Raw genomic sequence first — 124,422 nt, forward strand, 5'->3', positions numbered from 1 at the left:
CCTTCCTATTGCATGCTTCTTACCTTTATTTGGCACAGGCATATTTAATTTCATTGCTCCAGGGACGATTTTCGGGGTAGTATCTTGTGATGAGATACGGGGTAGTATCTTGTAAATACCAATATCTACCATTCACACATCACACTGAACTTGCTAGTAATGAGTTATCATTAAATCAGTGAAACGTTTGTACTATGCATGCATGCAATTATTAATATGAACTATTTTGTGGAACACAATGTGCAATATTGAAACGCTTGTTAAACAGCTTCGTATTGTAACTGGATTAAGAACATACCACATCACAACATTTCTGATGGTCTGGTGTAACGTAATGACGTCTTAGAATGCGCATCCTTCGGGAGCCTATATCAATAAAACACCATTTTTCTCATACCTTGCTTAATCACCTATTACAACAACCATGTATAGGTTATCATTGATTCCTATGGCCAATTGGATTTAACAGGACGTGAAGATACGTTTGTTAAAATGTATCCAGATTTTCATTCAATGGAGGAAAAGTTTTTTTTTAAATCGAAACTAACATGCAATGCTGTATTGAATATTCTTTTTCACAATCCAGGTAACAAACTTGATGAAGAAACATTATGCATACTTACAGTGTGATGGCTGTACCGGGAGTTGTGATGGATTTTGACATGTTTCACTTATGGCTGTAGGGTAATGGGTTTCTGGACTCGCAAACAATTCAGCCAAACAGCTTACTGGATTATCATCATTTTGAAACTCGGTAATCGATGGTCATCTGGCCTGTAGGAATGTTATGTTATTGTTTTTATTTGAACTATGTGACCAAAACTAATGATGAAAACCTCAAACTTATGTAGGAAAATGGTAACAAACAACAATTAAATTAACGGTTCGTTAGACTTGCTTTTAAATCAAAAAAATATGTATAATATTATATCAAGATAGAAGTTCGCAAGGACACATGTCGTAGCACAGGCTTCGCTGAAGTTGCATTCAAAGCTTCAAGTCTTCAGCTTATTTCGTACTTGAGATGATCTGCGAGCAGCCAGACCAGCGAAAAGCCAGATAAAAGAAATGTTCACAATCATTACGCTCAGCCAAATCCCATGCGTGGAGATACACGAGCATTTAACTAATTCTTGTATTCTTGCGGATAGTTAGGCTACGGTAAAGTTGCCTAAGACGCACTAACAGTATATAGGTAGGCTACGGTAATGCTCAGCCTGATCCCATGCATGGAGATGCACGAGCATTGAACTAATTCTTGTATTCTTGCGGATAGTTAGACTACGGTAAGGCTCAGCCACATTCTACAAGAGGACATGGCTATCAAACATTCGTTCTTCACAAATGCATCGGTAAACTGATTCAAGGTGGATAGAAAAACAGAAGAAGTTATTTTTCCAGATTCCTCAGTAATAGTTCCGGACCATTTTTGTACTTCCGGGATCATAAAAGTCAGGATCTAGTCCGGGATCGAAAAAATAAGATTTTCACGCTTAATTAATAATGTTAATATAGAATCAAAATATTTGGAAAAACTATTAACACTTTAAAATATTTTATTCGCAACTTACAATTGTACCAATTTTAGCAACAAGGGAAAAATTGGGACTATATATATATATAACTATCATCGTCCTATTTAATTATTTAAGTCTTATTTTAAATATATATAACGAGTGGGTAAGAAAATAAGAACATTATTTTGAAATAAGCATAAATACAAATATCAAACATTGCAAGCCAATTCGCAAAATAAGTTTCTTGAAAAGAATGTGTAGTCCACATTAAATAAAATGGAATATTTGTAATACTTCCTGATATTAAATTACATTCGAGTATTGTCAAATAACAAAATCTAATTTACATACAGGAACTGCATTATTCATTATTATCCTTCACTGGTCTTAGTATTTTAAAAGGAGCTTGCCTTGCCTCGCTCACTTCAATATTATATTTCATTCTTTCCTTGTTCACGTCAGTTTTAACATTAATGTGCTAGGTTTTAACCATCGAAAAAACAAATTCTTTATAAATCGATGGTTTTAACACAACCGAAACAATTAATTAGTTATAAGAAACAATAATTGCTAATAGGCCATACTCTGTCACAGCCATTACGGGCGGAGTGTCTTCTCGATCACGGTCTGACTGCACTCCTGCATTGACCAGTTTTATCTCTGTCTCGTTAAAGTTAACTTTACTGGATATACACAATGTTCATGTCAAAATAGAGAAAACGAGTCCAAATACGATGTACTCATGAAATAGTAAAGCCAACTTTCTAAATGTAGACTATACTGTAAACAGCTATAGTACAAGTTTCAATTCTACGTCTTAGCAATTTAATATAAATTTGTCAACGGAATTACATGAAATAAGACTTCCAGTATATCCTTTTCTCTATTTAACATATTTACAAAATGTAATATACAATGATGTGAAAATACATAAAAGACTCTGAACTTCACTAGCAAATTGTAATTGTTAAAACATTTTAGATAATCATTCCATAAGAAGCTGAGCGTATTAAATCAAAGAAAATAGTAACAATCCTTACACCGGGCCCGCTAGTGAGAGATAATAACTCTTAAGAAAACTCATTAAAGATGGAAGTCAGCTACGGTCTTCCAGAGGTATGTGCACAAAGAACCTAAACGTATATTTTTGGTAGTGGTATTTCGTTATTCGGCATTATTTTTACAGTGATCTTATGGGAAGATAATTGATTTATCCGTCACAGTTGTCTAATAATTGTAATTCGAAGTATTTTCGTAAAGGTTGAGTTAACAGAGAAGTCAGCAGTTTACAGGGTAAAGTTTTTACTTCAATCTTACTTTAACACGCAATGCATGTTAATCTTGATAGTATTCAATTACTAAACAAAACAAACTATTAGAATAACACATAAATTCTGCATAAATGACTCTTAAATTAAACGGAGACGTTATTTTAATGATTTATTTTATTAGAACCTAAAGACTAGAATTAAATTTTAACGATAATTGTGCTAGTAAAATTTATATACGTTTTTTGCCAATGTTCGGTTTTCGTATTGTAGTATCCTTTTTCAGTTATTTCAAATATTGTGCCTATGATTTTTTATCAAATAAATATTATAAGGTTATATCATTTGGCCATGGTTACTCTCAGTAAATTTACAATCAACAAACGCAACGTAGGCTAATAGTAAACAATCTTGCTTTGTATATTCACAAGTACTAATTAGTTATTTTTAATATAACAGCCTTTAAAATTAGTCTGTTTTATTTTTAATTACCACTATCAACACGTGATTATAAACAACAACCAATTATTTCACCTAATTGGCAAACCTTAGCAGTAAGGTATATGGTAAAAACGGCTTCTTATTATACAGGTAATTAAAAAATAATGGGATTTCGGATATTTTCCATCGTTATACGCCGCGAAATGTATTTTGTAACACGTTTTGTAACAAATAATGATGGTAAATGTCAGTAATCCTATTATACTTTCAATTCTTCCATTATTAGTAACAAACTTTACATAAAGAAAGAGGTTAATAATAATTACGTCGTTGGGTAGTTTTAATATTACAAAAGGTAGTCTGTTTTATTGCTTTATTTAACCGTTACCACGGGCGACAGCCCTGAGCGAGTATCTATGTACATCCATATAATTACAAGTTAGGAGTACTCTACATCATGTGTTACAAATCACGTTTTGCTGATCTGAATGGATAAATCTTGATGGATAAGCTCGATGTTTGTCTTGACTTGGCTTACTGAGAGACAGACAATCATACAGACGAGAAACTTTTACATTCTCTCGCAGACAAAAGAGAAATTGTATTGTCTACTGAGCCTGGGTTGTGGCATATAAACTGTTGATTAGTAGTCATTGTTTATGTTTAAACTTCACATAAGTATATAATATTAGTTTCAAGTTTATTTTTTGCAGTTTCAATATTAGTTGCAATAACAGTAATATTAAAATTATTAATTGAGATATCTTTACATTATTAAATACTAAAGTCAAACTGTCAGGCTTCTAATCATTTGTCTCGTTCTATAGTCCCTTTTCGGATAACTTACGTAATAAAATTTGACTGTTTAAAACCAAACCATGTATTTATGCTATAGATTTAATAATAAACTTCAGAACAACATGGCAATAAACTAATTATCTATATGTCAAACAAATTAGTCTCATTTCTTTTAACTTAACTTGTACTTGTTTACCTCGACTTGATGTTTTTACTCTTTAACATGTTTTTTTTTTCAAAATGTACGTAATTTACTAATTATCAATCCAGTAGATATCTTAAAATGTTTTAAATATTTTCAACTGTATTTTGAGTAAATAAATCAATTAAATTAATTTATTTATTAAATAAACTTATACTAGTCATTACGTTGATAGAAAATAAATATAAATGTATGTGATTTTCTCGTCTTTAACCTTTTATCTGGCGTAGATCTTACCATTCATTGTATGGATAGTTACTATAGCTTTTACTTATTCTAAAAATTGAGTAATACGGATTCATGAATTTTCAATACTGGTTCAATACATTTTTATGCGTTATGTTTTTACCCCTCATGCATGGCTTCCCTCGTTGTGTTTGATGCTATACACAGGTATGCTGTAATGTAAGCTGTAGGTGTATTAGCTGCAAGTTTCAAAGGGATGTACTCTAATAAATAACCTTCGTAACTGATGATGATCAATTATTATAGTATTATGCATCGACACTGTGCCTGGGACGAATATCGATGCCGAGTTTATTAAGTAGTTCTTTCTTAGTCATAATCCTGAACTCATCCCTTATAACATCGCTAACTTCCCCAACAATTTTCCACATGAAAATACTTCCGGCAAATATCTTGGCTCGATTGTATGATGAAGCTGCCACGAAACTTAACCACAAAGCATTGTTGTTACGAATTAGCATAACACGATTCCTTACATTATTTTCAAGCCAAATCTAATTTTATTGACATCAATTAATAGAATAAAAACTGCTTCACCGAAGAGTTACAGTAACAGTGCTATTACTTGTAATTCACTGGTGGGTTGATCAATGCCAAAAAGTTAGGAACTGGATTAATTTGTCATTTTCTGCAAAATTTATTAACAATTATAAGAAGACCCCACTTAACATCTACTGTAACGCAGGTACGCAAAAATAATACTTATGGACAGAAAACGCGGGATGTTGTCTTCAAGGCTGAGACAGGCCGATTAGCCTAACGAAAATCACCACCCTTGCTCATTTTAAACTGAGTTTTAAACTTTAAACCCTTTCTATAGACAAATAACGATCAATTAATTTGTGTACTTTATTCTACATTTCCAACGACTACTAAAAATCAGTTGTCGCGTTACCAGTGAAACTATGAAATGTCTTATCGCTATAAAAATAGCGGACATGCAATTGATCAGCTGAGCTTGGAATTCAAACTTGTTTAAAGAAAACGTACGTCTGTGCAGAGGAGTTTTATTTGATGGCTCTATATGGCATTTGTTATCATGCCCTCTCGAATTTTATTCTGTTATGTGATATGCATCTCAAGGGGTATTCTTACACTATCATCAGCCTGAAGTGCTTGTTTTGTGCAAAAACCTGTTCCTGAATTCAATTAGATGATTTTACATAGATTCTCATGTTTTTGGGACGTAAGTAAAAATACAATATCAGTTGATAAAACAACCAATTCTGAAATAATCACATTTTCTGATCTTCTATGGATTGTTTTCTTCTTCTTCTTCTTAAGACTTATAAATCGTAGGATGGTGTATTAAAATTTTATATTATAGAATAATTCATTCCGAATAAGAAAAACACTAAATGAAGAGGATGAATCGTCCTATCTCAATCTTATATAGAATTTTGCTCTTGTAACTGGAAAAGTATCTTCAATCTGTTTGTCTGTCCATATCAAGAACGAATTAAAACATAATCAAATTATGAGTTTAAATTAAGTACAAAGATTAATTTCTTTGCAGGCCAAATCGAGTTATGTGACGGTGCATCCACAGGCGTTGGCTGAACGTCAGTGGTGCCTGACTTACCGCAGGATATCTCAAGAACGGAATGAGTTATGGACTTAAAATTTGTCATATATTTACACCACCCATTTAATGGTTTTCATTCAATTTAATGGTCGTTGTCAAAACGAAACATAGAAGAAAAATAAAAATAGGGTCATTGTCTCACCGATCTGTATACTACATTACCCTGTATTATTTGTTATTTTCTCAGAAAAGGTCGCTAGGTGGACGATTAGTAGTGTAAAAGACCGTATGAAATTAGAAGTGATGTTCCCAGTTACCGGTAGTACAAAGAATGAGTACTACTCGTACTTAGGAGTATGAGTACGCCCACATCACGTGGCGTGTTACAGACTTCGCTGAGGTTACATTCAAATGTTAAATGAATTTGCTAATCTCCTTAGGCTACATTTACTACTGCGTGTTACTACATATCACATTTAATAAATATACCAACTTCGAACTCAGTGTTTAGAACAATGTCTAGTCCATAGGTAAGTTTGTTCCCGAGAAATCGTGCGAACAGACGCATAGAGAGGAATGTAATTTTTCCAGCCTCATAAGTGATAGGCTTTTGCTAGTGCTCAGCCAGTAATCAAAGGCGTAGAAACCTATGAGTTTCCACCGTAAAAGGCCTTACGTTGCTTAAAATGTGTTATATATCCGAATTTATTCTATGAATGTACATGTGTGAGATATTTCTTGTCTTGAACATTTTATCTCTCGTAGGTCTTACCATTTCTTTATATGTGTAGCTACTATTGCTTTTACTTATTCTATGTATTCGACAACGCTAATTCATGAATTTTAAGACTGGTTCAATATATTTTTGAGGGTTATTTTTTCACAAAATAATAATTTTTATACTTCCTGCCCTACCAAAACTGTATTAATTCGCTTTTGAGATGTCTTAGATAAGGTTAGGCTTCACCAAAGTTCAGCCAAATCCCACAAATGGGCTTGTACCATCATCAAAATCTATGTACCATACATTTCTATATATGGCATGAAGTTTCATGCTGAAATTTAAGTCTCTAGGTCTTATCACTCTCATGATATTGAGTGGGCATACATACAAACACAAGAGACCTCTGCCAACCCCCTAAGTTAAAGGCTTCTAGTATTAGTCAGCCAATAATTTCGGTAGTTTTATTTCATGTCCTGATGATTTTACTTGCAGAACTACATTACGTCTTGTCAATTTTATGTCTAATGTCACAGCAAAATCTCTTAAAAGCCCTAAGCATAGAGAAACGTATTGCACTCGTATAATATGTTACTCTATACTGTAAGCAGAGATACTATCATGAGTACTAACGTTTATCTACCCAGCTGGGATCACTTCTGGCTGGCTTATACCTTCCAGTGGAACCTAACAATGGGCACAGCTAAAACCGATGTGTGACTTAAATCTGGGCAACCTTATGGATGTCCAGGAGCGTTACATCACTAACAGCAAATTTTGAGATTCTGGGATGCAAGGGTAGTTCGATAGGTCTAGTCTATTGCGGGAGATGATGTTGGAGTTGGTGGTGTTCGTTCCCTAAGTATTAGAGGTTCTTGCTAGCCTCAACAAGAGTGTGCCACCCCCTGCCTTATTTGACTGAAGAGACTAATTCAGAGCTGGCCTCCCTTTCTTCCGGGAGGATGTGACTTTGAAATAAGTGCCTTAATTCTTCCTCATGGATCTCGATAGGAGGCGGCCCCTACCCCCTAACCTTACCCATTTTGAATCTCCTATCACTTCGGAAAAGCGCTAAGGTTCTTACAGGATTAAGTGAAATTTATAAGCTTCTTGTCTTAAGAGAACAAAAAAACCGCTTGTGTAAAAAACCCCTTCATACTTGAGTGTGTATTATATAAGAAACAATCGTATGACACGTACATTTTTGAGCCTTTGAAATTTTTGAATGTTATTCAGAAAAATTTTGTTGATTACGTGATCCAGTTTTTCCTTAATTGTGTTAAGGTCGTAAAAGTGAGTGAGGTGAAAGAAGAGACTAAAATACTGGAATAATAAATTGTTTTATTGAAAACCTGTTTGTATCCATCACAACTCTCATATTAGTCAGTATTCTACATAAAAACAAATCCAAGCTTATAAAAATGAATTCCAACAACTTTAAGTCTTAAATTTAAGTCTTTATTACTGAATTTTGAAATGTAATAAAACTACAGCTTGTAGTTATATCTTTTGAAACACCATCAATTATTGTGATATCGGACAAAAGAGGATGGTTCCTTTTTTGCTTATGCTATTTTACTGTTATCGACTGAGTGATACTAAAGCCTATCACTAAAAGGCTGGAAACATTTCATTTTTGTCTTTCTGTACACACGATAACTCGAAAACAAACTTATCATGGATTTGAAATTTTACATGGTTTCATTCCATATACGCAGCATTGAGTTGGTTGATAGTGCATATCACTCGACGAGATGTGGCTGAGCGTTAGCGAATGTTTGTATATTGGTCTTATTAATGAGTAACCATTATGGCAACGATTAAATACAATAAATAAATTTATAAACAAACTGAATACAATTATATAAGATTTTAACGTTGGATACTTTATAACATAGTAAAAAGAAAACAATAGAGTGGAAATTCGTTTCAGTACTTCCCTAGCTCACCGGAACTTTTACTATTTGGACACTGCTATGAAACCTAACTTAATGAACAACATTTGAATATATCATGTAGAGCAAGGTACCTCGGGAAAACTTTTAACTGTAGACTTATATGAAACTTCATTTCTACACAGATAAAAACTGTCCGAAAGACATCTAAAAAATGAAACAAGTTATAGGTTACATTTGAAATTTCGCTTTACAATCTCAGCGAAGCCTGTAATGCGGCACGTAGTTTGGTTTACTCCTACCTTTTAATATGGGTAAAGAGGTAGACATTTATCCAAATGTCATCATAACATTTCATTATACTGTGCAGGTAAATGTAAGCTTTCGACTACTGGGGAGATTACCTAGCTGGGGAGTGTTTTTATAACTTAACGTGGTAAAGTAAGAACATATTGCTTCAGTATATAAATCGATTTAAATTGTGAGTTAGCGATGAAATCTGAATCTTTTGAGAGTATAAATAAATGCATGATGTATTACATACCCTTGATCATAACGATATATCTCGTATATATATATATATATATATATATATATATATATATATATATATATATATATATATTATTGCTATCTATTGTATAGCGAAAATCCCGCCTTGGTCTCTAAAGCTTTGAAATATTAATTAAAAAAAAAACGTGTTAAATGTAATTATACTGTTCTGAGTAAAAATTGTTTTGTGACGGCACAACCCTATAATTAATTTAATTGCTCTTTTCTTTTGTTTAAATTTACAGTATGTAAGGCACAACACTTCTTATTTAAAAAGTTCAAACTTGTTATTTCTTATTTGTTTCATTTTCTAGCAAGTCTTGTAGTTGAGCATAGAAGAAAACAACCAAATAAGAGAATTACAAGTTTTAGTAAAGATATACTTTTAACTGTACATTTTAGCAAATATTAGGTATTTATGGCTTGATCAGTACTGTAATCATGCAAATATAAAATACAAATCTACTATCTAACTTTTATTATACATTTCAAGAATGTTATAAAACCTATCTTAGTTGTCTTTTGACAGAAGAAGGCTTTTCAGAGCTGTGTATGTATATGGATTTTCCTGATTTAATAACAAGGCCAAATCAACTATGGAACAAAAAAAAACTAAGAACGGAGTAAATTACAATGGCTATAAAATATTCACTTTTTGACAGTTTTCTTGATCGTGGCGACAAGGCAAACTCAGCGTTGGCGTCGGAAATATAATTTACTCAAACCAGAAGTGCTCACACACGAGCAATGTCTACGAGATTGCGAGCGAAACCAGTATATTCAAATACAGTATATTCTGCAATAGCGTATTATGGCCTTTTTCAGGCTTAAACTTCAGTCATTCTTTCGTAGCAAATCTCTCAAACCTTGATTTTAAGAGTTGCATTTCTAAACAAACTCGAATATATATATATATATATATATATATATATATATATATATATATATATATATATATATATACATTTTGTATAAGGAAATGCGCATAGAAGGTTTTCTCAGTGTCGCAATATGCAAGAAAAGATATATAGAGTATGTTGGTTAATTAGCGTTGGTAGAGAGGCCACCAGCCCAATTATATGTTCTGTTTACGCCACATATTGTGCGATTACCGGTTCTTGGAGACTGTCTGGCCAGTAGTATGGTCATTCATCAATCACGTAGGCCTAGTTTCAGTTATTGATGTATTGGAGTGCATATGCTCTGACAGGAATGTCTGCGCGAGAGTGCTTGTGAGGTGCGAGGTGAGATAGCTGCGAGGTGACAGGGTAGGTGGTTCATCGTGCACCCTCGTACACATGCACGTGGATGTGCGGAATGCATGAAAATGAAAAATTATCTAGGTTATGTGGCTGTTTATAATTTAAATACCTTATAGACGTAGAATATCTTAAATTATTGTTTTGCTATACTCATCGATGGATACTCGTATATATTTAATCGAACTGTTACTATGTATTAATAGCTTACTAAATTAAATATAATTGTAAATACGCAATGACTATCTTTTTCAGGAAGTATGTATATGTTTTTTTTTTACTCTATATGTTTATATCATCATACGTTTTATACTCTATAAAAATATTATATCAGTTGTAATCTGTGTAAATGGGGGGAGAATAAAATAGTCTGGATACTTAAAAGAAAGATCCTTCCCAGAAGATATAGATAATTATGTGTTCAGTAGCGCACTTTTAGGCTTGGTAAAAAAATCATATAGCCAATCGTTTCAAAGAAAAATTACAAATTTGTCAACACTTTTTTTAAGACTTGTAGGTTATTCTTATTTTATTGCTTACAAAAAAAGTTCCTCAAAACACTAAAAAACACAAAAACCAATAATTCTTAAAACGAAATTTAAGGAATTATTTTTTTGTACTTTATAAGTTTAATAAAATTAAACACATTTTAAAGTAAACAAATTGGAAGTGCCGATGGCCGAGCCGTCTAAGACGCCGGACTTAGGATCCGAGTTAAAGATGTTCATGTTCAGATTTTGTCTGTTGTCGTACACTCTTTATCAGTACCATCGATTTTGTACTGTATCGACTCTCCCCCTATTCTGTTAGATAAGATCCTCACACAGGCCAGTGGTCTATAAGAACTGACATAATAAGGATTAGCCTTTCCTTAAAAAATGTCTTGATGTTACTTTATATGTACTGTTGGGCCTTAGACACAGTCTTGATGAAATAGATAAGTACGAGTTATAATAACCTGTATAATAACTCTATATAACTTGTCGTTTGTTAGAATTGATTCAGTAATCGTCTACAGATTTCACAATATACTGCAGCGACAAGTCAGCAGAACAATAACTTAAACACTAATTTGGAGAAACAATTTTTTTACTTAAAATCGAATGGGCAATATAGGCCTATTTATATATTTTTTCAAAATACTTAAAACTAAAACTCACAACATATTTTAAAGTGCTTTGTTAAAAAAAGTGTTAATTAAACAGCAAGTATAACCAAATCAGTTCTAAATAACAAATAAACCAAGTTCATGATAATTTAAAACATATAAAAAATTAAGGAACAAACGTAAAAGTTAAAAGGTTATAAGCCTTGTCTTGCAATATACTGAAAAACTCCCGACCAAGATAATTTGCGCGAAGTGTGGCACCGTGCCAACAGGGGCCAGGCTGAGGCGCGACTCCAGACTAAAGGCTAAAGCAGACATCCAGTGAGTAGGGCATCACTCATTCAGTATTTATTATTTAATCAAAACCATTGTTATAACACAACCATGGCTTATCTTATCTTCAACAATGAATCAAATTCTTACAAGTTAGGTCCTTAACGTGCCCTTATAATGATTGCTTGTTTTAACAAATCTTGCAAACAAGTCTTTTAGTGAAAGTTAATTATAAAGATAACAGAAATTACATTTGTTCTAACTCTATGGGCATTAGTACATACTCTCTTTAGTACTAGGTAACAGGGTGCAGACCATTAGGATGAGTGCAAGTTTGAATTATCGTAATGGAAACTCGATAATTTGAATCGACTAACAATTGATTAGTGCCAGATTGACATGTTAGAGTTAATTAAGATTAGTTTCCATCCATTTAAAAAATAAGCATCTATTACTACCATTGACCTGTAATTTATTGCAAACATTTTTATCTATTTTATTTGTACCTATTGACTTTTTAATGCTCTTAAAATAAGCTTCAAGATTTCGTGGGAAAGTACAATAACCTCCCCCACCCAGCGACGGTTGTATGCCACTGTCGGTTGTAGGCATCGGATAAAATATCAAGCAATCGAACTAAAAAGTAGAAGGGACATGCCCATTTAACCTGCATTATTGGAGTTGTCACCACCGCCGCCATGTTTGTTTAGGAAACATGCTTCAAGTTACGCTTCAAGTGGGGGCCATTTTCAGTGAATACGTTTCAATTACAAGCAGTTTTAGTATGTTTAGAAAAGGCTTTAAAATTATGTAAAGTGAAAATAAAAGTGTCGTGGATGTTAACGGTGTTGGTGAATTTAATTTTTTCCAACATTTTAATATAATTTAAAGTATTACCTACATGACAAAGTTAGTCACCTACCGAAACTTTTAGTTTTTTGATCAGTTAAGTTTTGTTACAAGAAAGTTGAATAAAATAAACTAAACTATGTATTTTAATCGAAGACTTTTATTCTCAGATGTACTGTTTCCACACAAATATTGACAGAAGGACCGGCGAGACCTTCTGGAATGTTCGTGTAAAAACCTGGACGCCCTCGGTTGTCGGGACATACGCAGTTCGCGCTTCGTCTTTTTATTGATTTATTACCGTATTAAATAAGGAACAAATAAATAGAAAATGATCCGTAGGTATTATGAGTTATTACACAATTCGGCAATGTTAGTCAATTAATTAAAACTATTTAATTATTTTTTGGCTTTAAGAATATGAACCAGCAAACAGCTATTTTTAGTTTATGGTGGTCATAAAAGGATACTGTGTTAAACCATACAATCTACAACAAGAAACATGTCTTTAAGTCAGCAATTTTACTTTCAAGAAATGTACGGTTAAAAGTGGTTTCTGAGTTTCGTCAAATGTGAAATGTTAAAAAAACTCGTAAAAGTATGACGAGGTTTTACAGTGCGGTATTTTTAACTGACTTCCAAAAGTATGATGCTATAAAATTCAACCTGTTTCTAGGTTCCTTTCTTATTTATGTCCACCTATTCTTCCGAAACTACAGAAACGATTTGGTTGAAACTTTTTGGAAGTGAAAAACTTCTTTAGGCGCGTTGAGCGTTTTGGTAGAGGGTAAAATCCTCGGTTCGCGTCACCGACATGCTAAAGTGGTTTCCATGGAAACGTTAATAATCTTTGGAAAATTTGTTTATTCTATTTTAGTCACTTTGTGCTATTTATGATATATTAAACGCCTAATACTAAATCTACGCAATGTAATATGCTAATGATAATAGTAGCCTATACCTATAGCTATGGAGAGCCAGACTAGCGCACGCGCAGTAGCCTGTGTACACGTATACACTAATACATCGACTATTTCTGACTGTATTATGTGCGCGTTGGACGCTTTTTGGATAAGTATAATTTTGTGAGTCACGTCAACAATACGTTATAGTAGCAGTACATCTGTAATTGTAAATGTGACGCGTTGTACATTAAGTATTAGAGTGTAGAATACATAAGTAAAGTTAAATTGACCACGTGGGAAGTTCAACTTGTGTGTACTAGATTTTGTTTATTTAAGTGAATTTTTAATTTGACTATTATTGTAATTATTTAATTGAAGGATTACTGTTTATTTATTGAATTTAAATTCATTGACTTCAGTATAAAAGTGAGTATGAAACATATTAATACTTTTATACAGATAAATGAATAATGAAAACAACGAATATATTTTTAAACATTGATATTAAGCGGAGACTTTAATATTAACTTCGCAGATGACAAAAATTTATCATTAATTGAATTTTTGAATGAAACATTAGGTTTGACTATGTCTAATGATCGAAAAGTCAGTACAACAAAGTATAAAACGACTATCGATGCTGTTTTTATACGATATTTAGATAAATTTCAATCAAACATTTTTATTTCTTATTTCAGTTACCATAAACCTATTGTATCTTTTTTAGAATACAATGAAATGATTGAACGAACAGATAATCTAAGTATTGTCGAAATTAATGATGACAATGATGTAAATAATGAAAATAATGTTCAAACTTGAATTAATTGAAATTCGTGTAAATATAAATACTATGTATAATTAAGATAATTGTATATTAATTATTTTTTCAACCACTTTGTATTTATATTTTGTTCATGATTTGTATAACCCATCATATGTAACTAATAAATAAAACATAAAAAATTTCATATAATTTTTTTTCAACCACTTTGTATTTATATTTTGTTTATGATTTGTTTAACCCATCATATGTAACTAATAAATAAAACATAAAAAATTTCATATAATTTTTGCATATAGTTTTAATTACTCTCAACTTAATCGTTCCGTTTTCACTTCTATCGGCAGTCCCACGACTGCTATTTTTTTTTTACGAAATAGGGCTTTCACACAGTGATCCCACTTGTTTATGAATTGTACAAGTATCTGGCCAGAAAATCACTTTGGAAGTTTTACATATAAATCACAAGGAGAAGCCAGACAAAACAACTCGAGGCGATGCGGTTTTTATAAAATTACTTTGACTTGTTTCAGAATTGCTCGGTAACATCGCTTTTCGTGTTTGGTTTTAGAATGACGTTCGTATTAGAGGCAAATATATCAAAACCATCCTGAAGCAACAAGGCAGGATTGGTTGTGGAGTTTGAAATTTTTGAAATCACTATAAGTTACATAACACTTACTTAGGAAAGTTTCCTGTTCTACATCAGAGTTTCAGAAAACGCTCCCAGGAGTATTTTTGAACATGGCGTGAAGCAATGAGACGGAGAAGATGCCGAGATGCAGTTTGATTCCAATGCTTACACCTTGCATCAGAGAAGCTAGGGGACATGCTCGGTGCATGGTAATTGTCCGAGTGTCGTCCCTATTGGAAGCAAAATCAAAACTCTGTCCTGAAGTGACGAGCCAGGATTGAGTGCGGAATGAGAATTTTCCAAATTATCGTAAGATACATCAGAGTTGTAAAAAACTTCTTATGCTACATTAGGGTCTCAGATAATAATCCTGTACGAGTTCTTTAGATGAAACATGACTTGGAGTCATGAGATAGGATGAAATGGAGGGATGTGGTTTGTTTTGAATGGCCATAACTTATTTCACAGATGCTATAAAATACATCGTCGTTCATATGAGATAGTGATCGTTTGAGTGACATTTCTATTAATAAAAATGTGTTTTATTGCGTATAAAAACTGTCATGTTATCACGACCGTCAAAGTGAATGGAATACTAAAATTTTGCAATAATTTGAATCTCATTCTTGTATATTAAAAGCAATATCTTGGGACTGTAAGATAGGAGAGAGTCCAGTAAATACTTAAAGTTTCTCAAATAAACAAAGCCTACCTCACAGACACGTATGAAATATTTTACTTGTTTCAAGATTCTTCCAAGATAAGTTTCAAACATGTTAAAGATCGAAGTGGTGGAATATGTTGCCGAGATGTACTTTTCTAGCTATTACACCTCATGGATGCCAAGACATATTTCAGAACAACTGTATGGATTAAGTCAAGGTTCTTAGCGTTCACTAAATAAATGTTCCACTAAGAATTGGCACGTTCTTTTATAAAATGTTCCGTTTTAGTTCCTCAACGTCTTCATCTGTAAAATGAAAATTCTTCTTCATTAGTCACTAAAATTAAAAAATATACATAATTTTTTATATAAAAAACAAACCGACTTCTATACTTTTACAAAAACAAATAAACTAAAAAGTTCAAAAAATGTAATTTGATATAGTGAAGGTTACTCAAAGCCATTCCTACACAATGATAGCGATTTTAAGGTGGCGCAATAGAACTTTCGAAAAGAGTATTGAATACTTCTCATTTCGATGCAAAATCTCAAATCAAATAACGGAATTGCACTGATGTTTTTATACAGAGAAAGATATATTTACACAGGGAAAGACTTGTTTACGTAGGAAAAGTAATGTTAGGGAGAGAGGAATCAGTTAACTTGGCTTCTGGAAAACCACGACTTTCGCAGATTTCAGGTGTCGTGGAAGGTAGCCCATCACCATACAGAGTGATGAAAGAAACACTTCTGTACTCCATTTATTGGTATTGGTAACGATTTGAAACAAATGCATATGTCGAAAAACTTAAAATCCTCCAAAATTAAGAGATAAATCTCGTTATATTTTGCTAAAATGCTAAGAACAGTGTTTAACACATAGCGTCCATTACCATGTTTCTGCATTGTGTATGAAAAATAAATCATACCTCTACGTAGAATATAAAAATACCTGACTTTACTGAAACTACTACACGTTTGTTAGCACTGCATAACAAAATACATCTTTCTTAAAAAAATATTTCGCTACTGTACAAATTATAAATTTTCATAAATTCAACAAAATTATGTCATTTTTTAAATTTAGTTAAGATGTTTTTATTCGTTTGAAGTTTTTTTTTACGATGGAAGGATTGTGAAGCAATGTTAATTATTAAAACTGAACTACAGAATACAGGTCACAATAGGTCTGCATTCGTCGACCAACCACCTACGACTGAGTGCTTAGTATTTTATTAAGTGAATGTTTTAGAGTTAGTGAAGTTGACACACATCATGGTGGTTGTGATTCTTGTCTTGTGTTAGATGAGTTATTTACCTGAAGAAGAGATCAGATTGCAGATCTCGAAACGTAGTGTTGCTGATTTTTTTGCATCACTAGACAAAGGCAAAATGTCCGGAAAATCACGTTTCCTTCACTAGATGTTTTTCTTTGGCTAGAATGTTAATGGAAGAATATCTCATATACTCATGAACAGATCGTAATCGTAAATCCATGCAATGTTTTTATAATCATTTCCAACACAGTGTACCAGACAGAGAGCATGCCGAGCGCATCTACCGAGACCTTGCAGCCTGCTGTCGGCCTTTACCGACTGACCGCCTGTCGGGCCCGCAGGGCGTGTCGGCGTGTCGGCACTTTTTCCGCCAGTTACAGCGGTCTGTGTCATGTCGAATACTTCTTATAATTAAAACACTTATACGAATTCTTCCGTTATTGGAACGACTTTGTTCGCCCGAGTGGTCTTTACGATATTATTAACAGCGGTGGTTTTACCAAAACCGAGTCTACAGACCGCAGCTTCAAAGGAGCCGCAAACTGGAAAATAAGCTTCTTGCTAACTACCTTCAATGCAGATTCCGTCTGACATAAATTGTGACGACGTTATTAGAGAGTGTTCATAAAATAAAGCAAGAACAATTACATTTTAGTGACTTCTTTTATTTACTTTGCTGCACTCCAAATTATTTTTTAAAAGTTTAGCTGTTAAAAAATACAATACTTTTAAATTTAGTGTTTTCAATATTTTCAAATATTTTCATACGGATGCAAATTTAATAAATTCTTATAGTCAACTGTGGCCAGAACATTCTTTACATAAATCACCGACAAGTTTTGAAGGCGGTGGGAGCAAATATTTTTGGGCCTTGAAAATGAAATTGACCACTGCTTGTTCATATCTAATTATTAATAAAATGTAAAAAATAAAAATGTTTGATTCTAGTAATTTTTTAAGTGCTCAAAATTCAATAATACTCATTCATTAGTTCTGCTTCCCAAAATTTCAATGTGAAATGAAATTACAATAAACTCTTTTATTTTATAGAGCCAATTCAATGAAAAATAAATGTATCTCGTACTATTTGGTTTATACTCAAAAACATCCAATGGAGTTGGTATTACCTTTATGATAATACAAACATATATTTATATAAATCTGCAAGGAATCTGTAATACCAGATAATTATAAAATATAATGAATAGTACTTATTCCTCTATTAATATAGCTACTTTGTCTTTATAATGCCTAATAAACACTATATATTTACACACATTTTAGAAGTTTAACGAGCGTGAAAAGTACTGAATTAGAAAAATAGTATTAAGTCAAACTACTCAGTAATAAACAATCAAGCTATCCGCTGATAAAACCTAAACAACGCCAATTCCGTTGAACGGCATACGCTGCACCAGCGCTAGTTCCGTTGAACGGCATACGCTGCGCCAGTGCTAGTTCCTTTGAACGGCATACGCTGCGTCAGCGCTAGATCAGTTGAATAATTTACGTCAAACATTACATAATATTTATTAATCACTGCAAAGTAATCGGGAATGACAGTTCAAAGAATACCTCTTCAATGGATACTTATTCGAATGATACAATACAATACGGTACACAAATACTTTCCTATTGAAATTTCCATTACATCTCTCCTCGTTTGTTTCTCGGATTACAAACCAGGCTTGTTTTGCCCTACGTCTTATTTTCATTGATATGACCTGTTGTATTTATTTCCCTCAATTCTCAACTTATTTTGTCGTTAGTCTTAAATACAATCGGATTGTGTTCTTCAAATAACAAAACTTTTTATTTTCTGAGCAACATTTTTAAGTTAAAATAAATTTGGAATTCTTTTAGTATTAAAGATAATTGTGTATATTGAGGTATATTTTGAATATCGTAACATTAAATAATCTATTTTAATAACTGAGGGAGAACTCAATTTATGGTAATGTGATAAGAGAGGCATATTCGCACAAAGTTATATGTAATTTGCGTATTTTATAACAGATTGTTAGTCAGAGTAAGCCTGTTTTAGCAATCTATTCGTTTACTATTGTCAGAGGGGTGGAAGACTTCCGAATATTATGATAATAATACTCTATGTCAAAATAGGTCAAAATATATCCGATTATTATGGAATTCGGCACTTACTAAAACAGTAATTGATAGTATGAATGAGTTGTTCTAATCCACAACTTCTCGAAAGACTTGTGGGAATTCAGAAGTGTTCACATTCAGATATTTAAATTTATGAGCATGTGGAAAAATATGTGTTGTATTCCAAATAAAATTAACCTCCATTAATCCACAAAAGTTCAAAAGGAGAATCAGATTAAATTACATGAATATGGTGTTAAACAATTGAATGTTCGCACTAAGCTTACACTAACACTATTAAAACATATTGAATATGGCTTAATGTTAAAATCCGTCCCAGGTTCGTTTAAATGGTAGATGAATGATCGTAAGTTTATAGTGTGATGAGTGGTATTAATGCAAAGCAATAAGATGTCGTAAATTCTCGTGTGCTCTGTTGTGGATTTTGGGAACTTATCAGAGCGTAATGCACGAGATGAGCTTTGAAATACAGAACCAGGAAGCCAATATTCCTCTTCGATGACGATCATTTCTTGTTTGTGGAGCATAAGTTGGCGTCAAACAACTCTAAATCAGATGGAGCATGCGATGGCGATGCAGATGAAAGTATACTTGTAATATCTTGTTTCATTCCCCAGCAGGAAAGGACACTATGGCAATTCAAAACTTCCACATTCACTTTGCCTAAATGTCTATTCCCCAAATGCGGAACGTAAACTCGATGTGGACGTCAAGGTCAAGCAGGAAACGAAGGAAATGCATTGAGATATTCACTTGTATATTGATCTGACAACGAAAACTCCTTTGACAACTTTATAAGAACTTGACTATTTTTGTAGTTTTACAGCTTTCAATCGTTTACCTAAAGAGATGGTGTGCGTTTATTCAGAACATTTTTATAATCTTTCCTTTTAGAGAATGGCGTTACCGCGCTAGAAATTTCAAGGCAAAGTCGAGGTCGAACGTCGCTTTAGATATTAATTATTTCCTCCTTCCTCTTTATTTGAATATTGTACTATTAAAATAACGGTTGTAAAATTAATATTACTTAAGGCTCTGTTAGTACTTCCTTTCGATGATGGCTGCACCTGCTTTAACACGTACTTACCTACTGGCTTTTCCACTCTCTAGTGCGCAACGATGGACAGAGTATCTTCTTTGTGGTTTTCAGTTACTGGTTTGATGTTGGAAAGCTTTTGTCACTCGCCATACTAATTGACATGTAGTTTCCCATTTACTATTTACTTGTAGTTGGAATATTCTTACTCGAGACGGCGGACAACAACTATTTACTAAGTATCTGAGGAAAAGTGGTTAGACGGGTTTGATCTCAGAGAGAATTGAACAATTTCATTTACAGCTTCGGTTGATTTAACTTTCCTTGGTCTCCTTACAAGAACTATTAGGAACGACAGAAGCTTTAGTTCCTTTACGATTGTCGTGTTTTTAAGACTACAGCTTGCCTAACAAAATCTGCTGCAGAACGTATGGGGGGTATTGAGCTTCGTCATGATACTGCACCACTCTGTGGTGGCAGTTTTATGTTATGTTGGCTGTGTTGCGTGAAATACCAGTTTTCTATACTGATAAGTGACTTTGTAAAACGATATGGTCTGCAAAATAGACGATTCTCTGTGTGTTATTAATACTCCCATAGCCAGTGGAGTCTTGTACTGAATGGTTTTCCTGCCAAGGTTAACCTTCTCTGTAGCGTAGGGGTAAGGTTGTGGCTTTCTAACCTAGAGGTCACGGGTTCTATTCTTGGAAAGGTCAATATAAGTCGCAAATGGGTTTGGACCATTTCCTTACAAAATGTAGTACTGAATAACTTATAAAAATGCCCCCTCCCCCTATTCCCTAAAAAGGAATTTAGGGATACAAAATCATGATTAAGTTCTTCTGAGGCAGTTCTATTTTTTCTACTCAATGGAACTAACAAGATGCCATTAGAACTGTGGTAGAATTTGCAGAGCCATTTAATACGTTCAACCACAAACTAAAGATATTTCTATACAGACTGTTGATGCGCGTTCATAAAACCGTAATGGCGACAGCATCAGAGAGCACTGGTGTCGCTAGGCCTCACTCTCAGCGCTGCTGCCAATTACTCTAGGGAAGTTATAGCATGACCGGTGGGATGCGCGTGAGGAGTGGAGGAGTTGAGCGCGTGGGGGCACAATCTAAAGTAGGGGAGTGAATACGGTGCTACTAACCCTACTGAGAGTTTTCGGCTCCCGGCTCATAGTGGTGGCGGGAGCCGAATATTGTAGTGTTTGCCATCATTTCTAGACCCTTATGTTCTTACCACGGTGGTCTTTTATGATGAGCAATTTAGTATAGGAGACCTTGAGAATATTTGAACATTTCTAGACTCTTTCGTAGTTACGGCGACGGACTTTTATGATGGGGAATTCAATACAGGAAATCTTGGAAATATTGGGACCGGATGTACGTGATCTTAACAATGACTATGTTCTGCCGAAATTGTGTTCATAGCTCACCCTTCTTAATGAGTTCGCAGTAGAGATACCTGGTGGTAAGAAAGGGTTCTCATAAATTGGGAAAGGGTAGGAATTTATATTATTCTTGATCTCCAACGACGACAACAGTTCAGAATTGTAATTGTTACGCTTTGTTAGCCATTAAAATTCAATTTATCATATACTAACCGTGTAAGCTTCAGGATTTACGATAGTAGATACAATTATACACTACAAAATTTTCAACTGACATAGCCTAGCTGCTAAATTAAAAATTAATATAAAACTGGTTAAACTAATTTGTCAATATACACAGTAGAATAAGAAAAACTCAGTTTTATCTACCAACTTGTATCAAGTTAATTTAATGATGTATACTTAAAATAACAATAACGCCAACTATCCACACGCAATAGTTAACATAATAAAACCCCGTTGTCGATGAAAATTATTTATTGTTCTTCGAACTACACCCTAATCAAAATTGTCCAGATTACTTTTAGTATGTTTGCGTTTTCTTACTTTGTTGGGCGTACTAAAAGAATTGCCAATTGGACTTATTTTTTTCCTCCTTCAAAATTCGTCTCAGCGTACTTTCAGAAATTCCAGTTGCCTCTACGACACGCTGTTGAACTTTCTTCAAATTTATAAGTGTGTTGGTTTCTGCTTCCCGTTTTATAAAATGGGAAGCACTTCTCTTGCTTGGCCGTGTATAACCTTTCTACCTCCAATTTTACTTTTTACATTATGATCCATCTCAAACTCTTTACTTAAAACGTAATGAGCACAACGCAATTAATTCACAAATTGTATTACAACTCGTGAATTGGCACAAGCGAATGTTTTTTGGGCGGCACGTATAGAAGACTGGAGACCGAAGTTCACAAGGCTAAATACGGCAACAGACTGAGCCGCTCCACCCCCCACCACTTTAGTTCCGTCTTTGCCTACGGCGCATCTCGAAGTCACCGGTCATGCTATAAATTCTATACTATACAACAGATATCATTACGCGCTGAAGATCTACTGCCAATCACTGCCCAACGTTTACTTTAACCCCTGCCCTATGCTCAGTAGTCTTATTGCCTCCTACAGTAGATACTCCTGTCCTTACCTGAGTGTTTCCATTGCCTTACAATATAATCTTGTTAATCATTAATAAGTTATTGGGTTTTTATGACTGGATGTTTGTAACACAACATTTTACATATCTTATAAGCTATCATAGGCGGCCGGTAATAAGGCCAATCTTCACCGAAATACTAAATAAATCTTGCACACTCAGACGACATACGCAGCTACGTGGGTGGTGTAGCAATAGGACGTGGTGAGGCAGTAGGCTACCGGGGGTGGGGGTGGTCCTGGTCTATATTTTACATATCTTTCATATAATAGTAGACTCTCTGATCAAAATCTCGAATTCAAGAGAAAAATCGTTTTAAAAAATCGATGATAATTTAACTGGGTTGATACTTTACAGTTTTATGAGAGTACAAGTAATAAAATGCTATTTATAATACATACTGCATAAATTACTAGAATATGGTTCTATAAAAAGAGAAGTATTAAGCGTAACTCCCTAAATCATGCAAACTATCTGTCCACATACTTAAATAACTAATGAAATTTTGAGAATTCGTCATCTTATTCGTTGGAATTTTTAAAGGTGATGTGATCCATAACGGAGAAGCCCCTAAATTAGAATTATCCGTATATACCTATTTACTTCTTTCCAGTCGTTTAAAATTATTTAAAACCTTTCATATTCCACCTACAAAGAATAAACGAATAAAGCAATGTATTGCCAGGTCGAATTGGTTTGAAAAAATTAACATTCAAGTACACTACTATACAACATGTTTGCAGAGTGGATCAGATCAGATACTAGACTTGAAACAAAAAGTTGCTTGAGTATTGTATTCATACACGTCATACTATACAACATGTTTGCAGAGTGGATCAGATCAGATACTAGACTTGAAACAAAAAGTTGCTTGAGTATTGTATTCATACACGTCATACTATATAACGTGTTTGCAGAGTGGATCAGATCAGATACTAGACTTGAAACAAAAAGTTGCTTGAGTATTGTATTCATACACGTCAGAGCTGTTTTAAAATAAATTAGCGCATCTACATTTATCTTTTCAAAAAACAAAATACAAAAATTATAAAAGTATAAAAAATTATAAAAGAATATTTCTGACACATGCTACATAATCTTAAAATCCTCCGTAAAGGAATGATTTTACCAAACTATGTATAAAGGAGGCACTGGGTACTCTGATTACAAAAATATTTAGAGTAAAGTTAACATTGATTTCTCCCTAAACCGGATTCATATACAGTGCAAGAAGAGCTTAAAATTATTAATAACAAATAAGATAAATATGTGAGTTAGGTCATATAATTAAGATATTAATTACGCCTATACATTTCATACCATGATATTTAAACAAAATAAAACTCGACGAAATCAGAAATAGCAATGCAAATTGATGTTATTAATTGAATCATCCGATGAATCATATAAGTTTAGTTAGTATGACACAAGGTGACATCAACTTTGATACTGTCATGCATTTTTGAAGATATTATGGCATCAACCGTTATTTTCCGTGTAGTACTTTACTTTGATTTATTTTTATGCTTGTTTACTTCTGACACTCGAGTTATTTCAAACTTTATGATTGTCATAAAAACCAGAAGTCTGAACTAGTGACATTTATTGGTTTATTCAATTCAAGAAGAGAAAAACTTATTAGTATACTGTTATAGCAAGGACAAGATTTCTTATTCAGGCATAAGTGTATATAGTAGTATTACTGATGAAACATTTTCCTCCCTGCAAAAGATGATGAAATGCATTTTATTTAAACATTAATTTAACAGAAATTTGTATAACTCAGCTAACGGCACCAGTGTATGTCATTATAAGGCAATATAAACTATTGTATACATGCTAAGCTGATAATATATTAATATTTTAAAACTATTTAAAACATATTTAAACGCTTTCATATTTCACTAACTCCTTTCCTTTTTAAATATACCGTAGTCTATCTATCAATTTAAGCATGTGTTGTACTATATTTTCAATTGTTCAAGTGAGTTACCTATTCAATAAACATATGTACGATGTCTAACTTACATTTGCACATTGAGTTATATTCAAACGTTATCTAATATTATGTCAATATTATAACTGTACTTATAATATGTAGGGTAAGTGCGCCTATGTCGCACCCCTTAAGCACTTTCATGTATATTTCAGGGAAAAATTTTTTTTTGAATATTTTGTTTTTACGATGTTATCATTAAGGGATATACAAAGAAGTATTTCATGGCTATTTTTGGAATAAGTAGCCATTTAAAAAAATTGCGAGCTAAATTAAACAAAAAAAGTGTTTCCTAAATTGCACTTTATGTGCCTAAAATGCACCTCCATTATGTCTAAATTGCACCGTGTTTAAAATCAAGTTTTGGAAGAATAAAACCACGAAACATAATAAAAAAACAATTTATTATGAATCATAGACACGAAAAGAAAACTTTACTATATTATACAATGAATTCAACATAATTTTTTAACTCAAATAACTGGATTTCATTTTGCGTTTAGTTACTATACCATATCTTTACATACATTGCAATTAAACATCTTTTGGGATGGTTTCACCCCCACACAAATGACATGAAACCAATCACTACAATAAAGACATTGAATCATACCTTCCCCTCTAACCTCTTCGCACATTTTGCAAAACCACGATGACTCATTAAAGTTAGACCTATCATTATTTAATTTCACCGTTTTCGTGCAACGAGATTGATCCTCTGCGGAGTCAAATTTAATTTTTCTTTTTGCTGAAACACTTTTTCCTTCGAGTTTCTTTCTCATCCTTATATTCTTTTCTTTCTTCTCTTTTCTTATCAATAACAGCTCAGCTTTATAGGGTGAACTTGTAAGAACCTCAACAATTTGTGTTGAAGTTGATTTTCTTTTTTTCTTTAGCAAAACACTAGTATCTGGTAAAGGGGAAATGTCTTTAATAGATGTAGTTTTCTTAGCTCTAGAGGTTCCAACGGAAGCAATGGAACTGGGGGTTTCTGGCATAAAAGGCCGGTCTGAGCCGTTCTTCATAATTTGGCTGGTTGAAGGTCTGACGTCATCATATGGCTGATCTCTTGTGACAGCGTCGTTCCTGATGACAACAGGCATATTAGTATGAACGGCAAAATCGTGATCTTCAAAAAGGTCTTTGTTTATAGGCCAAATCCCAGTGGCTCTGAAGCCATTTATAGCCGTAGCTACGACGGCTGATTTTGGATAGCTTTCGTTCAGTAGATGGCTTATATGGCTTACAGTAATTTTTGTCAAATGAGTTCTAAAGTAAACCTCACATGCCATGTGGAAATTGGTTTTCAAGGGTCCAAAGAAACTGACATCGAGCGGCTGTAGCCTGTGACTTGTGTGTGATGGTAGGGATAACAAGATGACCCCATGATCTCTGGCATATTCTATAACCTCCAGATTTTTTGTATGTGACGTAAGGCCATCTAGTATAATGAGACATGTTTTATCTTTACTAGGTTTGATAAAAGACACAAAGGTTTTTAACCAGTTCAAAAATACCTCAGCATTGCTCCAACCACTCTCAGTCATGTCAAACGTGGTCCCAGGAGGAGCTCCTATTTTCCATTCCGGTTTGAATCTCACACCTTTGAAAACAAGCATTGGTGGTACAAAAACACCAGCTGCACTCATACAAAATATCCCAGTGGTCAGGGTACCCCTTTCTGCACTAGTCATTGACCCTACTTGATGTTTGCCTTTTTGAGCCAAAACCTTACGTGGCCTCTGGACGGTTGAAAGGGCAGTCTCGTCGACATTGAAAATGTCACAGGCCTACAGCTTGTTTTCATCAACTATTTTTGTTAGGGTATCGTAGAAAATATCCGTTCTCTCCTTTATAAACCCACTGGCCCTAGCCATTGGTGTTGCTTCCGGTTTTCGTAAAGACAACTGTGGATGCCTTGAAATAAAAGAATAATACCATTTATCCCCTGCCATTTTGGTTTCCATATTAAATCTATGCGGTAGACCATTGGCCTCAGCTAGTTGAAACGCCATGTTCTTCAAATCTTCTCGGGTAACTCCAAGAAACATTTTCTCTAAATCTAATACGCGCTGTACCAATTCATTTTCCAACTCAGCTGGCAAGTCCTGGGGACGACCGAACACCTGTTTAGAATCAGTTGCATAGGTATTTGTTCCGGCGAGGCGACGTTTTAATGTTTTTTTCGGCACTCCGTACACCCGACAAACTGCATTAATGCCCATATCACCGTTCTTGAATGACGCAATCGCCCTTTCCATATCCTCTTCCTTCCATATACCGTATTTTCTGCCTTTATTCGCCATCTGAAATGAACAACATCATATTAGCCTAAATTGCACCAGTAAAAAAAATTGTACAATTTAGGGAAACCGGTGCGGTGCATTTTAGGCAAATCGCCACATTGAAACTAAATACTTCGTGTTTGAGGTTAGGTTGCATATTTTAAATCGAACTAGGCTAAGTTTCATTTAAAAGCTAAGATTGCCTACTATATAGTGATATAATAAGAATTTTACTCACCCTTCACAGGATCGTGGCACCATAAAGTCAAAATCACCAAAAATAACTAGCGCACTGTGAAATAAACAAAAGTTTTTTATATGAACGGCAATCAACTCCCTCATTAACCCAAGTGACTGTGGGGTGACTGTTTTACTGTTACAGCTTCACCTTGGTCCCTCGTGGAGCGCTGTATGTCTGTTCATTTTGCCACAACATCAGTGGTGCATTGTAGGCACAGGTGCAATTTAAGCGCACTTCCCCTATATCAGAGTTGTAAATCATCACTAAAGCATCCTATTTCTTATAAAGTTATATACGAGTTTTAAATCATCAGTAGAACCTTATTATTATTTCTTCTTAAGCCACATCAGTTGGAAAGTTACTAATATTGATTTTGAGGCTCAAATTTTTTAAAGATTTCTGAGAGATTATGGCAAAGGAACCTTTAATAGGGATTATGATTTCTTTGATCTGATTATTTTTTATAGATAAAAGGCATTTAAAGGCCAAATTATAATTAATTATTTTAATGATAATAATAATAAATCTTATTGTTTTATACATAGCTTTATTATTATCATAGCCTTTATTGTTTAAAAATACTGATATAGCCCACAGTTTCAAAAACCGACGTATCGTAAAATTCTAAAAATCTCATCTGCTAAAAATCGTCTGTGCAGCCTTGTATACTACAGGAATATAATATAATGGAATATAAATTGAAAATATTATAAATATTATTGTATCTTATAATTTAAAAAAATGAACATTGGTTAAAATCCCCAACATGGCCATGTAATAATTCACCCTTTGAGGTGATAGCAGCTAACCTTGTCACATTCAGCTGGGTACAAAAGAAAGATTATTTAAAGAGTTTTCTTGTTCACTCTGATTTTTAATCAACGTTTGTAAACGGTATTCTTTTATTGAAGGAGGAGCTCTTCTTATTGGAAAAACAAATGATTTTCTATTATTGTCGCTAAAAGAAAACATACAATTGCCCAATAATTGCCATCGTCAGGTGTGAATCAACAAAAGCATCTTGGATGTTGAAAGGCCTTGTGTAAGAAATTAAAAATTATTGGACAATTGTGTGTTTGTTTTAAAGAAATAATAAGTTGTTCTTTTAGTTTAATAATCCAGGTTGTTATAATGTTTCTAGTACATAAACCACTGTTTATTTTTACTACACTCTTCCCATCAGCAAATGGCTCAGTCTAAAGTTAAATTTAATGTATTTGAGGATGGTGCAAATTTTATATAAGATAAGATGGATGGTAAATTGTTATAAATTGTAGGTGCAGAATAAATCAAAATTTCCCTAGATATGTTTAAATAGCAATTTAGTACTACTAAGCTTTATTTTGTTTCACATATTATAATTATTGAGATTATGGCTTGAAAACATCTCTAGATTTGAGTGAACTAAAACAGAAATTGAATATATTACGATGGGGGAAAGGAGAGTTAAGCCGCCCTCTGATGGGAAGACCGCTATAAAACTCGTTACTGAGACCACATAAAACAAGCAGCTGATCTCTTTTCTGAAGCCTAAATAATCGTAACTTATAACTTGTTTCCCAAAATGCTGAACCGTAGATCAAGTAATGAAAATATCCTCAAAATACACTAATTTTAACCTCAGTTTAGTAATAAAGGACAAATGTTTTAACAAATGAATCGATCATGCTAATTTTTTAAATAAAACAATTGTGTGTTGAACCCAAGTGAACCAAGAATTCAAATTGGCACAATCCATCACAGTGAATCATGCACATAAACAGAATCAATTATTTGTACATTTATTGTGGAGTTAAGAAAATGAACAATTTTTGCTCAGATTCAAAGTAAGATTGAACCAACTGTGTAGGTCTTTGAAATTAGACAAAAGCATTAGTAGGAGTTCATCAATATCAAGACCGTTAAGAATAATACTGGTGTTGTAAACGGACTGCGTCGTTATGCATGAAAAATTAACCCTAAGAACGTTGACATTATGTAACAAACATAATTGGGTTCAATACTGGTCTGTGTGGTATGCACTCGATCAAAGGATTTAAGCTTGATTTCAACTTACATTTTGCTCATATAAGTTTTAACAGACTGGCATTTTAGGGATTAATTGAATTTTTACTTATCGCACAAAACAGATTAGTTTAAAAGCAGCCACAAAAACGCTTCGAAACCACGCTATCCAAATGTTCCAATGAATTTTATAAGATCTATATTTTACCTATATCCGACTTTTTAAAGTGTCTTAATCTATGTTTTAGTAGGTACCTAAATTCTTAATTACTTTAAGGACAATAACGTAAGTTTAGAATGTTCTTAAACACCATGATAGTAAGTTGATAAAACAGTTTATTAATTTCCATTTACTGGTGCCCAACTTGGATTTACTTCTCTTCTGGAGATTAATTATGCCTCTCAGGCCCTCCGGTTGCTGGCAACACTGATAACACTGATATTCCTGGAAAATCATAAAAAACAAAGATCTGATAAAAAAATTATATTACGAACCTTTTGCGTTATTGGCTGACTGTATATAAAAACTTTACACACGATCTATAATTGCAGATACACAGCTTTATCTAATATGAATTGGAAATATTATACGAGTAGTTCCACAAAGCAATACAAAGATGTCACCGCACATTATTGGCTTTATCGCACAAAATTTCTACCATCCAATCCTCTTATGAATGCAAGAATTTATCTCTTTAGTTTCTGTGAGATAACATGTCTACAAAAAATATAGTATTATTTGTACAATTTGTTGTCAAATAGTTATATTATAAGAACCTCTTTTCACCTAACCAAATACCATGACATTTTTTTTAAACAAATTGAGCTCAAGATATTGGGTAGTAAATCACATATTATATTTTTCTATAAATCCCAAAATATTTCAAATATCCTGGTAAATAAATTGAATACGTCCATTCAGACAACTAAAACCTTGCTGTAAGAATAAGTGTTCTAGCAATTTGTTCTTATTTACTCTATGAGTTTAGAAATTGTTATCGGTTAATCTATGGCTTAGCAATAACCCACAAATAAACATCTGATGTGAGATTGGGATGGTTGTGCAAGGCATTGTTGGAATGAAGATTGTTCATAGGCATTTCACTACTTTAATTTAAAGAAATAGACTCTTTAAACTAGGTTTTCCTAATCATTCTGGTTTCATTTAGAGACTCGTTGAAAGATATCATGACTTCAAATGAAATTCTTTCTTGTATGTATAACTATTTCTTTATTTTATGAAATATGAACTAAAGAATTGTTTTAGGTTATGTCGTGTATGTTGTGTCAGATTGTTGTAGAAGTCTTCGTGAGATATAGAGAACAGAACTAATAATCTTGATGCAGTAGTTTTAATTTTGTAGTTACTTTTATTTTACTGAAAACATATAAATTGCATTTTATTTTTACAGTTAATGCCATCAAATTTACCACAAAAATTCAAATTTCTTTAGTAAGATTAGCACAAGTTAAATCATGCAAAAACATGAAATTTTTGAACAAGTATTTAATGTGCTGTAACTATCTTAGGTCTTGTAAAATTTGTTAACAAAACATTTTAACTGCTTGAATTCGAAATAAAAATACTTTCTTATTTAAGATTCAATAGTTTCTTTTATGAAACAATGTTTTGGTTTTTGAAAACCAACATGAGCAATACTGTTATTTTTACCTCCTTTTTATAAATCAAAGTTCTGTGAAAAATGATACATTTTAATTACAAATTTAAATATCTTCATTTTAAAGTGAAGATGTTTTTTTTTCATAATATCACGTTCCTAAGCTGTATATGATGATTTACTGAAATTAACCCTGGTTTATTAAGCATACACAAACAAGACTTATTTTATTATTGATACAACTTAATTAGCTTATTTTGACCCTGAGACTGAGCATGACAATAAAATTGATATGTGGTTATTTCAATGTTATTTCTAAATCTGTTAGATCGTAATTTGTTTCACCCATCATTTACTAACGTATTAGTAAAATATAAATTTAAATTTACTGTAATCACACAATACATAGTTTAACTCAATCAACTCTAACATGGCTGCAGTATTAGTAAGTGGTTACCACCACAATTGAACGGGCTACCAAATTAATGATTAGAAATACCGGTACTTTGGGATTATACCGACCACACCCGTATGAAGAACAGAAAAATATAAATTTATAGAAACAAATATGATAGAACGAAAAAACAACTCTTTAATTACAAATTTACAAGCATTTACAGGTGTTGTGATCGGTATTGTTGTCGCTGTTATCTTATCTTTCTCGAGAATCCCGATTACGGCAGGCCTCGCGACATCACATGATTATTTAAGTTTTTTGCACGGTACATAATTGCCTTTCCATTATAATTTAATTTATATTGCTGATCAGCCCCTCTAGAATTTGATATTTTACTGATAGTTACTATCTCGAGGGATGTTTTTCTTTCATTGACCGGAGGCACTCGCATTTTGGGTGGCGGAGTGTGATCAAGAATAAAAACAAGTTTTGAGTGTTTTTTTTTTTAATAAAGAGTTTAGTTTTTGTTTTATAATGTTTGTTTTTGTTGAATTTTTGTATTTGGAGAAATGTACGGGTAAAACACGGAAGTACAAAGCGACACAACAGCTGAACGGGCGGTGAGACTCTGCAATAACGTTATCTACTAGACCGCTCGACTTTGACCTCTGTCTGAGGATGGGGAGGGGTTTGCGATAAGACAATTCCTGTTTTATTATATTGACGAAATATTGTTCTACGCTAATCTAGTAATCAGTAGAAGCAAAATGTCAAATAACGATTCATGTCTGGGTGTGGTCAGTATAATCCCAAAGTACCGAAATACCTAAAGTATTGAATCCAAAAACATTATATTTATAGTTGTTTCCAATTATTTACTGCCCGCTCTTTTCATTGTATTGAATAACAGTATTGTTCCAAATTGATTCAAATAAAGTAAAATCATTTATATGGCATTTGCGTAATGGTCGCAAGTACAATGTAAACGTGTAATTTTTGACACCAGCTGTCAGGCACGTTTATCCTTCAAAATTACAAAAAGTAATTAAATGTTGCACTGTTTTGTTTGTTACATGTTATAAATAGCCTAGATATTTTTATCCATTACTACTTGTTTAGATCGAAAAACAGCTGAACAAAACGATCATTTGAAATGTAATTCGTTTTAATAGTTTAGATAACCATCAATATCGATGATTTGATTGTGGCATTGACCTCTTATAATACTGCAGCCTTTATCATAAACAGAGATCTTTATAAATCTGGGCATAAATCTTGGCTGTTTAAGGAAATCACAAATCTAGAGTTTTCCGAACTAATGAGCCAGTGATATGAACTAAAGTAGGTGAAATGAAATGACCAAACATAAAAATTTGAATAGGGGCCATATGGATCAGGTAACCATTTCATTCTCCCAAATATGCATTTTCGTTGCACTAAAAAATAGGGTTAAAATCAGCAAACAACATGAAAACCAAAAAATAACTTCTTGCCCATATGAACAACAAAGTTGTGTAAAACAAAGAAGTTACTGTAAGTGAACAACAAGATTGCTCTTTATTGGTGCATTTTACGCATTGGCAGAATTTTTGCTGCGGTGGGGTTAATACATTATGCTATATAAGCTACCTAAGAATACAAAATCAAAATGAATAACGTTGCAAGTATTTAAAGTTATAGTTCAGCTATGTTTTATATCTAGAAAACTAATAATGGTACTTTGGTATTATCCGTAGGCCATTATCTTTTTAACAGTTTCTCGGTATTAAATTTTCACTGCAGTGGCGTTAATGCATAAGTACCCAAATATGTTCAAAGAAAGTGTCAATATTGTTGTTACCATTACCCACATTATCATTACTTATGTCTATTATATCCTCATTCCCTTTTATTTATGTTTGTTTTTATATTTAGGCCTTAATTTTAGTATTGCATTTCATCACTAAAAGAACTAGGAACATTGTTGTTTGTAACATTTTGGTAATAATTGTTAATTCATATCCTAGTAAGGTAAAATTTAAACTATTTGTTTTTCAGCATAAATATCACTATACAACACACAATACACTTAATTTTTTTCATTCAAGTACAAAAATATTTTTTCTTAATACTTTAACTTTATTTTAATGTGAAGATATTTTTATTAATATCACATTTCAAAGCAGTATGTGATAAATATTTACTAAAATTATGGGATGATAAATAAAATTATAAAAATAACATTTTTCTAAGCCATCAATGAATAATACTTTACCATAATTACCTTAAATTTGTAATTATTGTCTTTATGAATACTATTAACACAAATAAGCAACAAATACCATTTTATCAACTTTTTTAGATGACTAAACACTGATTTTTATTAAACAACATGAGTCAGTCAATGTCACTACAGAAAGTTATGTGACTAGTAGATTGTACATTGCTGTTCAGACAGATTAAAATAGGTGGATTAAACTGTTGGGTGTTATAATATGGATAAATAAACATTCACTAACTTTTCTAACCAATATATAGAACTATTTCATCAACTCAAATGGCTGAAAATCTTTCGCTCTTTTACTGTTTGTTCTTTTAGTAAAGAATTAAAAACTTTGTCCAACTTGTCAAACTCCTATTCGAGCCTTTCCCAATTGACGATCTATTATTTCTACTCTCTAAATTTACTCTTGCAAATTTTTTTTACCTAAAAATATTTATAAGGCATTCAGCACGTGATGCATTTAATTGCTTTAAAGGTCTCCTGTTTGTGAAAATTGTTGTTACAAGTTAAGTTATCAAAAGTACAAAGAATACATTTATAATTGTTGTAAAAGATATTTTTATTGAATTTGAACTACTTTTGAAAACAATTCATTATTTTTTTTAAATAACAAAACAGTGTATTTCCGTCCGTTTGATATCTCAAGAAAGATATGATTCATAGACTCAAAATTTTGCAAGAAGCTTCATTTCTATTTGAGGAACATTGAGATCAATGATAATGTACATTACTTCTTGGGATTTGGCTGAGCTTTGCATTTTACATTGGTCTTATTGGTAAACATGAGGGCAACGAGAAAATTATAACATAGACAGATTAATGGTTAAAAATCCTATGACATTTAATATGTGAATTTTGGTAAATTGGTTAGTAAACTTACTTTACATTCTATCAGATCGTTCAATACGTCGTTATATGAACTTATTACTATATGTAGAGAAGATAGGTTTCAATGATGTTGTTTGTTTTTCATGGGATATCGCTGAGTGTAGAATAGCCTGTAACTCAAGGCGATATCTTGAGTGATTCATTCTGTAGCTGCTATGCACTTGAACATTTGTATATTTTATTTAGCTATCACTAACCTTTCTGGCAAAATTCTTCCTCTGCCTCTGCCTGTCTACCTGTGTGTTTGTTTTTCAATTAAATTGAGACATTTTGTACAGTATATACAACATCATTTAATTTAGATAATATTGTGTAAGATAATCATGGTCATATCCCTCTATGGAATTTGGTTGAGTCTTAAGTAGCCTAACTATCCACTGGATATCTGGGGGCTGTCAAATATTCTTCTCTGTCTGATTGTCTGTATGTCCTCAAGAAATTTTAAGTATGAAATGATCAAAAGGCTATTAAGGATATTACGATGCTTGCAACTTCAGTGAAGGAATGAAGATCCTTAAATATACTACTTGTTTATTTTATTATTTTAAGTTTACCTTGGTAATACTCATATTATACTTTTAATATGCTATTCTATTCGATGATTTAAAAAGTCATTAATCATCAGAATACTGTTTCAGAAATATGATTAATCGTACTTGTGATGTGAGTAAAATGTTTTGATTGAATTGTTTATTGATTTGATTGTCATTATTAACAATAATTTATAATGAAAAGGTTTAAAAGTACTTTCATAGGCTACAAATAGCCCAAACAATTTTGAAATACTTCATAAAAGGAACTAGTATTTGAAAGTGTTTACAATAATACCTGCAACAACAGACAGCAGTAAATACATCCCTTGCCAGTATCGATCAGTAAAACATAAAAATTCTAGAGCATCTGATCTCAAATGTAGGATAAGAGTACTTACGAGGTGCACGGACAGTTTGCATATGCTTGTTGCCATATTGCAAGCCAGTGACCTTGACCTAGACTAAACCAGTGAATGCCGCTGGCCAGACGTTATTCAATAGCTTATTTAAAGTAAATTCACCTTACCATAACAGCTGCATCTTGGTATGTATGGATGCCTTCTGTTCCATCAGTAAATACATATTTAAATTATTGTTTTGGTAGGCTTGTATATCTAAATAGGTATTTGTGATGAATCAAAACTATTTGTATAGATACGTTGTGTTTAGAATTAATTCAGTAAGACATCTGATATAATCTGATATAATTATCAAAGCATTCGGGAGTGGAGTTCATACTATAATCATACTGGTACAAAATCAACCAGGAAATTGGGATTGGGAAAACCTCATCTAAGCATCCTCGTCCTTATCTAAGCATCAAACTTATCTTAAATACGCCAGCTGAAGCAAGAGATTTCATCAAAAGATTTTCTACTAACGGACTTCAAGAATCTGATCCTCGCTTAGCAGACGTCTCTATCTCCTACGATAGGACACCCAAAGAACGGAAGTATCTCGATGGGCTCCGTCAAAACCCTGAAATCCCGAAAACGGTGAAAATTACCTCACCATTAAGTACATAAATGGTACCCCACACATCGAGTGTTCCTAATACTCGACCTTGTCTTCTCCTCTTATCAAGATATTGCGACCTGTCGTGATCCTGATCCAATACTTACTGAGGACGACCATCATCCTTCACTGTCTTTAAAAACGTCACTGCCAACGTCGTCTCGTCCAAATGTCACTTACCACACTAATGTGAGACGCTGTGACAATGTGAAGGTCTTGCAAGAGCTACAGGTCTTGGATTGGGAAATCGTCACCTGCCATGAAGACATAAATGTAGCTTTCAAGGCGTTTGTTGACACCATATCGGAGAGTGTATTGAGAAACTCTCCTATCACAAAGTCCGGTGGATCAGTCTTTCCAGCATGGTTCTCCAATGAGCTCATTCATCTTACCATTCAAAAGAAAGTCCTACATAAACGGTATAAAACTTCTTTATCTCAGTCTAGCTATACTCAGTTCGCCATAGTTAGAGCACCCTATGAGCAACCTGTTTTGACCAATATATCAATAAGGTGCAGAGCTCAATCAATGAAAACCCAAAGGCTTTCTGGAGTTATCTGAAGAAAGTAAATACCACCTGCACTGCGACTACCATGCACTTTGATGGCAACTTGTCTCAATCCAATAACGTCATAGCAAATATGTTTGCTGACTTTTTTGCGTCAGTGTATTCTCCTGATGATAACACATCACAAATGGAATCCTCAAATTCACTTTCTCAAGACGTGATATCCTCCTGCCACTTTAATACTGAGGATGTATTGAAGGAGCTCAACAGTCTCGACATCACCAAGGGCCCTGGTTCAGTCTCAATTCCTTCATCCGTAATTAAACACTGCGCAGAACTGCTTGCTCAACCTCTCACCAATTTATGCAATAAATCTCTATCCGGCGGAGTTTTCCCATGAGATCTTCAAAATAGGTCTTATAGTGCCCATTCACAAACATGGCTCTTCCAGTGACATAAGAAATTATAGGCCCATAACAATATTACCAATCTTTGCAAAAGTATTTGAGAGAATTATCCTGAATAAGATTATTTTTCAAGTCAGAAATATGCTACATCCAAGTCAGCACGGGTTCCTGTCTAACAAATCAACAACCACTAACCTCGTACAGTTTCAAACCTACATCATAGAGGCTTTTGCACAAAGACAACAGGTGGACTCAATAGAGCTGGACTTCTCAAAGGCATTCGACAGGGTATGCCACTCCATCTTGATCCGCAAACTTGGGGCTTATGGCTTCACAGGACCTCTTCTCAGCTGGATTGACAGTTTACCTGCGTGGGCGCATACTTCAAGTTAGATACAAGAATACCTTGTCCCACAGCTTTCCAGCTTCATCTGGCGTCCCACAGGGTTCACACCTTGGCCCCATCATGTTCAACCTATACATTAATGATGTTATTGCCCTCAAATGCAACCACCTGATCTTTGCTGACGACATAAAGTTATTCATGAAGATTTTTACCGACCATGATACGGCTCTACTGCAGGAGGACATCAACTTGGTTGTCCGTTGGTGTAGAACGAACAAAATGTCTTTCAATATTAGCGATGCACCTCTATTACTTTTCATCGCACCATGAACCCAATTATACTTGATTATTCAATCATGGATACACCATTGGTCAGGGTCAGTGAAACCAAGGATCTTGGTGTTATATTTACCACCAATCTAAGGTGGGAGCAGCACGTTCTGACCACATGCAGCAGAGCCCTCAAAGTTCTTGGTCTTCTCTTCAGAGTTTCTAAGCCTTTCTCCGACCTGCACGTCTTGAAGACGCTTTATTGCTGCTTGATAAGACCACACCTTGAATATTGTTGCGTGGTGTGGTCTCCTCACCAGTTGCACTTGAGAGATAGCATTGAGAGAGTGCAGAGGAGGTTCCTGAGACTTGCGGGAGTGCACCTTGGATTTAGGTATCTGGATGTCTCAGTACAAGAGATTTCGTCTTATCTCAACTTACCTTCACTTGAAACAAGAAGCTCCATTCAAGACGTTCTTTAATGGAGTCATCGATTACCCAGATCTGCTACTGAAAATAAATTTCCAAATTCCCACTGGCACAAGATCTAGAGTCCCTTTTGCAAGAACTTTCTTGACAACTTCCTATGCAGCCAACAGTCCTGTGATTAGGATGCAGAGACTTGGATGCTTGCTGCCAGAACACATGGACTTTTTCTGTGCTTCCTTGGCTTCCTTCATGAGAGCTCTATGTACTTCTCAGTGCTTAACCACTCAACTTTAAATTTCAAAATACACACACACACACACCTGTGCTCTTGTTTAGTTTTTGATGGTGCCTTTAAAGGGCCATACCCATAAGTGTGATCGTGACCACCCAGTGCAGTGTATTGATAGCACCTTAAAGGTTCATACTAACTGTCTGGCAGTGGGCATTATTGTTTTTGTTATTCTTATTGAATTATTTATATCGTTGTTAGTATATCCAATTTATCATTATTATATTGTCCATATAGTTTATCTGTTACTGTTTGTTGTTTTTATTAGTATTTATGGCTGTTCCTTGTTGCCTTTTGTTGATATTTATTATTGTTTATTGTATCTCATACACATATTACAAGGCAACTATCCATACACCTAATTTATTTTTTAGTTTTGTGTTAGTCATTTTTGCTAACTTATTATTATAATTATAAATTATTATGCTTGCTTTTGTAATGGTTGATCCGTTGGAAATAATAAAAAATATATATACAAGAACTGACGGGACCGAACACCTGGAACTGTCTCATAGCACTAGTTCTCAGGTCGAAACATTCAGTTCCAGAACAGCCTAGCACTCCTTGAGATAACAGGCTCAATATCTCAGGTAGTCTACATCTTGGAAGAAGGAAAACCTAGCTCTGTTCGATAAGGAACATTACTCCCTCATGGTTAGGCTACCAACAGCCTTAACATTAAGGGTGCCCACCCGCTCTTTAACAGCCATCCTCCACAGTAAACTAAAACTTATTGATAATCGCTTTTACTCCAATATCTCAGTATTTGTGGTTAGTGATGGGCAGATTTAGGATATCCATGGAATTACTTAGACATAAGGGTGTATTTTTTTCTGTGCCCAGTGTAAGTTTAACGGTAAGGTATAAACCAGTCAGAAGTGAATGACGTTTTTTGAGAAAGAATTGGAATCCTATTCATGGAACATTGGAAGAATGTTCATGTGCAAGGGGTTAATCCTTTGAATAATCATGCAAAGAGCACAGAACTCAAAGCCTTAATTTATTTGATTTTAAATTGAAATATTGATTCAATGGTTTTCTTACACTAGCAATAATAAATTCAGGAACTAATTGTCAGAAGACATTTAGCAAAAAATTCCATTCACAAGTCAAAAGACAATTACTGCTATCCTAAGCAACATACTTGAATTAATTCAGTGTTAGTGAATAACGGTTACTTTATAAATTAATTTACGATAAATGTTACTGTTGACTTATTGACATTGTTTGGTAGTAATTTCGACTCAAGATTCGAACCCATGACTTTCTATTTCAAGAACACATTTAAATTTAAACAGTGAAAAATAATTTTAACAGATAGCTGATAGCTTATTTAGTAAGTTTACACTTTATTTGGTGGTTCTAGCTCATACTGATCTCCTTATATAGTGTATGTGTAGTGGTCTGGGACAATGATTTACAAACCCTAACTTCAGTGATTATTAATAGACAATAGACAATAGACAATATTCTTTATTTGCAGTTTCTTTAAGAAATACAATGGTGTCAACATGTGATAATCTTGCTTTACAATTTTATGTATCTATTTGTTTATTAATTTTTTGTAATGTTTTGTCATCTTATAAAAGGTCAAAAAACTCCTTGGTCGAGTATAAGGGTCGCTCCACTAGCCAGTTCTGAAGCTCATTTTTTAACTGGTTTCCTCTCTTGTCCTTAAGGTTTTGGGGCAATGAGTTGATGATTTTGCGGCCAATGTATGAAGGTTTTTTGCTAAATGTTGTTGTGTGGTGAATAGGAAGACTGTAGTCGGCTGCTCTCCTAGTGTTGTAAGAATGTATGTCTTCATTTCTTGGAAGGTCCAGCTGATTGGTGTAGATGACAACTGCAAGTATGTAGAGTGATTTGACGGTTAAGATCTTAAGTGACTTGAACGCTTCTCTGCAGCTATCTGTAGGGCCTAGGCCTGCAAGTGTTCTAATAGCTTTTTTTTTGGAGGATCAGGATTTTGTTAAGGTTGGCCTCGGATGTTGAGCCCCAAGAAATTAATCCATATCTAATGTGAGATTCCACCATCGCGTAGTAGGCTGTTTTGGCTAATTCCGGGCCTCCCATCCACATCATTCTTTTGACTACAAATATCCCAGATGAGAGTTTCTTGGTCAGTGCATTAATATGATCTCCCCAGGAAAGGTCAGCATCAATTGTGAGCCCCAGTAGTTTTGTCTTTTGTTCTGTTGAAATATTGGGAATATCTGGTATTTGTTCATGTCTTCTGCTAAAATTGATATGTGTGGTTTTGGATGGATTGATAGCTAAGTCGTTTTGAAGACAGTATTGGAGTGCTTTGTCTGTAGATGATAAAATGCTAGTTACTAATTCATGTGATGTGTCATTTGCAAATAGAAGAGTTGTATCGTCTGCGTACATTATAGTCTCTACATTGTCATCATTGATAAAAACAGAAAAGTCGTTGGTGAAAAGAATAAATAAAAAGGGGCCCAGTACTGAGCCTTGAGGCACTCCTCTTCTCACTGGCAGTGGCTTTGATCTGTATACACATTTTTTTCCATTCAGATTTTGTTGAATTTCAGTAATTTGTGTGCGATCTTTCAGGTAGCTAGCCACCCAATCTTTTGCTAGGCCGTCAATACCTAAAGCCAAGAGTTTTCTCAGGATGAGGTCATGACCCAAGCAATCGAAGGCTTTGCTGTAGTCAAGTAGAATAGCTGAGACATGTTTGCCATCTTCCAGGTTGTCTGTGATTTTTTCAAGTAAATTGGTAACAGCTGTGGTGGTGGATCTACCTTTGAGAAATCCATGTTGATTTTTTGTAATAAGTTCATTTCTTTCCATGTAGTCTAGCATTCTTGACAGAGCAATCTTTTCTATTATTTTTGAGAGTGTTGATATTAGCGAGATAGGGCGGTAATTCTCTGGTTTGATGAGGGATCCTTTCTTGTGTTTTGGATATATTTTAGCAGTTTTTAAAGCAGAGGGGAATTGTCCTGAACTAAATGATTTGTTTATTATGCTGACTAATGGAGGTGCTAGTTGTTTGGCACAGTGTTTTACGACCTTTGATGGAACCTCGTCTACTCCACAAGATAACTTAGATTTTAGTGAGGATATTGTTGCAATGACTTCCTTTGTGTTAGTAGGTTTTAAAAATAGTAATCGGGTATCACTTTGTGGGAGGGTAATTTGGTGAGTTATTATTGTGTTTTTAAATTGTTCCCGATTGTTATCCAATGTGGAAGCTGCTATTTTCAAAAAATATTTATTAAAGTGTTCAGCCACAAGAACAGGGTTATCCTCTATTTTGCCATCCATCTCCAACTGCATATTTGCTTCACCTTTTTGTTTATTTTGTTTCTCCGAGTTGATTGTGTCCCAGATGGCTTTACTCTTGTTGTCAGCCTGATTAATATATTCTGCTGTTATGCTTCGTTTGAGATTTCCGAGTTTAAGGTCGTAGGTTTTCTTTTTTTTTGTCATTGCTATTTTGTCATCATTATTTCCAGTTAGTTCATATCTGTGTAAGGCAGTTAGAAAGTCTTCTTTTAGAATTTTTACTTCTTCATCGTATTGTACATTAAGCTTCCTACTTGGTTTTGCTTGTACTTTCTTCTTAGGACATACATGGTCTAGTGTTTGTCTTACTGTTGTTAAAAACAAGTTATAGCTCTCTTCAACATCTGGTGCAGCATGCACGCTCTCCCAATTTTCCAGAAAGAATTCGTCTTTAAGTATGTCAAGATTTTTCCTTGAAAATATTCTCCTCACAGTAGCTTCTTTCTTAGAGGACAAATTTGTTTGCATGTTGACGGTGCAAATCTGGCCAGTGTGATCTGATATCCCAGTCTGTACTACTGTGAAGTTCACCATATCTTCTGATATGTTTGTGCAAATACAATCAATAGATGTTCTGGAGTGATAAGTAGTCCTTGTCTCTGGGAGAGATAGCCGCTTGATACCAAAAATTGATAGTTCATCCTCAAAGAAAGTGTTGTCTGTATTTACGGTTAATCTGTCTATATTGACATCTCCCATTAAGATTTGGAGTTTAGCTTCAGCTTTATATGTAGTAAGTACGTCAGCTAATATGTCAACAGCTAATTTGACTTGTCCTCCTGGAGGACGATAAACACCAAGTACATAGAGTGTTTTATTCTGGATATTAATTTTTGTTAATGCAGTTTCACATACCAGTTCCACGTTCCTATTAGATATGTCTATTGCTTCTGTTTTTAGGTTACGTTTTTCCTGTACATAGATTGCAACTCCTCCCATTTTATGATTTTTCCTACTGTAAGATGTTACTAATTCATATCCACTAATCTTGGTAAGTAATAGCTTTTCTGTGCTCAATCCATGTTCAGAAAGTATCAGTATTGTTGGTTTTAAATCATTCATTAGATGGTTATTCTCTCTACTTTTTTTGATAGTCCTTGGACATTTTGATGAAATATAGTTATGGGAGCTATTTCATCTTGTGTAGGATAGAATTCCAAAATATTTTGATTTTGTGTTTTTTTGTAGCCTGTTTGTGCCTTGTCTTTCTTGGACGTCGAAATTCTAAAAAAGGAGCTTTTTCAGTATGGTAATATTGATCTGAAGAGGTGTTGTTCGTGAGTTTTGTCTCATGTCCATTTTCCTGGGTTTCTTGGTGGTCTTCACCTACTGTAGTGGGTGGCAGCAAGGTGTGGTGTGTCATGGTTGAGTTCTCTTGAGTAATCGGCAAGGGTGTGTTATTACCCTTCTCCGTATTTTCCAGAGTAGAGGCACTGTGAGTCTGAAGTGTAAGAGATTGACTTACTGGGATGTGTTCATCTGCTTGCGTGTGTGGTACTATGTGTGATTCAGCCCTAAGATGTTTTGCTAGATCATTGTCCGAATAATGGTTTCTCATTTCTGAGTACTTAATGATATCAATATAATAACTCTAATTGTGATTTAATATGGGTTTTGTTCTAGGTACGCCCAATGAGGATGTAGTAACAAAGTCAATGTATCGCTTTAAGGTTTGGAACTTGTTAGAAAACAAAGATCTTGTCCGATTTCCTCGGCCATGCAAGGGGCGAATACCAAACTTTGTGGATTGTGTAGTTGCAGCAGAAAAACTCTCAGCTCTTGATATCTTTAAAAAGGCAGAAATAATCAAAGTGAACATAGATAAACCTCAAGAATCGGTGCGGTTTACTGTACTTGAAGTAAGTGAATTATGTACTGTTCATATCAACAGTTATTATTTCATTGTTTATAGTGTGGTAATACATATCTGGTTGTTCCAAACATCACTTTACAGAGTTTTAATTTACATGAGTCTATTTTTAAACATCACTTTACATAGATGTAACTAAAGTTTATATATTAGTACAAAGAATTACTGTGCAAAACCACATCTTAGTCCTTTGAGCACTGCATATAAATTTATTTATTTCTCCCTAGCGTGCAATTGCCTTTAAAAAGTTAATGTATTATTCTTTTTGAATTATGATTTCTAAAGTTATAGGAAGTAGTACAAAAGAAAAACCTCTTTTAATTCCACACTTTTTTACACATAAATATGTAGGCCTATAAGAAATCAAAAAATTTTAAATTCACTGAAAACAGAACAAAAATCCTATTTTGGAAGAAAAAAATTGAAATCTCAGTTAAAGTCTAAAGGATGGCTGTAAAACATATGTTCTGATATAATATAACGTGCAATTTGACATAAGAACGGGCTTGCACACAAATCTCATTACACAGCCAAGAATAATGAAAAGAGCATAGCTATTGTCTGACACATTAAAATTCTAACTCATTTAATCATCAGTTTTACAAACTACAGTTAGCAATGGAGGACAGAATTTTTCAAAAAAAAAAACTTAATATTTGTGCTTTTGCACTAAAATTGTTCAACAACCACTACTTTTTGCAAGGTAATTTTTTTACGATTGCTAGTATTTTTTCAATTTCTGTAATCAATTCATATATATATATATATATATATATATATATATATATATATATATATATATATATATATATATATATATACACAATGTGATATAAAAGTATGGATACACTTGTTTAGTTTTTTATGGATAAAGATAGAGAGATAACAGTTTGTCCCACTGCCAAATAGTAGGAGGACTTCAGTTTGAACATTTGATTTGTCTTGGCAACGTGGTGAGTTATAAAAACATTTTTCGGGTAACTATGGCTATTGATTTGGATAGGAAAGAGACAGCGATCTCTAGTTTTCACATTTATTTAATTTTTTTATGCTCTTCAGAGGGGTCACTTGCATGGAGTTTACACTTAAAATTTTTGAGCTGCCCCCAAAATCCTGTATTTTTGGGGAAAACAAAAATTATTAAAATCACCAAATGAAACTTCCTTTCCACATTGTACCACTTCCCAATGGATATCCCCTTGTGTAAACTTTAGAACAAATGTATATATACACTGCTCTCTTTAAGTCCAATTATTATTATTATAAGATAAATTAGGAAGTTGGAATAACTTCCAGTGACCATCACTTATCTCAAGAATGTTTAATCATACTTCTGAATAATATTTTAGATATGCAATATGTTTACAGGAAGGTAAAACACTGCTGGTTCCAATGCCCGGTCTCACAGATGGGCTTGTCATGAAAGTGACTCCTCCACGGGATGCGAGTAGGCCTGTAAGTTATTTACATTTATATTTTTTATTATTATATGTGATTTTATTTATATCCTCTGCTTCATTTCAGCTCCTGTGTTCTTATTTATTAACTTAAAACAAGGCCAACACAAGTTATTTTAAACTGTTTTATAGTGGTATGTCTTCTATATTGCCGTTCTGAGCAAAGAAAGACATATCCAATATTTTTGGAGACCATGCTTTGAAAATGTATTAATATTGAGAAAACAAATATTATAAGATAACTGTTTATGAACATTTTATGAAATTGCTAAAAAATACTTATTGATAACATTTATAGGATTATATACAACTATATCGAAGTTACAAATAAAAACGTGATAAGGTCCGTAAGTGAATATGGGTGATTAGTGTGTTGAATGATAATTTTTGTCAGATTTATAAATACAAAGAGGAACTTATCATTTTATTTTCCCTTTCACATAACACAATGGCCGATATTTTATGATACAATGTAATTATTATGTAAAAAAGTTTACTTTGTTTATTTTTTAATTTGTCAAAGAAGATAATGCTCTATGCAAAAAAGGTAAACCAAGTTTTGAAACAAGGTATTTTTTGATAAAAATCAAATGTCCCAATAAATATAAACATTATGTGCTAAATGGTATAAAGTTAGTAATATTATAAGATAATTATAATTATGTATTTTGAATATGTAGACCGTCATAATATAATTCATATACCCAAGACACAAATCTATAAAACAACCTTGTAATAAGAAAAGTACATTGTTGTAGATTTGAATATGACCTATCACCAGTGACCTAGTTCTAACTTATATAGAAATTAAAAACAGTCTTATTAGATATCATAATGAAGTTAGACAATAATCTAACTACAGTAAACTTTTGATACCATGCAGATACCGATAATAAATGAATTTTGTGTATAGGTGTATTTTATGGCAAATGTGCAAAATGGCTCATAGTTTAGCCTCATTGAGTTTACAGTATAAACACTGTTATACAGGGTGAGGCAGAAAGGATGGATGTTTTTAGAACAGATAGGAATACAAGGGAACTCTTGGAGATGGTTCAAAAGTTATTTGTCCGATCGGTATCAAGTTGTTTCCGTTTTGGGCCATACAAGCGTTCCTCAAAAAATTGAGTATGGGGTTTTGCAAGGCAGTACTCTTGGACCCTTGCTTTTCTTAATTTTTATTAACAATCTAGGAAGATTGACTTTGTTTAAAGGACAGATATTTCTTTATGCGGACGATACCGCTTTGTTATTTGAGGGTGAAAGCTGGGAGGAAGTGAGGGATGTGGCTGAGCGCGGTCTACTCACTGTCAAGCGCTGGTTTGATCAATGTCGGCTCACAGTTAATATAGCCAAAACCAAATGTATGCCAATCTCTATACGAGCTGACGGCGATCCTTTTGTTTTTAAGCTACGGTTGCATACTTGTGGTGGCCAGGATGGATGCGTTTTATGTGAATGTATTGATAGGGTGAGTGAGTATAAATACTTGGGTGTAGTTTTTGACAATCGTTTGAAGTGGTGTAATCACGTAGCTTACATGCGGAATAAACTTCGTAAATTTATCTTTATATTCTGTAATCTGCGTAATATACTTACAATAGATCTTTTAAAAACTGTATACTATGCTTATGTGCAATCAATTCTTCAGTATGGTAATTTAGCATGGGGTGGCTGTTTCCAAAATAACCTTGCTCCCTTAGAAGTCGTTCAAAAAACTATTATAAAAGTAGCTCTGAAGCGAAATCGTACTTATCCAACCAATTTATTGTTTGAAGAATTTAAAGTTTTTAACGTCTCGCAATTATATATCCGAACATTAATTTTGTACATTTTTCAACATCGAGATTCAATTTTCATTCACAGTAACCACAGCCATTTTACGCGTTCTTCACTTCATAACAGAATTTTTGTTCCTAGACTCGTTAAAGCCTTTAATTCAACATCATCTCACTATATTGCTCATATAATTTTCTCAAAATTACCATACTTTATAAAAAAACCCAAGACCTTGCACTATTAGTACGTACAAAAAATTAGTCAATAAATGGTTAGTAGATGCTGGGCGAGATGGATTTCGTCAGTATTTTTCCTCAATCTACACCTAGATATGCTTTTTTTATGTATTAAATTTCTGTTATATTTTTGTATTACAATCAATGTTAGTCTGAGTGTTTGGTTAGTTTGTACAATCGTTTTGACTGCAGGCCAACGAGTACGTGTAGTGCGTGCATGTGTGCGTGTGCGTGATTGGTGTGTGTGTGTGTGTGTGTGTGTGTGTGTGTGTGTGGTCCAAGTCTCTCTTTACTTATATCGGCTAATTTCTAATTAAGTCTTTCTGATTGCTCTTTTTTATGTAAGTTACAAGTTTTTATAAATTACATTTTTAAGTCTTCAAATTATATTTTCTAAATAAGTATATTCCTTTCAAATTTTAGATTATTTATTAACTGAATTTGCTCATGTATTCCATGCTCTGGCCTTGTATAGTTTATTTTAGAGTTTAAATCTTCATTTCGCATTTGTTAATGAAAATGTTTTTATTAATGACAATTCATTTTCTTATTTTAATTTAAGTTTTTTGTGTGTTATTGGTAGTGCAGACTGAGGAACTCGTTTCCCCACACACAGGCTGATGCCCATGTGGGGATAATTTCCTATAAGATTTTTGTTATGCATTATATTTAATTCTGTACATAAATTTTGGAAATAAATAAATCAATCAATCAATCAATAGTATTCTGATCTGGGTGGTGGGAGTGGGGCAACTGAAGTGGCCATGTGTTCGGTAGAACATACCATTTTGTCTAGTCATTGTTTAGTCGTCATCATCGTGGAGTGTGCAACACTGTGTGTTTACTTACGACAGTTTTGTTCGTAATAATGAGAGTATTGTTGCAGTTCAGCGCGAGTTTCGTCGTCATTTCAATCTTGCGAGAAATAACAGTGTACCCACTCGTAACACCATTTTACGTTGGGTTCAATCATTTCGTTCAGTAGGAACAGTGATGAATAAACGACCGCCAGGGGCTCATCGCACTGTACGCACTCCAGAAAATGTGGAAAGAGTTCGGCAAGCCATACTCCGTAGTCCTGGTCGATCTGCTAGGAGACATTCTTCTGAACTGAAAATCAGTAATCGGTCAGTAAGGCGTATTTTACATAACGATCTAGGATTTCATCCCTACAAAATTGCCATGGTTCAACAATTGAATCCTGGCGATTATGTAAAGCGGCTAAATTTTGCTCGAGAAATGAAGGCCATACTTGACCAAAATGAAAACATCATTTTGTTTACAACAGATGAGGCACATTTTCATTTGAATGGTACCGTTAATCAGCAGAACTGTCGTTATTGGTCAGATGAAAATCCAAAATTAATGCATGAGAGACCATTACACTGTCCCAAGGTGACAGTTTGGTGTGCTGTGAGCAGTACAGTTGTTATTGGTCCATACTTTTTTGAAGACGACAACGGGACCACTGTAACTGTAACCTCGGAACGTTATAGACAGATGTTCACTGAATTCTTCCTACTTGAACTAAGAAGAAAACGTATTCCTATCCGGCAAGTATGGTTTCAGCAGGACGGGACGACAGCTTAAACAGCAAGAAATTCAATGGAAGCAATTCAGGCTGTTTTTCGTGGTCGCATCATTTCTCGGTTTGGTGACATTGATTGGCCTCCTCGTTCCCCAGACCTGTCCATGTGCGACTACTTCTTGTCGGGTTTCCTCACGTCACGTGTTTACCAACATAAACCACGTACACTTCAAGAACTAAAGGAAGCAATTCGTGTGGAAGTCGAACAAATTGGCAGGGCAATGTTAGAAAGAGTAGAAGCCAACTTCCGAGAGTGGCTTGTAAAGTGCATCACTGAAAACGGCCGTCACCTGTCAGATGTTGTTTTTAAACATTAATTTTCTAAAATGGTAAGATCATTTGAATATTATTCTGGAAATAAATGTTTTTTTATCCACAGGTAACGACATATTGCTTTTTTGAAAACCGTTCATCCTTTCTGCCTCACCCTGTATAATACAGTTATAAAATAATATATAGTGACTTATGCTTGAATATACTAAAAGTAAATTATTTACACAACACTACTTTTAGGATTTTTTGTTTTGTTTGCTTGTATTCTTTCTTTAGAAGAAAAATAATTCAGCCATATATTTTGTGCGTGTTAAACACTTCTTCTTCATCTGTGATTGAAGTTTTTTTATAAACACAAAGTGTAGTACTGTCTTGTGGCTTTAGATACTAAATAAGTCCAACAATGAGCCCTAATGGTAATAGAATGTGGAAAGAAGTAAAGTTGTAGCAGAAGTGGACAGGTATTGACAATGACTCAATAGGTACAAACAGTGTAAAATCCATGTTTTTATAATTTTATTACTGTTAAGTTTTTAATGTATTGTTTTGGATTTTATAGCTTTTGAGAATGGCCTGCAAGAGGAGAGGTGCCAGTGATTTTGGAAAACCTATTGACCTGAATGAAAAGATCCAAGTTGATATGATAGTATTGGGCTCTGTTGCTGTATCTAAAGAAGGTAAGAACAATTAAGATCTTTTGTCGTTATTTCATAATTATGGGGGAAAGACAAATTACCTTACATTATCAAACATGTTTTCATAATTCCATTTTTTCAGTAAAGTAAAGAATATGACACTCAATTATTTTTTAAGAAAAAATATAAAAAAGTCTTAGTTTTTGTAAAAAAAATTTTATTTTCTTATGACAAATTAAGTTTTAATAAAATAGCTATAGCACTGACTGCTGCTACCACTATTGTCTGGCTGCAAACAAATGATATAAAAGACTAAACCTTTCACAGAAAATATTTTTCTCACGTGTTTGAATAATGTCTTCTAGTAAAAGTACACTAGACAGACGTTTATGTGCTTAAAATTGTTAAGTATATACTTTATCACTACTTGGAACAATCTTGATTAAAAGCGTGTATTTGGTTAACAAAAGTTTTATTCACAATGTTGTTACAAAACAAAAAGTGATAGTTACAGTGACAATATTATATTTTTGTAATGCTTGTTTGCACCAAAATACACAATTATCGTACATTGGTAACTAACTAAACAATCTCAGTATAAACCACAATATACTCAACCACTAGTTCAGGTATCAAGAGAAAACACCTGACATGCCACAGGTATATTCATAATTTTAGTTTATTCCAAATTTATTTTTTCACCTGATTTCATGTCACAGTGGCATGTGGTATTGAAATTACAGGTCATAGGAAAAATGAAACCAATACAAACTTTTTAATATATCGATATTTTGGAACCTATAGAATAAAATTAGATAACTGGAATAACATAGCAAAATATTAGATTTTATTGAAATAAAAATTTTCTACACAGTCGGTGCTAGCACTTTATGCATGTTTTATATATTGACATACTCAAAACCAACCTACTGAAAGTTAATAATTGACATGTCTCATGTAATCAAATGATATAAGGTAGAGGAAGAATTAATAAATATAATATTGCTATTATATATTACCATTCTATATTATTATTACTATACATTTCTTTCTAGTAATCAAAATTCAGGTTAGATCAGGTTGAATCTCTATAAAGATAATAAAATACATGTCTGTTTTAAAATTTCCTTGACAGAACAAAATGATTGTCTTGGCTTATAAGAAAGTTGTAACCATCATTTTGAAATTGTTAAATAATGTTTCTTTTGTTAAAATTGGTCTTCAGTTTCTTTGAGAAATTTCTATCTCCTTATTAAAAGATAAGTTAAATGTATATTTCTTTTATAATGATCATTACTAGATCCTCTAATTCATAGTTAGTAATATTATTATATCATAACTTATTTCTGAATATAACATTTCATGAGTATTATGTGTAACTAAATTTTCACAGAGGAAGAAATGAGAAAGTATAATTTTCAAATTTCACATGTTCGTATTTGACAAAATTGAGTTAGCACTCGATTATTTTTCTTTTACTTGCTGAACCCTACAAATCCATATAAGTTAAACTGTCCTAAACATCATATGTCTCATTTAAATTAAATAACAAAAATTGAAGTTTAAAGCAAATGCTACATGTCCCATATTTTGATTAGACCAGAATCCCACATACCCAAGTCAGCCAATGATAGAGCTCCATTTTAGTCGCCAGCTGGTTACTATTTCACCTGTGCCATTTTATTGTTTGATGTTACTGTAGTAAAGGTGTGTGTTTATATTGGAATAAGAATGCAAATAAACTATTACTGGTAGAAATGGATGGTAATCTTTTAGTTTTCATTTCTGAAGCAAACAAAGTAGCAAGATAAAAGAGAAGGAACATTTCCAAATATTAAGTGAAAAAGAAAACAAAATATGGACCTCCACTAGGTACTAATGTTTTTACAACTTGTAGTCATAATAACTTGTAATTATTGGAATGCTACAAAATTCGTGCAAAAGATGCAATAGATTTCAGTAGAAAAGTGATTAGTTTGGAGAGAAAAGAGCAGCAGGATAAATTTGTGAGTAGAATAATTTGTCAATCTAAAGTCAAACGGAGCTGGCCTTGTCAGAGTTTCAGAGACCTAGGCTTAGGTTTGCTTTAAAAATCAAACCTCATAACTTTACAACTGCATTTATATTTAATATATCTACAGAGGAACACGTCAGTGTATGAAAAACAAATTCACAAGCTGAGAGCTAAGTTTTTTTATGAAGATCTGTGTAAAGCTACAGAAGATAGTGAACTTAAACATGTGTTTTGATATGCAGCAAGCTCAGCCATTACCTCGTACTCCAATACAACAAGGCTTTTATTCTAGGCAATTAGGCTTATAAAATGTATATGTAATAGACCGAGAACCAAGCAGCCTGTGGATCTACTGAGGTTGCATCAGCTTTAATATATTGTTTGAATAGCTTGGACCTTTCAGGAGTCAATAAAATAAGCTTATTCAGTGATGGTTGCATCGGGTAAAATAAGAACAACCATTTTGTACATGCTCTTATGCACTTCTTAACTTCAAAGTCAGACAGTGTAAAACTTATTTCTTTTACATTTCCAGTTAGAGGCCATTCATTTTGACCGACAAGTTTTTGGTTTAGCTGAAAAGTATTTGAGGAACAAACCGACCATTATTGACAAGTCTGACTACTGTGAGCAGTATGCAAAGGTTGGAAAAAAGTGAACAACCTAGGTACTGATTGAGAACTTTATGACATAAAAAGTCTTGGCAACTGCCTGAAAAACCTCCATAAAATTGTTGATAAGAAAAAAATCTTTATCACAAAGAAAGTTTTCAAAAATATGTTAAAATATAAATTAAGGATCATGAATTTTACAGATTCCAAGAAGATTCAGTATCCCATACTCTTTTAAAAAAGGAATACAAATGGTCTATTATGGTCTTGTTTGTTTACAAAATAAGGAAACATTGATGTGATTTTCATTATATTCACCATCTCTTGACCACAAAATTGATGTAAAAAAAGTGTTATTTTTATTTCATCTAGTTGGTATTTGGAGTATGTTGGTCTATTGAAGTATAATATATTTATGATCAGCAGTAATGAAATAAAGTTTTTTGGCTGTAAGGATAACTTTGAGAACTTAAAGATAATGAACATAGTTTTGAAAATTACTTCCTCAGATCTATTGGTAGATGATTAGCCTTATTACATTAGTAGGTTAATGTCACCACCACACTTGACAACATCCATCAGATTATTTTTACGAGGGGGAGTGCTGCTCCAAAATGTTCTTTTATGTGTCCCTTATAAATAATTTTATGAAGAAGTTCACATACAACCAAGAGAGTTACCATCATAGTTTATCTATTGTCGCCCTTGTGCTACGGTCCAGTCCCCAGTTGGCTGTATGATTTTGCTACGTTCCAGGCCCCCGTTTGTTGTCCCAATTTTCTCACAATCGGTATTCAAAGTGTACTGCCCCTCATTGGTTGTGCGACTTGCTTCGTGTTGGCTAACTCATATTGTTACAAGTTGATATTTAAATAACGATCAAACTTCAATGTCTGTGGTGTTGTTAAAAGTGTAGTTTGTATTAATGAAAGTAGGCTACATGTTATATATCACTAGCACTGGGTCTATATTATCTCAGGTTTTTTAAGTAGGTTGAATAATAGTTCAAACTTAATACTACTCTTTTGAAAGTTCTGATCAATATGATTGTTTATATCATAATAAAGTTCACAAAATATTCACTGTTCTTACCAATCACTTTGAATCAAATAAGTTTTGAAAGTAATATTCTTTAATTTAAAGCTTATTATCTTACTTACCACATTTCTTTGTAGATGGGATACTCTATGAAAGACAAAGCAAATGACTTTGACGTCAATTTATTTTATATTATACTGTCTAATTCTACTCACTTTGCTTTGATTTTTGTTCACTAACACAACATCCCATCCCTTATTACAACTTCAATGCACTATTGTACAGTTTCAAATTTCATCTATACGAGTAGACGTCCTTACTGCTTCAAGTCCAGACAGAGAAGAAGGATTCTCCGTATAAAAACTACGCATACCAGTTCACACAATGTTCATCCCCTCTCCCGTTCAAATCAGCGTCTTCACGATTAAATATAATTTGATTCTTTTCATATAATTGTCTAAATTTATCACGTTCACTATAATTGATCAATTTAAGTCTTTCTATTTTCTTTTATTATTTTTCTAAAGCTTTTTTATTTAAATTTTTAGCAACATGTGCTTTCTGACGTCATCAATACACAAGTCATTTTATCCCACAATTGGCTTTTCTGCGTAATTTTATTTAGTACTTTTGTAAAACACGAATTTTGGTTATGTATAACTCATTTTAATTAATTAAATTTGTTCTCCTATAAAGTTTAATATATTTCTCCGTTATTAATTAAATAAATCTCAATTCCGACAACATGTGATTCACTGACGTCACAGTCTGCCGATTCACTGACGTCACAGTCTGCAAATTCCCCGCGAATATTCAAATGTTGTAATTTGACCTGTCACATACAGAATAAATTAACCGAGTAAAGTGAATTGTTAATTTATACACAGACTTATATTAAGAAAAATAATGAACCTGTTCCAATTTTCCGTTTCATAATGGTGGCTACTTAAAATGTTTAAACTGAAATATCTCAAAAACGTACATTTATATAAAATGTATGAAAGAATAGATTGTTGTAGCTCATTTTATTTGCCATTTATTTGTATAACTCACTGTCACTGTAACTATCATCCAGAGGGTACCAGTCAAAAGCAATAATTTTTAACTTAATCGTTTGGTTTAACTTAATGGGTGATGGTAAGATAATCATTTTAAAAATACCATTATTTTAAAAGTTTTCTCTGTTTTCTTATACAACTACGTCCTTGTCCTGAATTTTATGTGCACACTATAAGAACACATATCATGTTAGAAGCTATAGTGAAGGTTATGTCTGGCAGGTCACAGAATTGGGAAAGGTGAAGGATTCTCAGACCTGGAGTACGCCGTCATGGCAGCCTGTGGTACTGTGACCGAAGATACTGTTATTGTCACAACAGTCCATGACGAACAGGTCAGATATCTTAAGTACACATTTAGCTCTAGAAGTGGCCCACAAACTCTCTTTAGAAGTCCAGTGTTCTAGGTTAACTGTTCATGTTTTTTTTCTAAACCTTATTTTCATCATATCCAATGCACAAAAAGTTAAGCTACGTTTACATTGCACAGGTCTTATATCACATAGGAATAATTGCGAGTCTAAACAGGTGCAGTGTCAGAAAGCTGTTCGTAAGAACTGTCGCTGGAGTGTTAGACAGTAAAATTGACAAATATGAACAGACTTCTGTGTACGCTGGTGTCACTGTTAGTGTTGGACAGCTTTTGCATTGACTTCTACAACAATTAGTGACAGTTTCTGAAGCATTTCACTTCATTTAATTTTACTTGCATTACTCTAGCAATTAAAATTTGTTCTTGTTCACACTACGTGACAGCAGTTGCGCAAGTGATAATAATAATGACTTATTCGAGAATTTCGAATGTTCAAGCAGGTATTAACAATATTTACAAAGAAAAATAATTTTAAACTACATTTTAAAAGTATTATGGCCAGTGATATCAATAAAAAGAAAAAGTTATTTCTAGAGTCCATAATAGCTGTTGATGTTGCTGATCAGTTTTTCTTTGACTTATGTCAAACGCAGTTAACACACTCTTATCGCTATCTCTAAAATAAGAATGTTAAAAAAGTTTATCTAATCTAATCTAAGGACTAATGGAATGTGGTAAGAATAATCACTATGTATTGAAAAACTTGTTATGTGGACATGAATGCTGAAAAATTTTGCTTAATATTTAATTAAGTTATTATTTAAAAACTAATACTGTATTTATATTACAAATCATAAAATTGTCATTGCTGTATTAAAATTTATGAAAATAATAATAATAACAAACAATGTTTTTTATTTATTTATTTTGTAACTTATAGAAACTGTATTGTAAACATAGTACGTTTATGAATTCAGAATTTTATTTCTGTGCGGAAGAGTAAATTAAAACTAGAATATAAAGGACTAGAAACTACAAGAAAAAATAGCTACTAAAGTAATTATTTATATCATCAATACAAAACAGTCAATTTTTTAAAGTGGCAATTTGTTGAACAGTAAAGGGCCGTTATAAGTGAAAGAATGCTTGAAAAAGGATTTGGCACTATAGAAGCTCTAAACATTTGTTAATCTATACTTCTGGTCTCATATAACAGAATGGTAGTGTCAGTGTTACCACTTCTTAAATAAAAAAGCTTTAACACTTTGTATACATACAGATGTCATAGTGGTAAGATTTGTAGCTTGAAGAACAAAGAGAATGAACCATCTCTCTTATTTTTATTTTTCTTATAAAATGATTTTTAACTATCCTTAATTTTTCTGTGAGGTATTTGAAAGTCATCCCCCAACAAGTTATTCTGTATTGTATTCTTGATTAAACTAATCCAAAATATAACATTTTTAACAATTTGGTATCACAAAACTGTTTAAAAATAAAATGCCCTTAATGAAGATTTAAGATTACTACTCAAACCTGTGATATAATTTCCCGAATTTAACTTTTCGTCCATTATAACACCAGATATTTCGTCCATTATAACACCAGATATTTGAAATTGGTTACTTTACCAATTGATACACAACTACTACATTCACCCTCTCGACAATAATATAAGTGATATTTAAAATCAATTGAAAAAAACTCATGAAATCAAAATTTACGTTAATTTTATTTACATTGATTTTTATTTTATTTAGTGAACACCACTGTTTTAAAACTTTTAGATCTTCGGTCAAACATTGTTGTAAAAATGGGATATTTTCATGGGAATAAAATATTGCTATGTCATCTGTGAAAGCACTGGTCTTTCCATTTAAATTTAGTCAAGACATTAATAAAAATAAAAAACAGAGTAGCAGAGATGACCGAACCTTGAGGCACCCCCGGCCTGACAAGGAGTGCAATTGCTGTTCGTGGCCTGAAAGAAAGCTACGGAATCAGCAGAGCACGATCCCTCACACTCCTGCTACTTCCATCTAATAAAAATATTTTGTGATTAACCAGATCAAAAGCTTTAATGAAATCTAAAAATAATTCATTTGCAGTTATTTTGCCATCGTAAGCCTAGCTTTATAGATACATCTTTACCTTTTACGACATTCACAAAATATTTTAATATTTTTACTCTAATTTTGGATGGTTTAAAAACAATCTCAAAAGATTATAGTTCTAAAATTTAATTTCAAACCTAACTTAGTGAGTGCATACAGAAAAAAAACCCAATACTGTTTGTCCCAAATCAAAATCCAACCACTCTTCACTTTAAAATTTGAGTGGTGGAGAATTTTCAAGCTTCCTTTGAGAATATGTAATAACATCCTTGAGGAAATAGATTTCAAGACAACCTTCTTCTCCACCAAAATAAGGAAGAGGTTGGGACCAACTCATTAATATTAGACGGTTGATCCTCAATATTTCAAATTTAAAGTATCAGTGATAAAAAAATCAGAAACTCTAAGAAAACCATTTTTTGACTAATCTATCTTAAATTTCTTGTTATCAAGAACGTTTAAATGACATGTCACACCAAAATAGGGTTACTGATAAAAATCTTTGACTTACCATCAACAAACCTCTATTTTTTTGAGGAGCGGCAATAGTTTTATAGTAAGATTATTAAAAACAAATTTTTATCACCAAATTTTGTTAAACATATTTTAATTCCTGGATCCATTTAATCAAATCTAGATCAAGGAACAAAGCAAATACAAAAATTCCATTTAGTATTGGAAATTTATTGCAGAAATATACCAGGGCTATCCAGAAAATAGATTACGTTTTGCTTTGTAGCCGCTAGAGGCAGGACTATCATGGCCATTCTGTGGCAGGGCATTTCTCCATTCAGTGGCAATCCAGCCGTGCTAGTGAGAGTTTACTTTCGCTCCTTATTGTTTTACAATAGCAGTTTAAAATCTTGCGAGTTGTGAAGTGCACTTGGTAATATGGTTTTTGTTGGTTAAGCACAATAAACCAATTGAGATTTACTGCCAAATCTGTGAAGTTTATGGGAACAATGTGCTTAATAAAGGTGAAGTGTGTCAGTGGTGTTATTAGGTTTTAAAATGACTGAACTAATGTGTATCATGATGAACGAAGTAGACGGCCAAGCTTTGTAACCGATGAAATTATATGTATGATGAGAATATTAAAAAAGACCGCCAATTCACAATAATGGAACTAACTCTCACTTAGTTTTCCTCAAATTTCAAGGAGATTTTTATACAAAATTGTTACGCAGAAGTTAGGTTCCCACAAAGTTTATTCAAAATGGGTACCAAAAATCTAAACATAAACTCATAAAATCAGCATATGGCTGCTTCATTGACATTTTTGGACACTTACAAAAAATATGGTGACACAAAATCCCCCAAAAACTCCTAGGAATGCATGCAACCATTGTCGGCACAGAAGATTATAGCAACTGTTTGCTTTGGGACGTGAAAGGAGTTATTCTTGTTGATTTCTTAGAACTTGGCATAACCAAAAACTCTACGAGGTATTGTGAAACCTTGCAAAATTAAGAAGAGCAAAATATACAAGCGCAGAGGAAAGATAAGTTTGAAATTTTTGTTTTTATACAACAACGCCCGACCATATACACCAAATCCCACTAGAGTCCTGGATGCTTCTAAGTGAGAGGTATTTACATATCTGCCTTATAGTCCGGACCTTGCACCCAGCGACTACCACCTGTTTCCAGTAATAAAAACCTGGCTTGTGACACCAGCGCTTTGATGACGACAAGGAACTTTCGGAATATTTGACTACCGGGTTGGTCTCAGGCGGCAGAATTTTATATGGTGGAATTTCTAAACTTTGATAAGTGCCTAAATTTGTATGGTGACTATGATAAAAAATAGTAATTTAGTGTCACTTTCAAATGTATATAATACAACTTTTTCTTGTACTTTGTTTTTTGTTTATATCAAAATATAATCTACTTTCTGGATAGCCCTCATAGTTTATATACTATAAAGGTATTTTTATATTTTATGTAAATTTGAGGTTTATTACATATATTGTTTTTTGTTTAATTGTGCATTCAGAGTTAATATTTAAATTATTTTTGCAATTTAAATAAGTTTTATGAACTATTATTGAAATAATAACTCACTGAAATCAAACTCAAAACAATACATTTGTATAAATATACATTTTTCAGTATATTCAGTATGTTCTATAACATAATAATGATGCCAGCTAATATAAGAACAATATAATAAACTAAAAATAAAAGAGAATCTAACAAACTCCAATATTATGTGAAGTTTAATTTGTAGTCTTCAACCATGTGAATTTTATTAAAATCAGGTGATATTTATTCCTATAAATATTATGCAATATAAAAGTATGTAAGTGTGCTGCACGTGTGGCAATGTCACTTTTATGAATGGCTATTGCGCCAAATATGTGGCACCTGTAATTTTTAGGATGAACGGGAGAAAATATTTTAGGATTTAACATAAACGTATATCTTAACCCAGGAATAAATCAGCAGAATCAACAAATTACGATTCAGCACATATGCAATGCTGTAACACATAATACTGCTTCAGAACGTTTTGTTTCTATTGAAACGCATAACGATGACAAATGTTTATAGTAGTCAAGCTGTTGTTTCAAATCATCTATAGTCAATATTAACTTTAAATAAACATAAATATTTTTGATCGATTATGCAAAAATATTTTTAGTTCATGACAAAAAATTTGAAATAGAAGACTTCTGTCTTATTGAATTTATATACTCTTAGAAAAGTATAATTTTTAGCTATTTTATGTCGACGAATAAAAAAAACAATGTTCTCATGTTTGACAGTTGATAAGATTATAAACTTCACACTTCAGAGTGGATTATTAGAAAAAACTGGTTTGCAACTTATTTATTTGATTTATGGTTTTTGTAGATTTTTGACAAACTACCACACGAGTTGTTTCAACCATTTGATGTGCCTGTTGACTTCATTGTTACTCCGACCCAAGTTATAGAAGTAACTCCTCGACTTCCAAAGCCCAAGGGAATCTTGTGGAATGTGCTGTCTGACAGACGACTACAGCTCATACCGATGCTGAAGACACTACGGGATAAAGATATGAAGTATGATTTCTTGGATGTTTACAGATGTATGATACGCTTGCACAAGCTGGGAGTAATAAACAACTGATATCCCTCAACTGTAACTAGTTTCACGCTCCTGTATTGTGCAAGCGTATATTTAAAGTGGTTGTGCTCGCTTATTCATTGATGGATTTCATTAAAACAAGAACTATTGAAATTTTAATAAAAATGTTGAAATACTTCGTATCTAGTAATTTTTTATGACTATGCTGGTCTTTTTGTTATTTGATTTGAAAAATGTTCAAGAGGCCAGTTTTTAATTTTCCTCTTATCTATTTAAACCTATGTGCCAAAAAAAGTTCCTTCAGTTTAACTAGTTTTAGGGAGTAATTTTTATAGAAAAAATAAAAATTGCTGCTAGCAGCTAAACTAGACATTTATTGATCTGTGTTTATATGACTTTTTTTGTTTGAAATGATGAGTACTATCACTCACGGAAGTGTGAGACACATTGTTGTGAACACCTTGTATATATTAGTTGCCAATTATTAAAAGACTAATACTTTGGGTCTTGTTGATACCTGAAATGTTACTTAAATTTATTATTTAACACACCCAATATTGCTCAGAAATATATTGTGTTAAAATCTACTGAAAATTGAAAATTCAAGAATATGAATAAATAGTTTTAGAAGTAAAACAAAACGTATACTTATTTTGGACACATTGTTTTAGTTAATTCGTATTTAAATAGTTAACCCTTTGAGTGCCAACCACTTTTGAGGTGGTATCACTGTCAGTGTTGGCACTGACTTTTCACTGACAGGTCACATCCCTCAGTGCCAAGCACCCTTTTTGGCGTTTGTGTAGTGTTCAGCTAAATAATTTACAACTTAAAAAAACAACAATAATATGGTTTTTCTTTTATTATGTATGAGGAAAGTAGGCTATAACTTATAGTATTTATTTTAATGATAAAATATGTTAACATTTTTTAAATAACAAAAAATACAAAAAAACAAATTTAATTTGTTTAAACTTTGGAACTAAAAAATTTTAATTTTATGATCTTAATTTATGTGTATACATCATTTTTATTGTTCCTTATGTACATAGAAACAAACATACCAAATTTTAAAAAATCTGTATAACTTAAGTTTTAATTTTTTTTATAACTGAGTTTTGATTTTTGTATATTTCGTATTTATGTAAGTGTTCCACAAAATGATTCATCACTTTTCCAAAGGTAAACATATTGGGGTACTGTTTGTTTTATTGTGTTAGGGAAGGTTAGGATACAACTTGTAATTTTTTTTTTTAATTATAAAATTGGTTTAAATGTTTTTAATAAAAAATTATACAACAAAATTTTTATTTTTTTAAGTCATGATAAAGAAAAATTGATGATTATTTTATGTATTATGTATGTAAGACTAAGTACAATGTCACATGTCAATATTTAGTAACATAATAATAAATATTCAAAAAGCTGATCTAGTCGGCTCTCATCATTTTTCAGAAATACCCACAGACCGATAGCCATTAGCTCTTGGCACTCATAAGGGTTAATAATAATGCCCATATACATCATGTTGTAAATAAAAGAAAACCTATTTTAACTTCTTCATAAGATTTAGAACAATATTGTACAATTGGGCTTAAGCTCTGTGTATAGTGTAATATGGCAGTTTCAGTGGAAAGATCAAGCTCTGATTATCCATGAACAATGCCACAACTATACTATCAGGTTTTAGGCAAAAAATAATATTGTTTTTCTTAACATAGTTGTCTAATTGACAGATCCGGGAAAGACTGCACGCTAAAGGAAGTAGACTCAGAGCCTGAGGAGCGGACCAGACCATATTATCGACCATCACTGCCACGCCGCAGAATGTATGTCCCACCACGTAGACCGAGCCAGGAATCCCGTAACAACTCGCCCCAGGGCAGACGCACTCGCACATTCCGACGTGGAGGCAGCCAACGCAAGCAGGTGGATGGATCCGGTGACGCTGATGTCACAACCAATGTACCCAACATTTTTATCATAAGCATGAAAATATGGTCAATCTCCACAGATTCTGGCTCTAATTACCAAAATAATATAATACTTAAAAATGCAAATACATAGCAATCCTTCTCAGATAGTCAGAGAAAGTTTACTGTTCATTATAAGGCACACGAAAACAATAATACATTTTGCAAATCAGCAATGAAAAAAGCAGTAATAACATGTAAAGTAAGAAAGCGACATATTCTTAGACACATACACACACACATACACTCTAATACATAAAGTTGTAATCTGCGACTCGTTAAATTTTGTCTGCTGATTACATCATAATCCGATAACCTGTGGTTGATCGGATTAATAATTATATCATTTTAATTGGATGAGTCTATGCTTTCTGTTTTTATATTCACATTCACTTATACAGGGCACCCCAAAACTCTCTATCAACCTCTTCAGATATTATTCCTGGACCTAATGAATGGTATTAGGTATTAATTTCAGGTATTAACGGGAGCTACAAGACCAGTTCGTAGCTCAGCATTCATCCGAGATCGCTCAGTACGAAACCAGTTTGTATATCTTCCCCAATGGGTTAAAAACTTGAAGTGTAAATATCTTAAAAACAACTCGTGATACAAAAGTTACAGTCGTTCCACATTAGTGAGACAATTTAATTAAAAATCCAGTGATATCAAGTTTAAGAAAATCGATTGATAAATAAAGGAAATAACACACTTTTAAAAAGCCAATTGCTGAACAATATCTTATTATTATTATATGACAGCACTGCTAGTGGGCGACAATCGAAGAAACTTAAATCCCACAATAGCTAAAGATATTATAATCACAATCCTATAATGTAATGTTACAATCATCTAATTAGAGCAGCTATAATTAAAACAGATGATTATTATGGCTCACTAGCTGTGCTATTACATAATGACAGTTGATATTGCTTACCCACTCAGCTTTTGAAAAGCATCTTATCTCCCTTATTTATCAACCAATTTTTTTAACCCATTCAAGATATTGGACGGGCAGTTTCCATCCTTCACTTCGCGTGGCCCAATGAATAAAGACGGGCAGCGCCCGTCCGCTAGACACGACATCGACGTAGTTGAATATATTGCCGATAGATCGCAGAGGCATTCACATTTGCTGCATATTTTGTTCTCAATATTCTAGTCTATGTTTTTCTTCTTCTTAGTTGCTGAAAATCATCTGATATTGCCTCAAATCATCTTGGCAAAACAGCTTTCTTTCGTTTGTAAACAGTCAAGATGGCGTCTCGCGACCGGAATGATGTGTTCGTAAATTCGGATGATTTTTCGGCTTACGTTGCTAATGTTTTAGATGAAAGTGGTGATGAGGAAAGTGACAGTGAACAAGATGACATGATACATGAAAATCATTTCGAGGCAGTTAAAAGAAAACTGCACTGAATCATATGTGTTCAATCACTTCTGTGACGAAACCTTTTGGGCTCAGGTAACCCTTTGGTAGGCCTCCCGCTTGTGGAGAATCATCACTGCGCCTTCAAGGAAAGTTTTGGGGACATTTTATTAAAAAGATACCTCCAACCACCAAAGCCAGGCCCTCAAGAAAATGTAAAGTTTGTGCCTCACAGGGGAAAAGAAGTGAAACAGTGTACCAATGTAAAAAGTGTCATGTTCCACTTCATCTGGAAACATGTTTTGAAGTGTTTCACACCCAAACCAATTTCTAAAGAAGTATAATAAAGATGTGTTAATAGTGTAAATATATGTATATTTTAAAAAAAACTAACATTTTGTGTTCATACAATAACAAGGAATAACTAAGGTACATTTATAATATTCATAGCATGTTATACAGTAAGTGTTATGCAAAGTGCACCTGTTCTTACACAAAAGCATGGAAAATATCCAGTTCTGTAGTCCAAAAATTATAGTAATTTATTCAGTCACAAATGGGTTAAACTTGGTATCGTTGGATTTGTAATTAAATTGCCTAACTAATATGTAATAACAAACTTTTGAATCATGTGTTGTTATTTTCTTATCACGTTTTGAAGAGATTTACGCTTGAAGATTTTAAGAATCCGCCATTTTAAAAATAAAGCTTGCAAAATGTGTTATTTTTTTGTAATTAGGCCTCTCTATGTTATGAAGTTATATATCAAGTTTCAACTTAATTCAACAAGCCGATCTCAACTTAAAAATACAAAATGGCAGCTGAGTGAGTTTTCAAAAGTATGAATATGATACTTTGGTTTGTTTTTGGTCCCATAATAATGCTTAAAAAGGTTGGTAATGTTCTGGTTGGTATGTATGTGTATATATATACATTTTTATTTCATTGGTCACTAAAACCAAAGACTAATCACGCATGATGCATGCTTGGAAGCTGTTTAGTAGTGCTTTAGGATAGTGTTTCAGACCATTGAAGTGACAGTTCTGTGGATGCATTCCACTGGTGTTTCATTAGAAGATTGTTCAGGTGAAAGTGACTATGATCATGTTTCTGACTTTCATGAATCAATTTCTGATAACGAGTGTTATAACTTGTCAAAACTTGGATCTAAACCTGGCCAACAAAATACTAGGTCTGCATTAGGCCTAGGAACACGACCTATTTGGGTCAGTGTTTTTCCTATTGAGCCATTAATTGATGTGTATATTCTTGTAGTCTTTTATAGTTTTTAGTCTTTGCAAATGTTTAAAATAGTGTTGTCAGTCAAGACTGAACATGTCAGGCAGAGGGTTAAGCTTTGTTTATTGTTTTGGTTCTGTAATATAATCCTAGATCTTTCCAATGTTAAATACTCAAAATGATCACCTTGTTTTCAGGATGTTACAAGCTTACGTTCTAAAAATCACCACACATTTAAAGGATGCTCTATAAATGTAACTTGTTAGGCATATTTTGTTCACAAAATTTTGATTATTGTTTTTTATATTATATGACATAGTAAATATTTAGCTTGATTTATTTTTACATGAGATTGATCAAATATTATGATTTTGCAAAATAAATCCATAGCCAATATTAATTTTTAAATAAAATTCAGAAATGTGTACCAACAAATTAAGTGACTCATTTAAAAAATGTGCAGTTTTATGAAAATAAAAATATATGAATAATGTTGTACACATGTTTGTATTCTTTACAGATAAATGTAATTATACTTAACATAAACTTTGCAAAAACACTTTTATTAGTCATCAGATTTTTCCTATTTCTTAAAATCAATTTTAGATAGATATCAATCCAATTTGCTTTAGGAAAATAATTAATTTTAGGCAATAATAAATATTATATTTTTTAGCAATAAAAACAATAATTTTCATAGAAACTAAATCTTTTATTAAGATATTTGAAAATAAACTCATAAAATCTTTGTTCTTAGGCTTTTGCAGCTGACGTCATAACTAACATCTTAAGTTTTCCAATTCACATTGCATTAAAGTATTGCGCACATATATTGCATAAATATTTAGGTCTTGCTGTAGAGAATCATTTTCGGTCAAAAGATAATAAACCAAAACTGCTAAAAATTAAATAGGTTCAGGACATTTTAACCCTTATACTGCCACACCCGAGATTTGTCGTATAACTTTAGTTTTGTGAATAACCACCATACCCGAGATATGCAGTGCACCTGTAGTTTTGGGAACAAACACCACACCTGAGTATACTCATCAACTAGTATACGAGGGGGTACCCAAAAGTTCCCGGAATAGCTCTGCCGTAGGCGGAACTTGCGTAGTACAAATTCTCGCCGCTTGGCTCTTGTAGCGCTGCTCTTTGCCAGCTCAGTGCCGCCTGTTGCGTTGACCTGACGTGTTCTGTCCCCGTGCAGTAATAGTTTTTGCTAGTGCTGTTTTGTGATCGTGCCGTTTTTTACAATGGCAAGTTTGAGTGAACAGCTTGCAGCTGTGAAATTTTGTTTTCTACTTGTCAAAACCCCGCTGAAGCAGTTGAAATGTTGAAGACAGCCTACAAAGACGACGCTATGAGGAAAACCCAAGTGTACGAATGGTTTTCTCGGTTTAAAAATGGTGACTGTCAATTCAAGACAAACCTCGTTCTGGACGACCATCAACTTCCCGAACAGACGAAAATCTTGTGAAAGTAAAAGAAATTGTGCTTGCAGACCGACGACAGACTATCAAGCAAATATCAGAGGCTAGTGGGCTGTCATGGAGCTCAGTTCAACAGATTTTAATCGAAGACTTGAACATGAAAAGGGTTGCCGCCAAGTTTGTGCCTCATGCTCTCACTGACTTTCAAAAGGAACGTAGAATTGAAGCCTGCCGTGATTTGAAGCAGCAACTTGAAGCCGATCCACATTTCTTGTCAAAAATTATTACAGGTGACGAATCTTGGTGTTATGGATATGACCCAGAAACCAAACAACAATCCAGCCAATGGAAGACGACATCATCACCCAGACTAAAAAAATTCCGTCAAGTCAGATCGAGTGTCAAAACAATGCTCATTTGTTTTTTTGATGTTAAGGGGATTGTCCATTCAGAATTCGTTCCACCAGGCCAGACAGTAAATCAAGTGTTTTATCTTGAAGTCTTAAGAAGACTATGGAACAGCATTCGTCGCAAAAGACCTGATTTGTGGTAAACAGGGGACTGGTTTTTTTCACCACGACATCGTGCCTGCACACACAGCAATCTCTGTTACCCAGTTTTTTTGCCAAAAATGGCATGGTTTCACTACCACACCCACCTTACTCAGCAGATCTGGCTCCATGCGACTTCTTTTTATTCCCACAAATGAAAAGGAGCATGAGAGGTCTCCGATTTGATAGCATGAATGACATCAAGAAAAAAACAACGGAGGAACTGGCAGCCATCACTGACAAGGAGTACAAAACATGTTTCGAACAGTGGAAACAACAATGGGATAAGTGTATAAAGTGCAATGGAGAATACTTTGAAGGTGATAAGTTTGTTTTGTAAAAAAAATAAACATGTATATTTAAAACAAAATTCCGATTTTTTTTTGGGCACCCCCTTGTATTTTTGTTGTATCAGCTGTTATATTGTATTATTTGATGTTATATAATATGTTAGAAATGTCTAGAAGATAGCTGTCCAGTTGGTGATGCATTCTTGTGGACATTACTAAAACTACTTGGATGCCACCTTTGTATCGTACACTAGTTCAGGAATGGTTATTTAATACGTTGTTATTATACAATGTTTATTCGTAGATAGTTGTGTGATAGTGGTAATATATTGTAATTATTTGACAAATTGACATTATTTGAGATGTTTGTAAACATTGTTAATTGTTTACTCTATTTATTAAACTATAAATAAAGTTTAATGTGTTATGTCAAAAAACTCCTAAAAATGGGAAAAGATACTCTACACTGAGTGGTTTTAGTATGTAACTAAGCCCAGCACATGGATATTGCTGCGAATACAGGAACGCAGCAGTTAAAGGTATACAATCTCAAAGATAAATGGACTTTGAATAATATCTAGAATGAGTAGTGACCAAAGTGAGAAAATAACAAAAGATTTCAAATTTCTTCTGTTATCTCAAAAATAGTGAGGAAAATAATATTTTGTATGGAAAAGATATCTCAGTTCATATCAGATGATTGATTAATCTGTACTATCCTAACTAACTCTCCCACTAGTTTGTACAGTCCAGTACTTGACTTTGGCAATATTTTTTACATTATATACTTAATTTTTATAATTTTACAATTGAATTATGTAAAGGGTTTGTTATGGCCAAGTTTTAAAATTTACATTTATTCATGCGTTTAAACATGCAACTAAAACTTGCAAAGTTTTGTATAGAATTATTGATGTTGAAAATATGTGTATTAAATTTAAAAGCATATATTAACTAACTAGAGAAGAGTAACAAGACATGTAGCAAGTATGCCAGTTCTACAGATAGCAACGGGACATGAACTAGCAGTCATTTATACTGCACAAACATCGAGGTCAAAGGAGTGCCACTGACTCAGTGATACTATATTCTAGACACGCTGGCAGTTGTAATTAAAATGACATCCTATACTATCGTAAGTAAGACATCCTGATGGGCATCAGTTATGGCTCTGATATCAAACATTTTTGCACCCTCAACACAAACTAGTGGTATATTATATGTTAGACCTAAAACGATTAGCAAATAAATTTCAATGACTTTTAATTGTATTTAAATAAGTATAATAAAACAGAATATTGAAGACCCAACAGAATGTAACAAAATAGGTAACGCATTTAGGAATTGCTCTGTTTCTTTTTAAAAAATCATTCATTGGACCAAAAAGAACCTAAGTACCAAGTTTAAAGTCTCTAGGATCTTTCTCTAAAGAGTTATTGCCTTTGACCTTTTGACCTCCTAAATCAATAGCATTCTTTATTGAACCAAGGGGAAAGCTTCTTTATTAGAAACTATGTAAAAAGTTCAAGTCTCTATACCTTCCTATCAAAAGTTATTGCACAGATGGACGGCATAGTTTTTGAGTATGCTAATCCACATTTTCCTACTTTTGTGAACATTTCAATGGAATTTTTCTGGCAATATAAGTTAAATATACAAGTGCATAATAATTTATAAAGCTGTTTTTAATATTCCTTTAACCACAGTGTTAGCCACACACAACGGCCTCTGGGAACTAGGCTGTTTAAGCCTATCACTTAAAGGACTGGTAAAATGTAATTTCTGTCTGCCTGTCTGTCTATCTCCACGATATCTCAAAAACGAAAAGACCTATAGACTTTAAATTTTATATATATATATATATATATCGATACTAGCTGTTTCCCGCGGCTTCGCACGCTTTTCGTAAGTTTTGCCCGCGTATGAGCATTTCTGGTTGAAGTAAATTATATTTCCAACCCCGATGTAGATTTTACCTTGATGTCACGATCAAGAAAATATGTCAAAAATGTATTGTACATGCATAATGTATTTTATTACAAAGTGGTCTACCACTCAACCTTTAAGTTCAACCAAAAATTTAGTTTAGACAATTATACATCATAACTTAGCGCCTTCAAATAGTGTTTCACTGTTTAATATATACGTATCTATCTCGTAATTGCAGGTTATAATGTGCAGGCGCTTTGAAAACTTTTCTTCATTTTATTCGTTTATATTCACGACATAAGCGAATAATTCAGATAATAACTATCCTATCTTCTAAGTTAGACTAAATTACGGATACATGTGAAATTTGATTGAAATTGGTTCAGTCGTTTTGGAGTTTATTGGCAACATACATTGTGACTCAAGATTTTTATATATATAAGATTGATACTATATATAGTTCGATAATGGTAAAAGTCACTTTGAGATTGAGCTGAGCGTAAGTGAACATTTTTATGGATAACCATAATAGTAACTAAAAATCACAAAATAAATCAATTTTTAAGTAAACTGACTACAATCAAGTAACATTTTAACATGTAACATTAATGAAATGAGTAATAGACTTTAAATTTGTATGCAACTTTGAAGCCTGTTACGCAACACATGGAGTGGCATATTCTTACATTTTTTATATAATGTTATAATCACACTGGGACTGAGCCTGATAATCCTGAGCTCCGGTAAACCTGGTCTACTGTGTTCAATAAATCTTGTATGAAACAATAAAAGAATAAAACATCAACAGTTAAAATTGTAGTACTACAAAAAGTTGGCAGTTATGTGTTAAATGTATCTTACTCCTTTCCCTGAATACTAGTACAGTTTTAGGTAGAGTAATTTGTAATGGTGTTGTAGTTACATCTTGAAAAAATAGTTAGAATACTGTGTTTGATTTCAGGGTCCAAGAGATCAAAGAGAACAGAGGGGAGGAAAGTTTGACAGAAAAATGAACGGTGAAAATAAAGAGAACCTGCAGCAACAATCAAGACAAAAACCTATTCGAAGGGTACAACGCCGTTTCTACAAAAATAGACTACCTGTGGATTTTAGTGTCAAGGTGCATTAAAAAGTATTGCTATAAAAATTAGCTAGGGTACACTTCTGCTTCTTGGACCAAGTCCAGTTGTCTGTTATCTCACCTTTGATGCCTGAAAAATGATTTCATATAACGGAACATTTTTTAGTTTCAAGTGTCATGAACATTGTGGATATTAAAAGTTATAAGTACACAGTTCATACCTAGATTTTCTCTTAAATTCCTAGAATATAAAGTAGCTCAGTGAATAGTTCTTTAAATAAACATAACCAAAAATAGTAATTAAAACATCTTTATGGTGCAAGTAAATAAAGACATTGAGGTTATAATTAACCCAAAAGTTTTTGTCAAAGTAAGTTTTATTGTAATTAACAATCTATCTTGTAAGACACTAAACATAATTTGAGACCTTTGATTAGAAAAGAGATAAATTATTAAGTGAGGTACATTTATGAATTTCAAGAACTCATTTTGGATAAAGTCAGAATAATCAGACACAAATGTAGTGCTTAAGAAAAGTTGTAGAACTTATTGAGAATTGATAAGCTAGAATGAGTTTCTATGGAATAAACATCTAGCATCTAGCACTGTGTTGACCGTCACATGTAACATGTTTATGCTAGTTAATCCCAGAGGTGTAATGTCATGTATAAAAATTCTCTACTCGCTTGTAATTCCAATTCAGTGGTCAATCAAATTTCAGCTTCCTTTTTGCTTAAAAATCCTCTTTGTATCTAGATCAGTTAAAACTCTAGCAATGCTTGACATCTCCCAGTCTTATCATGCTCTAATGTTTGATAATGTTGAGATTTCTTTATTTGCTTTTGTTTATTGATGGCTTTGGCTGCCCAAGGATATGCTACAGACTTTTCTATCCCATCTTGTGCAAAGATTGAATATATATATATTTTTTTTTCAGACCTTTACTGCGTAGTTTTGTTACTTGACATGTTAGAAAGCTTGTGCAAATCATCATGTATATACACAAATTAAGTATTCTGATAATGCCAATTCCATGTATAAAAATGCTTTAAGACAAATAAAGAATCTTGAATCTTGAGGCGCAATGTGGAGTCTCACAAAATCAGCTGCTACTACTGACTGAAAAATGGTCTAGTAATATTAAAAAAAACATTGTTGCCAACTTATAAGATACTATTGAGTCCATCTGGGTTTTATTTATGATTTCAGATGTGGACCAAAATATATTCTTGTTGGTAAATGTTAAAGTGAATGTATCCAAATGGGTCACCTCCCTAAAGAAGACTAACATTTAGGTTCCTAAATAAAAAAGTTGAAAATTTTTTACTACTCCACATGAAATTAATTGCAGGGATTTTAAAATTAAAATATGAAATTTAGGCATTTTGTAATCAGGCCTAAATTAATTGCGTCTAAAGTTTTACAGAACTTTCATAAGTTATACCTTCAGGGAAAGACATGAGTTTCATTTATACAAAATTTAATTTTGTTAAGAAAAAATATCTTTTTATTTGAAGTTGGTAATAGTATAGAAATGGGATATATTGATATATCGGAAGTTTCGTTTATTATTTAATCATTGACACATTTCAATAGAACTTTTGTGAAAAAAGGCTAAATAGATAACCAAAGTAACCAACTATAGTGGTTTTGTAAATAGTATAGGACTTTTCATTTTTTTATTCTATGTCTGTATACATGCTATGTCGCCCATCTGCTTTCTCTATGGTCAGACTATGCCCCAATCGCTGCTTCTCAGGAGTAAACAAACAATGATTTGCTAAAGTGTGTTTACATTTTAAATAGCGTTATTTATCCTATGTTTCTTATTTGTGCTATGTTTCGTTTGATTTACGTGAAGAACAATGAGCGTTCGTTTCAACAATGATTTACGTACTAGTGAACTTGATAGACTTAGAAGTAAGTTGGATGAGAGTGAGGATGACGTTTATTTCCTCAGCGGATGGCTCGTTTGTTGATGATTCTGATGAAGATCCATCATGGGAATCTATCAAATCAAATCAGCCCTCATCATCAACATTTGGCAGGCCTATTCATTTCATTCCAAGCAGTGGTAGTGATAAGAGTGACGTTGAGACCGACCAAAGTCATGTTAGAAATAGGCCAGTAGGTAGGCCTAGCAAGGGAGGTAGAAGGGGTGTAAGGGTTGGCAATGATTGTGTTCCAGACATTCCTGTTGAAGAGGATGATGACAGGAATGAAATTGAAGAAGGGGATGATATGTCCTACTTGCCCCAGGGTAGTGAACATACATTTGTGTACTCTGAACTACCTGGACTCAAGCACTGTCTTCCACCAGATTCTAGGCCTATAGCTTATTTCAATCTAATTTTAGTATGGTTTAGTTCACATGAGTCAAATTTTATTGCTACTGTAATAAAATGAACACCTGGCTAAGTTCTCATGACCCCTTGACCAGCTAAGCGATGGTAGGCTACATTACTGAATCACTATAGTGAATATTCAAAATATATACAACAATTAAAACTTTTCTATATGTGTTCTAGTTGTGCTTTTACAGAATATTGTGTCTGTAGAGTGTATACACTCTATTAAGTGTGTATTACTCAAATATTTCCTTTTTATATAGAAAAACCTTCTACTGGCAATCTCCCACCTTCATTTGTTTGAACATTGAAACTGTTTGGCTAGTCTATTTATGATATATTACTTTTACAAACTAAAAATAATTTGTGTTTTATGTACTATGTTAACACTTAGAACCAGACAGTGGTATTACCTGAATATTTAGAATAAAACTACCTATTGTTGGAAAACGTAATACTTAGGATTTTGTACGAAATGTATACAAGTATATAATATTCCTGACTGTGAATTCTCGTGAGAGTCATACTTTTTGTACTTGTATATAGACATATTCATTGTTAAAATACATATGGCTTTATGGCTCAACATATTTTTATCACTGGTCAGGAGTGGTTTAAAACTATTTTTTTCAAAAGTTTCAAATTTACAGTACTTATTATAAGTATTAAACATTCATACTAATATGATTTTTGCAAGTAAATGACATTTATATTCTGGTAACCCATTTTATATCGTACAATACAAAAAAAACTGGTACAGGATATGATTTGTAGTTTCTAAAATGTACCCATTTCCCAGAACTCTGACAATTCTATAAAAAGAGCATGGTATTTCTGGTTTACTTCATGTAATATAGACTGATCTCCAAAGGGTTAAAAACATGTAATTTTCTCAAATTACATTTCGTAAAAAAAAATATAATTTCCTTGTCACTAAATGAATACAAAATGTGTCACTTAACTGCTAATGACCAAGAACTAAAAGACAGTGTATTGTATATGATTTATGATTGCACCATTTCTTATGTGTGAACATTAAAAATTGTGTATCCTATGTTAATAAGTTCTTTGATAAACACAGTGATTTATTATTACAATTATTCCATAGGTTGGTAACATTGGCTCAGCTGTGCGGGTGAGAGATCTTAAGGCTGCTCTAAATGAGAAGGGAGTAAGGCCTCGAGAAATAACATGGAAAGGAGCAAGAGGATTCGCTTTGTTGCATTTTGCGAAGGTAAGTAAGTTCCTTATTTGCAATCAAGAATTGAAAAGTAATAGGATTATGTTCTTTTTTCGATTTATCTCTATGCTGAAGTACTTATCAATTTTAAACTTATGCACTTCATAGGCGAACTGAGCTTGACATTAGGTTTTAATACACATTTCCGGTTTTAAATCATGTTATTTGATTTCCATATGCATTTCAGTAAGGTTTTTAATCATTATTTTTATATTTTAAAACTTGAATTAGAGCGAATTTTTGTATACTTTAAAACCTGAGTTGGAGCGGATTTTATAATTAATTCATGCTTCTAGCATACAGCTGATGTTTTCTTTATAACCAGCTAATAATGAAAATAATAAAATAGTTACTGCAAAAACATACTTGGACACCAATAGTTCAGGTTAACACTCACATAGTAAATAATCTTGTGTTCTAGTATTTGTGATCTACTGAAAATTATAATTATAAGTCGTATGAAAAACTTGGAAAATAAATATTCTGATGTAATTTTCAATCAACTTAGAATAAAGAATAAATTGGTTTAACTAAATACAAAGAGGACTTTTTTCCTCTATCAACTTTCTCTGTTTTAGCTAATGGTTTTTTGAGAAACTGGAGTTGAAGATGAGTAAATTTGATTGTAATAATACAAAATTTTTGCTTTTCATATCTTTAGATTGCTTTTCAAAAACTGTTTGCTGTTTCAACTATCTTGTTCTCTAATTTGTTACTGTAAAATGGTGACTATTCTATATTTTTGTATATTTTTCTAAACTGTAATAGGAAATGTTGGGTAGCTGAGGACTGTGAGCAACTTGTATTTTAACATTTGTAACTCCTAAAATAAACTTCTTAAATAAAATTAATAACTTCAAACATGTTAGGTATTGGAAAGGAGTAGGTAGAAAAGTAATGAAACACAGTTTTATTTCTTAATATTTTTTCATTAATATATTGTTTGTTAAAATACCAAAATCATCATTGTGTAACTGACTTACATCAATTGTCCCATAAATTTTCATGTTGATGAAATGTGTGATGGAATCTGTAGTTCCATCGTTATTCAATATTTGTTCTGATTTCTGAAGGCGACATAGGAAGCAATGATAAGTTTCCTTTCAAAGTCTTCAGTCCCAAAGACAAACCACTTCAAATTAACAAACTATAAGGCACTAAATGTTGTAACACATTTCCTGCCTTAAACAACCAAGGCAGGGGTGTTTTTGTTCTTTTCATGCCTTTTGTTGGTATATTTTAGTTGGTTTTTTTTTTTTACTTGTTGTTTAACTATCATTCATTTTATTTTATACAAGAGTTAGTAACAAGTGCAACATGTGTTTCAGATGAAAGCTCAGCCAGAACAGCCAACAGCAGTGGATGATGTTATTGCTTCATTGCAAGGATTGACAGTGAAATGCAAGAGAGAAGCTGAGATTCAAGAAACACTTCTTTCTGTTGAACCTGCAAAGCCAATTTCAAGAATTGAGAATGCTGGTGTTACATCAGTTTAAATATAAATCTGCATACTTATTATTCCTTTGTATTTTATCAAGTAATTTTCGCTTTTGTTTTCTTTGTTTGTAATTTTTTCAAATGTTAAGATGGCTTCACTTTTGCTTTTGTTGGAATATTTTATTAATGGAATCAGTTGTATTAAAACAATATGCTACATTTTTCTTAATCTGTAAAATAACAACATTAGTACCATAACATGTTGTATAATATGTTGGAATGTTTCAAAAACATTTCAACACATGTAACAGTAACTGGGCTATAAAAGATCAATTTCTAGTAAATCGCCAAAGAAGTCAATTATAGTTTTGTAAGTTGTTTGTAACTGTAAAGATCTGTCAGTATAACTGTTTTGTTTAATACTTAAACAATATCATAAAATTTTAGAAAGTTTTATATTTTATTTAAATTCTCAATACTTCATCATTTATACACCACCAGCTTTATTTTTAATAAATAGATTCAAAACAAATATTTACTTACAGGCTACAATTCTTAATAATTAAAAAAACAGTGTTCAAGAAATGATAATCATAAATCATAAGTATTTTTTAGTATTTACCTAATACATTTAGCCAAATATGACTGCCTCTATAAGTATTTGTATTTTGATATTTAAATTATTTTACTGTAATGAACATAATCTGCTTTAGCTTTTAGTGTAGCTTAATATTTAAAGACAAACTAAAAGACTGTTCTGTATGACTTGTTCTTTAATATTATGTTTAACTTAAAATTCAAACAAATGTTTTTAATTCTTTTGTTTTATTCAGTATTGCCATTATAAAATAATTTTGAAATAAAATTGAGTTTTTTGTTAGGTTGTATATTGAGATATTTTTATGCATTACATAAATGGCAAAACTGAGTGTACTTTAAGCATGTACAAAGCATTCGCAATCTTGTGATAACATGTACCTGTACAAGTTGGTTTTAATTTTTTCTCTCGAGCAATGTTCTTTATCATTTCTGTGATTATTAGTGCATTTTCATTATTTTTACATTTTTAGTTAGTTGCTTTTGTTTAGTTTTTGTTAACTGATGCTGCAACTGTAACACCATAATGAAGATTGATAATATTTTCCATAAAACTGTTAAAAGATAGTTTTTTTGTTGTTACCATTAGTATTGTTAAAATTAAACTGAAAATGTTATCAATATGTGGTTTTGTTTTATTTCTCGCTCTAGCCTGGGGAGATCAAGAGTGTATGTTTTAAATAAAATTTGTCTATTATTTGTACAATTTGGACCTATATGAGACAATTAAATTAACTTGTTGACAGCGGCAGATGACCTGTGTACTGGATGGCTATGAGTACTGAGAAATAATAGTGTTGGAAATAATACAAATTATAGAGTCAAACTTTAAAAATTGATACAATCTCTTAAATGATAAATATAAACCAGAATTTGTAGAAATACGGTTTTAAAATAGTAAAAGCTCTGTAAATATTTCAAATACAAAGGATCAGATTTATTTACATTAGACACAGAAGAAGACAAAATATTATTGGTGGAAGATAAATATACATTTAGAAGCTCAAAATATGGTTATTGACTGAGAGATAATGTAAAAGTTCTAAACACTTTTTTCTCTAATAGTTACAATTTTTCTATTGTTTTTATAACATTTAAAGCAATTGAATTTTTATTATTCGAAACGGAATTCTCATTATTCAAGACAGAATTTTATATTGGTTTCCAACAGTTTTAAACTAAGTCTGAAAAGATTTTACATTCAATTTAACAGATTTACAGTGGTTTAAATCAGATTTTAAACTGCTTCCAAACAGATTTTACATTTATTTTTAGCGCATTTTACAAAGAATGTGTCAAGATTGAAGCTTTATTACATTTTGTTTTAACAAATTTTACGTTCATTTTTGACATTTTAATTTTTTAATACGATTTAACATTACATTTTTGGTTTTATTTCATTGAAGTAGTGCAGATTTGAACAGTAAGATTTTCTATTCATTTACATAAATTTATTTGTGGTGTTTCGACAGATTTTATATTGATATTCTATTGGCTCCCAAAGTGTCCTAGAAGCACCATATCATTACTTATTTATAAGTACGAGGGGTGTTCAATAAAGACTGAAAGTAGCGTACATGTAAACAAAGAACAATTTGTTTTTTTCAAGTTGGTATGAAATATTGAAGTATTACCAACAACCAAATCAGCTGTTAACATTATTGCATATTTATTGTTGTCATAGCAACCAATTAATAAACAGTTGCAAATTTTTGCCTCTGAAGTTTACTATGGCTGATTTTTGAGAGCAAAGACCAACGAACTATACTACTGGAACGCGCACTGCACAAGCCACATGTTGTGTTTTTCGGTCGCACACAGCTATGCGTTTTGGATGTATCCATGGACTTGCAGGCGCTTAAAGTGGGCAAGAACTCACCGAGTTGTGTGGCGATCAACGGGACCATACGGCATCACGCCTTTTCATGCCGAAACAAAAATTGTTGTTGTTATTTGCATTGTTGGCAACTCTTCCTGTTTATTACGTCAAGACGTCTGATATGAGCAACTCAACTAGTTTATTCTCTTTTTATTTGTAAATGTTAGTAATGGTTGTTATTTCGTGATATGGTGAAGAGTTGCTCTGCGTACAACTGCACGTCCAGATGGACTAAAGACAGCCACATTTCTTTTCACAAGTAAGTTCTTACTGTATCAACCACGTCAATATTTATTTGCAATTTCCAAAATAGTAATTCTCACCAATATTATTTTCTGTATTGCCCAATTATTAACTGGGTTACCCAAATAATTAAAAGTATAGTAAGACTGTTAATGAGTAAATTAGTCTAATAAGCTATCGTTTTTTAATTAAGAACAATAATTATATAGTTGAGTAAAACATGCTTATCACTCAATTATTTCATCCGCATTGATCCAAGATATCAATGTTGGTCGTTATAGCACTCATAAATGCATAAACTTATAAATCATTGCTAAAAACAATATCTACTGACCTATTCTACTTTATAATTATTGGATCTTTGTGATTTTCAGCTACCTGTATTTTATTATTTTTTAATTTGTTTGTTTAGGTTTCCATTGAATGATGACAATTTATTAAAAAAGTGGATTACTGTGACAAAAAGAAACAATTTTTAGCCAACAAAACATACTGTTCTATGCAGTAAACATTTTACCGAACATGATTACCATTTAATTTTGCCTGACACACTAGTAAAATGTATAAAAAATGAAGCAGTTCCAACAATTTTTTATTTTCCATCTCATATGCAACAGCCATTGGAGTTTGTACATTTTATGTATTTTACTTTGAAATAAAATACTGTCAATAAAAAATTTGTTTTTTCACCTGGGAAATATTTTAATGCCTGTAATCTTCGTTTCTGACTTTATAAGTAAAATACCAAGTCAAAATCTCAGTTATTTTGATATTGTACAAAAATCTGTTTTTTTAACTAAAAATAAAAATCCACGGTAAAAGGCAGTTATTTTGTAATAATAAATAAATTGTGGTATCTAACAATATTATTAAGTCTAGAAGGCGTTTTAAAGTAATGTTAGATCATTACTATAATGCCAGCCACATGGGCGGAGTGAGTTCTTGCCCATTTGCAGCGCCATATTATTAAGTCTAGAAGGCGTTTTAAAGTAATGTTAGATCATTACTATAATGCTAGCCATATGGGCAGAGTGAGTTCTTGCCCATTTCCAGTGCCTGCAGTCTCGGAACGCAGCCCAGGATTTCGGCTTGGTTTCTCCGGCCCAGAGTGCGTTCCATTAGTATAATTCGTTGGCAAAGATATGCGATAAAGTTTTGTGTAAAACTGGGGGAAAGTGCTACAGATACTTACTGGGACTTGAAAAGAAGTTTTGGTATTGATGCAATGAGAATAATTTGAAAGATTAAAATTTCACTGTAACTTAAAGTACATTAATTTAAAAAAAAAAAGATATAATAAGAGGAGCAGTGATTTTCCTTGTTTTATGTCTATTACCACTCAGAAAATACTGTTACATCTTTATAAATATTCAGGATGTACTTTAAATGTTTAATTAATTACAAAATGAGAACGGGAAAACGTTTAGCAACAATACGAGATCTGTCCAAAAAGTATCCGACCGGCAACCAGTTAGAGGCCGCGGCGTAACCGACCGGCTCAAACCGGTTGTTGGAGGGGAGGGGCGAGCCTACTCCTTCCCATATTAGGCATTGAATACGATCCAGTCACTTAGTGAGTCACAGCGCTCTGTTCCGTACAGTACTGCCGTGTGTGTGCGTCGCATTTTAATATGACTGAACGAGTTGAGCAGCGCATTTGCATTAAATTTTGCCAAAGACTTGGCCATTCAGCATCAGATTATGATACGGAAAGTTTATGGTGACGTGTCTATGGGCGATACACAAATAAAAGAGTGGTTTAGGCAGTTTAAAAATGGCCGCATATCAGTGGAGAGTTATGACCGATCTGGCAGGCCAGAAACGCTGAAAATGTTGAACGTGTTCGTGCAGCAATTAATTAAAACTGTCGATTGACTGTCCGAGAGCTGGAAGAAGATTTAGGAATACCAAAATCATCAGTTTGTAACATTTTACACGAAGATTTAAAAATGAACCGTGTTTCGGCAAAATTAGTTCCTTGGCTGCTGACAGAAGACCAAAAGAACTGTCAACTTGAAATCGCACAGGACAATCTGGATTTGATAAAAAGTTACGCAGGGCTATTTAAAAAAGTTATTACTGGTGATGAGTCATGGGTTTATGGCTACGACCCTGAAACAAAGACTTAATCTTCACAGTGCAAAACTCGCGAAGAGCAACGGCCGAAAAAAGCAAGACAAAGTCGAAGCAATGTCAAGACAATGCTGACAGTTTTTTTTTTACCAGGACGGCGTTGTTCATCACGAATATGCTCCAAGAGGCCAAACAGTGAATAAGGAGTATTACCTTGAGGTCCTAAGGCAGCTACGAGATGCAGTGCGAAGGAAACAACCTGAACTGTGGACAAGCCGTGACTGGATCCTGCACCATGACAACGCGCCAGCTCATTCCTCAAATCTTATTCAGCGTTTTTTGGTCAAACACGACATCAACCAACTACGACAGCTTCCCTACAGACCTGACATAGCTCCTTGTGACTTCTGGCTATTTCCGAAATTAAAAATTCCTTTGAAAGGAAAAAGATTTGACGATGTTAAACAAATAAAAGAAAATGCGACGAAGGACCTGTTAGCCATTCCGCAAAATGAATTTAAGGAGTGTTTCCGGAAGTGGGAGGAGTGTTGGAATAAGCTAGTGTCTGGTGGAGGAAGTACTTTGCAGGGGACCAGATTGCCGTTGCCGCCGAGTAATGTCAGTTCATGCCAGACGTCAAGGTCGGATACGTTTTGGACACACCTTGTAACTTTGTAATTTCTATGACATACTTGTACAAGTATTAACCGTCGTGCACACAATGTCAGCGAGCTGCTTTGTGTGCTAAAATTGGGCTACGCAGAGTTAGATCAACATTTATAGCATCCTCAAATGATTATATTTCTCAATGTGGTTTTTATAAATTAGAAAACAGACACTATTATCTTTCCACGTGCCATATTATTTTTTTTAATGCTGTCATTTGACTACAAATGATTGTAGCTACGTGTATCGTCAGCTGGAACCATAGTTGCTTGTTATCTTTACGTGAGTTACTTTGTTGTTATTAACCAAAGTAGTAGTGAATTTTCTTTGGTGTATTATTTCCGTTTTTTATTTTATTCATAACAATAAGTGAGCTAAGTATGTCAAGTGCCCGTAATAAAATGTTTAGAAGACTTGAATGATAGATCAGAAAGTGAAAAAATATGTTAAATACCAACATGGACTCTTTAGTATTATAAACTTACCTGGTAAGTCATTGTTTGACTTTGCCAAATTTTTAGTTATTATCAGCAGACACGACACATTTTTGTTCCTAGGCATTATTCTAAAAAGTAAATTTGCAACTTGCATATAATCACAGGGTATGTTTAATTAGTATCGGGACTGGTTCACTGTATACTCAACGGAGCAGTAGGGGGGAGTCCAACCGGTTGGCCTCGGTAGTGGTGTTCTTTCACCACTCATGTGCACTTGAATTCAGTTGCATGCGGGCATACGTTGAGACAGAAGGTGGATTTTTGTGATTTTTATATGGTGTCATCACGCCATCATGGAGCGGACTGTCGAGCAATGCTACGCTGCGAAGTTTTGCTTTAACCTCGGGAAATCCGCGTCCAAGACCCTTGAACTAATTAAAAAGGTTTATGGAGACGATGCGTTAAGTCGCAAAAGAATTTTTGAGTGGAACAAAATGTTTAAGGAAGACTGGGAGCTTGTCGAAGACGATCACTGTGCCGGACGCCCGATGACTGCTTGAACCGATGCTTTGGTAGCCAAAGTGAAAATAGTTATGGACTCTGACGGCGTTTAACCATTACTCTTATCAGTTGACTCCGGTTCAGAAGGCAATGACAAAGGTTTTCAACAGTATTCCAGAAACAGACCCAGCGGGCTTTTGACGAGTGGCAGACACTCAGAATTAAGTGTATCAATGCAGGAGGAATATATTTTGAAGATTACAAAGTAATTGTAATGATACCTGCAATAAATTTTTATTTTTGGAAAGACCCTGTATGTTTTTATTTATAATAAAATTGTCTTTTTTGTATATGTTTTTATTTTATTGAGTTTAGTGAAGTGCTATGGTGTGTCAAATGTGAAAAATGTAACAAAATGTCTTTTTTCTAAAAAACACAAACTATACAGTTTCAACTTGTAATGGTAAGTAAATTTTATTATTTTTTCTGAAAAAGTTATATAATATGTTATACTTCATTAATTTTTATGTACTGATTGTTTACTTTCAGCATTTGCTTGCAAAACCCCTAAAATGTGTAACAGTAAAGGTGAATACACAGTCAGCACTTTGAGGGTTAAGTGTGGTTTAAACAAAAATTAAAAGTTCAATCTGAGATCATTTTTTATTCTACAAAATTATAAATAAGATATTACATTAGAAAATTAGAAGCACAAATATCTAACAACTTTAACACAGATAACATCTGACTAGAATGTACATAACAGCAATCCCAGTTTAATTGAATTAAATAAATTAGTACTGGTGTAGTATTTTTGAGACAAAAATATTCAATATAATGACAACCAAAAAAAGTAAATTTTAGTGTATTACCCCCTTTATAAATACAGTTGGTAAAAACAACAAGAGGCAATTCAGAACCTAATATTACTGTAATCATAGTATCATAACTATTGGCAATCAAAAACAATACAACCTATAATGCTGCTGTAAGCTAATATTGTTACTTACCAAAGCACTTTATTATACAAATCACACGCTTAAATCACAAATAATTTTCTAGTTTGCTGATTAAAACATAAGTGAGCAATTATAACACTTAATGAAGTAGTCCTTGAAATGTTTAATGTGCATAGCACTTCTACGATATGATTGTGTAACACTACAATATTTGCACCCTGTTCGTTATAAAAAAAAAAAATGTCCATATGAAATAATATAAACTAATTTTATAAACGATTTTATACAAACTAAGAAAAACATATATCTCTTTTAAAACAGTAGTAGGAAAACTTCTTTTGACAGACAACAAATGCTAAGATGAAATGCTGGCACAGAATTTTAATATTTCTTTTTTTACCATTAAAATAATACTTTTTACCAGATAATTTTGATATTACATGATGAGAAGAACACGAATGTTGTTTAGCTTTATTTCTCCTTCCTTGTGCAGCGTCTGAAATCTGACACTGTCACAGACTTGATGACTCCTGCAATCTGGAGTCCACTTCTGACTGGAGAGAACAAAAAAAAGTCGGCAATGAAAACTTTCAGCATCAGAGCACCCAGACGGAAACATTTTTGGTCCTCTCCAGACAGACATCGAAATCAGATTCCAGGATTCAAGTCTGTATATAGCATCAGATTTCAGTTGTTGTACTAAGTGGAAGGTATAAACATTCACATTCAATTAACCCCTTCCACCATAACTATAATACAAACAGAAAGATACTATTTTTATTATTATGAAATTTGAAACTTCTTTTAACTACAGTATTCATATGAATAAAAGGCATTAATTTATGTACTTAACCTAATTGCTGTATATTAGGGATGGTTTTTTATTTCTTGAGACAAAAAACTTTGGATTTCGCAAATATATTCCTAAACTTATATTCAAGAACTTAATTAAAATTTGGGTTTTCTTACTTTCAAAACACAATTAAAATTTAAACTCCTCTAGTAAAGTGAGTTTTATTAATATAAGCCAAATAAAGACTATTATTGGTGAATCCCAATAATATTTTGGGGATCGACAAGAGTATTACTTTAATATATTGTAAAGATGCAACTATTTATATTTTGCTGTAACAAACAAGAAATATAAGGGTTTTACCAATTATGTGGTATTATATGTTTAAATTTACTTAAAATATTATAAGGTCACAATAATAATCTCTTAAGATGAGAAGTAAAAAATCTTAACCCTTTTAGAGCAAAGCATATTGAGCAGGTTGCGTCACATAACGCCAGAGTTACTGGTGCGGGTTGTCCCGTCGGGCGCCGCAGCTTAGCTGCGGGGTTTGTGGCAGTAGCACCAAGGCAATTTTACGAATCATGACACACAGATATAAATAGTTCTCATTTCACTAAATTTTATGATAAAGCAATGATTTTGACATCATTTTTCGTTATTAATAGGGGAACAATGACATGTAATGGAATGTATGAAATGTTCTGTTAAAATTGTATACCTTTAAAAGTTAGATACTTTTTCCATTTTTTGTGTGTAAATTAAGAGCTTAATAAATGCCTGAAAAACTCTATTATAGTGTAATACATTTAATTAAGAAAGACCTGTGAAAATTTGGTAATATTATACTAACAATTTATATATTTATTAGTAAAAAAAATTACAAAACTGACTTTTACCATAGAAACGCATATGTTGTTAATAAAACATTTTTGTGTGTATTGTTATTTTGTTTGAATATTATATGAATTTCTATGCAGTGCTACTTGCTATTATAGTACATTTTACATAAAATGCATAAATCAGTACTGATTTTATTGATATTAGTCAATAAATGGTTGTGTATTGCATGAAAATGTTGAGAGCCTAAATAAAGGCTCTTGGCGCTTAACGTCCGAACTTGTCCAAGTCTATACATAAGCTCTTGGCGTTTCACCACCAAACTAACTTCAGCCTAAATAAAGGCTCTTGGTGTTTTATGACTAACAGGTTGAGCCTACATATATGCTCTTGGCACTAAAAGGGTTAACCAAACACCCTGCATAGTAGTACATATTAATTCATTAAAGGCTACAAATTATGCATTAAAATCACACAGATCAAAACTACAGCACTTAGGCTAGTTGCACACACACCGATTTTGGACGACCGATTTTTTACCGGCTGTCCAAATTCCAATAGTGAACTGAATGAGGGAACGGGACCTGGCACACACGCCGACAGCTGATCGGCGCCGGTAAAATGCCAGTGAGCAGCCGGCCACTGCCACTGCGTACCGCCGTTGCCGGTGACAACAGTGGCGCACGTGACTAAACACATGCTGGCACCGATTGTTTACCGATCGTCCTCACAGCTCTCGCTCCGCCATCTTCACGAACAAATCCGTTTTGTTTGGTTGAAAATCGCCAAATTTCAGCTGTTGTTTCATTGTGCAGAAAAATCGGTCGTCCAAAATCGGTGTGTGTGCAACTAGCCTAATATAGATTAGTATTCCTAATATATTAAAAAGTATGACAAGACAAATTAATAATCAGCTGTTTAATCCACTAATATTATTATACACTATTAAAAGAATATTGTCATCTGAAAATCAAAGACAAATTAATTGTTAACACAACATACTTATTTTGTAAACGTTCAAAGAATAAATGCTTATAGTAATTATCCAAGCAAAAACTGATAGCAAAGACAAAAATGCAACTAATCATGTTTTTACATTTGATAATTTTTAAAACATATTCTCTCTTATTGCTTTCAACATACATGAACATTGCTTCTCTTAATTTTATTTATCTAATTTGCATTGATATAATGTTTAAAAACATTATATTTGAAATAAAAGTATTTAGAAGTACAACTACCAAGCCCTACCTACTTTGGTAGGAGGGTCAAATTACATGTAACCAATTGAAATATAATTAAAAGCTGGATTAGAATTTAGAAGACATTCAGAATTAATAATTGCTATATATTAACCCTGAATATCTAAATTTGATATAGGAGAAGGAAGTTTTATACATAAAAGTTATTGTATGATATAATTCATATTTAGATGTAATAACTGTAATGGCTTCTAAATGGTGTAGTGTGTTCCAAATGATAATTAAGTACTTAGGTATTTATTTTTATAGACCTTTTATTTGTTTCCAGCATTACTGACTATTATCTTTTATTGGAGCATTATCATGAGTGCAACAAAATAGTATTAGGACAAAGAAAAGTTTTTATCTAAAATTATTTTTATAAAAACATTTTGTTGCACAGACTACTGTTAATATTGCTTTCCATTTCTTTAACATCGTACAGCTCATTGTACAACTAAATATATTCAATAAAACAAATTATTCTCTTTAATAATGATAATTCTTCTTGGTTTTTCTGAACACACATTTTTAGACCAAACTGGCCGGGATTTTAGGTTTGAAATGCCCTCTACACTGATAGTGTTACTATAATTAATAACTTGTTTATTGTAAAGTGTTACTTAGTATTTTACAAAAGATCTCTATTAATTAAAATACTATAATGTAACAAACTTTTCCATAACATTCTTACAAAATTATGAATAAACTCAGTTTTGTGCATTACTTGTGCATGGATGTGATTTTGATATGTTATTCACCCTCCTCATATTTATAAAATATTAACTTCACTTGTGGCTAGGGTGGCTTTCAACCTGATTGACTGACAAATGAAATTTAAGACTTTTTTAAATAAAATATCTTCTGCATAAGACAAGCACACAACACATAAAAATAAATTAGATATTCATACAGATAATTTCTAAATTTTTAAAAGTATTTTATTCTATTATTTAATAGTTCATTTCAATTAGGTAAGCCTGTCAAACCACCTTTTTTCTTAAATACTTATAATGTTAAAAAATATTAAAAATTAAGGCCCATTCTCAAGCCAGTCGGCTATGTTATATGTAATTCAAGTTTAATATATATTTAATGCATAGAAATATTTTTTGTTATAATTTATATTGCAACTGAAATAACAAAGAAATTAAAATTATAACAAACACATAATATTAGTCTAGGTGTAACAGAAATTATTCCTTAGAGCAGTGGTTAACATTTCAATTCTTTGGTGTTGAATCTTTTCATCCAAGAATCTGCATCACGCTTGACCAAGTTCTCAGAAGAAAATTTCTGTAAATTAACAAAAATAGGTAAACAAAATAATCAACTCTAGATTAAGAATTCAATACTATGATGTTAAGAATAGAATTTTTTTATGAACTATATTTAACTTCTATTTAGACCAATAATATAAATCAATTCAGACTTTGCTTGTCTTCTTGAGATTTTTTGTTAATCTAAAGACTAAATGAGTCTAATTATTGCTACTTTTAACACTTGTGCTAGTGAAACTTTAGTAAAAAAATTTATGATTAATTTTCTTTTATTTACCTCCACTTAATTTTTACTCAGCTTATATAATTATACAACCTCTTCATTTCAACACTGGATCCTACTCTTTCATTGATACATAATATATATTATGTTGCAGCATGAAGCCTTGAGGAATTTCTAAAGCATCTCTCAACCAACTGCTTTTGTTTTCTCTGATTTAACACTGATAACACTTGTAGTGTTCATAAGCTATTGAAACACTGAATGCTTACACGTATAGCAGATTTATTTTGGTTTATAAGTCGGCAACAACTAACAGGTGTTATTTCCAACAAATTGATAGCCCCTTTTATAAAGCCAGTGAAACCAGGCATTTTATTTTTCCTTTTTCTCTTAAAATCTATCGTTAAAATGTATAATGGTATGTATATCTGGATTAATAACGTGTTTTGCATTCCCACATCAAAAACGCTAAACTTTATCCATATATTATCCATATACCTCCTGCACCAATTGTTTTGGATGATCAATGCTCTACTGTAATATACTTGAAATTTGCTGAGTGTTAGGAAAGCCTGTTAATTTGGAAACCAGCCAAATTTCTCTTCTGTCTATCTGCACAATATCTCAAGAATAAAGACTTTTAGGTTAGAAATCTTGCATTCGAAGCTGTATTTATGATGATGATTCATGTTCCCCCCTGGGTTTGGCTGAGTATGAGCAAAGCGTAACTATCCACAGGTTATTACAAAACTATTTAATCTGTAGATTAAACATTTTCTAGAATTGAACATGATATTGAGTTCACTGATGGTGCATGCCCCTTCATGGGATTTGGATGGTTGTCATTTGAAACCTATCCCTCAGGTGTCTTGCACAATGATTTCTATTTTGGCTGGGGACAGTTTTTTTTTTTTTTAATAAACTGGTTTTGAAAACTGCAATTATGTTAATTATATTTTTTTTACATAAAATTTTTTGGTAATGTAGTCATTTCTGGTACGTGTTATGATTTATTTATTGTTTAAAAATGTTTTATTCCTTGCCAGAATCTTACATAATAAATATCTGTTTTTACTCATGAAATGCACTAATGGTTTATGAACCTTCAAAAAATAATGTTTTGTAAGACGTGTTATCTATTTTTACAACCTTATTATTTGATGTACAATTGTAACATTGCTTATAGAGTGTACTAATAATAAACAGGGTGAAAATACCTGAAAAGATTGTTTCTATTTTATTTTTAAGTTAAAAATACAACTTTTTACATTAGCAAATTAATCAAATTATGTACCCTTACATTTTAATTTTTAATATTTCAATTTTCCTAATAAATTTATATATAGTAGAAACTTAATTATTCCAAATAATTTGGATCAAACTTTGTTTGAATTCTAACATTTTCAGACTAATAAAAGTCATCGCAAACTGCAAAAAAGAACATCAGATAACTTAAATCACTTCTATTGTAATGAGAGATGAATGAACTCTTTTGAGAGGGAGCACTTTGAAGTTTGTTTTTGACAATGGAAGGATTGTGAAGGAAACAGGATGTTTCCAGACATTTTCCATCGTTCAGTAAAACAAAAACATCAGTAATACTATGTTTTAAGATCTGCAATCTGATCTTTTCTTCAGGTAAATAACCTAACACATAAATTACAAACTAGGTTAAAATGAACAAATCATAGCAGAGCATTGTGACATGCATAATTCATGTTGTGTGTCAACTCCAATAACTCTAAAACATGCACTTAATACAAATTTAAACACAACACTAATTATTAAAACAACTACAGAATACAGGTCACAATAGTCTGCATTCCCTGACCAAGTTTTAGGTGGTTTGTCGGTGGGTACAGATAATAATCACATGGAATATTACCTATATTATTACCTTTTGTTTAAAATTACATTATACAAAAAAAGAATGATAATTGCATCATCTTTAACCCTTTAAGCGTCATGAAAAATTAGACCTGATCTTTGATAAAGTTACAATTTTTTTAAATTTCCAATGTGTAAAGTTAAATTTATTTTCGTTTCTGTATGTCAAAATAGAGTTATTTAACGGTAAATAAAATTCGTTTAGCCTTTTTTGGATTACCTAGGATAATTTTTAACTTTTGAGAATATCGTAGAATAGCAGTGTAGTTGTCACTAATATTTTTATAATTTATTCAGTAAGTATGGGAATGAAACACAGTTTTATAGATAAACGTATACTATATTACAAACCAATAAAATTAGAAAAATACAAAAGTAGACAAAGAGTGTTTATTTAGTGGCGGGCTGTCACAACTGACATTCCACGCGTCTCCCGCAAGCCACTGTTATCGCGTGGACTTTGAACCTTCTTATCGCTCGGCAACGTGTAGGACAGCCTTGCAGGGCTTGAATTATGTTTCTTGCTTTGTGATAACATCCTTATGACCGTAGTAAAATATTAAAAAGTTTGGGGTTGACCAAGTAATTGCTCAGAATTACCAAATCTTCAAATTCCGAATCGTCTGGATAGGCCATTCACACGAATAATGGTAAAAAACACTAAATAAATACTGGAAACTGCTGTATTTAATATGAATAATTTACTTTAAAAAGAATAAGACACAACAGAAAATTAGCGATAACCGAAATACATATGCGTGTACCGGACGCTTCTCACTAACAACTGGCTAGATGCCTTGACGGGAGCTCCCGTCAATGACTTTGTGAAAGGCGCGGGGCCACGCCCGCTAGACAGTGTTTGGCCAATTAGAAGCAACTGCCACTCCCATTGTAACAGAATTCGAGGCAGGGCAACCCGTCTGTATGTCGCATGACGACTAGGACCATCTAACAGCAAAATATTCAACTAACATAGCAGTAAGAAAATAAAGAATGCAAAAACGCGGATCCACGGCAATAACGTTTTGAGCTTGTAGTGGCCCTCCGCGGATCCGCGTCAATAACGCTGGAAAGGTTAATAGATTGTGTTAAAGAGACTTGACATTTACGAAAAATCTTAATTAACTCTCTAGGTTAATATCTAAACGATTCATAATAGAACCGTCATTTAGGACCGTCGTCGTTTTTCTTAGTCATTATAATACAAAGAAATTTTATAAAAAATCAATAAAAAATTTTCTGATTGTTGTTGTCTTAATTTGTTTAAAATATCTTTTGAATATAATTTATATGAATCCCCTATAATTTGTGTGCTGCAGTAATTCAATGCTAATTAAGTTAAAAATTCAAATAATTAATTTTCATTTAAAGTACATAATGAAGAAGACACCAACATTTGTTAAAATATATTTTAGTAATTCATTGATCTCTTTAAAATTTTTTCTTGTATGGTTTTAAGGTTAAGCATAAAAAACTATAGATTTGGCAGCGTTAATTTTTCATGCTTTATTTTATACAGGACGAACTTGAGTATTTCATAAAATCATTTTTTATTTTAGAAATGTTTTTCATAAAATTTTGAAAAAACCCCCAAGATTCATAAGCTTTTCAAAAAGGTTTTGTTTAATTTGAATGGTTTTAATTGAATTTTTGAACATTGACTTTTAAAATTGTATCACTAATTGTATTTAGTGACTTTTTCCATTATTTTATATTTCTTAAAAATGAAAAAGAAACATTGTTTATTTTAGTAGATTTATTTTTGTACTTTAAAAATTAACTTTACAGATTTTCAAATAGTTCTAAAACTTTTTCTGTTTCATTTTTAAGATTAATTTTTGATATATTATATATAGATTTTGATTAATTTTTTTTGCTACTAAAACGTCATTGGTACATTTACTATATGATTTTATAATTTATGGTTTTTTAGACAATATTTATATTTAATTGGCTGAATACATGCCATAGGAAACTCATTGTATGATCTACTTCTGTTGTTATAAAAAACAAGTAGAGGTCTATATGAGTAGAATGTTTTGTTACTTATTTCACCTCAAAAAGTTAATTCATTACAAAATGTCTGTTATTCTAATGTTAAATGTCTCAACATTAAAGTTCTCAAGCAAGAATCTTAAACTGCTAGTTGAAGTTATGTTTTATCTTTAATTACACTTTAAAAGGGTAAAACCTCTTGTTATTGTTCAATGAACAGTGAAAGTACAAATGTACAATAATTGAGAAAACATCAATCATGAGATATTATCTCTGATAATATTTCATGAAACATTCCCATTGAAAAGATAGGGATTACCGAATGTTGATAGCAATTACAATGTGCAGTTAGTGTAACTTCTATACACAAAATATTGGTTACTTCATATGACTAGAATGTCAAAGTCTGTAACAAAGGAAATTAATTTTAACGAATTTCACCACCTACTTTCTCAATAGTTATTTAAATTATTATTAAGGAAATATTCGTTAATTTTTGGTTTGGGTGTTGTCTAAGGATAAGGTTATGTAAACAAATCAAGTATTTAAACACATACTTTTCAAAGCGTCTAACATTGTTAGAAAGAATATTAATTCTTGAAGTAATCATATAATTATAAAAGAAACATTGTTGACAATATTAAATAACACTTTTACTAGTTCTAGACAACAGTAACTACATTTTTTGTTAACAGTAGGCTGGATGGTAGCAGCGGAAGCAGCCATTAGCAAAATATTTAAAATTATGTTGCCATATTAAATTTGTTTTTATCCTCTGATAATGTATATTATCTTAATTTATACTTAAACAGTCTCTTACCATTATAACTATGATACAATTAACAAAACAGTATAAGAATGAAATTTGTTTTATTGCAAAAGGTTTTGTTTTTGAAACTTTATCAGTGCAAGTTAGACTAATCATCTTTTTTGCTCCAGGTTTTAGTCTTATTACACACATCCTCATGTGTAGCTATTCATTTTATGTTCTTGTACTGTATGTAATTTTATTACATTGGTACATAACAAAAAATACATAAATATAGTACACAAATATTAATTAATACCTTACATTTTACAGAAAAGTAAAGGCACATCACTAGGAAGCATAGTTGTAGTACTTTATCTGCAGCTTTCACTGATGTTTGCTCAATGCTACTGGCAGTTCTCTTAGCAACCTCCTGACGTGCTTGTTACAGTAACGTTCTGCATCTGGAACAAATTACATTTCACTGATGTTTGCTCAATGCTACTGGCAGTTCTCTTAGCAACCTCCTGACGTGCTTGTTACAGTAACGTTCTGCATCTGGAACAAATTACATTTCACTGATGTTTGCTCAATGCTACTGGCAGTTCTCTTAGCAACCTCCTGACGTGCTTGTTACAGTAACGTTCTGCATCTGGAACAAATTACATTTCACTGATGTTTGCTCAATGCTACTGGCAGTTCTCTTAGCAACCTCCTGACGTGCTTGTTACAGTAACGTTCTGCATCTGGAACAAATTACATTTCACTGATGTTTGCTCAATGCTACTGGCAGTTCTCTTAGCAACCTCCTTACGTGCTTGTTACAGTAACGTTCTGCATCTGGAACAAATTACATTTCACTGATGTTTACTCAATGCTACTGGCAGTTCTCTTAGCAACCTCCTGACATGCTTGTTACAGTAACGTTCTGCATCTGGAACAAATTACATTTCACTGATGTTTGCTCAATGCTACTGGCAGTTCTCTTAGCAACCTCCTGACGTGCTTGTACAGTAACGTTCTGCATCTGGAACAAATTACATTTCACTGTATTTTATTTTCTTATCTTCTATTTGTAAATTATAACAGTACTGACTAATACAATATTCAAGACAGGTTTTGATACTGTATTAGATACTGATAATCATTGTTGACTAGTTAATACTTGTTGGTTTGCTATTTTGTGTCTAACATATTTCTTCAAGTATAAATGAAGTGTTAGACTTATGAATTTGGTTTTATTACTTTTCATACTCAACATGACACAACTTTACCAATCCTGAATATTCTGTCACTCTGGAAGCAACGCAAAGGTCCTTTTAGAACTAAGTACAATGAAGGTTTCTCATATTTTATCGTAAGAGAAAAACAAAAAACATGCCACAAATCAATTTGTGTATATTTTCTTTTCTAATTATCAAGATTTTTTCACGATTAAAACGAAGTTTTCCGTGTGTTTTTTTACTCATTATATAATATGTATATGACACATTTATTACAACTCTAACTGATCAATAAAATTCAATTGGCTGCAATGAAAATAATATGTGCATGGAAAAAAACCATACTTATTTATGAGTGAGTAGCTAATCATTTGTCCTTATGAATCATCAAGGTACTTGTGACTGGTAATTTCCATTAAATAAAATACAATATGCATAAACAATAGAGGAACTACAACATAGAACAGTGATGTCCTATCAGTTAACACTGTGTGTATGAATTGAAACCAGATCCACCATATTGAGCTGAAGTAGAGAACATGAAAAATGCTATGACTTTTTCTATATTGACCACATTTCAAACACACTGTGTAACAGCTGGAATGTGCATGAGCCTAGAGTGGTGGTGTGACGAAAAAAATATCTCAACTCTCTCAGGATATTCACGTGTTATAAATTTCATGCTAATCTAAGCATGACAGAAAAAAGTTAAAATGTAAAAAATTGAGTTTACTTCTTTATTTAAAACTTTGTCATGGACGAAATAATAGGAAAGTTACTCGCTATGTGAAAATTATAGATACTATTCACTTTATAGAGATAATTTTTAACTTTCATTTTCATTATTGGTTAATGTACAGTATTTAACAATGTTTCAGTCCTGAAGTCATTCTAATTAACTGTGTTAAATCCACTGAAAGAGTAAATTCCTGGCTCTGCCCATCGCAAAATCATGCATTCTTATTTAAAGTATAGTCTAATGTTAAAATTAACAACAAATAATGATTGACTTATAAAGCGTTGTTTATTATTAGCTAAGACATTGGCCATCACATCATCTCAAAACGTTCTTAATCAATTATGAAACAGGGTTCACTTTTGGGTTTTAAATCCTGAAGTTCTGTTTAACTTAAACACTTGGTCATACTCATCACAAAGAGGTTAAATTAAACTCCCTCTGTTTTTAGTTAACACAAGATTGTTCTCTGCAAAGTTATTTTATATAACGACTCCTGCACATTCTTTACAATGTATTTTTTATCATTCTTACCTGAGTATGCAATGTACTTAACAATATTTACTGATATGTCAGTTAGCTAATGATAGTTCGATAGAACATTTTCTTATCAATGTGGGTTTGAAATCTTTCTTACTTGGGATTCAAACATTGATTCATATAATTTTTGTAATTCATTCCTTGTTGCTATTTCATTACAGTTGTGTTTAGCACTTGTACACTTTCAGTAGTGCTAACTGTAGATAAAAATCCTCTTGAGAAAGAATTACTTACAGAGAAGTCTCTAATTGCTTACAAGTAGAATTATTGTTGGATTCTCCACAAGATTTTTCCGTACCTAAAAACTCTCTCAATGTGATCTTGACTAACCTTGTACAATGGAAGGTAGTCTAACTGTATATATTGTTTACTGAAAATCTCACACATTTCAAGGTCACTGTTTATGGAAATCATAAATCTAATAAAACCAGTTTTTCTTTTGGATGTTATGGTAGGTCCACTATCTTCATTTTTATCAAGGATGTAAACTCATTCGCATGTAAGAATAACTTTGAACATTCTTCAGTCTTTTTAACATAATGCATGCTTTTCTTATTTTTCATGGATGTTAGTTAGAACACACGGCACTAGTGTGAGTGATATATCGCCGTAGTAACGTTTTGGTAATTTTCCATTCTACACTAGATGCACTGATACATACATCGCCTCTATATGTTATAGTTCTTCTGTGTATCAACTGCTTACTGGTCTAGTTGTTTGTTTTACCAAATTTGTCATATGTAAGTTGAATTTTCATTGCAAAAATAGCAGATTTTATATGAAAAAATTAACAAAAATTAATACAACAAAAATTAAATTTTTTGTTTAATTCAAAACAATTATTTTAATTAACTCAGGTATAAGAAAAACCATCTGTATTTGTGCACGTGTATATGATTCACATGAAGATGTTCTGATACAAAGAACCAACCAAGATTCCTTATAGTAAAACTCTATCACTTCCCTAGCTTAAAATAGTGTTTACTACCTTTGAGTAATATTCCAGAGTCCTTGAGTGTTTTATGTTCAGTCGTCCACACATTGTAAATATAGTTGATAACAACCGTGTAGAAGAGGTTGATAACATCAAACACGGAGTGCCTAGCGTTACATTCCCTGTGAAGATAACAAACAGAGTAATAAATCAAACTGATAAAACAATAAAAGATTGAATAGTAAATGTCTTTCTACACAGTAACCTAACTTAACTAAATCAGTTATAAACATTTAATTAGGTTCAAACTCAATTATGTCATGAAATGTTTATATGTATCACACTTCAAATTGAACTTCTATTGCAATTATTGTTTTCTAAGTTCTATTACTACACTTTTTAAACCTATCATGCAACTTGATTACAATGCCTTGATCTCAATTTTTTGCTCAATCTTAACTCTTTCGTCTGGACATCTTTGTTCTTTGAAGAAGTAAAATAATTAATCATCCAATCAATTGCCTGTGCAACCTCTACCAAGAATTTACTGGACACAGAATAACAGTCAATACCAATGCTGTATGTCCATCTATCCACCTGAATATGTTCCAAACGGACTGAGATATCAATGTACAATCTTCATCATACTTGTTAAAATACTGTTTTGGAGTTTTTGGAGGATAAAAAAATGTTCCCCCCTTTTAAAAAGGAGAGTAGGAGGAGGTAAAATTAAATTTTCAAATTCCAATCCTTATCTTGTGACACGTCATTTTAAAGATCTATTCAACAGAAACATAATGACATGAGTAAAACATGTCTATGGCATTCCTAGCAAAAGTTAAGGGCAAATACCCTCTTACATTTTAGGATGTAAATTAAGTCCTGATACCCCTAGATGTAAATTCCAAACTGATTGAGATATTGATGTACAACCTTCACCATACTTATTAAAATACATTTTTGGATTTTTTGAAGAATAAACAAATTTCCCCCCCTTTTCAAAGGTAGTAACTTTAATTTTTCAAATTGCAACCCATATTTTGTTAAACATCCTTTTAAAGTTCAATTAAAAATAAACATAATGGCATGAATAAATCATCTCTACGATGTTTCTAGCATACATTATGGGCAAATAACGCAAAAAATAATAATCTGTAGGGGCAATGCCAATGTCTTGAATTTTTTGACTGTTGCAATTCTTGACGCCTTAACTTTAAGATCTTTTAATGTCTTATTAATGTGACACTATACTTATCTTAATGATAATGTACTAAATATATTTTGACTTTGACTGTGGACTTGCGCATATCAACACAATGCATGCATAATATATTGCATGCATAAGACTGAGGTACCTAGTTAATCCCTTTACGTAGTACATAATCTTTGTGGTATACATAGTTTTGGTAAGAGGTATCTTTTTCTAGGTGGCATTACAATGTAAGGGTTATTTACCAATAACTTTTGATAGAAATGGTGTAGAGAAGTTGTCTTTGAATCATCAGGACTTAATTTACACTCTGTATATTTATACATACACACACACCTATGTACACCTGTGTTGCTACAGATAGCCACTTGGTGAATGGCGTGCGGCTGACGCATGCGCAGAGAAGCCTATCCCCCTCTTCGCCCAGCCACATGGTGCAGTACAGTCACAGGTCGCATTCGTTTCGTTCAGTCTGTCTTCTGCTGCTTCGTTCTGTTTAGTAGTGTCTGACAATTGTGATTGTTTTGTTTATGTGCGACAGTACGTTGTATTATTTTAGCGATTAGTGATGGCTGATCAAGGCAACGAACTATTTAGTTCAAAATTAGTGAATATAATTTTTGAGAAATAGTATCTAATGTAGCAAAAGTTATGAAAGCCGAAGCCGATTCTGACAGGTTTTTGATTGACGTTAAGAATTACAAGATTTTACAGGATCTAAAAGCAGTGTAAGCCGCATCTTGCGACTAATGGGCTGCAAGTGGAGGAAAACTGTAAATAACTGTAAATGTAAGCGATTAAGTAAAACGCTTAATTTACACTTTTATAAGTTTTTGTTTGATGTTTTTAAATATCGCATTTAATTAGTAAGAATGTGCTGTAAAATACATGGTTAAAAGTTTAAATCATTACAAGGATTTGCTAATGAAAACCGGTAGGCTAAAAAGAATTATGGCTGTAAAAACCCGTATCTAATAGTATGTGGAATAAACAAAAGTATACGTCAAATTATATTAAATTTGGCTGTCATCAGAATTCATGCGTCATCTTGACTATAAGGAGTTTGGAACGGGCAAAGAACAGAGTGGACTGTACGTCTTACCGCGACGGCACGGGAGGGGAAATGTAGGGGGAGAAGTCTGAGTCTCTCGCTCGCTTCCCTCCCTACGCGCCAAGCACGGTGCTACGGTCTGTACCTGCTAAATACTGTCCACCAGCCGTGCAAACATTTTTATTTGTGAAGCTTCTATGTCTGGTTTTAGTATAAATTGGAATCATCTTTTGTAATTACTAGATGTACAAATAATTATGGTTCATTCAAAAAAATAATTTAAGAATTTTTGGACAAATACTGATATAATTTACAATATTTGTAAACTTAACACTTTGTACCCTGAGCCCGATTATAGGTCGGGCCGAGTCGGCAGCGCCTGCTACTGGCACCCGAGTGTAGCTCGGGTCATGTTATTTAATTGTATTATTTAGCTCAGTCATCTTATTTTTGGATTCAAACATTTTGATTATGTTCATTGGTTGTCTAAGTTCGTATTTGTTGGTTTTGAGATCCCTGGGTCACGTTTTAGTAATGAAATATGTATATTTTTCATCGTACTACAAGCGAGTCTAGACAGCTGATCGTAGGCGCCGCGGCTGATCGTCGGTACTGTCAGTTTGCTTTGTAGTGTTTCACGTTGTGTATTGTTGTGAGTCTTAGTGATGTCTTACTAAGTTTTCTACAAATCTTGTCGACAAATACTGAAGCAAATATTATTATAATGTATTCTAAATGTGAATTTAACTGTTTGTAAATAATCAGAACTTTAGTTTCTTACTGAATGAAGTAAAGGTAAATGCAAGCAATGTGAGGTTATCCGTGTGTTTTGTTTCGTATTTACACTCGCTTTGTTCTTTCTTCTCGACTTTCCGTTGATTTTCTTTTATATTCTTTACTTATTATTTTTGAGTTTAAATAATATGGGTGATGAAATCAAAAGTGATGCAATTCACGATCTTTTGTTTGTTTGACTCCAAGTCGGAAAGTGACGATGATTTTGATACACACCTGGGACCAAATATTGATTTTATGAACGATCTAAACGAAAATGTGCGAGATCCTGTATTTGATTCAGACCATTGTGCTTTCAAAATTACCACACTAAGGCGAACTATCTGAACTAACAAGCTATGTAGCAAAAGCTTTTTTTGTATTTTTTACATAACATTCAATATTATATAATAATTTTATTTTGAAAATAAACTTTATATTTGTATACATTTAAAAAAATTATGTATCTCTATCTTTAAAAAGATATATAGTATGAGTTTGTAACATAATTACTGTAATAACACAGCATTTTTTAAAAGCATCATAAAACCCCCAGGGAGCCACACCGAAACATGTATTAAGGGCCCAGGGTACAAAGTGTTAATATTCAAAACAAAATAACATACTTGTTCAGTCGACCTCCTTTGAGGGCATTGACAGCTATGCTGGACACATTGAGACTGAGCACAGCAAGTGGAAATGGTTGGGTCTCAGAGTTGGCAACACTGTAGAGTTTCAGTGCAAGCGTGTGGGTGGTTGAATGAGTGGCTAGATATAATAAATTTACCAGTCCCAGCATTCCCACCCCTCGCAAGTCCTTGCTGGGGTCAGAGCCCTGCAAACAATCAATGGCATCACACAAATACTGATTACTTTAAACTAGCTAGTATATCAATTGTTTAGCCTGCAACAGTTTAGTGGTAACATGTAGACACATCAGTAAATACAGTATTTACTCCCGAGTCTGGTATTCTAACTTAATTACCTGGACTGAAAAGGGTTGTCACTTGCTCACAATATAGGTTTCATTTACTATAGTGTCTACAGATAATTATTGTGGTAGGGATTAAGAAATCAGGAAAATGCAGCACAACCAAGATTAGCTATAGTGCAGTCATTTAAGATAATCAAAACATGAATTGAGCACCTTAGTTACAGTAATTGATCCATAAATTACAGATATCCTTATTTGGATTTCGTTCTTAGAGTTTAACTTTTACTTCATTTCTTCTTACCTTCATTAGGGGTAATATACTTATGACATAATAATCACTATTCAAATACATGTTACAGTGTCACAAACCCACCTATGAAAATTCCACATTTTACCTTTGTATTATGCAAAAGTATTAATTTTATATTACTCATTACAAAAATTAAAATACCACTTAAATAAATTTCTGCTGAATAATATACTTTAGAATACCTTCTTTTCATTGGCACCAAAAGTATGTTTTTCATCCATTCATAAGATCTTATCCACAAGATGAGTCTGGCAACAAAGATGAACCTGTTCATTACAAAAGGTCTCTTGAGTCTTCTAGGGATGTAATTGGGCAGATCATTGACACAGGCAAGAAATAATAATGGGCCTAAAACTGACCATTGACATATACCATGTTTTACCTCTGCCAATAAAAACAAAATTTTTATTGATTTATTTATGACAACTGCCCTTTCCTTTGTTTGAAGGTTATTTTTGACGATGGAAGGATTGTGAAGGAAACAGGATTTTTCCGGACATTTGCCATCGTTCAGTGAAACAAGAAAACAGTAACACTACGTTTCGAGATCTGCAATCTGATCTCTTCTTCAGGTAAAGAACTAACCTAATACATAATTACAAACTAATTACAACGCTTTAGTAAGATTTGTTTATTTTAACCTAGTTTGTAATTATGTATTAGGTTAGTTCTTTACCTGAAGAAGAGACCAGATTGCAGATCTCGAAACGTAGTGTTACTGTTTTCTTGTTTCACTGAACGATGGCAAATGTCCGGAAAAATCCTGTTTCCTTAACTGCCCTTTGTTTATGGTTCACAAAATAAGATTGTAATATCATAAGAGCTGTACCCTTAACACCCATTCTTCCTAATTCAGTTAGTAGCAGTGCATGGTTTACATAATCAAAAACCTTGGATTAGTGACAGAAAACACTTGCAGTATACTGTGACTCATCCAAGGCCTCAGTGGTATTGTTGACAAAAGAGAGTGGAGCTGCTAGTGTACTAACATGTTTTCTAAAACCAAACTGCTCTTTACATAATTTATTGTTAGATTCAAAATTCCAGTTTATAAAAAAAAAAATTGAAACTGAACTTATTATTATACATTTTTGAAACTGAACTTAAAAAAGAAATCAGTCAATAACTGCCTATTTAAAAAATGAACACTTTTTATGTATTGGATGAATTTCACATAGCTTTAAAAGATTAGGAAAAATACCTTCATATAATAACTGATTTATCAATTCATTAAATATATTTGAGATTGTATCAACTGACCATTTTAATAGTTCATTAGAGATCTCATTCCATTCACATACTATACTCTTAGATAGATTTAAAATTATATGTTTGATCACGGTTTCTTTGTGGGTGGGAAATCTTGCAAATCAATGATATCTAGTGCATGTGTTGAATAATGTGAAGGGCAAAATGTGCTATGGAATTATGGAACATTTAATATCTGTACTATATTTGTATATTGTTAGAAGAATATTAATAATTGATCCAATCATTTACTTTATTTTAATTTGAAACTTCAATTTAATTTGATAAGCCTTGAGTCAATGCTCTGATAGTGTCCTTTTGTTTTGTTACATCTATCTTAACATCCACTTCCATACAGACGGACTACTCGAGTTCCTCGAACCACAGTGCTTTTTTTGTAAAGCCTTTGCTATGTCCTTACATTTACTTTATGTCTCCATCTGGGCTTTTAATAAATTATTTGTTGTTATTGTTTGTTGTATTCTTTGAGTGTTTGTGATCACTTGCCAAATGTTATAAAAATCATCCATTCCATGTTTTTAAATCAACTGCCCTGTTTAGTTATGTGCACATTAGAATCAAAGAATACTAAGCATGCACTCCACTTTTTTCACTATTAAGAGTTTGACTGCAGTGAAACTACCTTGAGTTTTACCTTATAAGAATAATTTTACACTATTAAGTTCTTCTTCTTTATTGTAGAATTGTAGTTGATGTGTAATTCTAAAGATATGATTAATATGCATCCAACAGCTTTTGTTGTATAACACTGTGTTTTTAATATTTAAATTATAAAAGAAAAATATTAAGAGTTTGTTCTCAAAACTAATAAAATAATTGAAAATCCAAAAAAGTGTTAAATCAATATCTTAAAATAAGATAACTTTCTAATTCTATGACCGAAAATAAAGACAATAAGTGCTTGAGGTTTAACATTGTTCTTATGGGGCTACAATAATGATGGCCACCAGTACTTGCAGCTCTTAAGCTAAACATTATAACATAATGTTTATATAACAAAACAACAATACATGTGTACGGACCTGGAAGCCGATTTCAAGCCAATGGCTGCCGTACTGTGGACAGTCGAGTTTAGAGCCTGTGAGTCGCTTGTACACAGTCTGTACCATGCGCCAATGTACAACATCAGTCCAACTGAAGCTGCCTGAGCACCAAGAGGTAAAACATAATTTATTTTGGAAAATGTCTTAAATAAAGAACAACTGCCAAATTATATCACTTGTCCGATTAAATGCAAAGAGGCTTGTGAAGGAATAAACAAAAGAATTGACAATTTGGTTTTAAAAAGTACTACAAAGCACAATAGGCAATCATTTTAGTTATAAACATTAATTTATGAATTTCCAAAGGGAAAAGACACCTTATCTGAAGCTAATTTCATGCTAGGAGGAAATATAGAAATTTATATCTGGTGTTCAAAGGGATATCAAGTTAAAATTGATATTTAGAACATTTTGAAAAAAAAACCATGATAGAGATGTGAAAGTAATAGCTGATTGTTGAGATTTTATTAAACCGGAATTAATTTCCATCCAAAATGAATCTAATACGCATTTGAAAAATTTAAAAAAACAAGAAAGATCTTTCTTCAGCCCATATAAACACCGCTGTGGAAGAGTTCCATGTTTTCAGTTTGAAGACTTAGAAAAATTTGTAATTTTAACAGATTTCCAATGATATTCATTATATATTTAAGACCAAGCATGTACATGAAATAACACGGATTAAAAAACAATAATAATCAGATATTTTGGTTTTGACCCAATAGGACAAAATATAAACTTCTGGATGTATTATCCGCTGAGACTTAAGAGTTTATCAAACATAATCATTCTCTATAAAACTGTATCAAAAATATTATAAAATACGACCTACTAAAATATTTAATATTGTACTACAAAATGTTATTGCAAGTTTACTTTATACAGGGTGTCCAGCAACCATTCGAACAAACTTTGCCACATTGTTCAGCAGGCAAAAACTAACAAATAATGCAATATAACAGGTGCCCTATTTCGCTTCGTTTAGCGTCTGTCTGTTAAAGTGGCGTCCTTGTAACTCGTTGCAGATTCTGAAGCGTCGTAAGCACGATTCTCTCACCCCTTCAAAAGGATTACTGTCTTGAATAACTGCAGCAGCCTCAAGAACTCTAGCTACTAGATCCATTTCATTCTGTATGGGAGTGGTATACACTAATTGCTTCATGTGTCCCCACAAGTAAAAATTAATGGGTGTGAGGTCAGGTGACCGTGGAGGCCAAGGGACGGGACCTCCACGTCCAATCCAACGATCTCCATACACTTCATTCAAATGTTGTCAGGGAAAAGTGGGCCGGTGCTCCATTGTGTTGGAACCACATTCTTTGTCTAGTTTCAATAGGAACATGTTCCAACAGCTCAGGTAAGGTTTCCCTCAAAAAAACTTCATAAGTAGGTCATAAGCAGATCCGTTCAATCTGTTTGGTATAATGTGTGGCCCAATCAAATATCCGTCTACTATTCCAGCCCAGATATTGACTTACGTTGCACAATTTCATGAGGGTTCTCTTCAGCCCATAAATGGCTGTTTCAGCTATTAAATATGCCATCTCGAGTAAATGACGCTTCGTCAGTAAAGAGAACATACCTTAAAAAATCGGGTTCATCAACTAATTTGTGAAGGAACCAACGAGAGCAGTCTACCCTGAGAGGAAAATCTGCAGGTTCTAAGGCTTGTACTTTCTGATGTCTGTAAGGGCACAAACGTTCTTCATTTAACACTTTCCACACAGAACTTTTGCATACATCCAAATTATGAGCAATAGCGCGAACGCTTGTGGAGGGGTTTTCTTCTACGAATAATAAAACCTCTTCTTCAAAATCAACAGTCCGTACGGATTTTACCCGTTCTACAACATTATTTTTCAAATGTCCAGTTTCCCTAAGACAAATTTGAACGGCACTGAAGATGCTATGAACTGGGTGCAGCCTATCTGGAAAGCGCTCTCTGTACAATCTGCTAGCTAATCTGGCATTGCCTCCAGCAAGTCCGTACACAAAGTGAATATCAGCATACTCTTCAAAAGTAAAACGGTTCATATCGTACAAGAAACAAAGTAATATAAGAAATTTAAATTAACAGGAAAAACTAACAGGAATAACAAAGAAGAACAGAACATTCAAACAGTGACAATCACGTTCAAAACATAGACTTGCTCAACAATGTCTTGATAGTTTGTTTATTAGTTTTTCTTCATTTAAAACACCTGATTTGGTTGCTGATTGTTGGTCAGCTGTTTTCATGTAATATTATGCTATTGTTTTTTTTAAGAGCATTGTGAATAGTTTGTTTCTTTTTTTATTTGTGTGTGTGTGTAACACATTGATTACTGTAAATGGAACAAAAATGATAGTAATATTTTTTTTAGGTTATAATAATTGTTCAATATTTTAATAAAGAACCTTAAAAAGTTTATTCGTAAAAATCCACTACATTGTTGTATGTACTTGCAATGCATGGATTTAACCTGTTTTTACGTTTGGTGCTGTAACTCAGTTATTTGTTATTCAATCTTTTTGAAACAAAAATTGTTGAATTGGTAATACAATATGCTAAAAAAAGTTATCCTGGTGAATTTGTTGTCAAAGTAGCCGTTTCAAAACTAATACAATTTGAAAATTTTGAACGGCCGCCATTTTGAAATGCAATGAGATATTTGTTTTATTGTTTTCACTGAAAAGGACCAACACTAGGTTAACATAACTGTTAAGTTTGAATTCTGTATCTTAAGTGGTTTTTGAGTAGTAATTTTTTTCCCAAAAAACACATACAGACAGACGCTAAATGAAGTGAAATAGGGCACCTGTTATATTGCATTATTTGTTAGTTTTGGCCTGCTGAACAATGTGGCAAAGTTTGTTCGAATGGTTGCTGGACACCCTGTATATTGAACACAATATGTACACTATAACCCTTTTGAATATATTTACAATCTTTAAAAATAATACATTATATAACATGAAAAGACTTAACAATACACCTCCATCTGGATATTGTAAACTGAATTATACATACATTGGGTAATAGCCAGGACCAAATCGTACTCTGGCTTAAGAGCTGAGTCCAACTTAGGTGGCGCTCGCAGCCAGTGAAACATGGCACTCCACCTGAGTCTGTCTGCTCCATTGTGACAAGTCTGTAAACAGGCAATACTTTCAGGTTTCACACAAAAAATTATTATTTTTCCCCCTCAGAATATACAAAAAGTATTATTATAATAAAAATATTAAGTGTTTATCTCTTGTTAAAATATTGGTTTTGGAAACCTAAACCAACAGTTAAATAAACTGGTTTTGGAAAATGTTGATATATCAAAGAAAGATTAGACAGTTTTATTAGTAGACAAGAAATACACTCCTACTGTATTAGAAAAAAATATGCTTGAACAGATGAATGTTCGATTGGAGAAAACCAAAGGCACTTTTATCTATACGAGGATTCAACTTTTAATAAACTTCCTGAAAAAGCATTTGTCTATTAGTAGATTTAAATATTTTACAAGTAATATGCTTGTTGATAACACATTTTATTCTTTAAATGACTACTTAACCTGTGGTATTAGTACTTTAATTTTTGAATAATTAAGATTTATTTAATAGTTACATCTCCTGTTATTTATTTACTGTTGTTAAATTTATTTTATTGTTATTTTTTATTTATAGTTCTGTTATCTATTTATTGTTATTTATTTACTATTTAATTTATACTGTGTATAATGTTTTATATATGTTATATATATTTAACGAGATACTGCTAACACCATATTTACTTTAATTTTCTTTTTAATGAGCAAATTGTGGTTTTATTTACATTTACCATGTATGTATAAAATTTACTTTTACCTAATTTTGTAAATGTCTAATCATTACACTTGTTTTATGGGATTTTAAAGGCGTGATAGGAGTAGGCCATTTCATTATAAGAAAAAGTGACGTTGTCCATTGCATTGCCATAAGTGCTAAAAGACAATAAAGATTTCTTAATTTTTGATTAATGTCAAAAAAACAAATGATTTTGACCCAGCAGGAAATGAATAACCTCATACAATTCCATAAAAAATTCAAAAAATCGTCAAGTCTGTTCCCCGGTGAGTACAGGCATGCTGGCACCTCATGGTCACATATCTTGTTAAATTCTACTCTAGCTGCTTGGCTGGAGTATTTCCAGTTATGAATATATCAATATTTAAATATTCTTCATACTATGAAAATATTTTAGATTTTTACTCAGATAAACCTTTTCTGTTAGTTTTATCTTTTATCTTAGTTTTAGTTTTATATTATTTTTTATCTTATTTGACACAACTGTGTATTTCAAAGATTGTATTACAATAATTACACATTACAATATTTTACTTTGTGTTTTTGTTTTACTATTCGTTAAATTTTAAATTTTAATCATATGGAAAAAGAATTCTAATTGAACTTTTTGGCAAAATTTTTTTATATAAACATATGATTATGTAATAAATAAAGCATAATAAAAGAAATAACAAAAATTTGATGAATTTATTTTATTCTTTCGGAGTTAGACAACAGCCAACCGGCACACTCCTTTGTTAGGCAACAGGAGTGTGTACGCATGCTCTCTTTAACACATTAAAATGCCACTGTTGTAGAAAGAATCTTCTTTACAAAATTAGACTTTCCAGAACTCTGATAGCATAGAAATGGTGAGATAGCATATTTAAATGAAATGTGCTATATTTATATAATTAGGTGATACTGACAATCTAAGTGTTTAGCTGTCGTTAATAATCCAACAAAAGATATGCAGTTGTTAGTAAAATGCAGATGTCTTGTTTGAAGCAGAGCAAAAAGCATGAATTTGATTACACTCAATGGTGTCTACCTCAATAGTCGGAAGTTCTGAAGATCGCAGATGACAGAAAGCTTCATCGACAGTAATTGCCATGGTGCTCATTTTCTTACATTCTTTTCCAGTGACACTGCCAAATGATGGGACATGTGCCCATTCTTCAGCAATGTCTTCCAAAGAAGGCCTTTAGACAATATTTCTCTGTTAATAATTGTTATATTAACTGAAAAGATCATACTATAAGAGAAGATTTTAAAAGTGTTTAATGAACAGGTTAATATATTTCACAAAAGAAAGATGTCTAATCCGTAAAAATTAACACATACTAATACTGTTAAAAACCATTAAAAGGATAATTTAAAATAAAGAGTTTAGTTATTACAATAAATATTAATGTAAAACCTTTTCTAAAGATATGTAGAGCACATTTTTAAATACCTTACAGCTGAAACACACAAAATTGTAGTTTAAAAGAGCTGTCAATAGCCAATAATATGACTCCTTAACTGAATAAAATTAAAACCATACACGTAGTCGTTCAGCTTGGTTTTAATCACATACTACAGCAATTTAAATTATTGCATTTAACCCCCTTGCTACAAAATGTTGTCATGTCAATAGTTTAATACTGCAATAAAATCCATTACAGATGTTAGCATTGCTCTTATGGTTTAGAATAATGTTATATACGAGGTATGATCAAAAAGTTCCAGGACTTTTTATATACTATGGGAATGCAATGTCTCACAGCGATGCGGTTGGCAGCATTGTATTCCCTGACTCAACAGTAACACAGCTGTGTTTGCAGATCAATCATAACATCACTGAAAGTAACATTAGCACAGTTTGTTTGAGATTAGTTTTATAGAGTTTGGCTATTTTTTTGTTTAATGAAAATGAATGTGCAAGAAGAGCAACATGTTTGTGTGAAACTGAACAAAACTTTTCTGAAACCTTTTTGATGTTACAAGAGGCTTTTGGTGAAGAATGTCTAAGCTGATCATGCTGCCATCAGTGGTTCAAGAGGTTTAAAGATGGCCGAACATCCACAGATGACGATGCTCGTTCCGGACGCCCTTGAACGTCAATCGATGATGACAATGTTGCTAAAGTGAACGCTCTCGTACGATCAGACCGTCGACTAACAATCCGTGAAATGGCAGAAGAGTGTAAAATTTCATTTGGGTCATGTCAGGAAATTTTAACTGAAAAACTTCAAATGCGTCGTGTTGCAGCAAAGTTTGTGCCAAAACTGTTGACCAAAAACAACACCGAATTCATGTTTCTAAGGAACTTCTTCAAAAGGCAAATGACGACGAAAGCTTCTTGGATCATGTCATTACGGGAGACGAGACATGGGTTTTTGGTTACGATGTGGAAACAAAAGCCCAATCATCACAATGGACATCAAAAGGCTCTCCAAGACCCAAGAAAGCACGTCAAGTCAAATCAAATGTGAAGGTCATGCTTACGGTTTTCTTTGACTGTGAAGGTGTCGTCTACTATGAATTCCTTCCACAAGGTCAAACAATTAATCGTTTTGTTTATCTTGAAACCCTCAGAAAATTGCGTAATGCTGTGAGCAGAGAGAGACCTGAGCTGTGGCAAAGTGGTGATTGGGTTCTTCACCATGACAATGCTCCTGTTCACTCTGCATTAGTTATCCGTGACTTTTGTGTAAAAAACACAATGACAGTCATTCCTCAGCCCCCCTACTCACCTGACCTGGCTCCAGCAGACTTTTTTCTCTTCCTGAAGCTCAAGCGACCCCTGAAAGGATGAAGATTTCAAACAGTTGACGAAATTAAAGAAAAAAACGACGGAGCTGCTAAACACCTTTACAAAAGAAGAGTTTTCTGGGGCCTTTGATCAGTGGAAACACCGGTGGGAAAAGTGTGTAGCTTCCCAAGGGGAGTACTTTGAAGGAGACAAATTCGAATAACCTGTATGTTGTATGAATAAATGTATAAAAATTCAGTCCTGGAACTTTTTGATCACACCTCGTATCAAGTGAAGTCTTGACATCATCTTGCTGCTACTGCTAATTATGTAGTCACTCCATAGTTCAGTCAATCCATATGAAGTGGTCCAGAGATTGCTTAACCAATTATTTAGTTTTTTATGAATTTTGGTTTTAGAATTAAAAATAGAGTGGAACATCTTTTATTCTAGCTTTTAAGAATGTCAGGAATTTTTCTTTACTTTTTAAAGTAAATTTCTGAATTTACGGGTTTTATAATTGTTAAAACTGTAAAACCTAGAAAAATAAACTGACACAATTTAAATTGTTATAATTGTTCTTTATTGTTACATAATCTTAGAGAATAGTACATGCGTCAATACATAAATAAGAAAACAAGACAGAAAAGCAATCTGTTAGTCGTCAGTTCTTTCAAAGTATTCCTTGAGGGTGTAGTAAGGGTGTTCTCGGAGCCAGTGCTTCAGTTGCCGTCCAAACTGCTGTCGTTCTGTCTTCTTCAGTTCTTCTGGGAGGGCATTCCAGAGCTTTGCCCCTGCATATGTCGGCTTCTTCTCTGTGGATGTGAGATGATGTACAGGGAGGCAATAATTCAAGGCGTGGCGGGTGTTGTAGTTGTGATAGTCTGCTCCAGTTGCAATAGACTCAGGGAATTTGAGGTGTATTTGCGTGACAGTCTCCAGGATATAGAGATTAACTATGGTGAGAATCTTCAAGTCCTGGAAAGCCTGCCTGCAGGATTCTCTTGCTTGTAAATTTGCAAGGATGCGGATGACTCTTTTTTGATGGACAAGTACCCGCTGCATATTGCCCCTTGTGGTGCCTCCCCAGACTACTATTCCATATCGGAGATGAGTCTCATAGAGAGCATAGTAGGCAGTTTTAGCTGTTACGGTGTCACTGATATGTTTCATCCTGCGTATTACATATAGTCCCGCACTGAGCTTTTTGCAAAGAAAGTCTATGTGTTGGGTCCATGCCAGTGTGTCATCAATTACCACCCCGAGATATTTTGAAGTACTGCTCTCCTCCACTTCAGGCAGTCTTCCAGTTGTGTCTTTATGCCTTCCTAGAACTAGCTGCTTCATCTTTTTCTCATTCACGACAAGGTCATTACCATGACAGTATTGTACTGCCATGTTGACGGCAGTATAAGCAGCTATTTCAAGGTCTTCTTGTTGTTTTTTACTCAGTAGGAGCACAGTGTCATCAGCATACATTACTGTGCTGCTGTAGTTTTCCATGTATCGGGGGAAGTCATTGGTGTACAGAATGAAAAGGACTGGCCCGAGCACAGATCCCTGGGGCACTCCTCGGGTGACGGTTTGCAGCCCTGATGTTGTTTGGCCCTGGTTGTGTACTTCACCTCAGTCATCTGTCTTCGTCCGGTGAGATAACTTCTGAACCAGTTAAGAGCTTGTCCTTGTATCCCAAGAGTAGTCAATTTTGATAGGAGATGGTCATGGCTAAGGCAGTCGAAAGCTTTACTATAGTCAAGCAAGATGGCAGTGGATGTGTTTCCGTCTTCCAATTGGTCAGCCAAAAACTCCACTAGACCTATCAGTGCTGTTATTGTTGATTTGCCTGGCAGGAAACCATGTTGTTCAGGTGTCAGTAGCTGGTTAATTGATAGGTGGTGTATGAGTCTGGACAGCACAAGTTTTTCAATTAATTTTGAGAAGGTGGGTATCAATGATATCGGGCGGTAGTTGGCTGTTTGAGTAGTGGGTCCCTGCTTGTATTTTGGATAAACTTTGGCTATTTTTAGTGCAGATGGGAAAATTCCTGAATTGAATGATTTGTTGATAATATCCATTAGGGGATCAATCAGTTCTTCTTTACATGTTTTCAAGTTTTGTGGAGATATTGTCGTAGCCAGCGGAGCTTTTTGGCTTTAGAGATTGGATGAGTTTTGCTAGTTCCTGTCTATTGGTGGGATGTAGTATTAGGGTTGGAATGTTCAGGTTTTCAGCTGGCAATATCTTTCGTTCGTCAAGTTGTCCACTCAATTGAAGCGTTTCATTGGCAACATTTGTAAAGAAGGTGTTAAGGTGGTCTGCAATCAGTCTTGGGTTTTTGATTTCTTGTCCATTAATGTCTAGAGAAGAGGGTAGGGTTTTTTCTTCTTTTGAATTTCTTTCAGAATTTATAATCTGCCATAGTGCTTTTGATTTGTTATCAGCTTTTGATATTGCATCTATGTGATCTTGCCGCCTTAGTTGTTTCAGCCTCAGATCATACTCTTTTTTGAGCTGTGCTGCAATTCTTTTATAGTTTTCACTTCCCGTAGTATTATATAACTCTTGAGCTTTAAGGAATTCTCTCTTTATTTGCATTGCGGTCTGGTCTGTTAGAATGTGCTTGGGCTTTTTGTTTCTTTGTCGAATTAGCGGACACGTGATATTTATTGCGTGTGACATAGTCCTGTTTAGGTTGTTGTAGGATTCCTCTACATCATTTGTGTTATAGATTATCGCCCAATCTTGCTGGCCAAGGAACCGCTTTAATTCAAGGAGATTATTATTACTCATGTTTCTTCGCTCACTAATAGGTAAGGGGGTTCTTTTACTCTCACAATTTATAGTACAGACCTGCCCAGTATGATCAGATATTCCTGTGTTTATTTAATGGTACGGTATTGATAAAAGCTAAAAATGTTATTTCGAGCAAATGTAACTTATTCCTACTCCTATAACTCCCATTCCTCCTAACACCAAATAAACAACAACAACAAAACATTAAGTTGCCTAATTAAACTTTCCTGTAAATTTATTCGCTCTGAAATACAAATGGTGGCAATTTTAAAATGTATACCATGTATATTAATCTTCTTTTAAAGAATCAGAGAGTTAATCTACATAAACTTCAAGCAGTAAAAATAAATGTTCTTTTTGTTACAGTTTAAAATGTTTACTTATAAATGTAAAAACATGTCTGTATATATATAAAGATTACATAATATTACATTCGCAGAGTATCCAGAGTAGCCAAGTTGAGACAAATTTTACTATGAACACACGAATATAATGTTGGAGATTATTTTAGGAAATTCATTATAACTTACATTTTTAGAAAGAAACACAAATTGGCAATGTTTTACCTATTTGGAGTTGCTACATAATAATCTCTATAAAATAATATAAAAGGCAAAGTCTTCACTCGCTCATTACTAATTCTCAAACTTCCCAATATCTAAGAGAGTTGAAATTTGGCACAGTATGAACCAAACATACTGCCAAACACTGTTTTTTTTTTTTTTTTTTTTTTTTTTTTTTTTTTTTTTTTTTTTTTTTTTTTTTTTTTTTAAATTGAAAAACTAAAGCATTTTTATGAAGTTTAACCATCCATTGGGGTTGAAATAGGGTTACAACTTTCAGAAGAACTATATTGTTTTGTAACTTCCCAATGTAGTACAGAATAGGAAATTTGACAAACATACCTTAAGTCTTATGCTCCCAACAGATAAATTAAAACATTCTCAACAACAGCTTATTTCCGGACTTTTTGCTATAGAATTTTTCAATAATAATGGCAAAATACAATAATCTGTTTTTATTGTAAACGTATAATTATAGTGAGAAAAGTAAGTAGGCTTCATAATTTAGCACAAACAAAATTATTGCAATATGTTTCTCCGTGTACCCAAGGGGTGCCTAGAAATTCAATTACCTTAAGAATTGAGCAATCCTGTGTCCGACGGGGTACATGATAATCTGAGGTGTTTATTTATGCATGGGATCAGATTTACAAAACCACCAAGACAAAGTCAAACAATAAACACGCAATAAGGAAATGCATAGCAACATGTACCCCACTGGGCGCACGACGCGCTTTACCAAAGCCCAGTGAGTATGTCATCGTGAATGTGTTAAAGATTTGTTATGAAAATTAACTTACCATAAGAGTTTAACTACGGTTGTAACCCCTAAAAAAACTGTATATTTGTTTTTCCAACATTAAAGAACAATAGGGTTACAATCCCTAGAACTACAATTTGTGTTTCTACTTTCCTACGTTCTAGAAAAATTTATATACATGTGCCTCATGACTTAAACAGAAAAATAAAAGCATTTTCTTTAAGATCAGTCTATTTTGACATTAATTACTTATTTTATTATAAAATTCTTAAAAATTGTCATGATATATAAAAAAGGAAGTAGACTCTTTTTGAACTAAGTATACTTTTACATGTCTATGTATGGCGTCATAGGTGTTTCCACTAAGAATAATATGGACTATAAGTCTAATGAAGTTCAAATGTTACTGAAATTGTTAGAGATACTTAATCAGATATTATGGAATAATGCATTGAGTTTCATGTCATTTCGTTTACACTTTTACATGTTTTACTCTCTAACTGCAGAGCCCAAAACACTGTTCTTTATTCAGAACACTGATTACAAATGTCTCTGATATCACTTGTTCTTTAAGGATCAGCCATTATAAACACTTTTCACTAACTTAACACAATTTCAAACTAAACTGCAGTAATTCAATGCAATACTCTACATACCTAAGACGAACAAAATATAAACTGGTTTGTTTGCAATCTATTGTTTCAGTTGCTCATGTGATGGAAACAAAGTAAAAGTTAAAAAGCAACACAGATTGGTAACTAATTACAGGCTACAAATAAGTTTAATTCTACTAAACATAAACTAGAACTCACATGCTTTCATTTAAAATATAATTTTAAGGTCTATGACCTACCTTACAAAATGATATTAAATTGCTTGCTTTAATAAACTTTTAAATTGATTGGTGATTTTTATATACATATATATATATATATATATATATATATATATATATATATATATATATATAAAAATCACTAATCAATTTAAAAGTTTATTAAAGCAAGCAATTTAATATCATTTTGTAAGGTAGGTCATAGACCTTAAAATGATATTTTAAATATATATATATATATATATATATATATATATATATATATATATATATATATATATATATATATATATCATTGTGGTTATTCATAAATAATAATTGCCAGCTGTTTTTATAAATTACAGAATAACAATATTGTTTAAAATTCAATTAATTCAAACAAAGTAAAATTGTAGTGGGTGCATTCGTTTTTTTTTTTTTTTTTATTTAATAAATTGAACAAAAATTTCACATGGCTGCAAGATAATGATCATGCTCCTTTAAATCCAGTGTCTAGTTTGTATTGAGAAAATGAAAACTAGAATTAAAGGTGGAAATCAAATAATGTTTCATTGCAAGAAAAGTCAAAACACTAACTTGACTTAACAATGAAACGCATATGAGAAAACTTTTATTACCAATCTAAATTTTGTTTAATGAATATATTAACATTCATGTACTGTTTTAGTTGGAACCAAACCAACTTCCTAATAAATTAATGTAGTTTTGATGTCATCAGTAAGTACAGAAGTAGAATTGCAGATTTACTATCATTTTGTAGAGAGGTTGTTTTGTATAGCCCAAGTTATAAAAATATAACTTCATTATAACACAATATTATAAGCTTATAACGTAATTCGGTTCAACATTATTGTTTCATTGTTGATTAATTCAAAAAAAGTAAAATCATGTGCATGGTATTTGAGTAATGGCCACAAGTACAATGGTGATTTATAAGTGTTAAATGTGTATCACAAGATGTCAAACATACTTATCCTTCAAACTAATAAAAAGTAAATATATGTTACATTGTTTTGTTTGTTACATTTTGTAAATATAGCCTAGAAACTTTTTGTTCATCATTAAATTGTTATTTTTCAATATGTAAAAACAGCAGATAGCGAGACTTTAATAAGCGACCTACACTCGTTATTCGATTGTTATTATCAAAATATTCTATGTATATTCCAAATTTGATATTATATATTAATCTTACAAAACAAGAATTATAATACATTAACAAGAATAATACATTCAAATTTTAATAAGGTAAATTTAACAAAACATTACAAAATAACAAATCCAACTATGGCCTAGACCTACACATCAGAAATATGTTACAATATTTATAGATTTCGCGGATAGCAGTGAGCAACCGCTTTTGTGAAGGCAGTAGCCAAACCCACACGTATATCTAGAAATTCATCACATAATCTCCTTATATTCATCGTAGTTTTCAAATTCACGACAAATTAGTTACTTCTTGCTGTTTATTGTTTACATGACAAATGACTGTAACTAATAAGTTTTATTAAGTAAATTGTAATATTGAATTATTCAAGCCTTAATAAAAAACCAAATTAAAGTCTACCCCAGCCGGACAATACTGTAATTTGAAATGTCATAATTACATAATTTGGTTCCACATTGTGGTTTCAGCAGTTTTAAATAATCATGAATATTGATGAATAGATTGTCATTGTGGCCACTTATTATACTACAGCCACAATGGGTGTTTATAGGCTATAGCTTATGAAGTAATCAGTCATAATATGAAGGATGGGAATGGCAAAAAGTTTCAAAAATAAACCCATGAATCTATTGTAGTGCCATATTATTTTGAATCATTACCTAATGTACAGCTGTGCGAAAGGTCTTTGGTATAGCTTGAAAAAGACACAAGCTAACCAGTTAAAGGCATCAGTTACTATAGTGTAGTACACATAAGGTGTAGACTTAAATAAGCGGCCTACACTCGTTGTTCGATTGCTATTATCGAATAGTTTGATTGTTTTTATCCGAAATATAATTCGATATTACAATTTATTTAACTTATAAGATTTCAACTTATAGTTATAGTAATTGTAATGTAAAAATAAATAACAAGAAGCAACTAATATTTTGAGACTGAAAATGGCGATGAGTATGAGGAAAATATGTGAAATATTTCGCACAAGTGACGAGATTTGTTTAAGTAGCTTCAAAATATGTGTTTGCCTCCTGGTAACCCATGAGGAGTCAAATGGATAGTAGCCCTCCTAAAAAGCAGACAGGTGAAAGCTAAGTACGGAGACGAATCTGCCGCGATCACGGCCCAGAGACGCTGCCCCCAGGGGGGAGTCTTGTCTCCTCTCCTGTGGGCGATGGTAGTGGATGATCTCCTAAGCAAAGCAGAGAAGAGGGGGATAAGGCTTCTATGTTATGCGGACGACCTAGTGCTTATGATTAAAGGGAAAAACAAAGGCAGGCTGGAACGCCTAATACAAACAGAATTTAACTTCATAAGTAACTGGTGTCATGGGGAAGGTCTGCGGATCAACCCATCAAAAACAAATATGATTACCTTTACCAGGAAAAGAAAATTCCAGCTAGCACAACCTGTCCTGGAGGGAATCAGCATTAACCAAACAAAGGAAGTGAAGTACCTGGGTTTAATACTGGATGAAAAGCTCACTTGGAACTCCCATATTAGAAACAAGATATCCAAAGCAATAATGGCCCGTAAGAGACTTTTTGGATTTAAATGGGGACTTAAACCCAAAATGATATATTGGATTTACGAAACCATAATAAAACCAGGTCACATATGCTGCCTTAGTGTGGTGGCCGAAGGTAGAACAAACAACAGCTGCAAAAGGCTACAGAGTCTTCAAAGGTTAGCTTGCTTAAGCATCACAGGAGCGATGAGCTCCTGCCCAACACTAGCAATGGAAGCGGTTCTGGGGTACACTCCTCTTGGCCAGGAGGTGATGAGAACAGCTGCGATGAGCGCAATGAAGCTTCTAGGAACAAAGGTAATAGATGCTACCTCCTTAGAAGGCCACATGAAGATATTGGAAAAATTTCCTGAGGCTGAAATGCTAACCAAAGTATCAAATGCTATGGTTAAGAAATACTCCTTTGAAAAACCATATACGGTCTCTATTGGAAGTAGGGAGAAATGGATTAAAAGGGAGGCCTACCCTACAAAAGGAGTCCTGAAGTTTTTTACTGATGGTTCACTCCTAGACTCTAGGGCAGGATACGGAATACATGGACCTGGAGTCGACATGGCTGTGCCCCTAGGAAGACATGCCACGGTTTTTCAGGCAGAGGTCATGGCAATAGACTCATGTTCCAGAAGACTTACACAGTTGAGGACAAAAGGATTATCATACCTAATACTTTCTGATAGTCAAGCTGCACTGAAGGCACTGGATACCTGTTCGATTGATTCGAAAGCGGTCTGGGAATGCAGGAATGCTCTAGCAGAGCTGGCAACAAATAACAGAGTAACACTCGGTTAGTTACCGGGTCATGAAGGTATTCATGGGAATGAAAAAGCGGACATCCTCGCCAAAAAGGGAGCAGAATCCACATTGGTGGGGCCTGAGCCAGGTTGTGGGATAGCCTTCTCCAACATTAAAGCTCTGGTCAAAGATTGGGAAAAGAGGACAAGACACAAGAATTGGAGTAGAGCCTCAGGTTTAAGACTATCCAAAATGTTTTATCTCTCCTTACGCAAAAGGGTGGACAGCTCTCCTAGACCAGAATAAGGAGGATATAAGACTGATATTAAGAATGTTGACAGGACATGGCCCTCTGAGGAAGCACCTTATGAAGGTGCTCGTCTGAGCAGTTGTTCCAGCTGAGTAATCAGCGTAAAAACGATACAAATCGATAAAAACGATGAAAAGTGTAAAATTTCCATTATTATACAAGTAATGCGAAGGTAGGCCTCAGTCAGAGCAGCGAATGTAGACTCTGTGGAGAAGAGGAGGAGTCAGCAGAGCACATTTGGTTGGATTGTCCTGCCATCGTAGAGACTCAGAAAAGATACTTGGGAGCATATCTCCTCAGCCCCAAGGACATTAGAGAACAGGAGCCCTTAAATCTGATTGGTTTTTGCAAAAGCCTCGGTCTTTGAGGGCACAAATTAAAGTAAGGGAGGCGCAAAGGTCCTTTTTAGGACTAAGTGCGGGGACAAACTGTCCTCTTCCATCAGGAAGGAAAAAAAAACCCATGAGGAGAATTCTTTCCACCATTTTACAAAAGCGGTTACTTATTGATATCAAGCTGGGTAAACTATTAATATTGTAAGGTTTCTTTGGTATCTATAAAGGCCATAGTTGGTTTTGTAATGTTATTGTAAAATTTGTGTATTTAAAATAGTAATGTACGAGATTCATCTTGTTACGGTAATTTATTATAACTATACTTTTAATGGGCAGTAAACATTTAGTATTTGTGAACGATTTTTACATACATCATAGTTGGTTAATATATCGAATTGTTCGATAATAGCAATTGAATAACGGAGTGTAGGCCGCTTAGTCTCCTCCACATAAGTAGTAAAAGATCCAAAATAATATTAAAAAAGCGCTAGTTTATTAATTTCACTCACATAATTTGGATATTTTCAAGAGGTTCTTTACCTGCTGCTCTTACTAGTTTTATTTTTGTCCTTTGGCTCAATTCTATGCAAACTTATGTTAGTAATCTTTCCAGTTTCCTTTGCAATCTGCACCTCATCATCAGTAATTCCGACACTTTCCATGTTGTTAAGAAATGTAGCTTAAGTTACACAGTTCCAGTTTAAAAACAAACACTCAAATAATACTTGAAATATTCCTTAGTGTCAATCATTACTACTTTTAACTTTAAACCATTCAGTTTCTCATCAAGTTGCCACGATACATATATCTTACAAACTCATTTTCAATACAATGTCCCGCATAAGAAATTAAATAAAAATATAATAGCACATTAATTGCAATCAACATACTGTCACTGCCAATACACCCGACACTGATGTTTATGTGGTAACTGGTAACTAGCTAGAAACGAAAAAGGACGTAAAACAACTTTTTTGACTTACACGCACGTAACAGACGACGTGCAGAAATGAGCAAAACATATGCTTTATTCATGTCCACCAACATACAAATTCACACTTGAAGTACTTAGTAAATATATATATATATATATATATATATATATATATATATATATATATATATACTATTTTAAAATTTAAAAAATTGTGCATATTTGGCTTTAAACAACACATATCAAATAGCTTGGGTTTTTTGTAGAATAAGGATCAAATTAGTATACCAGTTATAATATTGTAATTTTTAATGGTGGCATGATAAGAGCATGATAATGGTTCCTTGCAAGTTATTACATGACCTAGCTCATTAATTTCTCTTGAAACTTAAGTAAATTATATATCAAATATAAGTGATCATTTAAAAAATAGTTTTCACAGTTAAAGGTTTCCATTTACAATTAAAAAATTAATTTAAACATTTACGAACAAGAGAGACGAGCTATAAGCATAGACTAACTAAAATATAAAAATATATAGTAAAATGTCAATGTTAAAATTCAGTACCATTTTACTATATTTATTTCTGGATTAATGTAATACGTTATATACAGAACAAACTTAACATGTATGAAATAAATTAATATGTAGAAAAGGACATTATTAAGATCACTTTAATCGGAGACACTCTGTGAGTTAAAAATGAGATTTAAATATCATAAATTGATTGAAATTGCAAATAAAAAAATTATGGTTGCCTGTAAAGTCGGTTTTACGGGCGAAGATTTTACGTGACAACGTCTTTTTCTCGGTAGAATATTTATTGATATGAATATTATTAAATTTCACAATAGGAACAAGGAATTGAATGAAAATAAGAATTGCACAAATTTTAACTATAGAAATATATTTTGTTTACTAAAACATTGTACATAATTTGAAATTAATTAAAATTTGTTATTGTAAATGGTAAAGTTGAATAAAACATTTACTAAAATTGGAATTTGAAATTCTTGCTAAACACAGTTAAATTCTAACTCCGCGCGTGGTGATTGGTCGGTTTAGTTCGTTTGTTTGGTCGCACTGTTATGACAGGTTAGAGGTTATAATTTGTTATTTTAAATGTTTGACTAGCAATACGCGCTGTTTCTTCTCAATCGACTGAATTACGATTGATTGCAGAGTGATTTAAACTAATAATTTACTTAACACTATCAACATTTGTCAATAGTATGACATAACCTATAAACTCAGTTTCTCAACTTTTGTGTCAATCTAACAATTAATCAATCAATCATAGTTTACGATAATGAAATATCAGTGTACAATTATTTACCTTTATTGTTGTAGTTGTTGTAAATGACGAATCTAAGCACTCCACATTTTCACGAATAAACATAGTTATCTGCTTTATCCCGTGCGGCGGACCCACAGTTATCTGCTTTATCCCGTGCGGATCCCGTGCGGCGGACCCACTGGACGGGCATCGTAACGTTACCGGGCGTTACACTTTTTCATGAGTGACTCCGAGCCGCAACCTAATTTAAGACGTTGTCACGTCAAAATTATTTTTCTTAAGGAATCTTCTCCAAAACCCAACGATATGCAATTAACTAATTCCAGAATACAGTGTAAAATAGCCTAAAATTTCCTAGACTTCAATTTTAATCATTTTACTGTTGTAGGCATGTATTACACGTATGACAAACGTCAGTTGTACATTATTGTAAACTACAATAAATATACAATATTTTTATGAATGTCAAATTAAATAATAAAACCAATACAAACTATTAATCCAAGAGAGTTTAGGCTAGATACTCTCTCAGTAAAAACAACCCTCTATTAGGTATTCTTTTAGTGATGTTTTCTGTTATTCTTAGATTAATAAAAACTCTATAAAAATAAAAATTTTCTTGCGGAAGAAGGAGCTATGTACAATAATATATTTATTTTTTATTTCAGTATGCAAGTATTGCAGTTTGTCACCCTATGAAAAGAATTTTACACTGTTTAGGAGTGCATTAACGTTATTTTGAAAAGAAAAAAGCATATCTAAAAAAAGTTCCAGGCCTTAAACTTTAAGTCCAATTATCTCAGAACTAACTTCTTGTCACATAACACCTTCATGCTCTCACCTCTTCAATTGTGAGCGGAAATCTACCAACAATACACAAGTAACAATAGAGCTGAATATAGATGGAGCCAAAATTCAAGATCCTAAACTAATTACTAACCACCTTAACGTATTTTTTTACTAATACTGCAAATGACTTCATTGTAAAATCAAATGCCTCAACAGTCTCCAGTAGATACTACCCGTACACAACAAATACCGAATATGTTTCTTTATCCAACTAACGAACATAAAGTGCTAAAGGTGATAGAGCCTCTTAAGAACAAGACATCAACTGGCATTGACAATATCTCTGCAAAGCTACTGAAGACATGTAAAAAAGAACTTACCACACCACTTGCACATGTAATCAATCAATCATTCAGAAATGGAATTTCCCCTACTGACCTCAAGATTTCCTAAATTAAAGAAAGGAGACCGTCTTGCTCCTAAAAATTGCCGACCTATATAACTATAATATCCATATTCTCCAAAGTGTTGAAAAATTAGCGCTTCACAGACTTATTCAACAACTATCTCTTCATCAATTACTTACCCCACATCAACACAGCTTTCCCAAGAAAAATCTACCACATCAGCCATCATCACCCTTGTTAAGTTTCTCATAGACAATCTCGAAGCCGGCAAGACATCAACAGCAATCCTACTTGACTTAGCAAAGCTTTTAACTGCCTGGACTACACTCAACTGACGAACAAAATGAAGATCTTGGGTATAAATGGAACTACTGCAAACTGTTTCAAATGTTTTTTAACAGAAAGAACACAAATAGTTGAGCTAAAACACACAGAGAAAGGAGTAGCAAAATTAGTGAGATCAAAACCACTACCAATGATAAGAGGTGTCCCACAAGGCTCTGTGTAGGGTCCCGTACTTTTCATCTTGTTAACACAAATGACCTCCCAGAATATCTGGCGGAAAATAACGAAACACTGATGTATGCAGACGAACACTGTTCTCCTTCTCAGTAAAAAGCTCCCTGACATGCTCGAATTCCGTTCATCAGTGGCATTAAATGTGGCTATACAATACTGCCATAGTAATAGTCTGGTTGTAAATTATGATAAAACCCAACAACTGATGTTTGGCAGGAAAAGAGACTAAGTAGGACGACTTCCAGATATAGAAACATCCGAAGAGGCCAAGTTTTTGGGAATAACTATTGATGAGCAACTGACATGGATCCCTCATATTGACAACCTATGCCGTAAATTAAGTAGCAGCCTATATGTCATCAAAAGGATTAAATCCATAAGTAGTACCAGAGGAGCAGAAATGTCATATCATGCAATCTTTGAATCACACCTGCGGTACGGACTCGGTGTTTGTCGTGACTCATCGGCAACAAACTTGCAGCGTGTCCTGGTGCACCAGAAAAAAGTATTAGAGTGCTTGCAGAACTCAACAACACAGACAGCTGTCGACAGAAATTTAAAGGACTGAAGGTTATAACAGTGGTTTGCCTTGTACATCGTAGAGGTGGCCGCTTACGCTAGCACTCTACAGCTACAGAGAGGTACCGATATACACAAATACAACACTCGACAGGCCTCGAACATTACTCTACCAACACATCATTTGACCATCTTTGAAGAGAAGCCTTCCTACCTGGAGCCCAAGTCAATTTGCTGCCCGAGGGAGCAATAGGAGAAGGTGCACACATCATGAGAAGACGACTCATCGGATAGTTACTGGAGAGACCATTCTACACCATGCAAGAGATCCTGAATTGGAAAACATCCCCTATTGACCTCTAATAAGAAGTTATATTGACTCTACCATTGTATTGTTACTATGTTTAAACTTTTTAACTACTTGACGCCAATTTTGTACTCTACTTTCATGAATAAAGTCTTCTGATTTCTGAGTCTACTCGAGCCCGCGTGTTGTGGTCATGTATAGGGACTCCATCTACTCCATTTCCACAATGAAACCTGGCATAGATGATGGTCTCGTAAATATATAAAGGTGGAAAAGTCAAAATGCTGTGCTCTTTAAATGTGTTTCTATGTAGATATGCCAGCCACAACACGCTCAATTCGTTTCTGTAAAACGAAAGCCCTTTTTAGCAAGTACTGAGGTGCCGAGCACCTAACAAGAAGTCCATATCGCAACCATGACTCTCCCAAATAAAATATATTAGTTTTAATAACTGAATAAAGCGGTATTTTTCAAACTGCGGCATCAGGTAAGACGTTGAAGACAAAGAAGCAGACACAAAGTTTATGTGTGATTTATGTGTTCAAGTCAAGTCATCGTCTACCTAAAGTCCCAAATATTTCACTGATGATTGGTGTTCTGTTTTTTCTTTGTCTATTTCAATACAAGGAGGCTGAAGACGATTTTTTAAATTTTGTAAACTTAAACTGTTAACTTTTTAAATTAATACGTAAATTGAAATAGTTTGAAAATGTATAGGCCTGAGATAAAACTATGCTGCTGTTCTCGCTAGACGTTCTCTCAATACACTTCCCAACTGAATTAAATCCTTATTATTGATCGAGGTGGGCATTTCGAATTTATCATGGACATCTAATTGCAATTCTCTATAGTTTATTTTAAAACATTTGAGTGTTGTGCATCTTGTAAAGTATTTTCTCAAAGAGCTTACCTTATAGTTTCACATTTTGTTGGATTTAAAAAGATCTTAACGCTAGAACTAATTTGTTAAAGTTGTAACACCAGACTGTAATAATGCCAAACTTTGTGAGATGCTTGATAGACATCTAGGATTGTTATACAATGAAGTATTATTTCAAAGCCTTTGTCGATGTTTTCACTGACTCTTGATATTAGATGAGTCGTTGAATGTTTTGAACAAAATCGGTGAGGAGGAGTAGAATTAACTGACTCTAAACACTTAAAAACTTTTCTGGATAACTTTTTCAAGCAACTGAGAAATTGATGAAATGAGGATGGTCGGATAGTAGTTATTTGGTGAATCTTTAGGTTTGTTGGGCTTATGGAGGACAGTAATTTCAGCATGCTTCCAAATCTTGGGAACTATCCCACTGATATATACGCTATATATTTGAACATTCATGATAGTATTGAGAGCAATTTGTAAGTTAAATTCTTCAAGACTAAATTCAGTATCAAGTCATACCCAGGATTTTTTATTTTGATAATCCAGTTCCTAAATATGTTTATTATGCGCTCTCACGCTGTACTAACCTTTTCCATGGGTCATCGGAAACAGGCAATCCTTGTTTCCGTCATCAGCCATAAGTAACCAAATATTATATTTTGATAACTTTCGCTTCTAGATACTTTCTCAAAATGGCCAATTGTTTTTTATTTTACATTGCTCTCTTTATTCATTGCCATACCATATAAATAATCTGAATAACAGAAGAAAACTTTGGCTAATAGTGTGTCTATCTCAAAAGGTTGTTTACAATACTTTACATATAAATGTAAAATATCAGTAAACCAAGTTCTTCTCCGTGTTTTTTCCTGGTAAATCGTGTTTTGGGATTCATTTTTATGATATACTTGTCCGCAAACGATAAAACTATAAATATCATGGCTATTTATTGTTCTGTCATCTTCTGCATTAAAGGGTGCTAGAGCAAAATATGCGTTTATGTTTCTTATCTTTTTATGAAACTCTACCGAATATGGGTGACGGGTTAAAAAAAGACGTACTAATTCATTTGAAAGTTTTGGTTGCACCATTAAAATTCTTTCATGCAAACAACAGTCATCAAAAGCATTACTATTTATACAATTAGAAACCCGTTCCTCAGGGAAATGCAATGCACCGCAATGGACACACAACATTTAAAATGATCATAAGGCATGATATTGCACACCTGCAGTAACGGCACATTATATGTTAGTAAATAAGTATTCAGTTCTAGAGCCCTACAGCGTCTTCCATCTCGACGTGTTTGTTCTTTTAGTCGGTTTTCTCGTTGCTCGTAATTCCGGTAGCTACATGTTGTGTCCCTCTCTGACACAAATTTTCTAGGCGTCGCTCTCGTTGGTCGATATTTTTAGTAGCTACATCATGCTGTAAATCTTTTAGATCAAGAATCATTTATTGTCGTCCCACATATGTTATACGCATTGACAAAGTCAGATAAGGTTTACAATAATGTACTATTAGATCAACAGTCAAGAACACCATCTTTATAGAGAAATGCAAATAAATATACAATTAAAAAATTGTCAAAATATAGTATTAATTAAAATTGAATGCTAAAATAAATAATACAAAATTAATAATAGCAATAAAAAACAACAGATAACAATAAAAATAACAAACAATAATTGTTAAAAATTAAAACATTGCATTATTAAAATTGAAGGTCACTTAAATCATGTAAAAGTATTTCTTCTACTGAATAGAAAGCCTTCTGCTATAGCAATTTCACAAGACAATATCTGAAATTCTTTAAAGTCGTAACTACATCTGGTGGTAGCAGGTTAAAAAGTTTTACACTAATGTACATGTAGCTGTTCTGAGTTTTGAAGAAATCGGAATTAGATAATTATGGCAGTATGAATAAATCGTTAACTACAGTAATACAAACGGCGAAATCATATAGTTAATATTATTAATTTACTGATATCGTCTGATGCTTTCAAATTCAGAGTAAAACAACGTCAGCCAATAAAAAATGAGGTACCACCTCACCACCTTCTTTCGGTGTGTTGATATAGTACGTAAGTAGCACCCATAACCGTAAAAACATCATGACTCAGTCATATGTGAGTTACGCGATCTTGCCCCACATCCATATAGTTGGATGCATTTCAAACCTACAAAGCGTACATCTAGAGTTTAAGATGGTGTGATGAGATTGGCCTTAGTATCAACCCCAACAAGGCTGTCGTAGTTGCCTTTAAAAATGTATTGGTACATTCTTATTGAGTTAAAAGTCCGAGGTCAAGTACCTGGACGTAATCCTTGACAGAGTTCTGAACTGAGGACCCCATATGAAAAGGGTTATCGTCAGAGGAAAATGGTCTTTAATGCAATGCAGACGTGTGATAGGTGAGTCTTGAATACTTATGTCAATGCTTTT

General features: G+C 32.9%; 2 protein-coding genes across 7 annotated transcripts; one reads left to right on the forward strand and one right to left on the reverse strand.

The window, feature by feature from the left end:
• The first annotated feature begins 30,197 nt into the window (after positions 1-30,197).
• Positions 30,198-75,595, forward strand: LOC124359225 (methenyltetrahydrofolate synthase domain-containing protein). Of its 2 annotated transcripts, none has more exons than XM_046811789.1 (10): positions 30,198-30,366; positions 43,052-43,287; positions 44,667-44,753; positions 49,191-49,308; positions 54,210-54,322; positions 59,270-59,460; positions 61,222-61,450; positions 69,231-69,389; positions 72,807-72,932; positions 74,267-75,595. In XM_046811789.1, the coding sequence occupies exons 1-10, from the start codon at positions 30,342-30,344 to the stop codon at positions 74,432-74,434; spliced, it is 1,452 nt and encodes a 483-aa protein (XP_046667745.1). In that variant the 5' UTR covers positions 30,198-30,341; the 3' UTR covers positions 74,435-75,595. The 2 variants fall into 2 exon arrangements, with proteins under 2 accessions (XP_046667745.1, XP_046667746.1); XM_046811790.1 differs by having other exon boundaries at positions 61,222-61,414.
• A 5,820-nt stretch (positions 75,596-81,415) lies between these two features.
• On the reverse strand, positions 81,416-117,244 carry LOC124359226 (ELMO domain-containing protein 3-like). Of its 5 annotated transcripts, none has more exons than XR_006922129.1 (8): positions 116,858-117,244; positions 105,608-105,758; positions 103,772-103,892; positions 100,741-100,862; positions 97,832-98,040; positions 94,225-94,352; positions 91,062-91,201; positions 81,416-85,900 (listed from the first exon to the last, which is right to left on the reverse strand). XR_006922129.1 is itself a non-coding variant. In XM_046811793.1 (7 exons), exons 1-7 carry the CDS (start codon positions 116,977-116,979, stop codon positions 91,407-91,409), a joined length of 924 nt encoding a protein of 307 aa, XP_046667749.1. In that variant the 5' UTR covers positions 116,980-117,244; the 3' UTR covers positions 91,249-91,406. The 5 variants fall into 5 exon arrangements, 3 of the variants coding, with proteins under 3 accessions (XP_046667749.1, XP_046667748.1, XP_046667750.1); XR_006922130.1 differs by having other exon boundaries at positions 116,827-117,244; XM_046811793.1 differs by lacking the exons at positions 81,416-85,900; positions 91,062-91,201 and adding an exon at positions 91,249-91,477.
• Between the last annotated feature and the right edge of the window lie 7,178 nt (positions 117,245-124,422).

The sequence above is a fragment of the Homalodisca vitripennis genome, chromosome 4, assembly GCF_021130785.1.
Source record: "Homalodisca vitripennis isolate AUS2020 chromosome 4, UT_GWSS_2.1, whole genome shotgun sequence".
NCBI lineage: Eukaryota > Metazoa > Arthropoda > Insecta > Hemiptera > Cicadellidae > Homalodisca > Homalodisca vitripennis.

Excerpts from the sequence above, each read along its gene's own strand:
- LOC124359226 (XM_046811792.1), bottom strand. The coding sequence starts at position 116,979 with ATGGAAAGTGTCGGAATTACTGATGATGAGGTGCAGATTGCAAAGGAA. Across the intron at positions 103,893-105,607 it reads CAGAACTTCCGACTATTGAG|ACTTGTCACAATGGAGCAGA; the intron begins GTAGACACCATT and ends GCCTGTTTACAG. Across the intron at positions 98,041-100,740 it reads GGCTTGAAATCGGCTTCCAG|GGCTCTGACCCCAGCAAGGA; the intron begins GTCCGTACACAT and ends GATTGTTTGCAG.
- LOC124359225 (XM_046811789.1), top strand. The coding sequence starts at position 30,342 with ATGACTTCAAATGAAATTCTTTCTT. Across the intron at positions 54,323-59,269 it reads CAACAGTCCATGACGAACAG|ATTTTTGACAAACTACCACA; the intron begins GTCAGATATCTT and ends TGGTTTTTGTAG. Across the intron at positions 59,461-61,221 it reads CTACGGGATAAAGATATGAA|ATCCGGGAAAGACTGCACGC; the intron begins GTATGATTTCTT and ends TCTAATTGACAG.